At 45.1% G+C, this 136522-nt stretch overlaps 1 protein-coding gene across 4 annotated transcripts; it reads left to right on the forward strand.

The window, feature by feature from the left end:
• Nucleotides 1–32683: 32683 nt before the first annotated feature.
• cab39 (calcium binding protein 39) lies at nt 32684–120100 on the forward strand. 4 transcript variants are annotated; one of them, XM_072474583.1, is made up of 10 exons: nt 32684–32837; nt 44401–44518; nt 58476–58616; nt 88025–88189; nt 95577–95695; nt 96480–96648; nt 97225–97284; nt 113964–114029; nt 116363–116506; nt 117062–120100. In XM_072474583.1, exons 3-10 carry the CDS (start codon nt 58503–58505, stop codon nt 117248–117250), a joined length of 1026 nt encoding a protein of 341 aa, XP_072330684.1. In that variant the 5' UTR covers nt 32684–32837; nt 44401–44518; nt 58476–58502; the 3' UTR covers nt 117251–120100. The 4 variants fall into 4 exon arrangements, with proteins under 4 accessions (XP_072330684.1, XP_072330686.1, XP_072330687.1 ...); XM_072474584.1 differs by having other exon boundaries at nt 32792–32948; XM_072474585.1 differs by lacking the exon at nt 44401–44518.
• The last annotated feature ends 16422 nt before the right edge of the window (nt 120101–136522 follow it).

The following is a 136522-nucleotide window of genomic DNA, read 5'->3' on the forward strand; positions in this document are numbered from 1 at the left end:
CTTATATTGATAGATTTCTCTATTCGCAATATAAAACCCTTCCATAATGATTAAGACTTCATTCAGGCCAACCTCCATTAGGTCACCCCCCTCCCGCCACCCACTCCTCCTTGTTCTTAGAGAAAAGCGTCCCATTCAGTCGTTACTGACAGGGTGACATGGTGGCACAGTGGTTAGCACTGCTTATCACAGCGCCAGGGACCAGGGTTCAATTCCAGCCTTGGGTGACTGCCTGTGTGGAGTTTCTATATTCTCCCCATGCCTCTGTGGGTTTCCTCTCACAGTATAAAGATGTGCAGATTAGGTGAATTGGCCATGCTAAATTGCCCCTAAGTGTCCAAAGGTGTGCAGGTTAGGTGGGGTTACAGGGATAGGGTGGGGAATTGGGCCTAGGTAAGGTGCTCTTTCAGAGGGTCGGGGCAGACTCAATGGGCTGAATGGCCTCCTTCTGCATTGTACAGATTCCATGGATATTTACCTTCAGTTCTGATATCATCTTTGTAGATCTTTCTTTCACTTCCTCCTCCTGTAACTTAGTGTATTTTGATAATATGGAGAATGTTGCAAACTATATTATGTATAACTTAACCAAGGTTCTATATGAGTTTAACATAATTTCTCTGTTTTTCAGATCTATCCCAACAAGGAATGAATCTCAGTACAGTTTTATATGGTCTTAATTGCTCATTGAGCTAATATGCTGCCAGGAAGCTCGCCATACAAACCATGAATAACACATGGAATGCACACTCAGGTTCAGGGATCATTTAAGAAAACATTTGCTGTGATTTGGCTCTTGTAGATTCCTTCTGGATTGAAAATTGAAACAGGCTAAACACTTCATATCCATAGAATTATTAGATGAAATGGGAAAGGGAGAAGTGTTTCAGCCCATTGTGGCTGCTCTGGCTCTTTAAGAGCACTATCCAATCAATCTCATCCCCTTGCTCTTTCGCCATAACCCCAGAGAGATTGTTAAAAGGTTTTTGTTGCTGATTCAAGGCATTTTGCTGAAAGTATAAATCTTTATTTGTTAATTTTCCCTTTTTTACTTAACATTAACCGCAGCTGAGAGTGAATGAGCAGATAACCTGTCCTACATTAGGCTCCTGTGAACTCAGACTGGGTGAGTGATTGGGGTGGTGATGGGTAGCTGTGGTATGCTATTTTGTTAATGAGTGGAGGCTGTACCAGTGATCATTTTTTCTTTCACTGTGGGAAGAGTCTGACCTCCCAATTGATGCAATACTTTCCAGCAGTGGTGTGCTAAAGCCGTGTAGCTCTCTGCATCTTTTTTCTCCTCTTCGGCCAAGTGTTTTGTCTTCAGACCTAATGGCTCAGCATCAACGTTTGTTTGACAACGCTCCTGTGAAATGCCTTGGGGAGTTTACTATGTTAAAGGCACTATAAAAATGCATGTTTGTTGTTTTTGTTGCTTGAGATCTATGATTCAATATTGTGGCTGATTGCAAATTAATTCTGTTGTGTTATGCTGCTTCGGATAACACAGGCTGCTACTTGATGCAGTATTAACTAAAGGATGCTCCAGACTCTGAAATGAGTTCAACGTGTTTATTGAACTATTAACACAGTTCTCAAATGAGTTTGACTCTCTGCTAATCTAACTATGGTAACTCAGTCTAACTGTACCAGCTTGCTCTAAGCCACGTGCTGGGGTGTGATGCTGCTGATCAACCCTGTCTAACTCTCTAGATGTCTGTCTGTGGAAAGAGGCAGGGTGTGAGTGCCTCATCCCTTTTATAGTGTTTAAGTCATGCCCCCTTGTGGTGATGCCACCTCTGAGTGTCCTGACTGCCCATTGGTTGTGTCCTATTCTGAGTGTTCATTGGTTGCATGTTTGCATATCATGGCAAATTCCACCACTAAGTGGCAGTACACATCAAAGCCTATATCTCCCCTGTTACTAAATGTATGAATGCAACAAGTACTGACATTTTAATGAACTAAACTTTACACCATTCTCACATTCAGTAAGGAATATCATTTGATATTTCACCAGACACCTCCATTTATTGCCAAATCCCTGAAAAGAAAAAGGTGGATTAGTTGAGGGAGTACATTGGGAGCAAGGCATTTGCAGGTTAAGACATTTTTGACAGGTTTAGTTTATGTTGGAATTCTGATGAAAATGGGCCCCAGCATAAATTATTTTCCGTTCTAGGCATTGAGGAAGTGCTGTGATAGCATGCACATGCATATTTTGGAATTAGGATGGGATGATGTCACCCAGCCTAAATTCCAGGACTCCTGCCTATTCAACCTTGCTAATTTATGCCGCAGTTTAAAGAGGGCATTTTCTAGAAGCATTTCATCAATGCAGAGGTTTATATTTAAAGGGACACTTTCTCATCGGAAAGTTCTTTGTAAACCTTTGGTCACATCTTCGGATTCACTGCAGATGTCATAAAGATTTATTTTATTCCTGTAGTCACCGAGCTTTAGAAAGTATTTGATTTCCACAATCTGAATCCCAAGAAGAGCAACAGGAGGCGGTATGGGAAGGCAGAGTAACGACTCAGAGATTGCACGTCGGTCATCAAAGTTTTACAGATCTGCTGCAGCCAGATCTGCAACCTGGATCCACAGTGCATATGGCTCATTCTGGCCACAAGGCTCTCAACCTTTACTCTGCAGCACTGCTTCCAAACTATTTTCCAGCATGTCCCCATTTTAACGCTTGAAAATTAATGTAACTCTAGGTACCAACAAAAACTAAGCAACAATAAAGCAGTATAGTAACATTAATTCAAATTTGTGAATTATAGAACAACTTTAAAATAAATAGAAAAACAAGTGTGTGGTAGTCACCACTGTTGTATTATATTGTATATACTGCACTGCATATGAGGATATTACGGTAAGGCCCCTGTACTACAGGTACAGTAGGCGGAGTATAAATATGTGTGCTCTCCGAACGGCAGCCATTTCGGCAGCAGCTGTAGGAGACCAAACATCTCTGTGTAATAAAGCCTTGGTTACTCTCTACACTCGTCTCGCCATAATTGATAGTGCATCAATTTATTAGAGAGATTTTACAAAGGTGGATCTCCGCATCAAGCCTGAGCGCCTGCAGCTGCATCCTCGAGCAGACAAAGGCAAAAAGGACTTCGCACATTGGCTAGCTTGCTTTGAAGCATGCATTGGATCTGCGACAGACCCAATCCCAGAATCACAGAAGCTCCAGATTCTGTACACGCGGCTGAGCTCCAATGTCTTTCCCCTCATCCAGGACGCGCCTACCTACGCAGAGGCCATGGTGCTACTGAAGGAGAACTATGCTCAGCAGACCAACAAGATCGAAGCCAGGCACCTCCTGTCCACGCGACACCAACTTCTCGGTGAGTCTGTGGAAGATTTCTGGCATGCCCTGCTCGCCCTGGTGAGAGACTGTGATTGCCAGACCGTTTCTGCTGCTGAACATTCTAACCTGCGAATGAGAGACGCGTTCATTACGGGCATAGAGTCGGCCTACATCCGTCAGCGCCTCTTAGAAGGGGCTCGCTTGACCTCGCGGCGACCAAGGAATTGCGCTCTCGCTCACAGTCACCTCACGTAACGTACAGGTATGCCCCCGACCGCACGGCCCACCCCTCTTGAGCATCGTGGACCCCATCAGCGACTGCCCCCAGCCAACCCCACGCCTGCGCCACGCGGCAGCCAACCATCCCCGGGGGACCCAAATGCTACTTCTGCGGACAGACAAAACACCCCCGGCAGCGCTGCCCGGCACGGAGCACGCTCTGCAAGGCCTGTGGCAAGAACGGACATTTTGCTGTAGTGTGCCAGGCCCGCTCAATCGCTGCTTTTGTCCCTGCACCCCTCGCATGCGGCCAGTGGGCGCCGCCATCTTCCTCGCCTCACAACCAATGGGCGGAGCCATCTTGCCTGCCCAGGACACGTGCGGCCCGAGGGCACCGCCATCTTGCCTGCCTCAGGACATGTGCGGCCCATGGGCGCCGCCATCTACCCCGCCTCAGGACCCCTGCCCATCAGGCACCTCATCGGGCCGCTCATCGCCTGCAACCGCCGACGACCAGCCGCATCTCGCCTCCGTCACAATTGACCAGTCCCGTCCGCACGACCTCGTGACGGCGTCGACAAAGGTGAAGGTCGACGGGCATGAGATATCCTGCCTTCTGGACTCCTTGAGCACTGAGAGCTTCATCCACCCCGATACGGTAAGACGCTGCTCCCTCGCGGTGCACCCCATTAACCAAAGAATCTCCCTGGCCTCCGAATCTCACTCCGGGGCGATCCGGGGGTATTGCATCACCACCCTCACCATCCAGGGCATAGAGTTCAGCGGCTTCCAGCTCTACGTCCTCCCCAACCTCTGCGCTGCCTTGCTTCTCGGCTTGGACTTCCAGTGCAACCTCCAGAGCCTAACCCTGAAATTTGACGGGCCCCTACCACCCCTTACTTTATGCGGCCGCACGACCCTTAAGGTCTACCTGCCTTCTTTGTTTGCAAACCTCACCCCGGATTGCAAACCCGTCGCCACCAGGAGCAGACGGTACAACGCCCAGGACAGGACCTTCATCAGGTCTGAGGTCCAGCGGCTGCTGCGGGAAGGTATCATCGAGGCCAGTGTTGTGTTGGGTGCTCTGGATCCATGGAACACATACAGGCCACCAACACTGAAAATAGTACAACACTATTTTATTAAATTAGAAACTGTTGGACATACTTTCACTGTGGGTTAACACGATGTTAGATTAAACTAAAGACCTATGCCTGTCCTAACTAGTCTATGCACTCAGCTCATGGTGAAGATCGGTGCTGTAAGCTGTAAGCTCTGTCCTTTTAAGAGGCTGCATCCCGAATGAGCGGGAACTCTGATGCCCCCTGTCTTTATAGTGAGTGTGCTCTAACTGGTGGTTGGCTGCGGTGTTGTGTGTGTTGATTGGTCCCACTGCGTGTCCGTCAGTGTGTGTGTCTGCACCATGATATACTGGTGTATATTATGACATCCCCTCTTTTATTAAAAAATGCATGTGTGTGGCAATAAATAATGTATGGTGAGAATGTTCCTAACTACATGTGGGGGGCGAAGACATATTTACAGGACTACGTACATGAGAACTAAGCTATTTACATGGGAAGGTGCCTGGTGCAGAGAAGCAGTATGCAACAAGAGTAACGAGATCAACACTATATACAAACCAGGGAAACGATCAAACAAAGTAACAAAACAATTCAGAGGGTCCATAAGTTCGCAAAGTTCATAAATTTAGTCTCTGAGATGGGTGACGAATTCTGGTTGACCGCCTCAAGGGTGGGTCGCGAGCCGCCGGTTCAGGAGCGGTCTGCACTGCGTCAAAGTCAGGGGGATGCAGAGTGACAGGGAGCTCTGCATAGTCCGTGGCAGGGTCAGCAGGAGGGCGAGGCAACAGTGGAGGATCACGTGGCGAGCGTTGAACGAGACGAAGGGCGCATTGATTGCGGCGCAGAATAGAGCCATCCGGTAGACGAACCAGGAACGAGCGGGGGGCCACCTGCCGAAGGACAACAGCGGTTGCAGACCAGCCACCATCCGGAAGATGGACGTAGATGTTGTCATCTGGAGCCAGAGCAGGGAGATCATTGCATGAGCCGCCTTGTGCTGTGCTCAAGCAGCTGCATCCGGCGAAGGACCGGAACGTGGTCGAGGTCTGGGACATGGATGGACGGCACCGTCATCCTCAGGGTGTGACCCATGAGTAACTGGGCTGCGACAGGCCAGTGGACAGTGGGGCGGAGCGATAGGCCAGCAGGGCTATGTAGAAATCGGACTCAGCATCGGCAGCCTTGCATAGGAGCCGTTTGACGATATGTACTCCCTTCTCTGCTTTGCCGTTGGATTGGGGGTACAGGGGACTGGACGTCACATGGGCAAAATTGTACCGCCTGGCAAAGTTGGACCATTCTTGGCTCGTGAAGCAGGGACCATTGTCCGACATAACCGTGAGCGGGATGCCGTGTCAAGCAAAGGTTTCTTTACATGCACGAATGACAGCAGACGAGGTGAGGTTGTGCAACCGTATCACCTCCGGGTAATTTGAAAAGTAGTCCACGATCAGGACATAGTCTCTACCCAGCGCGTGGAACAGGTCGATACCCACCTTGATCCATGGTGACGTGACCAACTCATGGGGCTGCAGGGTCTCACGTGGTTGGGCAGTTGAGCACTGTGTTGGCTATGTCGTCATTAATGCCGGGCCAGTACACTGCCTCTCGGGCCCATCGGCGGCAATTTTCCACGCCAAGGTGGCCCTCGTGTAGTTGTTCCAGGACAAGCTGGCGCATGCTATGCGGGATGACAATGCGGTCCAGTTTTAGAAGAACCCCGTCTACTACCGCCAGATCATCTCTGACATTATAAAATTGAGGGCATTGGCCCTTGAGCCACCCGTCCGTTAGGTGGCGCATGACACGCTATAGCAAGGGGTCAGCCGCAGTTTTGCGGCGAATTTGGACGAGGCGTTCATCCGAGGCAGATAGATTGGAGGCCGCGAATGCCACATGGGCGTCAACCTGGCAGACAAACCCCACTGGGTCACATGGAGTGTTGACTTCCTGGAGAGAGCATCAGCAATGATGCGGTCTTTGCCTGGGGTGTATACCAGCTGGAAGTCGTATCGCCAGAGCTTGAGAAGAATACGCTGGAGGCGAGGCGTCATGTCGTTCAGTCTTTCTGTATTACATTGACCAGTGGGCGATGGTCGGTCTCGACGGTGAATAGAGGAAGTCCATAGACATAATCGTGAAACTTAACCACACCGGTCAAAAGGCCCAGGCACTCCTTTTCTATCTGCGCCTAGCGCTGCTCCGTGGGGGTCATCGCATGTGACGCATATGCAACGGGGGCCCATGATGAGGCCTCATCGCGTTGAAGGAGCAGTGCCCCAATGCCGGATTGTCTGGCATCTGTCAAGATTTTGGTCTCCTTTGTTGGATCAAAGAAAGCTAAGACCGGGGCCGTGGTGAGTTTGGTTTTGAGTTCTCGCCATTCGCGCTCGTGGGCAGGGAGCCATTGGAAGTCTGTCGTCTTCCTGACCAGGTTCCTGAGAGCCGTGGTATGAGAGGCGAGTTGAGGGATGAATTTCCCTAAAACATTGACCATGCCCAGAAATCGGAGGACCGCCTTCTTGTCCTCTGGTGTTTTCATCACTGTGATGGCAGCTACCTTGTCCGCATCCGGCTGCACACCCAATTGGGAGATGTGGTCCCCGAGGAACTTGTGTTCCGTCTGACCAAAAGAGCATTTGGCCCTGTTGAGGCGGAGGCCATGCTCATGTATACGTCTGAATACGCGCTGGAGGCGACTAACATGCTCCTGCGGGGTGGTGGACCAAATTATTATGTCGTCGACATAGACGCGAACACCTTCAATGCCTTCCATCATTTGTTCCATGATCCTATGGAACACCTCTGATGCAGATATGATCCCAAACGGCATCCTGTTGTAACAATATCTGCCAAAGGGAGTGTTAAATGTGCAAAGTTTACTGCTGGATTTATCGAGCTGGATTTGCCAGAATCCTTTTGAGGCGTCGAGTTTGGTGAAGAGCTTGGCGCGAGCCATCTCACCTGTGAGCTCTACGCGCTTGGGAATCGGATAGTGCTCTCTCTTAATATTGCGATTTAGATCCTTGGGATCAATGCAAATTCTCAATTCGCCGGAAGGCTTTTTTACACATACCATGGAACTGACCCAGTCGGTCGGTTCCGTGACATTGGAAAATACTCCTTGGTTCTGGGGGTCCTGCAGCTGCTGCTTGAGGCGGTCCTTAAGGGGTGCTGGGACCCTGCGAGGTGCGTGCACGACAGGCGTGGCATTCGGTTTTAACAAAATCCTGTAGGTGTACGGGAGTGTGCCCATGCCCTCGAAGACGTCGTGCTACTGGTTGATAATGGCGTCGAACTGCGCCCTGAAGTCGGTGTCCTGAAAGGCAGACGCGTCAGCAGGAGAGAGAGAGTGAACTCTCTGAACTAGGTTCAACAGCTTGCATGCCTGCGCGCCAAGCAGGGAGGCTTTCGAGGAGCCCACGATTTCAAAGGGAAGGATGGCTTTGCGTGTCCTGTGCGTCACTTCAATGGCATTGCCATTATAATCTAATAGCTGGCAAACTGATGGGAGGATGGTGGTTTGACACGAAGGCTTGGAGGTCAGACCGCAATGAGATTGGCGGAGGCACCAGTGTCCAGGCGGAATCGTATTTGGGACTGGTTGACCGTAAGGGTGGCACACCACTCATCGTCTGGATCGATGCGGTATACCGATAGAGGCTGGATTCTTTGCTTCAGGGACACCCTGTTTTTTGTGATGATACCGATTCGAAAAGGGGCCTTCGGGTGCTCGGTGTCAATATCGGGTAGCAGGTCCGAATCGGACTCAGTGACCGTGGGTTGAATGGCCCAGACATTCCTGCGAGGCTGGCTGGAGCGAGAAGAGTTGGCAGGCTGAGCTGTTCTGCATAAAGCAGCATAGTGGCCAAGTTTGCCACATCTCAGGCATCTTCGGGATTTGGCAGGGCATTGCCGCTTTAAGTGGGCGGAGCCACAGTTGCCGCACGTTGTAGCGTCAGTACGTTCACTGCGCCACAGCGCATGCGCGGTGCGGTCGTACGTGGTGCGCGCCTGCGCAGTACGTTTGTCGACATCGCCGTCCCCTTGTTCGGTGCGCACAAGCGCGGGAGTCCGCGAAAAGCGCGCAAAATGGCCGCCCTCATCCAGGTTGAGGCCCTGGAGTTGCTCGATTGCTTGGACCCGTTCTGCCTCGTAGGGACCTTGCCACGCTGTTTCAGCCGCTTCGATGTAGGAATACCGACTAGTGGCGTGTTCGTGCAGCACGCAGGTCTCGATGGCAATCGCTAGGGTGAGCTGCTTTACCTTGAGGAGCTGCTGGCGTAGGGGGTCCAACTGAACACCAAAAACGATCTGGTCGCGTATCATGGAGTCGGAGGTGGGCCCGTAATTACAGGACTGCGCAAGGATGCGGAGGTGGGTGAGAAAGGACTGGAAAGGTTCATCCTTACCCTGCAGACGCTGTTGGAAAACATAGCGCTCAAAACTTTCATTCACCTCGATGTCGCAGTGATGTCAAACTTGAGGAGGACCGTCTTGAATTTTGATTTATCTTCACCATCAGCAAAGGTGAGAGAATTGAAAATGTGGATGGCATGTTCCCCGGCTGTGGATAGGAAGAGAGCGATCTTCCTGGTGTCTGAGGCAGCTTCCCGGTCTGTGGCTTCAAGGTAGAGCTGGAAGCGTTGTTTGAATATCTTCCAATTGGCCCCTAGGTTACCGGTGATGCGGAGCGGCGGCGGCGGGCGGTCGCTGTCCATTTTGCAGGATGGCTGTATGCTGGTGGAAGGCAGATCACTTGCAGGTAGATCTAAGAAGTTCTAACATCCCTCAACTCCTTGTATCATGTTGTGTTGGGTGCTCTGGATCCGTGGAACACATACAGGCCACCAACACTTAAAATAGTGCAACACTATTTTATTAAGCTGGAAACTGTTGAACGTACATTCACTATGGGTTAACACGATGTTAGATTAAACTAAAGACCTATGCCTGTCCTAACCAGTCTATGCACTCAGCACCTGGTGAAGATCTGTGCTGTAAGCTGTAAGCTGTGTCCTTCTAAGAGGCTGCATCCCGAATGAACGGGAACTCTGATGCCCCGTCTTTATAGTGAGTGTGCTGTAACTGGTGATTGGCTGCGGTATTGCGTGTGTTGATTGGTCTAGCTGTGTGTCCATCAGTGTGTGTGTGTGTCTGCACCATGATATACTGGTGTATATTATGACAGCCAGCAACAGCCCCTGGAGAGCCCAAGTGGTAGTGTTGAAAACGGGGGAGAAAAACAGGATGGTCGTTGACTACAGTCAGACCATCAATCGGTACACGCAGCTCGACGCGTACCCCCTTCCATGCATATCTGATATGGTCAATCAGATTGCACAGTACCGGGTCTTCTCCACAGTGGACCGAAAATCTGCCTACCATCAGCTCCTCATTCGCAAGGCGGACCGCCCGTATACCGCGTTTGAAGCGGACAGCCACCGTTACCATTTCCTTAGGGTTCCCTTCGGCGTCACTAACGGGGTCTCGGTCTTCCAACGGGGGATGGACTGAATGGTTGCCTGGTTCGGACCACGGGCCACTTTCCCGTACCTGGACAACGTCACCATATGCGGCCATGAGCAGCAGGACCACAACGCTAACCTTTCCAAATTTCTCCACACCGCCAAACTCCTCAACCTAACCTATAACAAGGAGAAGTGTGTTTTCAGCATGAACCGATTAGCCATCCTTGGCTATGTGGTTCAGAACAGAGTCCCAGGGCCCGACCCCGATCGCATGCGCCCCCTCATGCATCTCCCCCTTCCCCACTGCACCAAGGCCCTCAAACGATGTCTGGGGTTCTTTTCGTACTATGCCCAGTGGGTCCCTAACTATGCGGCCAAGGCCCGCCCACACATCCACTCCACCGGTTTCCCACTGACGGCCGAGTTTCACCAGGCCTTCAACCGTATCAAGGCCGACGTCGCCAAGGCCGCGATGCACGCGGTCGATGAGACGCTCCCCTTCCAAGTCGAGAGCGATGCATCATACGTCGCTCTGGTCGCCACCCTCAACCAGGCAGGCAGGCCTGTGGCATTCTTTTCCCGCACCATACATGCCTCTGAAATTCGGCACTCCCACGTCGAAAAGGAGGCCCAAGCTATCGTTGAAGCTGTGCGGCACTGGAGGCATGACCTGGCCGGCAGAAGATTCAATCTCCTCACAGACCAACGGTCGGTTGCCTTCATGTTTAACAACACACAGCGGGGTAAGATCAAAAATGATAAGATCTTGAGGTGGAGGATCGAGCTCCCCACCTACAATTACGAGATTTTGTATCGCCCCGGTATGCTCAACGAGCCCCCCGATGCCCTGTCCCGAGGTACATGTGCCAGCGCACAAGTGGACAGACTCCGGACCCTGCACGACAATCTCTGTCACCCAGGGGTCACCCACTTTTATCACTTCATTAAGGCCCGCAATCTGCCCTACTCCATTGAGGAAGTCAGGACTATCACCAGAGACTGCCAGGTCTGCGCGGAGTGTAAACCGCACTTGTCCCGGCCAGATCGTGCGCGCCTGGTGAAAGCCTCCCGCCCCTTTGAACGCCTCAGCGTGGACTTCAAAGGGCCCCTCCCCTCCACCGACCGCAACACGTATTTTCTCAATGTGGTTGACGAATATTCCAGATTCCCCTTCGCCATCCCATGCCCCGATATGACGTTTGCCACCATCAACAAAGCCCTCAACACCATCTTCGCTCTGTTCGGCTTCCCCGCCTACGTCCACAGCGACCGGGGATCCTCATTTATGAGCGATGAGCTGCGCCAATTCCTGCTCAACAGGGGCATTGCATCGAGCAGGACGACCAGCTACAACCCCCGGGGAAATAGGCAGGTGGAGCGGGAGAATGGGACCATCTGGAATGCCGTCCAGCTGACCCTGTGGTCCAGAAATCCCCGGCCTCCCGCTGGCAGGAGGTCCTCCGCGACGCACTTCACTCCATTCGGTCCCTCCTGTGCACGGCGACTAACGAAACCCCCCATGAATGTCCCTTTGCCTTCCCCAGGAAGTCCACCTCCGGGGTTTCGCTCCCAACGTGGCTGGCAGCTCCAGGACCCGTTCTCCTCTGCAAGCACGTCCAGCTCCACAAGGTGGACCCATTGGTTGAGAGGGTACAGCTACTCCACGCAAACCCGCAGTACGCCTACATAGCGTACCCCGGCGGCCGCCAAGACACAGTCTCCCTCAGGGACCTGGCACCAGCTGGGTCGCCACACACCCCCCCCCCCCTCCCTCTGCCTCGGCGCCACCCTCCCTTTCCCCAGTGCACCCCACCACAGCCCCCGCTCCAGGACAATCCATTCTCCCCTTGGTCCCACCCGGGCATGAAGAGGATGTCGACACGCTCCCGGAGTCACCGACGACCGAGCCATCGCCTGACTCGCCACCAGCACTGCGGCGCTCTCAACGACGGATCAAGGCGCCCGACCGTCTAAATTTGTAACCTTCTCTGAAATTTTAATGACAACCTGTATGTAAATAGTTTTCCACACCCCCCGCTGGACTCATTTTTAACAGGGGGCGAATGTGGTAGTCACCACTGTTGTATTATGTTGTATATACTGCACTGCATATGAGGGTATTACGGTAAGGCCCCTGTACTACAGGTACGGGGGTAGATCCCTGCCTGCTGGCTCCGCCCAGTAGGCCGAGTATAAATGTGTGTGCTCTCCGAACGGCAGCAGCTGTAGGAGGCCACACATCTCTGCGTAATAAAGCCTTGATTACTCTCTACTCTCGTCTCGTCGTAATTGATAGTGCATCAAAGTGTTTTTAAAATACTTAATAAAAATATATTATGTACCCCTGTAGGTTTTTCCTTGGTGACAGAGGACCCAGTAAAGCCCCTGGTCGGGATTCTCCGCCGGGGTAATTCTCCTTTCCCGATGGCGTGGGGCTGCCCCACAATGGGAAACCCCATTGACCGGCTGGCTTAACGGAGAATCCCGCCGGTGGGTCGGGGCAGAAATGTGGCGGTGGCGGGGCGGAGAATCCAACCCCCTATTCTTTTTTAAAATAAATTTAGAGTGCCCAATTCATTTTTTTCAATTAAGGGGCAATTTAGCGCGGCCAGTCCACCTACCCTGCACATCTTTGGGTTGTGGGGGCGAAACCCACGCAAACACGGGGAGAATGTGCAAACTCCACACGGACAGTGACCCAGAGCCGGGATCGAACCTGGGACCTCGGCTCTGAGAAGCAGCAGTGCTAACCACTGCATCACCGTGCTGCCCTGGTAAAGCCCCTATTCTAACAACCCCCCAACCCCACCGCATACACACAAACTGGAATCTGCTGCTCACCCTGTGTCACTCAAGACGCAGGTCATGCCGGTTAGTGGCAGCCAGTGGGACGGCAAGGCAGCTCTGACAGCTCAAGGCCGAGCCAGTGTGCACTTGATTCACCTATCCAATCCTCCTGTCGTGCCATGTAAGAATTCCATATTTCACTGACATATTTTTATTTAAATGTATCTTTTCAGGAAAAGTTCACTCCTCCACACTCTACTGGAGTAAGCTGATATTAGGAGGAGATTGTAATTGGTACGGTCTGGATTATATAATAATTAGGAAGGTTTGTCATCGACTGTCCCTCAGTTTGAGGATAACGTCTCCTCAGTGTGGCGTATTTTCTGCCGTGAGTTTTCATATGGCTGAACAGGCTGATCGCGACCTGCACACCTTTGGGCAGATGGAGCAATGTGTCTCATGAGCAAGTGAGATCCAGAATTCAGGATTTTCTTCTTTTTCTGCTGCCACTTTGTCTCATCGTTAAGACGCGGAGGTCAAAGCACAGAACAACTTGATGGACAGGTTGTTGCCATTTTGAATGATTGGTAGCAAGCTCCTCCCAGCCATTCATGTCAATGCTGCCGTATCGCGGAGAGCTTCAGAGTATCTTTGAAATATTCTCTTTGTCCTCGCCTGAATTGTTAGCCATTTGCGTTGATAAAACAAGGTTTGGCAGGGGAGTTGCTTTTCAGCCACCTGGACACGTCTAGTCTATTGAAGTTGGTTTTGCAAAGTTTTGCCTGAATGGTTGTGGAGTGAGCTTCAAGAAGCATTTGTTTGCCGATCCTCCCATTGAATTCAGAGGATGCGGCAGAAGCATTACTTTTTAAAAATAAATTTAAAGTACTTAATTTTTTTTTTCCAATTAAGGGGCAATTTAGCGTGGCCAATCCACCTACCCTGCACATCTTTGGGTTGTGGGGGTGAGACCCATGCAGACACAGGGAGAATGTGCAAACTCCACACAGACAGTGACCCAGGGCCGGGATTCGAACCCGGGTCCTCAGCACCATAGGCAGCAGAGCTAACACTACGCCACCATGCAGGAGCATTACTGCTGGAATATTCTAGCAGCCTTATATAACTGATACATAATCCGGGTCTCACCGAAATACAGGAGTGAGTTGATGACAACTGCTCTGTACAGTAGGACTGTTTGTGACATGGGTAGGTCTTCATTGTCACACTCGGTGTAATAGTTTGCACCGTCAGAATGGTTGGTCCCAATTTAAATGATGAAAAGGGACCCCAGCATAACAGTTCTAGGCATTGAAGAAGTGCTGCAATGATATGCACACGCATATTTTGGAATTAGGATGACATATGGACGATAAGGGAATAGTGTAGATGGGCTTTATAGTGCTTTCACAGGTCGGCGCAACATTGAGGGCCAAAGGGCCTGTACTGCGCTAATGTTCTATTTTCTATGATGTCCCAATTTTAAAAATTTACAGCAGCAAGCATGTCTGAATATAGAAATAAAGGTGATCTATTAACACACACTTGCTCTGGAGATTTAAATGTGATAACGCACACACTACCATGTGCACAAATACTAGATATAGGTAGAGAAAAAGAGGAATACGATTACAAGTCATAATTATTTTTGTCTATTTTGAAGCAGGCCTGTAGTTTCTTAGATGAATAAATCCTTTGGCTGGAATGGAGGTTTTGTAAAACAGAGGATCTCACAAGCAGCTGTGAGACTCCTTTACTCAGGCCATTATTTATTCTGGTATTGCCCACAGACTCTATTGTCTAAAATTTCAAATACCAACGAAGTTAGATGCTATGCTATAGCCAACTGAAAACAGTTTTTGGTGTTCATTCTTGAAACAAAATAGAACAACAAAGAACAAAGAAATGTACAGCACAGGAACAGGCCCTTCGGCCCTCCAAGCCCGTGCCGACCATACTGCCCGACTAAACTACAATCTTCTACACTTCCTGGGTCCGTATCCTTCTATTCCCATCCTATTCATATATTTGTCAAGATGCCCCTTAAATGTCCCTATCGTCCCTGCCTCCACTACCTCCTCCGGTAGTGAGTTCCAGGCACCCACTACCCTCTGCGTAAAAAACTTGCCTCGTACATCTACTCTAAACTTTGCCCCTCTCACCTTAAACCTATGCCCCCTAGTAATTGACCCCTCTACCCTGGGGAAAAGCCTCTGACTATCCACTCTGTCTATGCCCCTCATAATTTTGTATACCTCTATCAGGTCGCCCCTCAACCTCCTTCGTTCCAGTGAGAACAAACCGAGTTTATTCAATCGCTCCTCATAGCTTATGCCCTCCATACCAGGCAACATTCTGGTAAATCTCTTCTGCACCCTCTCTAAAGCCTCCACATCCTTCTGGTAGTGTGGCGACCAGAATTGAACACTATACTCCAAGTGTGGCCTAACTAAGGTTCTATACAGCTGCAACATGACTTGCCAATTCTTATACTCAATGCCCCGGCCAATGAAGGCAAGCATGCCGTATGCCTTCTTGACTACCTTCTCCACCTGTGTAGCCCCTTTCAGTGATCTGTGGACCTGTACTCCTAGATCTCTTTGACTTTCAATACTCTTGAGGGTTCTACCATTCACTGTATATTCCCTACCTGCATTAGCCCTTCCAAAATGCATTACCTCACATTTGTCCAGGTTAAACTCCATCTGCCATCTCTCCGCCCAAGTCTCCAGACAATCTAAATCCTGCTGTATCCTCAGACAGTCCTCATCGCTATCCGCAATTCCACCAACCTTTGTGTCGTCTGCAAACTTACTAATCAGACCAGTTACATTTTCCTCCAAATCATTTATATATACTACAAAGAGCAAAGGTCCCAGCACTGATCCCTGTGGAACATAGTATATGGTGCTGCTAGCTTTAGACAGCAAGACCCAGGCTTCTCGGCACTCGAGAGATTGAGTAGGGCTTGGTTCAATTGATTGGCTGGTGGCCAAGGAATTGGCCAAAAGGCAGTATTCTGCATGGTAACAGATGATGGTTGGGTCCTACCTGAGTAGAATGATTTTCAGAGACTCAAGGAGCTCAGTTAAAATCATGTACACAGTGGAAGGACCTGTTCTTCTTCTTCTTCTCTCTCTTTCTCTCTCTCTCCAGAAAGACTGTGAATTGCTGTATTTCTGAAACTGAAGAGACCTGAATGAGTCTACAGTTAAAACCATTACAGGCTACAAACAGAGACCTGGGGATTAGGAATTAGACACTAGTTAACCAGTTGTATTTGCTGCATATTTGATTATAGTTCTTGTTATTAATAAAAAGTAATTGTGTTTAAAGTTACAAACCTGGTGACTGTAATTATTGGGCAGCCATGGTTTTTTTCTAAGAATTAGCATTTTAGCATGACCAATCCACCTAATCTGCACATTTTTGGACTGTGAGAGGAAACTGGAGCACCCGGAGGAAACCCACGCAGACACGAGAAGAAAGCGCAAACTCCACACAGACAGTCATCCAAGGCCGGAATTGAACCTTGGTCCCTGGAACTGTGAGGCAGCAGTGCTTATTACTGTGCCACCGTGCCGCCCTGGAGATGTTGGGGCAACCAGAAAGGCTGCAGATCTCAGCAATTTAACACTTTCACTCTTGTGGATCTGTCGTTTGTTCATCCCAATGATGCAAAGTGCAGCAGTAAACTAAGTAACAGAGATGGTAGTGGAAGTGATTGCTCAGAATTACTGTTGAGATGAGAAGAATGCACAGTCCAGCTCCCAGTGAGTCACACTCTCTCTCACTCAGTCATTGCACACATTCCAAGCACCAGCTCTCTTGCACTCAGTTCCCTCCCACAGCTGTCACTCACACTCTCTCTTAGTGACTCACTCACTGTCTTACTCATACAGCTGTCTCCCTCTCTCTGACACACAGCTGTCTGTCTCACACACACAGTCGCAGCTCTCTCACACAGCTGTCTCCCAGCCTCACAACTCTCTCTCACATACACATACTCACAGCTTTGTCTCTCTTACACACACCCACTCACAGCACTCTCTTTCTCACACAAACTCACTAACAGCTCTCTCTCACACACCCACTCACAGCGCCCTCTCACACACACACACATTCACTCACAGTTCTCATGCACACACACCCACTCATAGCTTCATCTCTCTTACTCACACACACTCACAGCTCCCTCTCTCATGCACTAACACACATTCACTCACAGCTTTATCCTTCACACACATGTATTCACAGCTTTCACACTCAAAGCTCTCTCTCACACACTAACAGCTCTCTCTCTCTCACACATATTCAGTTCTTTCACACACAGCTCTCACACACTCAGCTCTCACACACGCACACTCACAGCTCTCTCACACACACTTATTCACAGTTCTCTTTCACTCACAGCTCTCTCACACACACTCACAGCTCCCTCTCACACAAGCACACTCTCAGCTCTCACACACACTTATTCACAGTTCTCTTTCACTCACAGCTCTCTCTCACACACACTCACCGCTCCCTCTCACACAAGCACACTCACAGCTCTCTCTCTCACACATACACATAGCTCCCTTTCACACACAGCTCTCTCTCACATACACAGTTCTCCCTCACATACACATACAGACAGCTCTTTCACACAGCTCTCTCTCTCATACTCACAGCTCTCTCCCTTTCACATACTGCTCACACAAACTCACAGCTCTCTCTCACACACACAGCTCTCTCTCACACACACAGCTCTCTCTCACACACACAGCTCTCTCCCTCACACATTCAGCTCTCTCCCTCTCTCACATGCTCCGGTGCTTTCCCTCGCACACACATACTCACAGTTCTCTACTTCATACACTAACACTCACTCACAGCTCTCTATCTCTCTCTTTTAAAAAAAAAAATTTTATTAAAGGTTTTCATAAAATATCAATAACAAAATGAGAAAGAAAAAAGAACCCAACAGGGTTAAGTACAAAACACAATCTAAAAATAGCAAACCCCCAAACCCCTCCCCCCTGTACATAAATAATAAATTAACATTAACACCCCAACTTAACACAACAGGTGTATACACCCCCTCAGACCCTCCAGTGTAAATAACATAAACAAAAATAAAGTAAACCCCCCCGAGCTGCTGCTGCCATTGACCAATGTCTATCGTTCTGCCAGAAAGTCTGAGAACGGTTGCCACCGCCTAAAGAACCCTTGTCCCGACCCTCTCAAGGCGAATTTCACCCTCTCCAATTTAATGAACCCTGCCATATCGCTAATCCAGGATTCCATGCTTGGGGGCCTCGCATCCTTCCATTGAAGGACAATCCTTCGCCGGGCTACCAGGGACGCAAAGGCCAGAATTCCGGCCTCTTTCGCCTCCTGCACTCCTGGCTCCTCTGCCACCCCAAATATTGCGAGCCCCCAGCCTGGTCTGACCCTGGATCCTACCACCCTTGACACCGTCCTCGCTACGCCCTTCCAAAATTCCTCCAACGCTGGGCATGCCCAGAACATATGGGTGTGATTTGCTGGGCTCCCTGAGCACCTAACACACCTGTCCTCACTCCCAAAGAACCGGCTCATCCTTGTCCCGGTCATGTGTGCCCTGTGCAGCACCTTAAACTGTATGAGGCTGAGCCTCGCGCACGAAGAGGAAGAATTCACCCTCCCTCGGGCATCTGCCCACGTCCCCTCTTCGATCTCCTCTCCCAACTCCTCATCCCACTTACCTTTCAACGCCACAACCGAGGCCTCCTCCTCCTCCTGCATCACCTGGTAAGTTTCCGAGATCTTCCCCACTCCCACCCACCCCCCCGAGAGCACACTGTCCTGTACTGTGTGTCGCAGTAGCCGCGGGAATTCCACCACCTGCCATCTGGCAAACGCCCTTACCTGTAAGTACCTGAAGGTGTTCCCCAGGGGGAGCCTGTACTTCTCCTCCAGCTCACCCAAGCTCGCGAACTTCCCGTCCGCAAACAGGTCCCCCAACTTTCGTATCCCTGCCCTGTGCCACCCCGAAAACCCCCCACCTGTTCTTCCTGGGGCGAACCGGTGGTTCCCCCATAATGGGGTCCTCGCCGAGGCCCCAACTTCCCCCCTATGCCGCCTCCACTGCCCCCAAATTTTGAGGGCCGCCACCACCACCGGGCTCGTGGTATACCTCCTTGGAGGGAGCGGCAGCGGTGCCGTTGCCAGCGCCCCCAGACTTGTACCCACACAGGACGCTGTCTTCAGCCTCTTCCATGCAGCCTCCTCCCCTCCATCACCCACTTGTGCACCATCGTCGCATTGGCGGCCCAGTAGTACCCACAGAGGTTGGGCAGCGCCAGCCCCCCCTATTTCTACTCCGCTCCAGGAACACCTTTCTCAGCTCGGAGTCCTTCGGCCCACATAAACCCCATTATACTCCTGTTAACCCGCCTGAAAAAAGCCTTCGTGATAAACATGGGGAGTCACTGGAACAGGAACAAAAACCTTTGGAGCACCGTCAATTTGATTGACTGCACCCTACCCGCCAAGGACAGCGGCAACGCGTCCCACCTCTTGAACTCCTCCATCATTTGCTCCACCAGCCTTGTAAAGTTAAGCCTATGCAGGGCCCCCCAGCTCCTGGCCACCTGGACCCCCAAATATCTGAAGCTCCTCTCCGCCCTTTTTAGTGGGAGCTCGCCAATCCCCCTCTTCTGGTCCCCTAGCTGAACTACGAACAGCTTGCTCTTCCCCATATTGAGCTTGTACCCCGAAAAGTCCCCAAATTCCCGAAGGATCCTCATTACCTCTGGCATTCCTCCCACCGGGTCCGCCACATACAGCAGCAGGTCGTCCGCATAAAGCGGCACCCTATGCTCCTCCCCACCCCGCACCAGCCTCCTCCAGTTCCTCGACTCTCTCAGTGCCATAGTCAGGGGTTCAATCGCCAGTGCGAAGAGCAGGGGGGACATGGGACACCCTGTCTCGTTCCTCGGTGCAACCGAAAGTACTCAGAGCTCCTCCTGTTTGTGGCCACACTCGCGATCGGGACCTCGTACAACAGCCTAACCCACCTGACAAACCCCTCCCCAAACCCGAACCTCTTCAGCACCTCCCACAGGTACCCCCACTCTACCCTATCAAAGGCTTTCTCAGCGTCCATCGCCACCACTATCTCCGAATACTCGGTATCCTCTACTCTCACTATCAGCGCCCTACTCAAAATGAAAAAGTCGATTCGAGAATAAGCCTTATGGACATGTGAGAAGAATGAAAATTCCCTAGCCCCCGGCCTTGCAAATCTCCAAGGGTCCACCCCTCCCATTTGGTCCATAAATCCCCTCAACACTCTAGCCGCCGCCGGCTTCCTACCCGTCCTAGACCTGGAGCGATCCAGTGCCGGATCCAACACCGTGTTAAAGTCTCCCCCCATTATCAGGCCCCACACTTACAAGTCTGGGATCCGACCCAACATACGCCGCATAAAACCCGCATCGTCTCAGTTCAGAGGATACACATTGACCAGTACCACCCTCTCTCCCTGCAACTTACCACTTACCATTATGTACCTACCGCCATTATTTGCCACAATGCTCGATGCCTTGAATGCCACCTTCTTTCCCACCAAGATCGCCACCCCTCGATTTTTGGCATCTAGCCCCGAATGAAACACCTGACCTACCCACCCTTTCCTCAGTCGTACCTGGTCTGCCACCTTCAGGTGTGTCTCCTGGAGCATAACCACATCCGCCTTGAGCCCCTTCCGGTGCGCGAACACACGGGCCCGCTTAACCGGTTCATTCAGTCCCATTACATTCCAGGTTATCAGCCGGATCAGGGGGCTACCCGCCCCCCTCCCCCGCCGACTAGCCATGACCCCTCCTCGGCCAGCCATGCGCCCGCACCCCACACCCGGCCCGTTCCCCACAGTGGCATACCCCCGTCTCGACCCCCCCCCCCCCCCGCACCCCGCCTAGGACCCATCCTAGCTGGTTTACTCCCCCCATTGCACTTCCGCAAGTCAGCTGACTCCTGCTGACCCCGGCCACTCCCGCCTCCCCTTCGACTCCTCCCATTGTGTGGCACACCCTCCTCTCCCGCTCCCCGTCCACAGGCTCTCCCCCTCCCCCCTCCGTTCTAAGCGCGGGAAACAATCCTTGCTTCCCCGCCTCGGCACACCCCCCCAGTCTTCGGCACGGGAGAAAAGCCCGCGCTCTCCACCTACCAGGCCCCGCCACCAACCAAAACAGTGCCCAACCCGCCCCATCCACCCTCCCCAACCAGAAAGAGAAAAACACAGAGACAAAGAAACCCAAAACAATGCAAAGGCACCGCCCCCTCCGCCCCCCCCCCCCCCCCCCCACCCCCACCACCGAACCCAAAATAGGCATAACATATCCACCGCAGTCCCCAATCGCCCATCCCGACCCTCAGTCTGTGTCCAGCTTCTCGGCCTGAACAAAGGCCCACGCCTCCTCCAGAGACTCAAAATAATGGTGCCGGTCCTTGTAGGTAACCCACAGTCGCGCCGGCTGCAACATGCCAAACTTCACCCCCTTCCTGTGCAGCACCGCCTTCGCTTGATTGTTCCCGGTCCTCCTCTTCGCCACCTCCGCACTCCAGTCCTGGTATATCCGAACCTCCGCGTTCTCCCACCTGCTGCTCCTCGCCTTCTTGGCCCACCTGATCACACACTCCCGATCGACGAACCGATGGAACCGCACCAGCACCACCCGCGGAGGCTCGTTAGCCTTGGGCCTCCTCGCCAACACTCTATGGGCCCCGTCCAGCTCCAGGGGCCCCTGGAAGGACCCCGCTCCCATCAGCGAGTTCAACATGGTGACCACATAGGCCCGCACGTCAAGCCCCTCCAGCCCCTCCGGGAGGCCCAGAATCCACAGATTCTTCCGCCTTGACCGATTCTCCATCTCCTCGAACCGCTCCTGCCATTTCTTGTGGAGCGCCTTGTGTGCCTCCACCTTTACCGCCAGGACTAAGATCTCGTCCTCATTGTCAGAGATTTTTTGTCGAGCCTCTCGGATCGCCACCCCTGGGCCATCTGTGTCTCCAGCAGCTTATCAATAGAAGCCTTCATCGGCTCTAGCAGGTCCGTTTTAATCTCTCTGAGGCAGCGCTGGATACCCTCCTGTTGCTCCTCCGCCCACTGCCTCCACGCTGCCTGGTCTCCGCCCGCCGCCATTTTGTCCTTCTTCCCTCCCTTCTTCCGGTCCACCACCACCTTTTTTGTCACCCCACTCCTAGTTAAAGCCACATACTGACGGGGAGCTATTATTAACTCCTTCCCACACCGGTAAACGTCGAAAAATTCCCCTTGGGGGTCCTGAAAAGAGCCCAAAAGTCCGTTTTTGCGGAAGCCGCCGAATGTGCGACTTAGCTCCGCATAGCCGCAACCAGAAGTCTCGAGAGGGAATCCTTTTGGCAGTGTTCGCTTTGTTGATTCCCAAATTTCTTTATCCGTCAGTCTGGCCTCAATAAAAGTCGAGATGGATTTGCAAGTATAACAAAAGTTATTTTATTCAGCTTGCAAGCTACCTAGTCCACAGTGATACAGATAACATGTTGCTTTCTGCAGCCCCGGGAACTAAGTGAATGTCCCAGACAAAGAGATCAGTACTGATACATTCAAATGGCATCAAGTTTCACATACTCGACACCCATAGGTCATCCTATGTCCCTCCTGACTTGTTTGATCTATTCTGATTGGCTCACTTCCAATCCCTTTCTCCGGCCCCTATCAATTCAGCATCACTCTCATAGACACACCTCTTCCTGCTTTTTCCCATGCGGTCTAAAATCCTTTGTCTCTACTTGCCAGAATCAAAGTGGCTTATTTCTACATTACATTAACTAATATCTCTAAAGTAACTATTTTATATCATATTCGTCATTCCCTCCTTTTATCATTCCATGATAACCGAACTATCCAATCCATAGCTACGGTTCCTCATCTAAAAAGATCCGTCGCTGCATTTCCAATTCCTGTCTTAGCCCCCCTTCATCTGCCTCACCCTCATGGATTTTAACAGTTAAATTTTTTGGGGGGTTAAATTTACCCATCACACATTTAAGGATGGCCAGGCCCACAAAGATGCAGCCGATAGCTACTACTAGATACATGGCCATATTTATCAACCAGTCCTTCCAACCTCCAAATCCCCAGTTACCCCAAGAGCCAGGATCCTGCATTCTGTCCAGGTGATCCCGTATGTGATCCATAAATTTAGTGATGTTATCCTGAACTCCCATGATACACTTGCCCTGCACTTTGGCGCATACCCCACCCTCACGGGCCAGAAGATAGTCAAGAGCATACCGATTTTGCATTGCAAACAACCGTAGCTGAGACAATTCCTTGGTTATTGCCCCGAGGGCTCCCAAGGTTTACTACCCGGGTTTTCCTCAGTTTGGCCTTTAACTAACTTAAGTGTATCTCCCGGTAACCTACGTTCTAGCTGTACTTCCCTTCTCATATGCCCCATCCTGGGCAGCACGGTAGCATAGTGGTTAGCATAATTGCTTCACAGCTCCAGGGTCACAGGTTCGATCCCCGGCTGGGTCACTGTCTGTGTGGAGTCTGCACGTTCTCCCCGTGTGTGCGTGGGTTTCCTCCGGGTTCCTCCCACAGTCCAAAGATGTGCAGGTTAGATGGATTGGCCATGCTAAATTGCCCTTAGTGTCCAAAATTGCCCTTAGTGTTGGGTGGGGTTACTGGGTTATGGGGATAGGGTGGGAGTGTGGGCTTGGGTAGGGGTGCTCTTTCGAAGAGCCGGTGCAGACTCGATGGGCCGAATGGCCTCCTTCTGCACTGTAAATTCTATGATTCTATGATTCTATGATCCTCTCTCTAGTCCCTTTCACTTCCTCATAGCCTTTTCCTACACTCTTTTGACAGCCTGATATTACCTTTATTGCACCACTCTTAACACATCCAAAATCGAATTTACATGTATTCCAAAAACAAGGCAATGTCCATATAATGTTCCCTTCCCATCGCCGGGACCGGTGCAACTGCTTCATGACTCCTGCATTCTCCTTAACTTTGATGACCTTCCATGAGTCGATACCATGTCCTCGTATATGGGGGCAGCGAAGAACATCACCTTTGCAGAGGTGATGTAACCTTGTAGATTGGTTGGGGCTACACAGATACATAATATTCCCCTTTTCCATGTCCATCGCCAATAACACGCCAAGCGAAGTGAGGCCAAATATCATACAGACGATGCGTAGCCACTCCATCATGCTCCACACCTGTAAAATAGCACTGGAGAAGGGAGGCAGGTTAGTATCCGACCTTTTACAGTAGTGGAGTTGGACTCAATTTACAGTGATGTAGGTGGACCCAAGCACTTCGCCCCTCCACTTTAACTGCTGTGGGGGTGGTAAGGAGAACTTGGAAGAGCCCGTCCCATTGCGGCTCCGACCCCTTCCTAGTCCAAGTTTTGACCATGACATAACTACCGGGCTGGACTGAAAGTGAGCTAGGTACTGGGGGCGATGGCTGGTGAGCCGCGCGGACCTGGCCATGGAGTTCCTTGAGCACTTGCGTGAGGGCTAGAACATAGGTGGTCATCTCTTCAGTCATCTGATGAAACTGAACCAGTCTGGGAACCTGCAGGCTCCAGGGAGTTCTAAGAGGCCTGCCATAAAGAATCACGGCGGGAGAGAGCCGGGCCGGTCCCGCAGGTGTAACCCGCAGCTGGAAGAGGGCAACGGGGAGCAACTTAAGCCATGTCAGTCCCGTGTCTGCTCTTAATTTAGCCAATTTAGTTTTGAGGGTCTGATTGTGTCTCTCAACCAACCCGGCCGCCTGCGGTCTATAAGCACAGTGTAACTGCTGGCGGATGCCCAACTGGGAGCAAAACTCCTTGTTAATTTGTCCAATAAAATGAGGCCCATTATCAGAACTTAACTGAGCTGGTATACCGTACCGGGGAATGATTTCCCTCATCAAGACTTTAACCACAGTAGCAGCTTTATTATCGATAGTCGGATACGCCTCAACCCATCTGCTGAACACATCCACAATGACCAAAACATATTTATAACATTGACACCTTTCCAACTCAATGTAATCCATTTGGAGCGTCTCAAAGGGACCACTGGGCAACGGGGTTTGCCCCATCCCACAAGGGATACCTTTTCCGGTGTTGTATTGCTGACAAATCAAACACCGATTACTGATACTTTGGGCCAACCCCTGCATTTTAGGGTGCCACCAAGTGTCCAGCAACAAATCACTAGTCCCTCGAGCCCCACAATGAGTTGCAAAGTGTACACATTCAATGACCCATAAAGCCAGCACATCAGAATACAAGTCTGATGTGCAGGCGTGGTCCATAAAGAGGAAACAGAATCATATGTACAACCCAACCGTTTCCACATTTGTTTATCACTCTCAGGAGCGTCCTCCTGTAACCTTATGACATCTTGGATGGTTGGCATTGACTTGTCAGAAGCAGACATATTTATAGTAGATCGTTTAGTCTGACTTAACATCTTAGGCACCATCACTTGCTGAATTTGCGCGGCTGTTCGCGCTGCACAATCTGCTCGTTCATTACCAACGTCAACTGGGGTTGTACCATTCGTGTGGGCAGCGCATTTAATAACGGAAATCTGCGCGGGCATAAGGAGGGCCTGCCGTAGGTCATTAACTAAACCCCGGTGGGATATTTGACCACACATAATCATGTCAGGTTGTTCTGACGAAATGTCACTCAAATCGCCCCTTATTGTGGTAGTTTCCTGAATCAAGGCTAAACAGTCGTGGCCAGGTGCGTCTTCATGGACAGGGGGACCACTAAGAAAACAGGCTGGATTGATAGTGGTACAGTATTTAAATGTCAGACGTGGATTGTTCAAAAGGTATATCTCATACCTATTCTGACGAGCTGCGGTATGATGCTGAGTCTGCAGTTGCCTCAGTAGTGCGATGACCGAGTGGGAGCTATACACCGTAATATCCTGTTGGAGGGTGAGAGCATGTAACGGCTATGCGATGGCATTGATTGAATGTAAATCCTGTACTAATCGGTACTGGTCTGGTTTGGCTGGTTTAGGCACAGCAAGTATGGGGGTGTTACATTCTGATTGGCAAGGGACCAAAATACCCTGTTTCAACAGCTCTTGAATTAATTTATCTATTGATGGAGCAGCTTGAGATTTCAGGGGGTATTGTCGAATGGAAGGTAGCTTTACATGATCCTTAATCATCACCTTGATAGGTGTAACATTTGTCTTTCCCACTTGTGATGGGTATTCCGCCCAGACCTGTGGATTGACATATTCCAACACATCATGTCCCCTGTGATGCTGCAGTCGAGTGTTAATCGTTTCCGGGACCTCAAAATATTTTATGGTAGTGCCGTCCGGCATGACTTGAAGTGCGTAGTCTGTTGGATCCGAATGATCCACTGCCCTCCTGACCATTCGCCCCATATCCCTGGCATGGTACTGGTCATGGACCTGACGTGTAATATGAGGGCTTACCGAAGCTGACTGTGGCCATAAATGTGGTGATATTGTAACAAAATCGGCTGTACCTTCTTTTCCCGTGACTGTGGCTGTAACCTTGACTGGCCATTCGGTCTCAAGTAATGGCCGGTATTTGTCCTCCAACTCCCTGTTTCGTCCAGTTCTGTCATAGGCCAGGGTAACGTGATGCAGTGACTGTTCAACGTCTAACGTCCACCACTGGGGGGTGATAGAAATATAGCACTGTTGTCTCATCCTCCATGATGTAACCGTTACCCCCTCATCTCCGCATTCTAGCTGTAGCTGGAAGATACACAGTAAATCTCGGGCCAACAAGTTACAGTCCAATCCAGTAGTCACTACAACCTGATGCTCTGCAGACTTATTCTCGTAAGTGACTGTCACAGGTTCAGAAATAGGATACTCACACACCTGTCCTTGGAACCCTGACAATTGCTGCGTGTGGTCGGATAATGGTAATTTAAGTGCTGATTGCACAGAAGACATGGCTGCCCCGGTGTTGATTACAAATGAGTGATGTTGATCTCCTATCTGCAGAGAGATAATAGGTTCCCTGTCCGATTGGAGAGTCCTTATGGCTAAATTAGCTAGTCAATCCTGTGTTGGGAAAGGGTTTTCCTGGGAGAAGTCAGTGTATCTCGTCTGTCCTCCCCTTGGTGGGTACCCTCTCCTGTGGGTCGGATAATCTCCTTCTACTGCCTGTCTTTTAAAGGGGCATTCCTGTTGCCAGTGATCTACACGGCCGCAATTAAAACATGCATTGCTCCCTCTATTTCTGCCCCGTCCTCTTCTTCCAGTAGACCAATGGCCCCTCAGAGGGGGCTGCGGTTGTAGAGCTATTGATTCGTTCGGTGAGCCATAAAAAGGGGGTGAGGGTCCCTGTGGGTGGGTTTGGTATCCTCCTCTTCGCTGATCCACCCACCCAAAGTCACTATATTGGGGCTCCTGCTGGTAAACTACCATTTCTGCCGCTTGTTGGGGTCGCAGATCATCCTTTTTCATTACATACTCAGTCTTAACCTTTGTAACTGAGCCTCCTTCTTGGCCTACACCCTCCTTCCAATAAAATCTGACTGCCCTTGCCATCTGGGAAGGTCGTTCTCTGTCCAATTCATGTTATTACATTTCACAGCAGTAACCACAGAAGGTGGTAGGCAATGCATTAACATAGCACAATATTGAGGGGAATTCTGACCATTTTGATACAGCAAATCGCCTGACTGCCCCCGGTAGATTTCATTAAAACGCTCCAGAAATTCCTCTGGCTCTTCAGTCTTCTTAGGTTTTAGGTCTAAGATAACAGAAAGATTTATGGGCCTTTGAAATGTGCTATTCAACGCATTCAAGATCTGTGTCCTTCTATCGTCGCCTAATGCATAGGCCTGCTGAAGTGCGGCATGACTAGCATAATTCAGGTGGTTAAGATAATTGCGGTACTCTGCTGGGGTTAAAATCTGCTGGACTAGGGCCCAGAGGTCCCTTAAATCAGCTTGATAAATTGAGATGGTAGTTCTCAAGGAATCCATGAAGGCAGCAGGAGATTTTTTCTATCTGGGATTGTAGACATAATAGCCATCATCTCACTGGGTGTCCATGGGAAGTAAACGTCTATCGTGGGGTTCGCTCCCACAGTCACTGCGTCGGGGTTTCGCATCTTCCTAATCAGTAACTGTCTCCGAATGTCACCAGGGGGCACTCTAGCTATTTCCCCTGGTTGTTCCAGGACTTCAACATCTCTCCCTGTCACTAGGGGGAGTTCTTTCTCTTCAAAAGAATCTGTTTCAGCTTCCTTTGTTCCCGAACCTTGTGGTTTCTGCTTAGTTTGGAGAGACTTAGGTGATATGCTTACTTTTCCAAATTATTGAATTTTTCTTTTTCTGTCAATTCAAGGCCAGCCATTGAACTACGTAGCTCATCTCTTGTTTGACCCGCGTCTTTCCTCTACTTGCGCTTTTTTAAAAAACTTAAAAATGTTTGAAAATTCAAATTGAATTACTGCAACTTGCAAGCTTAGCTCTGATCTCAACTCAGAACTAAATTTACAATTTGCTTAACACAAACTTGTATAACATTTACAACTTAATTATTTCTTTATCTTAACAATTTTTCTTTTAACAAGTTTTTTTTTTCTTTTACATACACATAAGTATTAGCAAAATCAACTATCATCTCCAGATTTACACTTTTTAAAATGGTGTCCATGATCTTCTTTAAGTTTCTATTAATCTCCAGATAAAATGAGATAAACCTTATTTCAAGTAAGTAAAACTTAAGATTCTGGCAATTTCAATCAATTGCTTTCGAAAATAATAACTTTTATCAAAGAGGTGGAGAAACCCACTGGTTTCCTTTAATTAATTCAAAACGTAACTTTGCTGGTGTTCACTGGCTCAAAGGAAAGGTATCCGATTACACTACAGACTGGTGCTGTTATCCCAAGGCCTGAGTGAGAAGCACTGTCTGTCTTTAACTTTGCCTGCTGCTGTTAACCCTTTGAGAGACTTCTGCTTCAACCAATATGCAGCATTCCCCACAATCTCAACTAGTCCTCGGAACTGCGTTTTTCGCCAATACAGTCCAAGGAGACAATTTTAGCTTAATCAACTATATATTTAAAACACTCACACATAGAGTTGAACCATCTTCAGATTTAAAAACAGTTATACTGGACTGAACCTTCAGTACTGAAGTCCCATCAGCCCCTGAACCCATATAATAGACTGAACCTTCATTACTGAAGTCCCATCAGCCTCTGAACCCTTTTACTTGGAATTGAATCATCATTTGAGATGTCACATCAACCCAAAACCCTAACCCAAGCCGAAACAACAATATGAAATCCCATCAATTAAATTGCTAATCCCCAGACTGACCTGTGATTTCGTCGAGGCGGTCTTTCTGTGCCAACCGCGAGTGACCAGACTAATCAGACGATAAGAAGAGGGGAACAATCAATGCGCGGTCATTTTCCAGTTCTACATTGAGGGCCCTCGTTCCCCATCCTCCTGTTCATAATCAGTCTAATTCTGATTTCGCAGTTGGACCAGGATCGCCCTGAGAAATCCCGGTTTTCGGCACCAAATGTTGATTCCCAAATTTCTTTATCCGTCAGTCTGGCCTCAATAAAAGTCGAGATGGATTTGCAAGTATAACAAAAGTTATTTTATTCAGCTTGCAAGCTACCTAGTCCACAGTGATACAGATAACATGTTGCTTTCTGCAGCCCCGGGAACTAAGTGAATGTCCCAGACAAAGAGATCAGTACTGATACATTCAAATGGCATCAAGTTTCACATACTCGACATCCATAGGTCATCCTATGTCCCTCCTGACTTGTTTGATCTATTCTGATTGGCTCACTTCCAATCCCTTTCTCCGGCCCCTATCAATTCAGCATCACTCTCATAGACACACCTCTTCCTGCTTTTTCCCATGCGGTCTAAAATCCTTTGTCTCTACTTGCCAGAATCAAAGTGGCTTATTTCTACATTACATTAACTAATATCTCTAAAGTAACTATTTTATATCACATTCGTCAGCTTCACCAATCTGCCCCAAAAAGTCTGTGGAAACTCCTGAAAAAGGTCTGAGAGTTTGTTCCAGATGGGAGCTGCCGAATGCGCGACCTACTCCTCCATGGCCGCCACCGGAAGCCTCGTCCCCGCTTCTTCAGTGGCCTTGGTAGATCTTTTCACAGTTGTTCCCTCTGCTGCTAGAATTCACCTTTAATAAAGGCCCTCAAGTCAGCTTACAGCTTTAAGCTTGCCCTTCCCCCGCCTGCATGCTGGAAGAGGCTCTGTTTATCCTGCAGTTACAGCCAAATCTTTTACTGTTTCTGCCGGGTCTGGTAACCAAGAGACATACCATTCCTGGGGGACACTGTCGGGGGAATGTTGCAGTCTTCTTCCCACACTGGGAAATGTCAAACAAATGCCGTGGGGGCCCTGTAAAGAGCCCAAAAGTCCATTCCAAGCGGGAGCTACCGAACATGCGACCTAGCTCTGAATAGCCGCACCCAGAAGTCCTCTCTATCTCTCTCAAACACACACTCACTCACAGCTTTCTCGCATTCACCCACTCACACTCTCACACCCACTCACAGCTCTCTCTCACTCATACTCACAGCTCTCTCTCATACACACTCACAGCTCTCTTTCTCTCATAATCACAGCTTTCTCTCACTTTCACTCACAGCTCCCTCGCACACACCCACTCACAGCTCTCTCACATTCACAGCTCTCTCTCTCACTCATACTCACAGCTCTCTCCCTCACACACCCACTCCCAGCTCTCTCATACACAGCACTCTCAGCTCTCTCTCACACACACATACAGTCACAGCTCTCTCTCACACACACACATATACTCACTGCTCTCTCGCTGATACTCACAGCTCTCTCTCTCAGACACGCCTACTCTTAGCACTGTCTCTCTCTCTCGCACACACTCTTAGCTCTCTCTCAGACACGCCCACTCATAGCACTCTCTCACACACACACGTACAGTAACAGCTCTCTCTCACACACACACTCACTGCTCTCTCTCAGACACGCCTACTCTTAGCACTGTCTCTCTCTCTCACACACACACTTAGCTCTCTCTCAGACACGCCCACTCATAGCACTCTCTTTCACACACACACTCACAGTTCTCTATCTCACTCTCTCACACACATCTATCTCGCACACATTCCATTCTCTCACACTCACAACTGTCTCTCATAAACGCACAGTATTCTCACACACTCAGCTCTCTCTCTGAACACAGCTCTCTTTCTGAACACTCACAGCTCTCTCTTGCACACAGAATTGCAGCTCTCACTCTGACATTTATCTGCCTCTATATCACTCACTCTGTTCTGTCACTCAGAGCTCTCTCTCCCAGTCACTCACATCTCTCCATCACTCACACCTCTCTCTGTCACTAACAGCTCGCTCTTTCTCACTCATTCTCTCACTCTCTCACTCACTTTCTTTCTCCCCACTCGCTCGTTCTCTCACTCTCTACCTCTCTCTCTCTATTGCTCACACATTCTTTCACTCAATAATTCTCTCACTCCCTGTACCACTCATTCCCTCTATCGTTCACACATTCTTGCATTGCATATCACTCTCACTCCCTCTATGGTTCACACATTCTCTCACTCCCTATCACTCTCTCACCCCCATCACTCACACATTCTCTCACTCCCAATCTCTTTCTCACTTCCAATCTCTCTCTCACTTCTCTATTCCTTACATTTTCTCCAACTCCCTCTATAGCTCACACATTCCCTCACGCCATATCTCTCTCTCTCATTCTTTGTCTCTCTCACTCCCTATCTCTTTTTCACTCAGTCACACAGATACTCTCATTCTCGCACTCGCTCTCACATTCTCTCGCACTCTCACTCGCTCTCAGATTCTTTTCTCTCTTACTCACTGTCTTTCTCTCTTTCACTCACTTTTTTTCTCTTGCTCACTCTTTTCGCTCTCACATACATTCTCTCTTTCTCTCACTCATTTGCATTCTCTTTCAGTCTTATTTTCTGTCTCTCGCTCATCTCTTTCTCTCACTCTCTTGCTCAGTCACATTCTCACTCTCACAATCTCTCATTCACTCACTCACTTATTATGGGGAGAAAGTGTAAACTTCACACAGTTACCCGAGGCAGGTATTGAACCAGGGTCCCTGGAGCTATGAGGCAGCAGTGCTAACCACTGCGCCACCCTCATTCATTCTCACTCACATTCTCTCTCTCTCACTCACATTCTCTCTCACTTACTCTCACATTCTCTTTCTCTCATATTCCTTCTCACTCTCACATCTGCTCGCTCGCTCTCTCACATTCTCTCTTACTTACTCTCACATTTTCTTTCTCTAATATTCTCTCTCACTCTCACATCTGCTCTTTCACTCACTCACATTCTCTCTCTCTTCTCACTCACATTCTCTTACTCTCACATTCCCTCACTCACTCTCACACTCTCTTACTCTCACATGCCCTCACTCACTCTCACATTCTCTTACTCTCACATTCCCTCACTCACTCTCACACTCTCTTACTCTCACATTCCCTTACTCACTCTCACACTCTCTTACTCTCACATTCCCTCACTCATTCGCACACTCTCTTACTCTCACATTCCCTCACTTACTCTCACATTCCCTCACTCACTCTCACATTCCCTCACTCACTCTCACACTCTCTTACTCTCACATTCCCTCACTCCCTTCCACTCACTGACTCATTCATTCACAAACTCCAGCTGTGGGCGTGGCCGCCACGCGACGTCATGACGCAGCACGTGTTGGCTGACGCACGGGCCCGCCCCGTCCGCCCCGTGTCAGGAGAAGGAAGCGGCGGAAAAGCAGCAACAGCGGGAACCGGACCGGGGGGGGTGGGGGGGACGGTGAGGGAAGCACCGCGCCACCGAGCAGGCCGCACCCGTGAGAGGGGAAACCCAAAGAGCGGAGCCAGAAAGCGTGAGTCACCGGCTGTGAGCGGCGCTGCAGACCGGGAGGAGCCCGAATCCGCACTCACTGGGGCCCCCCAGGCTTAGCTCTGCGGCCTAGTCACCGGCCGCTGAGGGAGAGGTGTGTGTGTGTGAGGGGGACCCCTCTCTCTCTCTCTTTCCCCCCCCCCCCCCCCCCCCCACTGGCGGGGCTAAAGCCGCCGCGCCGTTGGCTTCATTGTTGATGTGCTGCTCGCTCCGGGCTGGAGGGCGGGGATGGGGGTGTCTGACTCGGGCTGGGCCCGGCCGGGCTGGGAGTGGGGCTGTGCTGCTCTCTGGCTGACTTTGCACCTGTCTCATTTGGGCTGCTTCATTGTCGCGCAAACTGCAGCACAATCTGGCATTCCTACACCAACAGTGGGGATGGGCCTTTACAACACAACCAAATAATAAACAGGCAGCAGGAGAGGCTAATGGAAGATTTAATGTCCTCTCAAAATAAATAACAAGAAGATATTCCTCTCCCTTTCAAACAATTCGTTTAAGGTCAGATCGCCTGCACTGTGCAGGTGACTTCCAGGGCAGTCGATGCACTCTTTAGTGTTCAGACAGACTGCAGTACCTCTTCCTCCCCTCGGGTTACCAGTGATGATCTCAAGAGTTGCTCAGTTTATGCTGTTTCGTTTGCAGATGGAAAATTTAATGGTGTCAAATTCAGAAGAGCCTGTTCAAAAAGTTGCAAAGTTTTGGCTAACAGGGACCTAAAATTTGATACTCAAGATTTTCGTGGTTGTCAGTTTTGATTACACTCCAGATGTTTATTTTTGTTGTGCTGTGGTTCATGAGATAATAGATTAACTCTAAAGAATATTTGCAAGCACCCCATGTTTATAATCATCAGAATTATTTTGCTCTTGTACTCTTGCTGCATTTTGCATTCCAAGCCCCTACATCGAATAACTTAATTTTTCATTTCCATGTTTTGCTGTAAATACAGGGTGGATTGATTTTTTTAAATTTAAAATAATTAGTGAAGAAATGGCTTGTAACTGCAAATTACTATTTGCAGAACTAGGATGCATTCCTTCTGATCCTGCTAAATTTATGAGGGTTAATATGCATGTCAGTGTTTTGTAGCTGCAAGTCATCTTTGTAAATTTGATTAAGTAAAAAGGATTCATTCAGAATTTTTCTGAGAAATGTATCCTGTTACTGCACTCTGACTTGCATTTTTTTTGAGTATACAGGTGATTGAGTACTGGCAGAGATTAGAGATTTCCACAATCTGCAAGAAGGTTTTAAAGTTTAGTTTGAGCTTTTAGAACATTGTATTTCCAGCCATTTAAGTATTGTGTCTACTGACTTGGAGATTGTGTAGTTTGAATTGCACAAAGTTTTACTAATCTGCTAATATGTGTCAGTTGATACTGTTTTGCATGTAGTGTGTGGGGGTAAATAGTGTTTTAAATTGTAATGTGTGTATTGTAGATTTGCAAGAAATGTTTGATTAGTGCTATACCCTTGAATTTTAGTGTTGACAAGTGAGTATCACAGTCAAACAATGCTATTGTTTAGTTTTGTAACTCTACTGCATGTGTGCACGTGCAGGCTTTTATTACCCTGTGAATTGTTGCAGGATATGAGGGCTGCTGTTTCCAGCTACTTGTTATCTTCCTCCCCATTCCAGTGGTATGTAACAGGGTGTACACAAAACCTGTTTAAGCCTTGTTCACTTTTGTGATTTGAGAATATTGCATCTCAGTCCTCCATTTTTGGGAAATTTCCAAATGCCATCTAATGGCCCAACCGAGGGAAAATTCTGGTATAGTATGAAAATGTTGTGTAGCTTATCAATGGGCATACACACCTGCTTGATTAGCTTTGGTTAAAGCTATTTGACTTCAGCTTCATTGTAGCAGTAAGAAATGTTGATGGAATTGCTGACAGAATTTAACTCCAAGTACAACCTGAGTGTCAGGGTCGAGATCTATTAATCTGAACTGTTATAGATTGCAAAAGAAGCTTCTGGGACCACTGATGGGTAAATGCTTCTGCTGTTGGGACTGTGAGTACAAAAATGTGCTAGCTTTGATTTCTGATCCCTGCTTGCTGATTCAGGACCATTTTTCTTATCTGTGTTTCTGGAATGTTTAGACATCCGTCTTTGCTTCTTTCCCTGACTCCTGTAAATTCCAAATGAAAATCATAAGAGAGGCAGTGGTGCCCTATGTAGTTGGGTAGTCTGTCGAGTCACTGCAAACACCCCATACACCACCTACAGCCCCAACCTCGCACACAAAATTCAGACATTTGCCCTCTGGAGCACCTCACACCACAACCCCTCCTCCATACACTCTCCCAACTCTTCCTCCCACTTTGCCTTAATCCCCTCCAGCTATGCCTTCTCTTCTCCCAGAATCTCTTCCCTCCCCCTCCCCCCCCCCCACCCAGAATCTCTTTCCCCCCCCAGAATCTCTTTCCCCCCCCAGAATCTCTTTCCCCCCCCAGAATCTCTTTCCCCCCCAGAATCTCTTTCCCCCCCAGAATCTCTTTCCCCCCCCAGAATCTCTTTCCCCCCCAGAATCTCTTTCCCCCCCAGAATCTCTTTCCCCCCCAGAATCTCTTTCCCCCCCCAGAATCTCTTTCCCCCCCCAGAATCTCTTTCCCCCCCCAGAATCTCTTTCCCCCCCCAGAATCTCTTTCCCCCCCCAGAATCTCTTTCCCCCCCCAGAATCTCTTTCCCCCCCCAGAATCTCTTTCCCCCCCCAGAATCTCTTTCCCCCCCCAGAATCTCTTTCCCCCCCCAGAATCTCTTTCCCCCCCCAGAATCTCTTTCCCCCCCCAGAATCTCTTTCCCCCCCCAGAATCTCTTTCCCCCCCCAGAATCTCTTTCCCCCCCCAGAATCTCTTTCCCCCCCCAGAATCTCTTTCCCCCCCCAGAATCTCTTTCCCCCCCCAGAATCTCTTTCCCCCCCCAGAATCTCTTTCCCCCCCCAGAATCTCTTTCCCCCCCCAGAATCTCTTTCCCCCCCCAGAATCTCTTTCCCCCCCCAGAATCTCTTTCCCCCCCCAGAATCTCTTTCCCCCCCCAGAATCTCTTTCCCCCCCCCAGAATCTCTTTCCCCCCCCCAGAATCTCTTTCCCCCCCCCAGAATCTCTTTCCCCCCCCCAGAATCTCTTTCCCCCCCCAGAATCTCTTTCCCCCCCCCAGAATCTCTTTCCCCCCCCCAGAATCTCTTTCCCCCCCCCAGAATCTCTTTCCCCCCCCCAGAATCTCTTTCCCCCCCCCAGAATCTCTTTCCCCCCCCAGAATCTCTTTCCCCCCCCAGAATCTCTTTCCCCCCCCAGAATCTCTTTCCCCCCCCAGAATCTCTTTCCCCCCCCAGAATCTCTTTCCCCCCCCCAGAATCTCTTTCCCCCCCCCAGAATCTCTTTCCCCCCCCAGAATCTCTTTCCCCCCCCAGAATCTCTTTCCCCCCCCAGAATCTCTTTCCCCCCCCCAGAATCTCTTTCCCCCCCCCAGAATCTCTTTCCCCCCCCCAGAATCTCTTTCCCCCCCCCCAGAATCTCTTTCCCCCCCCCAGAATCTCTTTCCCCCCCCCAGAATCTCTTTCCCCCCCCAGAATCTCTTTCCCCCCCCAGAATCTCTTTCCCCCCCCAGAATCTCTTTTCCCCCCCCAGAATCTCTCACTCTTTCCCCCCCCCCACCGGGTCGGAGAATGGCCGTTGGCCGCTGTGACTCCCGCCCCCGCCGAAGTCTCCGGTACCGGAGATTGGTCGGGGTCGGGAATCGGGCCTCGACGGTTGGCGGGACCCCCCGTTCAATTCTCCGGCCCGATGGGCCGAAGTCCCGCCCAGAAATTGCCTGTCCCGCCGGCGTAAATCAAAACTGGTATTTACCGGCGGGACCAGGCGGCGTGGGCGGGTTCCGGGGTCCTGGGGGGGGCGGGGCGACCTGACCCGGGGGGTGCCCCCACGGTGGCCTGGCCCACGATCGGGGCCCACCGATCCGTGGGCGGGCCTGTGCCGTGGGGGCACTCTTTCCCTTCCGCCTCCGCTACGGCCTCCACCATGGCGGAGGCGGAAGAGACTCTCCCCACTGCGCATGCGCGGGAAACTTTCAGCGGCCGCTGACGCTCCCGCGCATGCGCCGCATTTCCGCGCCTGCTGGCGGAGCAACAAACGCCATTTCCGCCAGCTGGCGGGGCGGAAATCCCTCCGGTGTCGGCCTAGCCCCTCAATGTTGGGGCTAGGCCGCCAAAGATGCGGAGCATTCCGCACCTTTGGGCCGGCGCGATGCCCGTCTGATTGGCGCCGTCTTTGGCGCCAGTTGGCGGACATCGCGCCGTTGGGGGAGAATTTCGCCCCTCTTCTTTCTCTCGCCCCCCCCCCCCCCAGGATCTCCGACACCACTCCCTTCTCCAATCCCCCTGTCGTCAGAACCTCCTCCAACAGTGTGGTGGCCGGCGCCACCAAAAAGCTCGGTATCTCCTTCTCAGTGTAATCTCGGACCTGCACATACCTAAGCATTTCCCCCTGCTCCAACCCATATTTCGCCTCAAGCTCCTTCAGTCCTGAAAACTGGCCCCCCATAAATAAATCTTCTAGTGCCCTGACTCCCTTCTCCTTATGGGCAGTACGGTAGCACAAGTGGCTAGCACTGTGGCTTCACAGCACTGTGTCCCAGGTTCGATTCCCCATTGGGTCACTGTCTGCGCAGAGTCTGCACGTTTGCCCCGTGTCTGCGTGGGTTTCTTCCGGGTGCTCCGGTTTCCTCCCACAGTCCAAAGACGTGCAGGTTAGGTGATTTGGCCATGATACATTGCCCTTAGTGACAAAAAGGGTGAGGAGGGGTTATTGGGTTACGGGGATAGGGTGGAAGTGAGGGCTTAAGTGGGTTGATGCAGACTCGATGGGCCAAATGGCCTCCTTCTGCATTGTATGTTCTATGTTTTGCCCATTTCCGAAAACTCCCATCCCACGTCCCTGGCTCAAATCTGTGATTTCCCCCGAATCGGCAATTCCCTAGACCCCGCCCCCAGCCTAAAGTGCTGGCGCAACTGCCTCCAGATTTTCAATGTCGCTACTACTACCGGACCCCCTGAGTATTTCCCTGAGGCCATCGGGAGTGGCGCTGTTGCCAACACCCTCAACCCCCGACCCCTTACACAACTCTCCTCCATTCTAACCCACTGGGAGTCCCCCCCCCTCTAACCCAGCTCCTCCCCTTCTCCACATTCGCCACCCAGTAATAATATAATAAATTCGGAAGACCCAACCTCCCTAATTAGGCAGAGACAAAGTTAAGATTTTTGTACTCATGTTTACGTTTTATTAATATCCAGTATGATACTGGAAGGGATTCTGACCTTTTGCCACCTTGCCAGGAAAAGAGCGTATTGTACTAGCAAAATACGAGTAAATTTGCCCCAACTTTAAAAATTGTTGTCCTTGTGCACTTTTTAAATAAGTTGATGGAAAAGCAAAGCACAGAATTGGCAATGGCTCTAGGCTTAACCATGCAGAATATAGGCACCTTAACAAACTGCTGCATTATTTGGAACCTGGGTTTTCTTTTTGAGCTCATTATCTCATTACTCTGTATTCTTGAGTAGTGATTATTCATTAATTTTTATGCTGCAGAAGCTAAATCATAAATGCAAATCAAAGCTTGGCGATGGAGAGAGATAATTAGTGTTAGTGATAATTTGCAAACTGGCTTGTTCATTTTTCAGTCCATGAAAGCAGTTAAGTAACTCGTGGTCGAGTGGAATTTTCCAACTGTTGATGGTAGGGGAGAAGAACTGCATTCTTCAGTTTCCAGAAGTTATGCAGCTGATAAATGGGAACAAATATCACGTTAAAAATAGTCAAATATGGAATGCGATTTACTCATCTATAGTTACTTTGTAATTGCAGTTTAAATTTTACAAGTGGGATAAATGAGTTGAAAGTTCTGATTTAATGCTCAGAACCTCAGTCTCTCAATAAATTGCAAGCCAGTAAAGATGACTTAGAAACTGAACTTTCTGGTCCATTTAGCAAAGTTCTCGTGGACATTCCCTTTGGCAACTTATTTCCTTGAATGGAAACATGTACAAAATAGCTGTTGCAAATAAGAATTGGGAAAAGCTTGGGAGTAATTAAGTTGCTAACTCTGTCCGAAGAGTATTTTAGCTTTGCTAAACATTTTACCAGCCAAAATCAGAGGAAGCATTATGTGATCAGAATTGTCAAACTAGTAAATATAGAAGTGTTTTAAAAAAATATATATATATTTTCCCCAGCTATTTTTAGATTCTCTTTTTTTCCCTTCACCCTGAGCCCCAGTAATGTTCACCTCCAGCTAAGATACAATTCCAAACATAGGGGTGACCTTCCAGTTCCATATTCACGTGTATGCAGAACTTACATTAGTTTTCTATGATTACTCGGCTGGAATTCACATTTAGGAGAGAGATGATATTCTTTGAAAACTTGCTCTCTCCTCTCCTCACTGAACATCCACACACCTTCACTTTGCACATAAGTGACAGAAGGTTTAACTTGCTCAATGTCAATTGGGAATCAGACCTGACAACTTCAGAGTACAATTCGGTGGGTTTGTCTGCTGCATCATCACAACAGAACACTGTTTGAATTCTAGTGAAGAGAACAATGAAAAGTTCCTTTTGCTGTCTATTTTGAAGGCCACTGAGCCCTTTATATAGGTTATGTCTATCTAGTTCCTTTCCACGTGTACAGCAGCAAAGTGGTTCGATTACTGGACTAATGATCTGGAGGGCTGGGCTAATATTGGAACATATTCAAATCCACCATGGCAACTATAACATGTAAATTCAATTAATAAAATGAAACTTAGAATAGAAAAAAAGCTAGCGCTGTAACAGTAATGGTGATGATGAAACTACCAGATTGTCATAAAACTCAACTGGTTCACTGTTGTTGTTTACTGATTTGGCCTATAGTTGACTCTGGACCCACAGCTGTGTGGCTGATTCCATAACTGCCACTCTGAAATGGGCAAGCAAGCTACTCAGTTGTATTCAAGAAATTGATGGTCAAAGACAAATTAGGGATGGGCATGGCCTTACTGGCAATGGGCAAATATTGTGAGTGAATTTGAATAAAGGTACTTGAAGTTGCTGCAATATTTTTAGATAGACTGAAAATTAATTGTACAGAAGCAGCTGAAAATGGTTGGTTTCTGGCAGTAATGACATGGAGTTATGATTCTGGGCCTGGGTGAGCACAGTTGTCTTCTTGGGCGTCAGAAATGATTCTAATGTCTGGAGGATTTTCCCAGTTTTCCATAATCTCAGTTTTGTTAAGGCTCCTTAATGTTATTTGGATGTTGAATGCAGTTATTCTCCTTCCCTTGCATTCAGCTTTTGTGTTCATGTCTATATCACGACTTTGATAAGGATTGGAGTTTAGTGGCTGTGAAGAATCTAAACTGAGCAGGTTATTGGTGAATTGGCATTGTTTTGCACAGGTAAGAACTTATTTCATTACTTTGATAGGTGTCTGATAAAGTGGCTTAGCTTGATGGTGTTTTGCTTTATTAAATAGGATATTGGCATTAAACTGACAGTTGAATTGATGTAGATAGAGGAGAGAAGCAGCTAATTCTGGTCTTCAGCCTTACAGCTGACATTCTGTCAGGACATGTAACTGTTGCTGTGTTAACAGTACTTAGCCACATTAATATCATGTGAAGTGAACTGAATTGGCTGAGCATTAATAATGGGGTGTGAGAGGAGGCAGAGCAGAATTGCCCACCCATCACTTTTGGTTGAAAATGTTTGCAGAAGTTTCAGTCTTATATCATGGCCTCTGCTTTTGTTGAAGATTGTGATTCTCAAGGGTCCTTTTTGTTAAATGTTTTCCACTATTTTTGACTGGATGTGTACAGCTGGATGTATACAGCATTAGAGTTTAATGCTGATCTATTGGTTACAGGCCTGCTCCTTTGGTATTGCTGTGATAGGTCGATGTGTCATTGTAAAGCATGTCTGGTGCTGCTGCTAGAATGATGTTTACAATTTCCATTGAATAAGGGTTGCTATCACAACTTGAAAGGGAATGGATATTTCACCCACAGAGTGCAGTGGTATACAGTTCTGTTACTTATGGGTTTTGGCATCTTGTGGATGCCTAGTTTTGGATTTCTTGATCTGTATCAGTTAGTGTGGTGGTTGTACCGTATTGCATGATGGGGGAGACCTTCAATATGAAGAATTTAGTTTCATGTGGAGTTTGTGGTGGTCACTTGTACCACTGCTGATGTGAACACGTCTATGGCAGGTTGTTGAAGACTAGATTAAATGGGTAATAGCTTCCTGTTGGTACATGGCAACCTGGCTTTGACTCTGCTTGGCAGCTATGTATTTTAGGACTCCGCTGGCTTGGCTGGTGGTGGTACCAACCATGCTTGAACTTTGATGTTCCAACCCTGAGTATAATTTGGCTTCTTTCTTCCCTAGGTGCTTAATGCAAATAATTAATATTTGGAGAGAGGTATTCTTTGTTCGATCTGAAATACAGAACTCTGAAGCCTTGAGGACTCTGAGCAATGCCCCTTCACGTGGGCCTGTCAGTGGGAGAGACCATACTTTTGAAATTCAGGGTGTTGATTGATATTTATGCCTCTTGAGTACACTGTGTTAACTTGGGGCAGTAGCCCTAAATGCTGATGAAAGCTGCAAGCCGTTTGGGCTGAGATTACCCGAGTTTGTTCTGACATGGTGCTTGGTTATTTGGCAATAAGCCTGTCCCATATTTCTCATTGTGGTTGTTTTGTAACTAAGTGGTTCCGCTACACACGAAGGGAGGGGTGACTAATTCCCTTTCCTGAAGCAAATTAGTGAAGCACTTTTTTTTTTACAACCATCTGAAAGCTTTTCTGATTGTGTTTCCTGGCCCACCAAGTGTTAGCTTTATTGATTTCATCGCTATTTACAATGACAGTCTTGAAACGCACTGACCAGAAAACAATTGTAATTGCTATTTGTCGGGGTACACAACAACTTTTGCTGAATAATTGGCTTGTAAGCACATAACGCAATCTAACTGGTGGGAAAAATACTTTAAGCTAAATGATATGTCTGGGAAATGTGTGATTTCTCATTCCACAATGTTCGCACACAAAATTGATTTGACATTGCCCCAGCATTTCAGATTTAACTCTTAAATTTCCACTATTTCAAATTTGGTTCTATGCCCCCTTCTTGCTGATCCAAAATTGCATTTTCTAGTACAGTAAATGTGAACAAATGTTATAACTTGTATAATTACATGAAAGTTAGTGTAGCACTTCATTAACAGGTTAGTATTGTAGAAAGTAAGACTCAATTAAAAAATAACCAGAACAGGATTGAATTACTCTTGCCTTGCCTCACATCTGGAATTCAGCATTTTTGTCCACGTTTTGACCAAGGCTGTAATAAGGTAGAGTCAAATGCTCCTGGTAGAACCCAAATTGGGCAAGTAAGTGCTGCTTTATGACACTGTCGACAATATCTACCATCACTTTTCTGATTGATAGTATGCCAATGCATTAGTAATTGACTAGAATAGATTTGTTCTTTTATTTTGTGGACAGGGCATACCTAGGCAACTTTCCATGTTGGGTAGATGCCAGTGTTGTCACTGTACTGGAACAGCTTGGCTAGAGGTGTGGCTATTTCTGGAGTGCAGATCTTTAGCTGGGATGTTGTTGAGACCCACAGTGTTTACTGTATCCAGTGCACTCAGCAGTTTGCTATATTATATCGAGTGAATTGAATTGTGCTGAAGGCTGGCTTCCGTGTTGGGGACACCAGGAGACAGCCAAGATGAATCACCCACGCAGCACTTTTGGATGTAAACTCCATAATGGTTGTCATGTGATCTGTGAAGATCATCTTCCTGAGTGAATATTTTTTTGGTGCTCCTCATTGACTGTTAGCTGCATAATCTGAACATTGTTTTCCCCATCAGTTTCTTGTAACAGGCAGAGTGGTACTGCCATGCCACTCTTGAGGTGTTTCAATACAAAGTTGAAGAAAAGTTGTCACACGTTTAAATCTTGTGTAGGTTTTGCCAGCATTTCTTTCCTGTAGAGACATTTGTCACTCAACAGATGATTTATATTTACACAGAGAAAATAAATTAGGGGAAGGAAGTTTTAAGAGGAAGTATTTGTAACCAGTAGTTCCTTTTCTGCTATGTCCTTCACTACCTTGTACTGAAAATATATTGCTAAAATTCAAGAATAATTTTGTATAGAACCCAGTTAGTCAGTTATGAAGATGGAGTTCTATTATGAGTCCATGGTAACACCAAAGCTCTTTCTTTCTGAATGGGTTGGACAGCTTTCTCTTGCTGTCCGAAATCTGTGATGGGATGACAGTTCTGATCCATCTCTTTGATGCGTTACCTTGGTGCTATTTATTTGTGACCCAAGCAATGAGAGTTAACTGCGTGGGCATAGCACTCGGAGGCCATCTTTTATTCATGCACAATATGTACATGCTCGCTTCTCACTACAACGTTGGCTATTTCTGTCCTTTGGTTCAGACGCAAACCAGATAGTCGGTGCATTCTTCTTTTTGATGAATTGACTTTGAGGATGTTCTGAAGGCCTAGAGTATCTTCTGTTTGTTGGTATCTCAGAAGATTTCATTGTGACAGTGGCGATCTAGGACCAGATAACTTGCTCTCTATTACAGAGAGTAAGCATTGCATGGGTCAGTAATGGGCAGAGGTTGGAACAAAGTACCAAGACACAGTGAATGGCATTTAATTTTAAACTGATTTATGAAGGCTGTTATTGAAGTTGTGGATAACTATGTTACCATCAGAGGGTTCAGTTCCAGGTATTTTAGGAAAAATTGTTAGACTGTTTATTGACTCCAAGCTGGAAAGCAGACTTAGCAACATAACTTCAAGAGATTAACATGATAAACAGGAAACTGAGACAAAATTCGGAATGGTTTGGAATACTTTTCTGCTGCTGTTTTGCCACAGATGTAAATGTTTTTCATAAAATTACAAAGTCTGCATTATTTCTACAAGGGCACAGTTTGTGCCCTAATGCTCTCGGCTGACGTCAGAAGTTTATAGAGTTAGCTGTTTTGTACTAAAACTATTTCAGCAGCACCCATGGGTAATGGAACATTCATATTGGAGCCCAAAGATTGATGTCGGTCTCTGGCAACGTCTATTCCAAGCTTTGAGCCTAAGGATATAGTTGTTGTTAATGAATGTAACCTAAATCTGGACTGAGCAAGTATCCAAACTTCTGGTTCTGTTGTTTTGGTTCCTGTCAAATCAAATTTGCTTTGAAGTGAATATACAGCTCCCTAATTGTAACTATGTTGTCAAACTACTGCTGCAGTTTTTGGACCGTGGAACTGATTACATTTAATGTAAAGGTGAATGGGCCATGGTTAGCCTCTATTATTGTTGATGCAAAATCTGGGCATTAACTTTTCCCCAATCATATCTACATCACTGGGAAAATAACATTTGAAGGTGATTTGGTATTTATATATTAATTTTCCCCTCTATTTTTCAAGTTAATTTCTTCCTTGTTTGTTATATACTTAAAGGATAATTTTTCGGGATTCTGCAGAATTCTCACAGAAAGAGTGCGGGAGTGGGACTAATGGATAGCTCTTTCAGACAGCCAGCATGGATACACATGGACGACTGACCTCCTTCTGTGCTGTAAGAATCTATTCTATGTTACTCCTTTCGATGAGTTTTGCTCTTCATAAACCAAAGCTTGGACTATATATATATTTTATATATATATATATATTACACCTTCTCTGGAAATTAGTTGTTGTCCAAGGTTCAGTACACAACTCTCATGACTCTAATTTGCTCATGAGAATGAAATGAATACTTTCATATCCTCCTCGTCTTAAACAAAGAATAATCACTGTCCGATCACGTGGTTTAGAATATAATCTTTATATCAGATTTTGTAAAAGAGAAACAGTAGCAAAAAAACCCTCATCAGTTTCTGCTAGATCATCATTAACTTGAAACTGCCATGTTCACCAAATAATAAAACCAGCTCTCCTAAGACTGATCTCACCCTGCAAGACTTTACTTATTTGCCATGAGCACAAGAACTTTTCAATTATCCGAATGCTGCAGCAGCATGGAACAGTTGATCAACTCATTCTGCTAGAGATACCCGAGAGAATGCTGTCGAGTGAAAACCAGACTCTTAAGTTGAGGTCTTGCAGGTATTCAAGATTGCCACTTCTTAATCAAAAGCTAAAGGGCCAACTGGCTGATTTTCTTGTGCCTGCTGTGCAGCCTTCTGTTGTCTCTGATTTGTCTCACTGCTTACCTGCCGTCCAGTATTGGAGGAGCAGAAATTTCTTTCAACTGGATATTGGAAAGGCCAAAGCCGTTATTTACAGTCCCTGCCACAAACTCCATCTCTCTCTCTCTCTGACAACTGTTTGAGACTGAAACAGACTGTTTGTAAACTTGATGATCCATTTCTAACCAGGCATCCACTCACACCACCACAGCTGCCGTTTGCACCTCTTAATGTCACCTCTCACCACCCCTCCCTCAGTTCATCTGTTACTCAAATCCTTGTCAATTACTCTGTTGCCTTTAAACTGGATTATTCCGATGGTCTCCTGGCTGACTTCCATCCTGCATAAACATGAATTCAACCAAAACTCTGCTGGCCGTATCCTATCTGATGAGCCCTGTTCATTTATCACTGTTATGTTACTGACCTACAATGGCTCCAGGTTCAACAGCAGTTGAATTTTAAAATTATTATGCACTCTTTCAAATCCCTGCATGTCTTTGCCTCTCCCTATCTCAGTAACTTCATCCAACTCTACAAGCATCTGAGAACTTAGCACTCCTCCATTTCTGGTTTTTTGAACATCCTTGATATTAATCATTCCACCACTGATGGTCATATTTTCAGTTACTAAGATTCAAAGCTCTAATTTCCTCCTCAACTCTCTTCACCGCTGTACCTTGCTTTCCTCCACTCTTTAAAATCTACCTATTCGATCAAGCTTTTGATCATGTGCCTAATACCCTTTGTATTTGTCAAAATTTGCTTGATAACACTTCTGTGAAGTATCCTGGGACGTTTTAGCACTTTAAAGTTACAGCTGACAAAGTTGGAGGGCCAGATCTCAGTCTGGTATGCTACCCATAGGGGTACCTGAATTGCACCAGCCACACTTCCACTGTGGGCTTGATGTACAGCTTCCTGGTGGAAGCTGTCAGATCCTACAAGTTTTAGGCTTTTTAATTTGGCATCAAAAGTCTTAAGCAGAGATCAGAGCTCCAACAAAGTGGAATCCCCATTTGTGTTGGAGCAATAATCAACCTTCTCCATTATGAAATGTTACATTTTACAGACGTTATGAAGCTGATAGGGACAAGTGAGTCTTCCATCACTGGAAATTGTATTGTGAATGAACTCTGACTGGTGCAATGGAAATCTCTTCTTACTGTTTGCTGCAAGTGGCCTGTGTGTAATGTGTTAGACTAGTCTCTGCTTGATTCCTGTTGGGCATGTGTTTGCAGTTCACCACTGCTCCTAATTTGTCACTAAATTAGGAATCTGAAAGACCAGAGGATCACCATTTAGGTGACTCCATGTTTATGTAGCTTTGCATGCTCTGTTTGGAATCAAAGACATTGTTGAGCCTCTATACAGGCAACTTTATTTTAAAAAAAATTGAGGTATTAAGATTTTATTGAGGTAGTTTTTGGTATTATAACAACACAATAAACAATGTACATGAAACAATAAACATAGTGCAAAAGCTGTCTCCCTCCCTTACAGGCCCCACCTTTATTAACCCCCTACTCTGAGCTAAACTAACCCCCCCACTTCTGCTGATGATTAATTTTCCGCGAAGAAGTCGACGAACAGTTGCCACCTCCGGGCGAACCCTAACATTGACCCTCTCAAGGCAAACTTGATTTTCTCCAAACAGAGAAAGCTAGCCATGTCCAATAGCCAGGTCTCTGACTTTGGGGGCTTTGAGTCCCTCCAATCTAATAGTATCTGGCTCCGGGCTACCAGGGAAGCAAAGGCCAGAACGTCTGCCTCTTTCTTCTCCCCCGGGTCTTCCGACACCCTGAAAATTACCACCTCTGGACTCAGCGCCTCCATTGTTTTTAACACCATGGACATGACATCTGCAAACCCCTGCCAAAATCCTCTAAGCTTTGGGCATATCCAGAACATGTGAACATGGCTCGCTGGTCCTCCCGCACATTTTGCATACCTGTCTTCCACCCCAAAGAATCTGCTCATCCGGGTCACTGTCATGTGAATCCGGTGAACGACCTTAAATTGTATCAGGCTGAGCCTGGCAAAAATGATCACTGAGCAAAAGTGGAAGGAGGGCAAAAAACCATGGTTTCAAATTGGGGGCTGTAGAAACTATTATGGAGCGAATTAGAGAACCTCGGGTCTAGATAGCTAAAGATATGGCTGTCAGTAGTGGGATATAGGGAAGAGCTCAGTTTTGTAGGATTGAAGATTTTAAAGATGGGGTTGAACCACAAAAAGATCTAAATATGGAATGGGAACTTTATTTTGGTGGCCTTGGGGGATGGAAGCTAATATAGATCAGCAAGGACAGGGTGAAAGATGAGATGCACTTTGCGGGAAGTTTGGACAAACAAGAGTTTACAGAAAATGGAGAATGGGGTAGGAAATCATTGTGTGATTATTCTAAGACATGGATGAAGATCTCAGCATCAGGTGAAGGTGGGTGTTAATATGGATTTCGGCAGTCTTTGTAATGAAAAGGATGTGGAATTGAAAGATCAATGCTAGATCAGTTAGACACCGAAGTTGCAAATAGTCTTGTATAGTTAGAAACAATGGCCAGGGAAGGGGATAGAATCTGTGGAAACAACAAGGCCTCAAAACAGTGCTTGGAGTCTTCATGATGTTTAGCGGGGGGATGGTGTAATGTACACAGAACTGGATGATGTCAGAGGAACAGTCTGAAAGCACAGACAGGGAAGTGGTCAAGAGAATTGGTGTAGCGGTAGAGCTGAATATCAAATGTGCATAATTTGATGTTTTCTTTGGATGGTATCACCAAGGGTCACTACATGAAGCATAGGAAGGGAAATGGGCAGCAGATGTGGTATTGCTCGAGGAGATGTTTGATTTAAAATATCCATTCCAGGTTCATGTTCACACCGTAGGCCAGATATGAGGAAGTCATAACAAAACATGGCAGAGAACTGTATTATGATCTTGTGTTTTTGAGTTCCTGATGGGACGTGTAAGACATAAATTCTATGAACACTTGTCCGATGTTCATGTCAATTGATATTCGCCATCATTTGAAAGGGGACACTATATCAGGATGATTTTCACATCATTGTGATTGAGATTGCAAATGATTTGAGCCAAGAAGAGTGGTTTTGTCTTGGAGATCTGAGACTAAAGGGAAGTGGTTTTGATTACCCAAACTCATTTCCTTGCAAGCTTAGTAGTCTATCTTTTTAAAGGTACATTTTTTGTGCTCTACATTTAATTCCTAATGATCCCCAACAAACTTCAGTTTTCTGATACTTAAATTTTGTTTTGTATGCAGTATTTAAGACCAGAGGATTTTATGGTTTTTGTGGGAAATAAAATTAGTTTGAAAACTGTAATATAATTTGGAGAGGGCAAAAAGAACTAAAGCACAAGGAAAAGGCTCAGATTGGTGTTATAGAAAATATATAAGGAGAAAGGAATCCTATCAAAGAAAGCCCTTGGTGCGCACAACAGGGAAGTATGTGGATAAAGGTGCCTTTTGTTCTGGTTTGATGTATTAAACTGCAGGGTGTATTATAAAACAACCCAGTTCTACCCAAACAAGCTGGTAGATGCCCCTGCGCAGAGGATCTGGGCTACCTTGCGTGATGTACCCATCCCTTGGGCCATCTTGATCATGTAGCACCCGGTATAATTTGCATTCAATGTGTAAACCTGTGTATGATGATCTTAAGTCTTTATTTTTAGGAGTACTGCAGATGTCAATTTATAATCAAATACTAACTTCTTGGTTCTTGCTTTCAAACATTCTAGAAGGTTTGTTAATCTATAGTTTCAGATGAAAATGCATTGAGCTGGGAGATTTTGACAATGTTTCAAAAATGCTGTTGAAAAATAATTTTTATTTTATTGGGATCTTCATTGTTTCTGTCCGGGTTCAGTAATTTTTGATCAGACCAGCCATGGTAACTTGTAGTTTTGTTTAAATATTTTCATCAGAATAACTTGGCACATATACCAGCCAATCCATTGATGTATTCATGCTTGATTCGTTCTGGGGCAAGAAACTCAGAACCCCCCCCCAAAAACGCTGGTTGCTTCCCACAAAGTAGAGTGAACATCGACTAGCATTTAATTCTGGTCACAGTTTTTATATCCTTTGCCAGTTAAAGTGGTCACGATGAAGCTAGGAATGCTGCTAGAGAGGAAGATTTAAGTTTTTTTTTAAAATAAAGGGGTTAATGTCTGAAGTGTTTGGCAACATTTTCTGGTTGTTAGTAGTCCCTTTCCAAACACCTTGTGATACTGAATCATTGACTGACCTTTCTATTTTTATAAGATTGTGAGAAGTTATAGATATTGTCTTAGCACCCTGCTCTTCAAACTAAAAGTTAGAACTACACATGTTGCTGGATGACGACATAAAACTGGTTGGGCATTCAATTTATACGAACATCATGCAGGCTTAATGTCTGCTTAATTTGTACAAAATATAATTGGGTCTTGAAATACGTGAAATAACATCTGCATTCTGAACGACATGGAAGCTGTACAATGGTTAACTGAAGTTCTATAAGTCATTATGCTTATTGATGGGGTTTTATACGTTTGCTTCATATTTGTAATTGCAAGAGATATGATTCTAATTGATATAACTGGGACGAGAATATCCCAGAATGGAACCCTGGCTCAAAAGACCATAATTTTTTAAATATAAAGTGCGGAGGAGCAGGGTCACAGGACTGCTAATTAGTTTTAATAAGAAAAACATTGATTAAACATGAACAAATTGGATTATAATGCAATACGCATGTACCCATCCTTAGCTTAACAAGGAGAGGCAGCATGGTGGCATAGTGGTTAGTACTGCTGCTGCATGATGCCGAGGTCCCAGGTTCGATCCCTACTCTGGGTCACTGTCCGTTGGAGTTTGCACATTCTCCCCGTGTTTGCGTGGGTTTCGCCTCCACAACCCAAAGATGTGCAGGGTAGGTGGATTGGCCACGCTAAATTGCCCCTTAATTGGAAAAAATGAATTGGTACTCTAAATTTATTTGAAAAAACAATTACACACAGGTTTTAGGATAAACACGGATTAAAAAGTACATCTTAATCTACAATGGTTGCATTAACACAGTCCCTTTTATGCACACAGATGACTGTGGGTGAATACACTCTCCACTCTGGTTACTGCAATTGTCTCTTTAACTCAGAACACTTTGTTTACTCTTTCTTGAATTCTACTGAACAGTATCTTAGTCTCTGCTCACTAAACTCCAGTTGCCTTGAACATTATTTCTCTCCCAATGCCCTGGTTCTCTGGACTGTAACTTGTACTTTAGGAAGCCTTCTTCTTTGAAGCTCCCATCCTTTCCAGCCTGTCTTCTGGCAGAGTTGAGAGATGTTTATTACGTGAGGTCCTTTCTCCAACTGCAATCAAATTAGCTAAACTAAAACTGAAAAGCTTCTCCACTGTACAAGGCCCAGTCGCTAAGCAATGCCCACATACCTCTGCAGGCCTATTTATTCCTCACACCGTAATCCTTTCTGAACACAATAGAAACACAGTTGGAAACTAATCAACCTCCACACATACAAACACCGTTGTCCAGCATGAACCTAATGATGGGTTTTACCCTTTCAGGCCACAAACATTAAAACTATATCCTATTTTTGATGTTTACCAATACAAATTGCCTAAATGGGCCGAACCAACACCGAAAAACTACCTTTACTTTCCTAACACAATCTTGAACCCATTCTTTCGCTAAATTGTAATATTGAACCTTACTCACGAAATATAATTAAAGTGATAGGTTGATGCAGAACTAGGAAGCACAACTATTCAAAGGCCAGTGTAGTTTGATATGCATACATAATTATAACTTATTGACAGAGAAAAGCTTTTCATTACGCGTGCTGGATTCAATTAGTTCCTTAACTACAGGTTCCACTGTGGTCAAAGCTATCTTTGTTCACATTTAGTTGGACAATTCTCTTGTGAAAATTTTGCACAGACACGCTTAGATTGTGTGTGCTGTTTAGTGAGAGTAACTATGGAGAACTCTGTATTTAGTCTTGAACGGCTTTGAAATGGTTATTATCTTCTCTTGCCTAATGTCAAAATGAAGGGCCAAACTGAACTGGCAAATATGCTCAAGGGATAGATCAACAGAGATTCAGTGGCAGACATTTATAGGGATATTTCAGAATAGACATTCCAATGTGTAAGAGAAATTTCAAGAGGAGGGCGCATCATCTAGTTAACTAAAAAAAGTTAAAACCGTATTAAACTGGAATAAAAACATATAGTTGCACAATAATCTTTATTATTGTCACAAATAGGCTGACATTAACACTGCAATGAAGTTACTGTGAAAAGCCCCCAGTCGCCACACTCTGGCGCTTGTTCGGGTATACTGAGGGAGAATTCAGGATGTCCAATTCACCTAACAAGCACATCTTTCGGGACTTGTGGGAGGAAACCGGAGCACCCGGAGGAAACCCAAGCAGACACAGGGGGAACGTGCAGACCCTGCACAGACAGTGACCCAAGCAGGAATCAAACCTGGAACCCTGGTGCTGTGACGCAACCGTGCTAACCAATGTGCAACCGTACCGGCCCCCCCCCCCCACACTTTGCTACCGTAAATGGTATCAGAAGATTGGAATGCATATAAAGAAAATTAGAGTATGAGAGAAAGCTAGCTAGTAATATAAGAGTTTCAAAAGATATTTAAGAAAGAGCTAACTCTTGGTAATGGGAAATACGGCTATGGTGGATTAATTAAATGGGTATTTTTTCAGCTGTATTCACTGTAAATCAGGAAATGGCATGGCGAGGAGAACTCAAGAAAATGACAATCACCAGTGAAGTGGTATTGAGCAAGTTAGTGCTGTTGTGCTCCTAATTGTGAGCACAGATACCATAGATTGGAAGATGCTAATGTACCTGCTTTATTCAAAAAGGGAGGAAGACCAAAAACAGGAAACTATAGACCAGTTAGCCAAACATCTGCCATAGTTAATAGTTATTAAAAAATTATAGCAGGGCACTTGGAAACAATCAGGCAAAGTCAACATGGTTTTGTGAAAGGGAAATCATGTTTAACAAATTTATTGGTCTGATCTGCTGAGGATAATGGGGAGCTGCTGAATGTACTGTACTTAGATTTCCAAAAGGCATTTGATAAGGTGCTACTTAAAAGGTTATTGTGTAAAATAAAAGCTCATGATATAGGGAGTAAAATATTGGCATGGATTGAAGATGCAGCAGTGTGCACAATCTATAAGATACACCGAAGGAACGCACCAATGCTCCTTCGGCAACACCTTCCAAAACCCACTGCCATCTAGAAGGAAAAGGTCAGCAAAAACATGGAAACACCACCTGAATGTTCCCCTCCAAGTCGCACGCCATCCTGACTTTGAAATATATTGCCATTGGAGTTTACATTTGTCAGATTTTGTTTGAGAAGGCTCCTGTGAAGGGTCTTTGGGCATTTTGTTTGAGAAGGCTCCTGTGAAGGGTCTTTGGGCATTTGACTATGTTAAGGGTGCTACCTAAATGCAAGGTGTTGTTTCTGAATTTCTGTGCAACTGGGCAACCCACGAGGATAAGCTGAGGAATTGAATCTTATTCTATTTAGTTTTTATTCTGTTAGGTGCTGTTGTGCTCCTAATTGTGAGCACAGGCACCATGCTGTTTAACTTGTGCCCAAGAATGAATCATTGTCTCCAGGTAACAAGTGGGGGAAAACAACAGATGTATAACAAAAATCAGTGGAGCACTTTGCCCTATCTGAGGATGGATGTCACTCCCAAGTCCGAGTTAAACAAACCTCCGAATCTTTCAAGAAGCATGCAGTTTTATTCTCGGGTTTCCAATGCTTGGCAAGATAATAACATGCCCCAGCTTGAAAGTGGTGGTTCTTGTGTTATTCCAAAGAGGAGTGGATTTGTATCCGAGTCTGTAATCTCGGGGGAGTAATCTGTACTCAGAAGCTCTGGGCATCAGTTTCTCAGTCACAATATATTGAAGCTGGTGGAAGTTTTTCTTTTGTTGGTATCCGGTTAAGGAAGCAATGAAGAAATAGGAACATCCAAAACAGTCAAGCTTTTTATAGTCAACTTGAGTGTTGAGGAGAAAAGAAACAGATTTATGATAATTGACTACTTGAGAGCAGATGAGATTTTTAATGCAGCAAGTTGGATGGCACAGTTGTTAGCACTTTGAAGCAGCAGGGACCCAGGCTCGATTCTGACTTTGGATGACTGTGTGGAGTTTGCACTTTCTCCTCGTGTCTGTGTGGGTTTCCTCCGGGTGCTCTGGCTCCCTCCCACAGTCATAAAATGTGCAGGTTAGGTGAATTGGCAAGCCTAAAATTGCTCCTTGGTGTCCAAAGGTTAGGCGGGGTTAAGGGATGGGGTGGGAAGTGGGCCTGGGTAGCGTGCACGTTCAGAGGGTCGGTGCAGACTCGATGGGCCGAATGGTATCCTGCACTGTAGGTATTCTATAATTCTATTCTATGCTATGTTTCTTCACTCGCTGAGTCAAAATCTTGGAACTCTCCAACAACGCTGTAGGTGTACCTACATCATATGGACTGCAGCGATTCAAGAAGGCAGCTCACTGCAATCTGGTCGAGTGCCCACATCTTAAATCTATACATTGATATGACTTATTTTGTTTCATAAAAGAATGATCAATGTGGGCCCAATGGCCTCCTTCATTATAAAAGTTTCTATGATTTATAATCTGTCATTTGAGCTCATAATTTGTTACCAATTCTGCTTGGTTGCATTGCACATTTTTAATTAACCGCAACTTGCATTTATAAATCACTTTTAACATACAACAATGCTCAAGGCACAGAAAAAGCAGATTTGAAGCTTAAGAAATTTGTTTTAAGCTAACTGAAGTTGGCGAAGGAGTAAGAGATGGGATTTGTTCATTAAGTTGTGAAGACTTGAGACTGCACTATTGAAAATGGGAGGAAGTACAAGGGTTCTTTAGGCGGTGGCAACCGTTCTTAGACTTTCTGGCAGAACGATAGACATTGGTCAATGGCAGCAGCGAGTGGGGGGGGGGGTTTACTTTATTTTTGTTTATGTTATTTACACTGGAAGGGTCTGAGGGGGTGTATACACCTGTTGTCTTCAGTCGGGGTGTTAATGTTAATTTATTATTTAGGTACGGGGGGGAGGGGTTTGGGGGGGTTGCTTTTTTAGATTGTGTTTTGTACTTAACCATGTTGGGCTCTTTTTTCTTTCTCATTTTGTTATTGATATTTTATGAAAACCTTTAATAAAAATTATTTAAAAAAAAAAAAGAAAATGGGAGGAAGTAAACACCCATAATAGGAGGTTGCGAGAGGGATGTAAGATGAGTGAGAATTGTAAATTTGATTTGTTCAGAGATAGTCACAAAATAGGTTAGAATCGAGGGTGGTAGATGGATTTACTACCAGACAGGATGTGAATGGTGGCGCTCTGAACGCTTTGTTGGTTTTACTTTTGAAATCTTTTCTTGTGTTGTGAGGCTAACATTCACTTAGACTTTGCTATTGTACCCCTTTTAATCATAGATTTTGTTTGGTTAAATTCCGTAGACTTTAATGCCAATCGACCATGGTGTAACTTCCTTTAACAAAATCATTACTGTGGTACGTTTGTCCCTCTCAGTCCTATATTTGATTTAACCTATTTATCGTCAGTGCTATGAACATGTTAGCCACAATTCAGTCATCAATTGGAATATGAGCTAGAAACTAAGTCATGAGACATTTGTTCCCAAATATCTATCCTCCCTTGAAAGTGATGATAATTAGAGGGATAAGATTCCTGGCAATAATGGGTAACATTCCCAAATTACCCCATTCTTTATATTAGAATATGACCAATGAACCATTCGTCTATTTGGACATCACAGCCAATTGGATCCTGACATCATCTGATGGTAAACGGGAAGGAGACAGGAAAGCAGGAAACTAGAGGCCAGCTTAACATCTGTCATGGGGAAAATGTTATAAGCTATTAAAGATGTTATAACCATGCACATAGATAAATTCAAGTTACTCCGGATTAGTCAGTGTGGTTTTGTGAAAGGAAAATGTGAAACCATTTATTCAAATTCTTTGAAGAAATAGCAGATTCTGTGGACTTAGGGAAATGGGTGGATGTACCAAGACTTTCAGAGGGCATTTGATAAGGTGCCTCATCAAAGGTTATTATGGAAAATAAAAACTCAAGGTGTAGGGGGTAATATTGATGTGGATAGAAGATAACAGGAAACAGGCATAAACTGGTCATTTTCTGGTCAGCAGGATGTGACAAGTAGTGTGCCTCAATTCTTATCATTTATATAAATGGATGAAGAGACCGATGGTATGGTTGCTAATTTCATTGGCAACACAAGGATAGGTAAAGTAAGTTCCGAAGAGGACAACAAGGCTACAAAAGGTTATAGATAAGTTAGGCGAGTAGGCAAAGGTCCAGCAAATGAATTATAATGTGGGAAAATGTAAGGTTGCCCGTTTTGGCAGGACAAAGGGAAATGAAGCATATCATCTAAATGGTGAAAGAGATTACAGAGCTCCCAAGATGCCGCGGGATCTGGATGTCCGACAACATGAATCGTAAAGGTTGCAGGTGCAGCACATAATTAGCAATTGTATAACGGTGCAGACTCGATGGGCTGAATGGCCTCCTTCTGCACTGTATGTTCTATGTTATCTTCTATTGTGAGGGGAATTGAATACAAGAGTATGCTTCAGTTATGCAGGGCATTGGTGAGACCACATCTGAAGTACTTACAAACATATGAATAAGACCAAAAGTAGGTCATTTGGCCCCTCAAGTCTACTCCATCATCAATAAGATCATGGCTGATTTTTTTGTATTTCGAATTCCACATTCCTATCTACCCCCAATAACCATAGGTTCTTCTTAGGCAAGGGAATCTACCGTCCACAGGCATACTTATTTCACAGCGCATGTTAATCCATCAAAGTACCCCAATAATTTGTTTAACATAATTTCCCTTTCATTACACCATGTTGACTCTTCCTGATTCCCATGAGTTTTTCCAAGAGCCCAATTTAGGAATAACAGAGCAGGCTAGAGGTGTCAAGTGGCCTGTTCCTAATTCGTATGTCGGATTAAAACCCAGAAGAGCAAGACCATGCAGGCCCCAATATAAAGAAACTTTCCAAAAGCCTCAATTCTAGCACCTTCCCCATTACAGATGTTGAGTTGACGGGCCTATAATTTCCTGTTTTCTGCCTCCCTATTAAAATAGAGGGGTTACATTTGCTACTTTTCAGTCTGATGGAGTCTTTCCAGAATCTAGTGAATTTACAAAATGAACATCTTCACATTCACATCTATTATATCATTAGTCACGACATGGAGATGCTGGCGTTGGACTGGGGTGGGCACAGTAAGAAGTCTCTCAACACCAGGTTAAAGTCCAACAGGTTTATTTGAAATCACAAGCTCATTAGTCACACCTTTTAAGACCTGAGGATAAAGTCCGTCAAAATCTGGAGACTTGTCCCACAGCTCCATCAGTTTGCTTAATACTGCTTCTGTAGTGTTGTAACTGCTTCCCCAGTGATCGTAATTTCACCGACTTCCTCCCTTCCACCTCCTTATTTACAGCTATCACTGGAATGTTTTTTGTATTTTCTATAGTGAAGACAGCAGCAAAATATTTGTTCATTCCATTTGCCATTATTATCTACTGGCCCCCAGCTTCTGTTTTATATGTTTCTCCTATTAATTCATTATTGTCATTCTCTAGTGGACCAACGCTCACTTTACTTTGTTCCTTTTTAAATATCTTTAGAAACTCTTGCAAAAATGTTTACATTTCTAGCTAGCTTCCCCTTGTACTCTTTCTTTCCTATGATTAGCCTTTTAGCCATTGTTTGCCATTCTTTATATTCTGACCATATTCTGACTAATCATTTGACTTGCCACTCATCTTTGCGCAGTTATATGCTTTTCCCTTGAGTTTAATATTTTCCTTAACTCCTTTCGTTAATCATGGATGGTGGGTCAATCCCTTAGAATTTCCCTTTATAGTAGGAATATACTGATTGGGTATTCAGAAATATCTCCTTAAAATTCTGCCCCCACTGCTTCTCTGTTTATCTATACTTTAACCTCTATCTCCGCTTTCATGCCCACATAGCTGCCCTTATTTAAGTTTAAAATACTAGTATTAGACCCACTCCTCCCTTTTAAACTGGATGTAAAATTCAATCATATTGTAGTTAATGCTACTGAGATGCCTTTACTCAGGATATTAATTAATCCTGACACATTACACCAGTGTTCTTCAAACTTTTTTTCCGGGGACCCTTTTTTGCCAACCTTCGGGACCCAACCCGGCTGACCTTTGCAACCCACGCCGGCCGACCTTCGCGACCCACGCCGAACCAAGAAAGTAGAACACTCGAGACTTGTTTGCGCTGCTTATTACTTAACCATTTACCAAGAAATGCATAAACGTGGTTATACGTGTGAATGTGAGCATTGAGGTCATATATCCATGACTGTCTTATTTTTTTATTCACTCATCAAAACTGCAATTAGCCACATCTTTGTTCCCAATTAACCACATGGGGCGAACAATACTAGCATAATTCTATTTGTTACCATTGTGTCAGTAAGACATTTGAACACTTCCATTCTACATTCATTTGGATGTTACAAATAGTGCAACTAACTCGAGTGCTTTTTGAGACTTAAAGTATATCTATGTAAAAGTTTTGATCCTCTCCACACTTCAAAAGTCAGAATTTGTGTGAAATACGAACCAATTACAACCAAACAACCTGAAAAAGCTTGGGAAAGAAATGGTTATTTATTTATTTTCCTGGTTAAGTCAGATTGTTACGGTGAGGAGCAAGACCATAAGAGTCCCCAGTATAAAGAAACTTTCAAAGCCGCAATGCTTACTTTAGACTCCATCTCTCAAAGAATATCTGAGTTTTGTTCTTAAACAGACAGGGCAGATTACAGCTGAACATTTGATGGTGTATACTAATTAAGGGCCATGGCTCTGGAACTCTGCAAAGTGATTGAAGACTATTAAATGTTTGTGGCTGAGCTGCTAAGGAATGCTTTAGTGATCATTGCAACAAATTGGTCCAAATCAGTTGCTGATCTGGAACCAGTGGGTATTCAAAATTTGCTTGTAATGTACATTTCCACTCTGCCTTTCAAATAATTGCCTCTGCATGAATTGAATTAAATTAAATGGTTGAATAATTTGTCCTTTAAAAGTAAAGGCCGTTGTTAAAATTTTTGAAAAATCTTAATGTGTAGTGCTTATATGGTATAAAACTGTATTCATAACATTTTCTAAAATGAATTTTGTTTTGACAGGTAAAATAGTCCTGTCACTTGGCAACAATGCCATTTCCATTTGGCAAGTCCCATAAGTCTCCAGCAGACATTGTGAAAAATCTGAAGGAGAGCATGGCAGTATTAGAAAAACAAGATATCTCTGACAAAAAGGCAGAAAAGGTACAGTGTGGTTGCATGTGACATCACTTAATTTCTCTTTCCCTTCTTGCTCAAAGTGCAGAATGAGAATTTCAATAACTTTTGCCTGCTTATTTCAATCATCACATTTTCTCCACCTGCAAATGTAAATAACTTGCCGTTGAACTTCTGAGATAGAAACTTCTTAAATTTGTGAAGGCTATTTCACATTACAAGGACCGAATCGGCTGCACAATTTAATGTTTTATTACCTGTACTGTTTATTAGTTATTTGTACTTGTTGCTCTTTCTCATAAAATGAGAATTGAAATGAGAAGTGGTATTTGGAGTCCTGGAATGTTGAGCTGGAGCAAAATATATAAGTTATCTGAACAATTGCATTACATGTTATAGAGTTAAAGAATTTACAATTTTGTAATTTCTACTGTGGTTATACATGGGATTACAGGGCCGTGCAATGAACAAGCTAGTGACCAAGATTGGACAAAGAAAAGGCAATGGGCTCTGACAACAACCACTAAAAACTAATGCTCTAGAGCTAACCGCGCCCCTAGCCAAGCTATTCTAGTGCAGCGCAGACCTCTACTTGACACTGGCAAGTTGCCCAGCTGTATCCTTTCCAAAAAGGCAAGTCAGATCCAGCCAGTTAGTTACCAGTGTTGTGCCAATACTACCGAGTGGCTCTTATTCACTAATAACATATCTACCGATGCTTAGTTTGGATTATGACAGAACCATAATAGGAGTAAGAGTTGGCTACATGACCCATTGAGCCTGCCCCATCCACTGAATAAGATCATGAATGAGCTTCAAACACAACTTCTGCACCCATCCCGAGCTTCTGATTTCCTCAAGAATCTTGTCAGTCTCTGTCTTGAATACACTGAATGAGCATCCACAAGCTTGGAGATTTTTAAAGATTTGCAAGTCTCCGAGTAAAGACATTTTTCCACATAGAATATAGAACATAGAAAATACAGCACAGAACAGGCCCTTCGGCCTACGATGTTGTGCCGAACCTTTGTCCTAGATTAAGAACAAATTAATCTACACCCCATCATTCTACCGTAATCCATGTACCTATCCAACATCTTGGTCATAAATGGGCAAATCCTTAACTTGAGATTCTACCCTCTATTTCAAAGCTCTCCAGCCAGGGCAAAAATCCTCTCATGCTATCAGTTGTGGCTCAGTTGGCAGCATTCCTGTCTCTGGGTCTAAAGGTGGTGGATTCAAGACCCACCCCTAGACTTACAAAAATCTCAACTGATTGTCTAGCACTCAGTAAGTGCTGCAGTTGTTGGAGGTGCTATCTTTTGAATGAGACGTTAAACTGATGCATCTCTCAGGTGGATGTAAAACATCCGGTCGTACTTTTTCAAAGAAGAGCAGGTGAGTTTTTTTTTTTAAAACTCATTTTACGGGATGTGGGCTTCGGTGGTTAGGTCAGCGTTTGTTGCTCATCCCTAATTGCCCTGGATAAGGTGGTTAGCTGCCTTCTTGAACCGCTGCAGTCCACGTGGTTTAGGTACATCCACTGTGCTATTAGGGATTGGGTTCCAGGATTTTGATTTTTTTAAAAACTGCATTATAAAGGGGGAAAATTACTGCTTGATGCCATCAATGGAGGCCAATAATCAAAACCATTCTATTTCCTAGCACTAAAATCCTTCACTTTGAATACAAGTTAAAGCAAAAAAAATGCTCTATCTGAATCAACATGCTTAAAATCAGCTTAAAGTAATGTAGTTAGAGGTGATGCAAATAGGAAGAGGTGGCATGATTTTGTGAATACCCCTCTTACAACAACCGGTAGCGGGAGATTCCACAAGGTTGATGGAAAAGGAAAATGGACGAATGAAAGAAATGCTCCCTGCTGAATTCAGTATTATTGTAGTGAAATTAAGTTTGCGGCAGATTGCAGTTAGACCGTTCTGGTATCTGATGTGTGACTCCTAATTAAACCAGTTCCTCTTCTAGAGTCTAAATCCCTCATTGCCAGTGATATGGGAGTACAAATAGACAGGCAAAAATGAAGCTGGTTAAATGCCAGCTTTCACACCACTCCTCGGTAAATTCAATTTCACTGAAGGAGTTTTCTTTTTCAAGTTGTGCCTTTGCAGTGTTTCTAATATGGTCTGTGATCTGTGATGTGTAACGGGAAGTGGGATATTTCTGTCTCAGTAGTGGCATGAGTATGTGGAAAATGAAGGATAGTCAAGAGTTCTCATTAGGCAGTCATATTGGTTTCGCTCCCACCGCACCCCCCCCCCCCCCCCCCCATCCTCACCCCCAATTGCCTATTGCCTGTGTATTTTGTATGCACCATGATGTCCTTGCGAAAGGATTAATTATTTTGCCACTAATCTTAACTGAGCACAAAGGAACTTATATTTTATGTAATGCTTTATGCAGTCTTTTGTACATCCCAAAGCACATGACATTAAATGAATTATTATTCAAGTGTACACACTTTTGAAAGCAAGACAGTCTGAGGTTGATTATTAGAGCAGTTCTGATGCATGTATATTTTAGAGGATTGCATGTATTTATATATAGCGCTTGGGTGGTCCATAACATTTTAATGAAGCACTTGTGTATGCTAGATCAACATGTGAACAGTTACTTGTTGGTCTTAGAAATGTCAATTCCTTCGCTGCTGTCATATCCATAAAATATATCCCTGACTCCCTTAGTTTCAAGTTTTCAACTTTCTTATCAGGATAGGCAAAACACTAGAATTGTGATTTTGCGGCTTTGAGGAAAACTTGCATTTTTAATACAGCCTGAGTACATCTCCAAGCATTTTGCATTCAATTAATCATTTGTCAGCTGTGGTTCAGTTGACAGCTCTATTGCGTCTGAATCAGAAGCTCCTCTGATGCTTGGTGATCCCAAGATTTCTAATATGACTTGTCTCTTGAGAACTACATAATTTTCTTCAAAAGATATTGATGCTCAATCTGCTGTTTTCCAGAACTTGTGCACTTGTTTTCTCACGTGAGAAAGATTGCCGGGTGTAACAGGTCCATCAATTCGTTCTATGTTTTTGATCTTTCATGATTTTTAAAGTTTAATCGTTGGCTTTGATGATAGGCTTTCATGTAAGTAAAGTCCAGGGCATTTGCCTGGTTCAGTCCCTAGTTCACGATTCTCGAGTTTCCTTGCCCAGCTGAACTGCAGCTTCACGTAGAAGCATATAAATTATCTGAGCAAAGTGGAAAGATGACGCCAATGTGCAGAGAAACCAGTAAGGCAATTTATTCCCTCTCTTTATCCTTTGCCCACCTCCCCCATGAAATACTATTTAAAATATGCATAAGATCTGTCATCTTTGTGGACTACTTTCTTATGAGTACCAACTCTGAAATTAGACTTTGACTTTAGTTTAGCGTGTTCTTCTTTCAGAGACTTTATTTTTGGTCCGAAGTGGAGGTTGCTTCAGAAATGCTACGAATGGAGATGAGCAATGTAGAATTACCAATGAACAGCCCCACTCTTGATCTTTTGAGGGGGTGATGATCATGAAACAGTTATGGATGGTTGTGCCAAGCATGCTTCTCTCAGAGACTCTAACACTTATGTCCTATGAATGCAACTTTTGGCCTCCACCAACCATAGCCATCTTCATTTATGTCAACAATGGCTTCAGCCAGTGGAATTGGTGGTAAAGATGTTCCCTTTGACCACTTTTAACTTCACCTTTGCTGGGGCTCCTTTGTGCTTTTGTTAGTTGAGGACAGTCTGTTATCTGAATCGTTTACTCAGTAAAATTTGTTTTCATATTTGCGCTTTGTCATGCTTTGCAACATAAAATTCTCTCCTGCCCAAGTATGAAATGCCATAAATCATGCATTCTGGATTGGGCTATTCTGGAAAAAGGACTTATTTTTAAAAATGAAATGCAGAAGTCTGGAACTTCAACTTTAGCCTGTCAGGGAACAGTTATTCAATTTGAGATTTATAGTGGCACAGTGGTTAGCACTGCTGCATCACAGCGGCAGGAACCTTGGTTTGATTCGGGCCTTGGGTGACTGTGTGGAGTTTGCACGTTCTCCCGTGCTTGCGTGGGTTTCCTCTGGGCTCCGGTTTCCTCCCACAGTCCAATGTTGTGCAGGTTAGGTGGATGAACCATGATAATTGTGCGGGATTGGGTAGGGGAGTAGATAATGCTTTTTCGGAGGGTCGGTGCAGACTTGGTGGGCTTAACTGCCTCCTGCAATGTAGGTTCTATGGAATATGTATTGAAGAATCCAGTTGAGCGTTCTCAAGTTCTGCAAAGTACTTTGAAAAATGTTGCGATGCTGTTCTAAGATGTATGATAAGTAGAATTTGTTTGCAAATGGTTCACTTTTTAATCTACAGTATCTTGATTTCTGAGATGTTTCCTGTCTTAATGCACGAGAAGCTTATTGCATTCCGCAGCATGTTTTCATTTAGTATGTTGAATCGATCAGAGTTCACGTTTAGTGAGTTATCATTGAAAAAGGCAACAGCTGAAATTGTGAATTCACAGAAAATTGGTAAACTAGGCACCAAAGGTTCATAGACTAATTTTCTACTTAATAGCTTTCTATCTGAAGCAGCAGGTGTTTGTGGTTGGTAGTCATCTCTGAACGGAAAGATACATTAAGTAATTGGCACTTAAGAGGCTTCCTCTGCGTTGACCTGCTTTCTTGACAATGCAACATGAAGTTTAGCAATTGTATTTTTAGTGACAATGTTGTTTAATGCTACATAAAATATTAACTATCTTTTCAACAGTATTACTGTCTTGTTATGGAAAATAATTATGTTTATGTTAAAACAGTGTTTCCATAAATGTGTTATGTCAAGGGAATATCAAGGAGAGAGGATCAATTTCAACCAGAAAATTTTAGATCGGAAGTAAGATGAATTAGTTTAGGCGCAGCTAAGAAATAGCAACGGCAGCAAACATTGGTAGGGGATTTTTGGTGGGGCATCAAACACTGGTGTTAATGTAGGGCATGGTATATATCATGAAGTTAAAGCGGCATGTAACACAATAATTGTGGGCGTCTTCAATTTACACACAGACTGGGTAAACCTAATTAACACTGAGGATGTGGAGGAAAGATTCCTGGCATGTATGCAAGATGGATTTTTAGAACAGTATGTTCAGGAGCCAATTAGAGTTCAGAAGCCATTAGAGGCTATTTTAGATTTGGTATTGTACAATGAGAGAGGACGATTAATAATGTCGTTATTATATTAAGCAAGCCTATAGGGAAGAGTGACCATAATATGTCAGAATTTTACATCAAGTTTGAAAGTAATGCAGTTCATTCCGGAACTACGGCCTTAAATCTAAACAGGAAACTACAATGATACGAGGGCCAAATTGGCTCCGGTAGCTTGGGAAACTACATTAACAGGTATGACAGACCGGTAACGACTAGCACTTAAAGAATTAATGTATAGTTTACAACAACGTCCTTTTGAGACACTAAAATCCACATGGGAAGGTGATCCAACCATGGCTAATGAGAGAAGTTCAAGGCTCTGTTGGATCAAAGGAAGAAGCTTATAAAGTTGCCCAAAAAAGTAAGCCTGAGGATTGTGGACATGTTAGAATTCAGCCAAGGAGGCTGAAAGAACGAGAAAATAGAGTATGGAAGTACACTAGCGAGAAGAATGAATACAGGCTAAAACAGCTTCCATTGATATGTAAAAAGGAAAAGAATAGCAAAAACAAATATGGGCCCACTGCAGACAGAGACAGGAGAATTTATAATGGGGCAGAAAAAGAGGTGGAGAAACTAAACAAATACTTGACTGTCTTCACAGAGGAAGATACAAAAAAAAACCCAGGAATACTGGAGAACCATGGGACTAGTGAGAATGATGAGCTGAATGAAATTAGAAATGGTAAAAAAGTTGTACTGGAGAAATTAATGGGACTGAGAGCTGAAAAATCACCTAGACCTGATGATCTGCATGCGAGTTTTGAATGAGCTGGCTATAGATTCTCCAATAGTACCTGCTGATTGGAAGGTAGATATGTAACTCCATTATTTAAGAAAGAAGGGAGAGAGGAAACAGGGAACCTACATACTTGTAACCTGAATCTTATTATCAAGGATGTGATAAATGGACTCATAGAAAATAATGATAGGATTGGCCAGAGTCTTCATGGATTTATGAAACGAAAATCATGTTCGGCAAGCCTGTTGCAAATGTTTTGAGGATATAAGCAGCAGAATTAATGAGGGCAAACTGGTGGTAAGTGCTGTATTTGGATTTTCAGAAGGTTTGCAATGGAGTGCTGACTTTGGGCTGCATTAGAGTGCTAAAGTGGGAGTTTTGTGACTGAAGGAATTCGGTGAGGAGGGAGCGACGTGCTCCTCAGAGTGTATGGGGAGCTGGGAGTTTACTAAAGTGCAGTTGAATGGTGAGTTGAATGGTGAGTAAGCCCTGGTGGGTATTTTTGAAATTAGATTGAATTCTAAGTCATTGTTTTAGCAAGTGTAGGGACTTAGTTGACTTTTGTTACTTATAATGTTTTAAATTTAAAGGATTTAGTCGTGGCAGGAGAGCTCAAAGCCATGCGTTGGTCCTCTTGCTCCATGTGGGCATCTGGGAACATTTCCTGCGGGACCAGCATGTGTGCAGAAAGTGTGTCCAGCTGCAGCTCCTGGAACCTTGTGTTTCAGAGCTGGAACGGTGGCTGGAGACACTGGAGCATCCGCGAGTCTGAGAGCATTGTGGATAGCACATTTAGAGAGGTGGTCACACGGCAGCTGAAGGGACTTGAGGAAGGGAATAATTGACCACCAGTCCAAGAGAAATAGGCAGCAAGTTCAGGAGTCCACTGGTGTCCTGTCCCGCAAACCAGTATTTCATTTTAGAGGCCGATGAGGCTGGTTCCTCCAAGGTGTGCGGACAGAGCCAAGCTTCTGGCACTACATGTAGCCTCTCTACAGAGGAGGGGGGAAAGAGAGGAAGAGCAATAGTAATGGGGGATCCTATAGTCGGGAACAGATGGGCACTACTGTGGCCATCAACATGACTCCAGGATGGTGTGTTGGCTCCAGGGTCCAGGATGTCACTGAACGGCTGCAGGGCATCCTGAAGGGGGAGGGTGTTGAGGCAGAGGTCATGGTACCTGTTGGTACCAATGATACAAGTATAATTCAGGGAGTTAGGCAGTAGTCTAAAAAGCAAGACCTCACTGGTTATAATCTCTGGATTCTCCCAGTGCCACGTGCTAGCGAGAACAGAAATAGGAAAATAGCGCAGATGAATGCGTGGCCGAAGAGTTGGTGCAGGAGGGAGGGTTTTAGATTCCTGGACCACTGGGAACGTTTCTGGGGACGGTGGGACCTGTACAAGTGGGCTGGTCTACATCTGAACCAGAGCGGGACTAACATCCTTGTTGGTGGGTTTGCTCGTGGTATTGGGAGGAGTTGAAACTAATTTGGCAGGGGGAGGGGACACAGACTTAGCAGAATAGGAGCACAGCATAACACAGAAAAGCAATCAAGTAGGAGGGAATACAACGGCAGTAAGTTTCCAAGGAGTAAGACGAGGCTGGATGGCCTCTACTTTAATGCAAGGGGTATTATAGGTAAAACAGATGAGATGAGGGAGACGATTGATACATGGAATTGTGATATAGTAGCCATTACAGAGTCGTGGTTGAGGGAGGGGCAGGATTGGCAGCTCAACATCCTGTGATGTAGAATCTTCAGTTGAGACAGAGGAGGAAGTGACATTGCATTATTAGGTAAGGAGTCAGTTATTGCAGTAAGGAGAGATGAAATCTTGGAGGGGGCATCAAATGAAGCTTTGTGGGTAGAGCTTAGTAATAAAAAAAAAGGGACAGCCACATTGCTAGGTATTTATCATAGATCCCCAGATAGTCAGTGGGAAATTGATGAGCAGATGTGTACACAATTCACAGAGGTGTGTAAAAATAATAATCGGCTAACTATTTTAGATGATTTCAACTTTTCCTACATTAATTGGGATAGTCATAGTGTGAAGGACTTGGATGGAGTGAGTTCTTAAAATGTAGGAGGTTCAACAAGGGACGGTGCAGTGCTGGACCTAATTCTGGGGAATGAAGCCGAATGTGTTGGTGGGGGAGCATTTTGGTGACCACAACATGGTACAATTTAAGTTTTTTATGGACAAAGAAATAGACAAGTTGCAAAAAAGAAGGTTTTGGATTGGGGGTTAGGGTAAGGAGGTAGATATAGAACTTGGGGAGAGACTGAGGTTCTTGAGCAAATTGTCATAGGGAGTGTTGGCAGGCTTAAAAGTGGACAAATCTCCAGGTCCGGAAGAATTATGCCCCAGGATGTTGTGGGAGACGAGGGAGGAGATTGCAAGGGCTCTGAGCCAAATGTTTAATTCCTCTCTGGCCACTGGAAAAGTACTGGAGGACTGTCGTACAGCTAATTTGGTCCCACTATTTAAGAAAGGTTGTTGAGATAAGCCAGGGAACTACAGATCAGTGAGTCTCACGTCAGTGTCAAGGAAACTATTGGAGAAAATTCTGAAGGAGAGAATCTATCTCCACTTGGAGAGGCAAGGTATGATCAGGAATAATCAGTATGTTTTGTAGAGGGTGGTCCTGCCTACCAAATTTGATTGCATTTTTTGCGCATGTGACTATGTAGATGACAGTAGTACAGTCGATGTAGTTTACATGGATATCAGCAAAGCCTTTGACAAGATCCACACAGGAGTCTTGTAAATAAAGCAAATGCACATGGGATACAGGGTAACTTAATTAAGTGGATTCAAAATTGGCTTAGCTGTAGGAGACAGAGGATGATGATAGGCGACTGCTTTAGTGACTGGAAGCCAGTGTCCAGGGGCGTACCACAGGGTACCCTATTGTTTGTCATTTATATAGACAACATAGATGACTATGTGGGGGTAGGATCAATAAGTTTGCGGGTGGTTAATAGTGAGGTTGACGACTTATGGTGACGGCTATGGAGGAGTAAGTCGCACATTTGGTGGCTCCTGCTCTGGTTGGAGTTTTGGACTTTTCCCCCGGAGTTTTTTCCGGTTTTAATCGGAAGATTTGTGGGTTGAGGCAGCTGGGCACTATTTCCTCGCATTGGTTTATGGAAAAATGGATCAGAAGTGTGCGAAAGGGCAGAAACAAGAAGCCAGTAGCGAGTGGTGTTGGAGCTGTAACGGGAGACAGTATGGCCGGGGGACGGACCCCTGGGGTGGCAGCGCAGCGTGCAACGGACCCAGTGATGCAGGCCATTCAGGATGGCTTCGCCAGACAGAAACGGGAATGCCTGGACCCGATCAAGGAGTCAATTGATTGCCTGGAGAGCAGACTGGATGTCCAGGACCGGGCGATTCAGAAGGTGAAGAAGGTGCTGCTGGAACAAGAGGAGCACCAAACAGCTGTGGAGCTGGAGGTGGGGATGCTTCGACAACAGCAGAAAAGGCTCTTGGAGAAGGTGGAAGACCTTGAGAACCGGTCCCACCGACAGAACCTACGAATTGTCGGGCTTCCTGAGGGAGCAGATGCTGGAGCATATGTGGCGGGTATGTTCGAAAAGCTGCTGGGGGAGGAGGCATTCCCCCGACCGCTGGAGGTGGACATGGCGTACCGGGTGCTTGCTAGGAAGCTGCGGGCCCCCCCCCGCCCCCCCCCCCCCCCCCCCCCCGAGGGCGATGGTGGTGAGATTCCTGAACAAGGAATGTATTCTACGATGGGCCAAGCGCACGTGGAGTTGCAAGTGGGAGAATAGCATCCTGCGGGTATACCAGGACCAGAGCGTGGAGGTGGCGAGGAAGAGGGCAGGCTTCAATCAAGTTGAGGCAATTTTTTTTTAAGAAGCAGGTGAAGTTTGGTCTGCTGTATCCGGCGCGCCTGTGGGTTACGCATGAAGACCAACATCATTATTTTGAGTCGCTCGATGAGGTGTTGGACTATGCAAAAAAGAAAAGGACTGTGTGGGAGCTTGAGAACTTTTGGACTCCGTGACAATATGTTGGCCTATATTGTGCCCTTTTTCTTCGTCTGTTTTTCTCTGGGGTTTTTTTGTTTATTTGTTTTTCTTCTCTTCCCCCTTGGAATGTTGGTGGGGCTTCGGTGGTTTTTTTTTTTTTTTCTTTCTGTTGTTATGGCTATGTTTTCTCGTTTTGCTTTGTATCAGTCTTTTTGGAGGTCTGTTTAGGGGAGAGGGAAGAGGGGAGGGGGGGAAAGAGTCGATTTTCCGTTTTGTTTTTGATTATTTTTTGGAGTAGATGTTGGTAACGTTCCTTTTGTGTTTTCTCTTGGGTGTTTATACTGTTGTGCACTTTGGTGGGATGGAGATCTGCCTGTCTGGGTTTCAGTGGGTGGTGCTTTTGTTCTTTGTGTTTTCTTGCTGTGGGCTGTTTGTTTGGGGATTGTTGGATGAGGGAATTTGTTTACAGGTGTGGGGGAGGGGAGCAAGGGAACAATGGGTGGGAGACTTCTTGGCGCCAGAGGCGGGGGTCACCAAGCTAGCTGGGTGAGCTAGCTCACAGAAGCACAGTGGGGGTGTGTATATGCTTAGTTTATTAGCTGGGTTGGGATTTAGAGTAGTGTTGCGGGGGGGTGTTCTGCTGACGTGGGAGCGACTTCGATGGAAGATCACTGAGGGGGTCGTGGGTGTGGGGCGGACCGGAGGAGGTGCGGCGCATGGGCTAGAAGCGTGCCCAAGAAAGGTGATGGCTAACCGGCGGGGGTGGGGCACTTTGCCCCCCAACTAGGCTGGTCACCTGGAATGTCCGGGGGCTAAATGGGCCAATGAAGAGGGCTCATGTGTTTGCACATCTGAGGAGACTGAAGGCGGACGTGGTGATGCTGCAGGAGAACATCTTAAAGTAGTGGATCAGGTCAGGTTGAGGAAAGATTGGGTTAAGTCAGGTTTTCCACTCGGGGCTGGACTCAAAGTCAAGGGGGGTTGCGATTTTGATCAATAAAGCGGGTGGTGTTTGAGGCAGGGAGGATAGTCTCGGATGTGGGAGGTAGATTTATCATGGTTAGCGGCAGGCTGCAGGGGATGAAGGTAGTGCTGGTCAACGTATATGCGCCAAATTGGGACGATGGGGATTTTATAAAGAGGGTACCGGGGAAGATTCCGGACCTGGATTCGCACAGGCTGATTATGGGTGGGGATTTCAACACGGTTATTGATCCAGACCTGGACCAGTCATGTTCGAGAACGGGCAAGGTGCTAGCAATGGACCCTGTTGGCGGGGTGGTGGACACTGGTTATTCAGCGATTACGATCTCGGACCATGCTCCGCACTTGGTGGAACTGCAGGTCAGTATGGATAGTAGCAGCGCCCGCAATGGAGATTGGATGTGGGGCTGTTGGCGGACGAAGCGGTCTGCCAGAGGTTGAGGAAGTGCATGCTGAACTACCTGCAGGTAAACGACATGGGGGAGGTCTCAGCAGCGGTGGTCTGGGAAGCGCTGAAGGCAGTGGTGAGAGGAGAGCTGATCTCGATCCAGGCTCACAGGGACAGGATGGAAAGGGCAGAAATGGACCGACTGGTAAGCGAGATCCTACGAGTGGATAGGAGGTATGCGGAGGCTCCAGAGGCAGGGCTATTGAAGGAACGCCGGAGGCTGCATGCGGAGTTTGGTTTGTTAACAACAGGAAGGGCAGTGGAGAAGCTCAGGAAGGTGAAGCGAGCGATCTACGAGCACGGAGAAAAGGCCAGTACGATGCTTGAACAGCAGTTCAGAAAGAGGGAGGCAGCTAGGGAAATAGGGAAAGTGGTTGATGGAGATGGGAACTTAGTTGGGGACTCTGAGGGGGTGAGCAAGTCTTTTCGGGACTTTTATAGTAGGTTGGATAGATCGGAACTCCCTGGGGGGCCGGAGGGGATGAGGCAGTTCTTGGATGGGCTGACTTTCCCGCAGGTGGATGGGTAGCTGGTAGAAGGGCTGGGGGCCCCGGTCGGGCTGGAGGAGATGGTGGAGGGCATGAAGGCCATGCAGTCGGGGAGGGCCCCGGGGCCGGATGGGTACCCAGTCGAGTTCTATAAAAGGTTCTCCGGAATATTGGGGCTGGTACTGCTGAAAGTCTTTAACGAGGCCAAGGAAAGAGGGTTTTACCCCAGACGATGTCACAGGCCATGATCTCGCCATGAAAAGAGACAAGGACCCGGAGCTGTGCAGTTCTTATAGGTCGATATCCTTGTTAAACGTGGATGCCAAACTCATGGCCAAAATTCTGGCCTCTAGGATTCAGGACTGTGTACCGGACGTTATAGGGGAGGACCAGACATGGTTTGTTGAGGGTAGGCAGCTGGGGTCCAATGTAAGAAGGTTGCTCAATGTGATTATGATGCCCCCGGAAGGCAGGGAAGCTGAAGTGGTGGTTGCAATGGACGCGGAAAAAGCGTTCCATCGGGTCGAGTGGGATTACTTATGGGAGGTGCTGGAGCGCTTCGGGTTTGAGAGGGGCTTTGTTGACTGGGTTAGGTTGCTGTTACCGGGCTCCGGTAGCTAGTGTACGGACAAATAGGACGACTTCAGAACATTTCAGACTACACCCGGGGACAAGACAGGGGTGTCCCCTCTCCCGACTGCTGTTTGCGCTGGCGATAGAGCCACTGGCAATTGCTCTGAGGGCCTCAAGGGACTGGAAGGGATTGGTTTGGTGGGGGAGATTCGGCCGGTTTTCGGGGTACAAACTTAATATGGGGAAGAGCGAGTTGTTTGTGGTTCAGGTGAGAGGTCAGGAGAGGCGACTGGGGGAACTGCCATTCAGAGTGGTAGGGGACAGTTTTAGGTACTTGGGTATTCAGGTGGCGAGGGATTGGGACAGGCTACACAAATTGAACGTGGCCCGGTTGGTGGACCGGATAAAGGAGGATTTCCGGAGATGGGACACGCTCCAGTCGTCTCTGGCGGTTACGGTGCAGTTGGTAAAAATGACGGTCCTCCTGAGATTTCTTTACGTTTTCCAGTGCCTCCCCATCTTCATCCCGCGGTCCTTTTTTAAGTGGATTGATAAGATTATTGTGGACTTTGTGTGTGGCGGGGGGGGGCGGGCTAAGCTACTGCGGGTGAAGAGGGCAATGCTCGAGCGGAATCGTGGAGATGGTGGACTGGCGCTGCCGAGTTTCAATAATTACTGTTGGGCGGCTAACATAGCCATGGTGAGGAGGTGGCTGGTGGGGGTGGAGCCAGTGTGGGTGCGCATGGAGGCGGCTTTGTGTAAGGGCGCAAGTTTAGGGGCACTGGTGACGGCGCCCCTGCCATTTCCGCCGGCACGGTACTCCACCAGTCCGGTGGTGGTGGCGGCCCTGAGAGTCTGGGGGCAGTGGAGGAGGCATGTGGGAGCAGAGGGGGCATCAGTGTCTCCCCAATCTGCGACAATCATAGGTTTGCCCCGGGGAGGATGGATAGAGGGTTCCGTATCTGGCGGAGAGCGGGGATTGAGTGGATGGGGAACTTGTTCTTGGAAGGTAGCTTCCCAAATATGAGGGCGCTGGAGGAGAAGTTTGCACTGGCTGGAGGGAATGAACTCCGATATTTACAGGTACGGGACTTTTTGCGGAGGCAGGTACCAACCTTCCCACTCCTGCTGTTAAGGGGGATTGAGGATAGGGTGGTCTCTAGAGGATGGATAAGAGAGGGGAGCATCTCGGACATATATAGAGAGCTTATGGGTTCAGAGGAGATGAAGCGAAAGTGGGAGGAGGAGCTTGGGGGAGAGATGGAGGAGGGCCTTTGGGCGGATGCGTTAGGACGGGTCAATGCTACCGCAACATGTGCCAGGCTCAGCCTTATCCAATTTAAGGCTTTGGCTCACATGACAGTGGCCCGGATGAGTTGATTCTTTGGGGTGGAGGACAGATGTGCGAAGTGTGCGGAGGGGGAGGGGGGGCAGCGAACCATGTCCACATGGTTCTGGGCATGTCCAAAACTGAGGAGATTCTGGCAGGGGTTTGCCGACACCATGTCCACGGTATTGAATATAAGGGTGGTAATGAGTCCGGTGACAATTTTTGGGTTATCACAGGACCCGGGAATCCAGGTGACGAAAGAGGCAGATGTTCTGGCCTTTGCTTTTCTGGTAGCCCGGAGGCGTATGTTGCTGGCGTGGAGGGACTCGAAGCCCCTGAAATCGGAGACCTGGCTTTCAGACATGGCAGGCTTCCTCTGCCTGGAGAAAATTAAGAGGGTCTCAGCTGGGGTTTGCCATTCGTCGACTTCCTTGCAGAACTAATCGTCAGCAGAAATGGGGGGGGGGGGGGGGGGGGGGGGGGCTAGCGTAGGTTAGGGGGGTAAGTAATGGCAAGACCTGTGGGAGAGGGTGGTGGAATTTGCACATATATATATATATATATATATATATATATATATATACTTCTCTGGTATTTATATAGTTGATTCTGTTGCTGTTAAAATGCCAAAGAAAATACCTCAATAAAATGTTTATTTTTTAAAAAAAAACTGAGGTTGAGTGTCTTGGGTTGCAGGAAGACATAGACAGGCTGGTCAAATGGACAGAAAAGTGACAGATGGAATTTAACCCTGAAAGGTGTGAGGTGATACACTTTGAACATAGAACATACAGTGCAGAAGGAGGCCATTCTGCCCATCGAGTCTGCACCGAACCACTTAAGTTCCACCCTATCCCCGTAACCCAATAACCCCTCCCAACTTTTTTGGTCACTAAGGCCAATTAAACATGGCCAATCCACCTAACCTGCACGTCTTTGGACTGGGGGAGGAAACTGCAGCACCCGGTGGAAACTCACGCAAATATGGGGAGAATGTGCAGATTCCATACAGACAGTGAACCAGCGGGGAATCGAACCTGGGACCCTGGTGCTGTGAAGCCACAGTGCTATCCACTTGTGCTACCGTACTGCCCTTTGAAAGGGGTAATTTGATAAGGAAGTATTCAATGAATGGCCTGACACTTGGCAGTTCCGAGGAACAAAGGGACCTTGGCGTGTTTGTCCATAGATCTCTGGAGTCAGAAGGGCAGGTTAATAGACTGGTGAAAAGGGCATATAGGACACTTGCCTTTATCAATCGAGGCATAGATTACAAAAGCAGGGAGGTCATGCTGGAGTTGTATAAAATTTTGGTGAGGCCGCAGCTGGAGTACGGTGTGCAATTCTGCTCGCCACATTATGAGAAGGATGTGATTGCACTGGAGGGGTTGCAGAGGCGATTCATCAGGATGTTGCCTGGGATCGAACATTTAAGTCCTGAAGAGAGGTTGGATAGGCTTGGGCTATGGAGCAGAGAAGACTGAGGGGCGATCTGATCAAGGTGTACAAGATCTTGCGGACATGGATAGGGAGCACCCTGTCCCCCTTAGTTGAAGGTTCAGTTATGAGGGGACACAAGTTCAAGGTGAGGGGCAGTAGATTTAGGGGGGATTTGAGGAAAATCTTTTTTACCCAGCAGGTGGTGACGGTCTGGAATGCACTGCCCGATAGGGTGGTAGAGGTGGGTTGCCTCACATCTTTTAAAAAGTACCCGGATGAGCACTTGGCATGTCATAACATTCAAGATTATGGGCTGAATGTTGGCAAATGGGATGAGGTAGGCAGGTCAGGTGTTTTTCGTGCATCGGTACCAACTCAATGGGCCAAAGGGCCTCTTCACTGTGTTATTCTGTGATTCACGATGAGGTCCACATACTGGAGGTTAGTAGGCAAAGTGAAAACATCTGGGATTGAGGGTACTGCAAGGATCAGTGCTTGGACCCCAGCTAGTCACAATCTATATCAATGTAAAAGATGCGATGCAATGAAACCAAGGGGTTTCAAACAGGCAAAATGAGAGGGCAAGAACATGGTAGATGGAATATAATGTGGAAAACTGAAGTTTTCCACTTTGATAGGATGAACAAATGCAGAGTATTTATCAAATTGTGAAAGATTGGGAAGAGTTCATGACCAAATGGGCCAGGATGTCCTTATTTATGGGTCACATAGCTAACACATGCAGCAAGTCATTAGGAGGGCAAATGATATGTCAACCTTTATTGCAAGAGGATTTGAATGCGGGAGGATAGAAATCTTGCTGTAATTGTTTGGAGCACTGCACCTGAAGTATTGTATACAGTTTTGATCTCCTTACCTAAGAAAATATATACGTTCCATGAGGGAGTGCAACAAAGGTTTACCAGACTGATGCCTGGGATGATGGGGCTGTCTTGTCTGGAGAGATTGAAGAGACTGGGCCTGTGTCCTGTAACGTTTATAAGAATGCGAGGTGATCGCATTGAAGCGTACATAATTCTTGCAGGATTCGGCAGAGTAGATGCAGGACAGATGTTTCCCCTGGCTGGGTTGGGTGGAGGTGGTTCTAGAACCAGGGAACACAGTCTTAGAATAAAAAGTTATGACAGATATGAGGAGGAAATTCTTCAGGGGTGGCGAATTTTTGGGATTCTCCAACTCTAGAGCAGTGGAGGGAGGCCCAGTCACTGAGTTTTTCAAGACGTCAGTACAATATATTTCAAATGTTAAAGATATTAAGATAAATGGGGATAGTGTGAGAAAATGGTGCTGAGGTGTTAGTTGAAAGGTGGAGCAGGCTCAAGCGGCTGAATGGCCTACTCCTACTATTTCTTATGTTTCTAATTTAAATATATGCGCAGAGTTTGACAGGCTAGAAGAATCCAACTCTCTAAGATTCTAATGTCATTTGGGTTATACCTAATGAGCCAGAAGAAAAATCACATTTCGGCTAATATATTCATCCCAGTCAATTTTTTGATTTCTGTGATCTTGATCATCATTTTTTAATTGCTCCTTCTACTGGCTTCATTGTTGCATAGCTCAAAACTCTTTATTGAAGCCAAGTTTGAAAGGAAAAGACAGACTATATAACTGTACTATTGGCTGTTTTCACAGTTCAAATATGTAAATAACAAGAACATTTTGCATGGCCAATCATTGCTCTTTACTAAATTCCTTGGTACATCATCAAAAGTGACTCTGAAGTTAATTAATTATTCTTTGACATTGGAAATTTTCTTCACAATATAATGCAGGAATAGTGTTATGCTCCTAGTTGGTGTTACGACTGGACAAGCCAGATCCTTGGGTGGAACCAGGCTTTAATTTTTTTGTTTAGAAACATGGAGAGGGGCTCCTGAACAAAATCTGAGACGATTGATTAACTTCTAACAAAAGAATAAAACATTAAACAAGAAAAAATTAACTATATTACTGGATTGACTATATTACTCCTTCACCTACAACTATACCTTTACAGATTTGTAAAGATAACAGTTACAAAATCTATCTTCTACTCAAATATTCAGTCTAGTAAATCAGTAGCTGACCTGTTGTCAAGCCAACTGACAGATGGCACCCTGAGCATGCCACCCTAAACTGATGCCATGGATCTCTCATCAACTCTCCTCGGACGCTTTTCACATTTTAAGCCAGCTCGTTCACTGAAACTCTGTCTTTCACTCAAGGGTTTCCAACCTCAATGCTCAAAATACTTGCTTTAGACTCTTCTCTCAACCAGCACAATCTCTCAGACGTCTTCTACAAGGGTCCACCTCCAGTGATTCGATCTAGCTTTCCGACGTTTCTCTCCTCTGAATTGCCATGTGCATTCAAGCTTCATCTTCCGTGCAATCTCTCAGATACTTGGCTATGCCAACAGGGTACCATTGCTTCACAGGCTGTTGGTAGAGTTTCAGAGCTTTGTTTCAGAGAAAGTGCAAGCTCCACACAGTCATCTGAGGCCGGACTGGACCTGGGTCCCTGGAGATGTGAAGCACTGTGCCACCATGCTGCTCATAAAATACATTGACTGTTACTTTAACTTTATAGTTCATCGAAGATTCCGAGAGTTATTTTCCTCAGCAATCTGCTCCCTTCAACTTAGAGCATAATCACCAACTGAACTAAACACTGCTGTTCTGTCTCTGTGGTTGTCTCTCGCTAGACCCCTGTTGCTAGGCAATTACCATTTCTTTCTCTACTTTGTTTTTTAACTTCCTTAAACTACTACAAAAAACCGCATTAAAAATGCAGGTAATGCAAATAGCTTTAGACCTGCTGGCTCCACTTTAAAATGAAATAGATCCAGGTTTCATTTTTTTAACCCAAATAAAAAAAATATAAATCAAACTTAAAGTTATACCTTATTCCTAACACCCATAAATGCAAATACAACTTATTTAAAACTATCTCTATTTATACAACTTACTAAAAACTATTTCTATTTCCTAACAATAATACCTGAAAAGAATATCATGAACTGTTCAGTAAATGAAGTGCAGTCGGAAGAAGCATGTTATGGTTTATTTTATTTGACACGAGGCAAACTCAATTATTCATGAACAAGCAGGCACCCTTTTGAAGCTTAAGAATAAAACAGTTACTCTCGGCATTTTACTTTCTTCAAACCTGCTGAAAAGTACTCTGGAGTTTAGCTGCTGAAATTTTCAAACCTGGCTAAATATATTACCGATTTTCCTTTACACAAGTCCAAACTGATTTTTATGTCCAAATATTTGAACTCTATTTTTCCCTTGTGTGGTAGTTGCTGAAGAACTAGTTTCACATTGCTCTGAGAGATGTATTGCTCATCTCGCCCTCTGCACATGGAACTTGTTACCAGATGTTGGTGTAGGCAGACAGGCAGGTGCCGTCGATGTTGAGTAGCTGTTTGTTTCTTGAGCAGGTGCGTTGCGTTCAGAATGGAGTAATCTGTGCAAACATTGTTTGATGGGTGGAACAACAACAGATGCGGTATTCATGCCTCTTACAATAAATATATGTATGAGAAAAGTAAACCGCAGAACCTTGTGACCTTGTAAGAACTAATTTAAATCCTGTGCAGTATACCTTTTATTTTTTTTCAAATAAATTTGTACAAACTGTGAGCTTGGTAAGGACACTGGGAGAGGAAAAGCAACCTCTGAACATTTTCAGGGCGTAGCTCTCACCAGTAGATTGGAGAGTGCTGTTGTGTCTGATAACTAATTTTTAATTTTAAGTAAAGTCAGTTACAGACAAGAATGTGCATGATGCATTTAATAGTATAGTGCTTTTATTTGTTTAGACAAGGATAGAAATGAGGGGTTGAATTGATTAGCCATCAACCTAAAGAGAACCAGTCTGTATGATTCCCAAATGTTGGGTATTATTGATGGAGTTTGGTGAAAAACATCTGCCTGAATTGGGCAGATGTTGAACAGCAAATTGAATAAAATTGCTTCTCATAAGTGGCCTAAAATGAATGTAGTACCCAGATTATCTCACCTCCATAAGTAATCTCACTAATCTTTGCTATTGTTTGCTTAAATTGAGCTTGTGTGCTTGCATTGCTGTTTTATAATATTGGACTAGAAGGCCATTCACCATCACCTAAATGGCAATTAGGGATGGGCAATAACTAATGAACCAAAGACCCCCATATCCCATGAATGAATAAATACTCCTGGAGGGCAAGCACGGTGCTAATTTGCAGAATTTGTACGCAGCTCAAAACTGAAGATTTTAAAATGGCATTTAGTCCAGCTATACATCCAATTCATCCCCCATTTTATAAGTCTATATTTAAAAGTTAGACTTGAATTATTCATTTGGTTGTCGAGATATTTTCAACCCGACTGAAGAAAACAAAATGAAAATGTTTAACTAAAATGGATATGTGTTTCAATTTATAACAATCAACAATTATTGCTGGATCTTCCCTCTTTATAGAGGGACGAGGCAGGGGTGTCCCCTGTCTCCGTTACTGTTTGCATTGGCAATTGAGCCCTTGGCCATAGCACTGAGGGGCTCCAGGAAGTGGAGAGGAGTACTCGGGAGGAGAAGAACACCGGGTATCATTGTATGCAGATGACTTATTGCTGTATGTTGCGGACCCGGTGGAGGGGATGCCAGAGATAATGCGGACACTCTGAGTTTGGGGAATTCTCAGGGTATAAATTGAATATGGGGAAGAGTGAGTTGTTTGTGGTGCATTCGGGGGAGCAGAGCAGGGGAATAGATGATCTACCGCTGAGGAAGGTAGCAAGAGATTTCCGGTACTTAGGGATTCAGATAGCCAGGAGTTGGGGAACCTTACATAGGCTTAATCTAACACGATTGGTGGAACAGATGGAGGAGGATTTTAAGAGATGGGACATGGTGCCCCTGTCACTGGTGGGTAGGGTGCAGGCGGTCAAAATGGTAGTCCTCCCGAGATTCCTTTTCGTGTTTCAGTGCCTCCCAGTGATGGTCACAAAGGCTTTTTTTCAAGAAAATCGAGAAAAGTGTTATGAGTTGTGTGTGGGCTGGGAAGACCCCGAGAGTGAGGAGGGGGTTTTTGCAGCGTAGCAAGGATAGGGGGGGACTGGCACTACTGAGCTTAAGTGAGTACTATTGGGCCGCCAATATCTCAATGGTGTGTAAGTGGATGGGAGAAGGGGAGGGAGCGGCGTGGAAGAGATTGGAGATGGCGTCTGCAAAGGAACCAGCCTACAAGCACTGGCGACGGCGCCGTTGCCGTTCTCCCCGAAGAAATACACCACAAGTCCAGTGGTGGAGGCAACACTGAAAATTTGGGGGCAGTGGAGACGGCATAGGGGAATGACGGGAGCCTCGGTGCGGTCCCCGATAAGAAATAATCATAGGTTTGTCCCGGGGAGAATAGATGGGGGAATTTAGAGCTTGGCAGAGAGCTGGGATTGTGCAACTGAGGGATCTGTTCTTAGACGGGACGTTTGCGAGTCCGGGAGCGCTGACGGAAAAATATGGGTTGCCCCAAGGGAATGCATTTCGGTACATGCAACTGAGGGCTTTTGCGAGGCAACAGGTGAGGGAATTCCTGCAGCTCCTGACGCAGGAGATTCAGGATAGAGTGATCTCAGGGACATGGGTGGGGGATGGTAGGGTGTCGGATATATACAGGGAAATGAGAGACGAGGGGGAGATCATGGTGGATGAGCTGAAGGGAAAATGGGAAGAAGAGCTGGGGGAAGAGATTGAAGAGGGGCTGTGGGCAGATGCCCTACGTAGGGTAAACTCTTCGTCCTCGTGCGCCAGGCTTAGCCTGATACAATTCAAGGTTTTGCACAGGGCGCATATGACCGGAGCAAGGCTCAGTAAATTTTTCGGGGTAGAGGATAGATGTGGGAGATGCTCGAGGAGCCCAGCAAACCACACCCACATATTTTGGTCATGCCCGGCACTGCAGGGGTTCTGGGTGGGGGTGGCGAATGTGCTTTCGAAGGTGGTGGGGGTCCGGGTCGAGCCAAGCTGGGGGTTGGCTATGTTTGGGGTTGCAGAAGAGCCGGGAGTGCAGAAGGCGAGAGAGGCTGATGTTTTGGCCTTTGCGTCCCTGGTAGCCCGGCGAAGGATATTGCTTATGTGGAAGGAAGCCAAACATGGAGACCTGGATAAATGATGGCAAGGTTTATAAAACTAGAACGGATAAAGTTTGTACTAAGGGGTTCGGCTCGGGTTCACCAGGCGGTGGCAACCGTTCATTAACTACCTCGCAGAACGATAAAGGAAATGGGAAGGCAGCAGCAGCAACCCGGGAGGGGGGGGGGGGGTGGTCCTCAGGGGTGTTTTTGTATAGATATTTGTACTTGGTTATGTATACTGGATTGTTTGATTTTATTATTTGGGAGAGTTATTATTTTTGCTATGGCAGTTGCCATTTAGTTTATATATTATTTATCTATTTGTTAAAAAACGGTCACTGTTATTTATATTGTTTTATTGTTGTAAAAAGGAAAAACCTTTATGGTTTTATTTGGCCGAAAAATTTGAATAAAATATATTTTTAAAAAACAACAAAACAATTATTGCTGGATATGTCAGCACATAGAACAAACAATTGATTGCAGTTACTGGAGTGATGATGCCTCTGGCATTGACCAAGCCACCACATATTGGACTTGCAATCTAGAGTTGTTTCAGTGCACCGACCTGCTGTTGCTTTAGGGAAAGTCTTGACAAGTCAAGACATCCAATTAAAACTTGCCCACTCTACTCCACCCCTAGGAATCATATTGCATATGGGATTAAGTGACTCTTTAAGAATGTTTTGTGGCCTCAGAGGTACATAGTGCTATGAACTGTTTTCGAAACACATGAAATCAGTTTGCAAGTACTGAAGAGAAGGACTTATTAGCTTCATAAATGGTACCAAACAAGCTTCTCTAAACAGTTTTATTTTTTTAAATACTTGTGTAATCAAATAATTTCCCAAGATAGCTCTAGGTTGTGGTGGATTTGACCTTTTCTAAATCTAACCCATTGGTTTGGGTGTTTCTTAAATGTTCTCATGCGCTTAGCTTCTTGACCAGCGGAGCTTCTCACAGCCTTTATCGATACAGTAATTTTGATGTTGCTACTGTCTTGCAACTGGCAGCCTGTAACACTGGCATGTTTATTTTGTGCCTTTCTGTTTAATGGTCTTGCACTTCCTGGATTACCCGCAATTGCTAACACTGCTGGTTGATGATCACAGTTGATATTTGATCAGGTCTGAAAGAGAGTCGACATGAGTCCTTAATGAATGACTCCAGCACACCTTCATTTGCAGCTAAACTGCTGCTGACCAAACATAAAACAAAGGCAATTTGAATAGCTCAGTTTATAATGGTGAACAGGGAATTATATTTTTTGCACACGAGATCTTTGTTAAGATGACTGTACATCTTTTGAATTTTACATTCTAGGCTTGATGTAGTTTACAACTCCCATGTATTCAGTTGTGGGTATCCATTATTAGTTTTGAATCATCTATTTAAAATTTTGTTTTTACCTTTGTGCACTAAAATTCTGTTTATTTCTATGTCAGACTAAATAAAATGCTTGTTTTCACTTTAACTCCCTGAAGCACTTAAAATCTGGAACTGGTGCCCAGAATTGGGCATAATACCATTGTTGAGGCTGAAGGGCATTTTATAAAGATTTGAAGCCATTTCCTTGATTTTTGTACTTTGTGCCTATATATCTAAAACCCCATGATCTTGTATGATTTATTAACTGCTTTCTCAATCTGCCCTGCACCTTCAATGATTTGTTCACAGATACCCCAGATCCCTCTTGCCCTCCAATCCCACTTTAGGATTGTATCCTTTATTTTATATTGCCTCTCTGCATTCCTCTTACCAAAATACATCACTTCAAGCCTCTCTGCAGTAAAGGTTATCTGCCGCATGTCTTCCCATCTGACCAGCTTGTCTATGCCCTCTTGAAGTCTATTTTACTATCGTCGTCATAGTTCACAATGCTTCCATGTTTTGTGTTGTCCATATTGGTTAATTTTGAAATTGTGCAGTGCACATCAAAGCCAAGGCCACCAATGTAGATCTAAAATAAAAAGTGGTCATAATACTGACCCTTGTGGAACCCCACTCTGTACTTCCTCTGATGAAACATTCACCACTATTATTCTCTGTCACTCAGTCAACATGTTTCCACTGTCCCTTTTATTCCATGAGCTTTAACTTTGCTGACGAGCCTGTTTTGTGGTACTTTACGAAATGTCTTGGGTAGTCCAAATTCTGGATCTTGAGCAGCTCCAGCTGATGACACTTTCTACACAGAAATGTTCTGGGGCCTGAGGTGTCCTGCAATGGCCCTATTTATCAGACTATTGACTGACTTGAAATAAACTTCAGACTTAAATAAATATTAAGACTCAACTGCTACTCATCAATCTGCTGCATCTCGTTTGTTACTTTTTTATAGGGAGTTAACTTAAATGTTTTACTTAATTCTTATTATCTGTATACCACATAATAATTTACTGAAGAATGCAAAGCCCTTTAATGTTGCTATCCCTTATTTAATTTCAGCTTTGTACCCCAAGATCTGATTGAGTTATTGTAATTGTATGATAAATGATCAAATTGGCTTTTTTATACTAATTAATTGATCATGTCCTCCTTTATAGTTGATGTGTCTCCTCCTGCCGAGTGACATCTCCTGCTGAGTGACATCAATTTGTGATTTTCCTTTACTCCCATTCAGTGCAGACTCACAGACAGTGCTGCCCAACTTAGCTATTGGTCCCTCCTTTTATGCTACTCTGAGCTTGGCCTTGCCTTTTGTGTTGCTTAGCTCTGTCGCAGCCTCTCCTTTTTATGCTGCTTCAAATACTATTTAACATTTACTTGCCGATCTTCTGTGACATTCAAGACCAAATATGGGGTTTAATAAGTAGAGTTTGAAGGCACCGGTTAATTGGACCAAGACACAGAAGGAAGCAAGAGGAAAGAGGCAGTTGGGGTTCCTGTGGGGAGGGGAGGGAGAGAGAGAAAATGAGGAGAGAGAAAGGGAATGGGAGAGGGAGAACAGCAAAAAAATCGATGGAGAGAGGAAATGGCTCTGACAAAAGGATAGCAGGACACCAGGAGTTTTTTATTGCAATTTTTTTTTAAGAAAGTAGTTTGGGCAAGATGTATTAGTTGCCCTGTTCATCTCTTTCACCGTTAAATTGAGAACCAATCACTCTACATACACTTTGACCGCCAGCATAAGGGTGATTTCTTTTCCATTACTCTAATGAACATTTTGCTACAACTGAAGTATGTGGCTGGAATAGGTGGCAGTATTTGGACTTCAATGCTAATAGCGCCACAGTAGCACAGTGGTTAGCTGTGCTGCTTCACAGCGCCAGGGACCTGGGTTCGATTCCTGGCTTGGGTCACCATCTGTTCTCCCCGTGTCTGTGTGGGTTTCCTCCGGGTGCTCGGGTTTCCTCCCTCAAGTCCCGAAAGACGTGCTTGTTAGGTGAATTACACATTCTGAATTCTCCCTCAGTGTGCCCGAATAGGCGCCAAGAGTGTGGCGACTAGGGGATTTTCACAGTAACTTCATTGCAGGGTTAATGTCAGCCTACTTGTGACAATAATAAAGATTATTATTATAATGATATGAGCTTTGAAATCTTAAAAGTACAGCTCGGTCAAATTGACTGTCCGTGGTTGATTTTTTTCTGCGTTTATTGATGGTTGATTTTCTTTCTGATGAGCTGTTTTATAAATATGTGCTCCCACAGCAGCAGCGTTACATCGTATTCCATGTGCTCCAGTTTAATAGGTGCCTTGAGTCAGCAACCTGAAAAACACAATTTATTATCCAGCTATTTTCCAAATGAATTTCAGCTTGATGACACATCCAAGGATGCCAAGAAAGTTCCCTGGCCAAAGTGACACACTTTTGCACTGGGGCAAGAGAATCCAGACAAGATTGGTGTTTGATCAGTTAATAGTTTTTGTTTTCCCCAGTTCAAATTTTCACTGGTGGTTGAGTGATTTACAGTTATTAAAATAATCTCTTGGTGACTAACATTAAAAACTTTACTTTTTTTTTCCAGAGCATTATCTTTCAATGAGACAAATAACTGGCAGTAATTTGTGATTATTGTGAATTTACACGTGTGTTTAATTGAATGTTTGTTAAAGAGCTGTTGACTTCTGCAATGAGGGTGGGCAACACGGTAGCACAGTTGCTACACAGTTCCAGGTTCAATTCCCACTTGGGCCACTGACTGTGCGGAGGTCTGCACATTTCTCCCCGTGTCTGTGTGGGTTTCTTCCGGGTGATCCGGTTTCCTTCCAAAGATGTGCAGGTTAGGTTGATTGGCTATTGCCCATGGTGTCCAAAAAAGGTTACGGGGTTGGGTGGAGATGTGGGCTTAGGTAGGTCCTCTTTCCAAGGGCCACTGCAGACTCGATGGGCTGAATGGCCTCCTTCTGCACTGTAAATTCTATGATAAATGAATATCGAAAAATTGAAAATTCCCTGGCTGTCCTTGTACAGCTTATTAAATAACTTGAGTTTGCTACAAATCCCAATCATTGCTTTGCTTACGAGCTACAAAACAATCTTTGCAGATCATCAGTTGACATAATGACCAGTAGAACTGCTTTCTCCCTGCAATGGCTTCTCCTCCTGTTCTTCCATTGGTACCTCCAGGTACGCCCAAGGTTCTAACCTTGGCTCCTTTCCGTTTCACATTTACATACTGCTCCTGTGACGAATGGAGGATTTTGGGAATATTGGCTTCTAAATATTGTGGCAATTTAAGGGTTAAAGCCTGGGTTTATACTGTTTGACTGCAGTGATGATTTTGTTTTGTAAAGGCCTGGGAGATTCTGGGAGGCAGAAGGTGAAATTGACCAAATTCATCTGGTTTTTAGTCTGGGCTAATGCACTGTGCTTTGACTGCAGAAAGTCCCTGGGAAGTTAATGTACTGTAAGTCTGTAGAATTAATTTGCATGGGGGATAATGTCATTGCTGGGTGGAGCCAAGAAATGCAGAAAGTCAGTTTTGGAGAAGGCTTTGAAGGGAGAAGAGGTAAAGTCTGATATGTCTGACACAGTCCACAATTTTCTCATAATTATAAAAGACTGATGATGCATAAAGCAGAACAGTCTAGTCTGGGGACAAGGAAGAAGCTGAAACACGTTTTATAAAGATATTCAGCCAGAGTTGAAGGGGTTCTAACAGGAGCCTAATTTGTTTTATAAAGCAAGTATTACTTTATGCCATACTTGGGTGGCATAGCGGTTAGTACGGCGCTGAGGACCAGGGTTCGAATCCTGGCCCCGGGTCACTGTCTGTGGAATTTGCGCATTCGCCCCGTGTCTGCATGGGTCTCACCCCCACAACTCAAAGATGTTCAGGTTAGGTGGATTGGCCGCACTAAATTGCTCCTTAATTGGAAAAAAAATTATTGGGTACTATAAGTTTATTTTTTTAAAACTTTATGCCATAATGATTTTCAAATAGATTGAGAGCTCTATGTTTCTTGTTGTTTAATGGGCAATTGAATAGTGGTGTTTAAAGAGTAAGCTTTCTTTTCGGGTGTGAAATTAAAGAGGTTAAGATTGTATTCATTTTCTTTTAAAATGTATTTTATTACAAACATGTATCAAACCAGGTTACAGCAAATAAACACCCCGGGGAACATACTTCCCAACAATCAACTATATAGTCTGTACAGATTTCCCCCCCCCCCCCCCCCCCCCCCCCCCGACCCCTCCTGTGACAAACGACTCCTCAAACACGGTCACAAACATCCCTCACCTTTTCTCAATACCCTTGCTGAGCTTCTTGACTCATACTTTATCTTTAACTGCAGCTGCAGGAAGTCGTACAGGTCACCCAACCATGCCGCTACCCCGATGGCGATGCCGACCGCCACTCCAGCATAATTTGCTGCCGTGCAATCAGAGAGGCGAAGGCCACGACATTGGCCTTCCTCCTCTCTATGAGCTTGGGCTTCTCGGAAACCCCAAATATCGCCACGATTAAGATGGTATTCATAATAAAGTTTTATTTAAACAAAAATACCAAATCCCTATTGTTTCATGCAGTCACAGCTAGAGTGAAATATTCCTTCCGCACAGTCTTTCCAATAAATTAAAATATTGGGGTTTTGGTTCAGTAGCTTAGCCACTGTTGGGATCAACACTGGGGCAGCACGGTAGCCTTGTGGATAGCACAATTGCTTCACAGCTCCAGGGTCCCAGGTTCGATTCCGGCTCGGGTCACTATCTGTGCGGAGTCTGCACATCCTCCTCGTGTGTGCGTAGGTTTCCTCGGGGTGCTCCGGTTTCCTCCCACAGTCCAAAGATGTGCAGGTTAGGTGGATTGGCCATGATAAATTGCCCTTAGTGTCCAAAATTGCCCTTAGTGTTGGGTGGGGTTACTGGGTATGGGGATAGGGTGGCGGTGTTGACCTTGGGTAGGGTGCTCTTTCCAAGAGCCGGTGCAGACTCGATGGGCCGAATGGCCTCCTTCTGCACTGTAAATTCTATGATAATCAAGTCTGGGATCGTAATCCTCCTCAGTGACACCATCAAAAAAACTCAGTTTTTCATGTGTGCAGTGACCAACACCCAGCTTTAACTCACTAACACCTCCACTGTATTATTGTCAAACTGCTTCCTGTACCACATGGGCAAAAAACTTACTCCAAAATATTGCAAAGACTGAAGCCAGTGTTTTGGTCGCCGCCACGAATTCCACTACCTAATTATCTACCTCCATCCCTCTTCCTGACCGCTCTGAGACTGAAACAGACCGTTCGTAAACTTGGGATCGTACCTAACTTGGAGATGCCGCTTCTGACCACATTTTGCACCATTACTAATACTGTCTATTCCCACCTCTGTAACATTGCCTGATTCTGACCCTGCTTCAGCCCATCTGCTGAAATATTCAACTTATTTTGTCATTGAAGTCTTCACAATTGCAACGCAGTTATAATTGGCCTCTCACCTATCTTCCGTAAACTTGAGGTTATCTGAAACTCTCCAGTCTTTGTCTTAATTCAGCCCAAGTCCATCATCCATCATTTCTGTGCTTAATGACTTCATTGGTTCCTGGTTAGGCAACACGCCATTTTTAAAATTTGCATCCTTTTTTTTCAATTCCCTCCATTGCCACTCCCTTCCCTATCTTTATAACCTCAGATATCTGCACCTCTCTGATTTTGGCTCTTAAATATCCCCGATTTAACTTGCTGTACCATTGCTGGTCATGTCTTCAGCTGCCATGGCTTTCGCCCTGGAATTCCCTTCCTAAACTTTTCTCCTTCATCCTTTACAAATTCCTTAAAAACTACTACTTTGATCAAGCTTTTGGACACTTGCTGAAATCTCATTTGAGTTAGTATCATATTTTGTTTAATAATGGTCTTGTGAAATGCCTTTGAACTTGTTAGAGGTGCTATATAATTCAAGCTGTTAAAGGACAACTTTATTTCTTTTTTAAATGTGACCATATCGCAACAATCACAGTAGATATAACCAAGTGTGTTTCCTAATTGGCTAATGGAAATAGCTAATTCTACTGAAACCCATCCTGATTGGTCAATCTTTCTCGCTGTTTAGCAGGATAATGGAATTATTCCCCTAAAGACATCTGTGCAAAAGTAAATTATCATTTTGGTACTTTGAAATGTAATTGTATGCTGAGATTTTTGTAATCATTTCTTTATTATTTGTTAAATTGAAACATAGCAATGAAATGAACAAGTCAATTAGACATTTTAGTAAAATTGCTGTACCTTTTAAAATTATTTGTGAGAGGCATTCAAAAAAAACAACTTGACGCTCTAATGCATTGTCATTCTTCGACTTAAGATCATGTGTCAGTGGTCTGCTCTTAGTTTTGCTGGGAATCAATCCAAAATAACTTGTCTTCCCTTCCTATTTTTGTTCTATGAGAAGCTCCTTGTTTTGTTCAACCTTTTGTTGGCCTGTCAGATAAAGGATTCACCCTTTAATACATTGAATAGCAATGCAAGGGTGTAGGTCAGCAAAGTAGTAGAGCAGAGCACCAATTAATTTATTACTGATTGCTAAAAATAGTTAATGGCACTTCAGTGTGTGTGTGTTGTTTTGAACGCAAGTGGTTTCACACAGTGAACATATTAAATTTGTTGTTTGTAAGGAAGCATCTATCTACTAAATCTTTCTCTTCTGTCTAGGCCACAGAAGAGGTATCAAAGAATCTGGTAGCTATGAAGGAAATATTATATGGTACAAATGAGAAAGAACCACAGACTGAAGCAGTGGCACAGCTGGCTCAGGAGTTGTACAATAGTGGTCTTCTTGGCACTTTGATAGCAGACTTACAGCTCATTGACTTTGAGGTGAGAAGAAAAGTGGTCTATAAATTCAAAGTAATTTTATTTTTGAAACATGTATATTTGAGTTTATTTGTGTGAATGTTGATAATACCATGATATATTAAATGTTCATTTGAGTTTGAGAGGATGTTTCCAAGTGCTAAAATTAAATGTCGCTTCCATGAGCAATTAATTCGACAAGGAGCAGAATTATATAACCTCTGACATCACTACTAATGGTCAGTAGCCCTTATAGATGCTCCAGAAGGCAAATTCAAAATTGCTGACATCGGCCTTAGTCATCATCTGAACAGAGTGCCTAGGTCCGGTGACTAAATTAATAGAATCTGCTCATGGTCTTCACTCTCTTCTCTATGACTTGAGTTGTTTTTCTATTAACCTGCCTTACAGGGAAAGTAAGAAAAAAGAAGCCCTTTTAGGGTGAAATATTCTGTCTCTTGGGAGTATTTAATGTAAACCCATTTTTTCCAGACTTTTCATGAGCAGTGAGCTATTCTGGTCATTGAAAACTGACTCATCAGGTTAAATATTTCAATAAGTCACAATGATATTGAACATCAATTTATGTGTTTTTCTTGGAGCAACAGTGGGTACTTCACTAATTTAAACTTGGTGGGTGATGCCAAAATAAGTTGATACCATAATGGGATTAATTCCCAATTAGACTCTTCGCTGTGTAGCCTGTTCCTACTCTAATTTCCTGGGTGCTTGCCTTTGCTCTCTGCCTTTACGGTTGTTGCCATGAATCAACTCTAATTCTGTAGAACCTGATGGAAAGAGGCAAAAACGGGAAAACCACAGACAAAAGCCTAAAAGATATGTCTCAAAAGCACATTTAAGAGCTTTGCCCTTTTATATTTGATCTTTTGCTTCAAGGTAGGATGTTTGAAGGGTGGAGCAAAGAATCCACTTTGACGGAATCCTGTTGACTTTGGTATTATGCAACTAAAGCAGGTATTTGCCTGTAGCAAATTGTGGTTGGCATTTTAATGTGTTTGTAGTTAATTTTTACTTGAACCACTTGTGCATTTAATCATTTGAATAATTAATAGATCAGTGGGAGCATGTTGAAAATAACTTGATACTGATATTGATTTACTACAATATTTTAATTGTGGATGATTCCAACCAATTAGATTGAATAACAATAGTTCTTATTGACCTACGTAAGCATGTTAAAGCCATATCTTTTTATTAAAACAGTAAAAAATATATACAAGGCCAAACGGTACAAACAGTAATTTTGTGTTCGAGAAACAGGGTACCCTTCCCTCAGTACCAGCGTACGGGGAGGGGGAGTAGGATACTCTGATTATTAAAACAGTTCACAACACAGTTGTACTAAAAAACAAAAGGTACACACACTAAACTTTGCGCTGTAGCGACCAGATACCCTTGCCTCTGTACAACAGAAGGGAAAGGAAGGGGTGATGGTGGGAAGAGAGAGGAAAGGAGGATGGTGGGGCGGGAGGGAGTCGGGGTGTTGGTGGAAGTGGGGGGAGGGCCCAATAGGACACTGCCTGAAACATATATTAAGGCAGAAAAACAAAAGAACTTTCAATTAAGATGTGCCAGACTCTGGGAATCCCCCAGAGCGGGTGAGGGGCGACACAGTGTGAGGCACGAGTGAGCCCTGCACCTCACTGCACAGAGAACCTCATGAGCACCCTCCGCTCCTGATACTGGCCGGCTGACATCCTTCGGACAGTCGCTCTCTGGGCCCGAATCCTCCTCCATACTGACACGGGCCCCACCAACCAACTCCGGGCCCGCCTTGATCCCGCCACCGGGATCATCGACAAGCAGGATCTCCTCGGGCTTCTCGTGGGGTCTTCAGCCAACGGGAGGCAGTGGTGCAGATGCCTGCTCCGCCCCCACCACCTGGTCACCGGAAGGATGTTAAAGCCATTCTAAATCAAATATTCAAACCAATCTTGAGTTATTAGCATTAAATACTTGTGCTTTAAGTAGCTTCAGGTTGTTCTCGATCAATTCCATCTTTTAAATACTTGGAATAGTGCTAGAAAGTTTATCGTCAGTAGACGATTGAAGGATCAACTTACATAGACATCCAGACTTACTTTGAATTCCTAAAAGTCTTCACAAAATATGTGCCTTCATCTTCCTTTCAACTTCCTTTGTTCTAATATATAGGGTATATCCCTGTTCTGTTTGATCAGGAAGAGATCAACATGCACATTAATTATGTAACAAGTGGAGGAAGAAATAAGTAAAGAGATATGTGAAACTAATAAAGAATAGAATAATAATTGGGTGACCTTAATCGTCAAATTGTCAAAAAGAGGTGCGCAGGGAATTGAGTTTCACTGTGTGTACATGACTCCTTTCTTTAATATGTTACTAGCCCAACAAAATTGGAGCACTGATGGATCTATTAATAGGAAAGGAACCAAAACAGATGAGAATAGGGGAAGATTTGAACAAAGTAATCGCAACGCACTGAGGTTTAAGATGAAGAGTGACATGGACATAAGGCAAAGTCCAAAGTAATACATTGGGAAAATGCTCATTTTAAAAGAATGAGAATGGAACTATGAAGAATTAACAGGGAAAATCTGCTGACAAACACAAAAATAGAACAGTGATGTGAAATATTTAAAATTGTGATCACCAGAGCTGTGGAGAAATGTACCCTACTAAAAATGCAAAAAGCGATTAGCCGATAATGAGATGCCCTGGCTAAATAAAGAAATAAGGGGGGGAACAGAAACCGGAAAAAAAAGCAGCGCACACTATGTAGGCAAGAAAAGCGCTTTATGAAAATATTGGAAAGAAGTCTAGAATCAATTAGGAAGGTAACTAGAAACTACATAACTGAATTATCTATGAATATAAGAAGAAATAAGGCTGGTATTCTACCAGGACATCACCACAATAGTGCATGGATGGGAACCACGTGAAAGACAATAACACATAATGTTGATGAAATGGCAGAAATGTTAATTAGTTCACCTTTGACACTATCTTAATCTCTGGTAAATACAATTTCATTAAAAGGAAAGGAAAAATATATAAAGACATTTAAAATGGGAAAGGGGTATCTAATTGGTAAACTTAATAGAATTTGGAAAGGATAAAACTCCTTGTTTGGATGGATTTAATCTGTGCATATTTTAGTTAAAGAAGTGATATTGGCACTATGATTAAAAATTTGTTGAAAGAGGGAATAATGCCGGAAGACTGGCAGACAGCTAATATGATTTGTTTTTTTTTTAAAAATGGAGCAAGTTCAAGAAATGATGGGTCTATGGATAGTTTACTATCAGTGGTAGGATAGATAATAGAATGCTGACTCGGGGGTGTAACACAAAAGCATTTAGAAACTGTTGCTAGAATTGTAACATAGATTTCAAAAGGGAAGGTCACGCTCGATGAACCTTGTTAAATTCATTGAGGAGTAACAGGGTAACAGCAGTAATGAAGTAGAAGTAATAGATTGGATTTCCAAAAGCCTTCGATAAGGATAGTAATTTTTTAAAAAACCTTTATGGTACCATGAAGCAAACAAGGCACTGGGGTTCATTTCTGGAAGGGTGAAATTGAAAAGCAGAGATGTCTTATGATTTGAGTCCCTTTGAGTACTATGAACAGTTCTGAGTTCCATTTTATAAAGGCACTGGAGAAAATACAAAAACAATTCACTGGAATGATGCCAGAGCTGCGAAGTTATAGTTATTGGGAATGATTGCACAGACTTGAGGTCCTTTTCTCTGAAAAGGAGAAGATTGAGGGATGACCTGACAGGTCTTTATCTATCAAGTCTTCTTGGATAGATGTAGCCAAGAGCTGAATGTGGAACCATAAGTATAGGTTACTAATAAATAAGGAATTTGAGAGAAACGTCTTTGCCCAAAGTGTGGTTTCAAGGTGGATCTTGCTACCACAAGTAGTCACTGAGGCAAATAGCATAGGTGCAATTTTTTTATTTCATTTGCGAGATATGTTGCTGGTTTTTATTGCCCATCCCCAATTACGCCTGAGAAGGTGGTGGTGAGTTGCTGCCTTGAACTGCTGCAGTTTGTGTGATGTAGGTGCACCCACAGTGCTGTTAGGAAGAAAGTTCCTGGACTTTGACCCAGTGACATGTCAGAATGGTGTGTGGCTTGGAGGGGAATTTGCAGGTGGTGTTCCCATGCATCTGCTGCTGCCCTTGGTCTTCTAGGTGGTAGAGGTTGCAGGTTCAAAAGGTGCTGTTGGGGGGGCCTTGGTGAGTTGCTGGAGTGCGTCTTGTTGATGGTGTTGCCACGGAGAGTCAATGGTGGATGGGGTGCCAATCAAGTGAGTTCCTTTGTCCTGAATGGTACCAAGCGTCTTGTGTTGTTGGAGCCAGGCAAGTGGAGCACATTCCATCACACTTCACACTTGTTCATTGTAGATGGTGATGATGTGGAGATGCCAGCGTTGGACTAGGATGGGCACAGTAAGAAGTTTTACAACACCAGGTTAAACTCCCAACAGGTTTGTTTCGAATCACTATTTCGGAGCGCAGCTCCTTCCTCGGGTGAATCATTCACCTGAGGAAGGAGCTGTGCTCCGAAACAAACCTGTTGGACTTTAACCTGGTGTTGTAAAACTTCTTATTGTAGATGGTGGGTAGGCTTTGCGGAGCCATGAGGTGAGTTACTTGCCATAAAATTCCAGCCACTGACCTGCACTTGTAGCCACAATGTTATAAGGCTGGTCTTCCTTCTCTGGTCAGTGGTAACCCCAAGGATGTTAGTGAGTGATTCAGCAATGTTAATGCTACTGCAAGAATGTTGCCTGGTATGGAGGGAAGATCTTATGAGGAAAGGCTGAGGGACTTGAGGCTGTTTTCGTTAGAGAGAAGAAGGTTAAGAGGTGACTTAACTGAGGCATAAAAGATGATCAGATGATTGGATAGGGTGGATAATGAGAGCCTTTTTCCTCAGATGGTGATGTCTAGCACGAGGGGACATAGCTTTAAATTGAGGGGAGATAGATAGAAGACAGATGTCAGAGGTAGGTTCTTTACTCAAAGAGTAGTAAGCGTGTGGAATGCCCTGCCTGCAGCAGTAGTGGACTCGCCAACACTAAGTGTGTTCAAATGGTCATTGGATAGGCATATGGACGATAAGGGAATAGTGTAGATGGGCTTTAGAGTGGTTTCACAGGTCGGCGCAACATCGAGTGCCGAAGGGCCTGTACTGCGCTGTAATGTTCTATGTTCTATGAATGTCAAGGGGAGGTGATTAGATTCTCTTGTTGGAGATGGTCATTTCCTGGCATATATGTGGCATGAACATTATTTGCCCCTTATCAGCCCAAGTCGGAATGTTGTATAGGTCTTGCTGCATGTAGACACGGACTGCTTCAGTATCGGAGGTGTTGTGAATGGTGCTGAACATCAACTTCTTTATGATGGAGCGGAGATCATTGATGAAGCAGCTGCAGATGGTTGGATTAAAGACACTACCCTGAAGAACTTGTGCAGTAATTTCCAGAGACTGAGATAATTGACTCTCAACTACCACAACAATCTTTCTTTGTGCTTAGTGTATCTCCATCCAGTAGAGTTTCCCCCCTCACTCACGTTGAGTCCCATTTTTCTAGGGCACCTTGATGCTGCACTCCGTCAAATGATGTCAAGGGCAGTCACACTCCCCTTGGGTTCAACTCATTTATCCATAATAATTATTAGTTTTTATTATTTTGTCCAAATTTGAACCAAGACTATAATGAGGTCAGGATTTGAGTGGCACAGGTGGAACCCAAACTGAGCATTTCTGATCAGGCCTTTGTTGAATAAGTGCCGCTTGATAGCACTGTCAATGACTCCTTCCATCACTTTGATCAAAAGTAGACTGATGGGATGGAAATTGACTGGGTTGAATTTGTCCTGCTATTCGCAGCCGTACAACAGCGTGGCTAGGGGCACAAATGGTTCTGGAACACAAGTGCTACTGATGGAATGTTGCCGGGGCCTAGAACCTTTGCTGTATCTGATTCCTTTCAACCATTTCTTTATATCACATGGAGTTAAATAAATTGGCTGAAGATTAGCATCTGTGATCATGGGGCCCTCCGGGTGGCCGAGATGGATTATCCATTCAATATTTCTGGCCGAAGGTGGTTGCAACGTTTCCAGTTTTTCTGCTGATGTGCTGGGATCCCCATCATTGAGGTTGGGGATATTTGTGGAGCTGCCCCCTCCTATTAGTTGTTTAATTATCCAGCACCACTCATGATTTGTATAAATGTGGGATGCCCCCTGTGAGGCCCTGGCCTGGGTGCCCCAGTAGTTGCTCTGGAGTTAGAAGTGATTTTTCTTTTCCTTCTAACCCTTTCAGAGTAACTGCCAGGGTAAAACTGGTAGAACCATCTGAAGTTAGCGATTTAAATTGCTTCTGTCAGATGGTTCCCAGCCCAGTACAATTGTCCAGAGGATGGTAACATTCTGGGCAATTGTCAAATAAACCTTTACATGGGAACCTGCTCAAGGAATTCCCCAGCGCATCATTGGAGTACCCACTGAATGCGACGGTGGAGAACCAGGAAGTTATGGACCTTTGTAACTTTGTAATTGTAGGATTGCTGATGCTTTAATGCAAGCTTAGTTTTAGACTTCAGCCTTTGATATTGCATCAGATTTTCACCCCTTTCCCCCACAACCTCCCAAGAATTCATGACCGGCATGATGGGTTCTGTACAGATTCCTTTTATTTGATGCCTTAATTGATTAGTGTGGGCAATTGTGTTTGAGTACCTTTATGCTGGAATCGTGATTTACATAGAAGATAGGAGCAGGAGGAGACCTTTTGGCATTTTGAGCCTGCTCCAGCATTCATCACGATTTAAGAATATGATTCTATTTTGAAGATGATTTAAATACTAAATTATATGGAGGTCTGAGCATTTAATATTTATCTGGTTATATAGATGAAGAAGCACCTCTTAATACTGAAGGCGCTTTTTCTTTACTTCCCTTCAAAGCAGTTTTTGTGGGTAAACAACTCTGCTGCACGTCAAGTTGATCAAGTCTGCTATTCCAGGTTATTTTGTCCTTCTCGATGTTGAGAAACCCAGGGTTGATGAATATTGATGTAAATGAGTGAATAAAGATTGGACCTTGTAATCTAATCATGGAGTTTTTGCCTTTGCATGCCGTTTCATGACTTCTCAATAAATCTATGATGGGGGACAGTGGGAAGAAGGTGAAAAAGTGGAACTTCTTAATTAGCACAATTAATCAAAGCAAATTAGTTGAACTTACAGCCTTTGCTTATTTGCCAGGAGATAAAACTGTTAGTGGGAACAAATTATGTATATCATGTCAAGCTATGGCATGCCTGCAGTCTTGATTCCTCCATCAGCTATATTTCAGGACTCACTTTCGTTTTGCTGTTCACAGGGCAAGAAAGATGTGGCTCAGATTTTCAACAATATTCTGAGAAGGCAGATTGGCACACGGACCCCAACAGTGGAATACATCTGTACTCAGCAAAATATATTGTTCATGTTATTGAAAGGGTGTGTAAAATAGCCTTTTTGCACATGTATATCTCTTATTTGTTGCAGATACTTCTGAATAATTTTCTTGCTATATATGCCCTTTTATTTCAGTTAGGAGAGTTGGTGAGCTTTAATTTGGAAACATTTTTCAAAAAATAGATTAAAATTAATTAGGCTTTTGTCTCTGGCTTTCCAGTTTAAAACAGTTACTTTGACAATGGTGAATCATTGCAAAAGCTATCATTCTTTCTACATTTGTTTCGTTATTGTGGTGGTGGAGGTGAAGGGCGATTTTTTTTGTCTGCACTGACTCTCCTAATGAGCATCTCTGACTGGGTAACAATCCCCAGCATTTACCCCATGCGTTTGCACATTGTTTCTATTCAAATAATCACCTCATATCCTCTTGAATACTGTAAAGGGATTTTTTGTTGCAATTTTAAGTCCTATTTTGTAATGTGCACGAATGAAATGGTATCTTATATTTCAAGTTGTTTCTTTAATATTGTCAAATGATACTGTAGACTCCTGAAAGTTGAAAGAAAATTTGATGCTCTACTCATTTGCTTTGTAGCCCTGGGATTAGTTGTAAAATACAGTTACACAAGTTAATCAGTAATCAAATGAACATTGCTAGAAGCATTATTTCCAAAATACCCAATTGATTAAATTAGAACAAAGCATACCAAGGTAGCACTCGGGGAAATATTTGGACATGTTATAAAATAGTATCTAATGAAGTATTGTATGTTACAGATAAAGTTGATCTTTTTGTGTATTGTAAAGTATCTCTCTTTTTTAGGTACGAATCACCAGAAATTGCTCTTAATTGCGGTATTATGCTGCGTGAATGTATCCGGCATGAACCATTGGCAAAAGTTATTCTGTGGGCTGAGCAATTTTATGATTTCTTCAGATATGTGGAAATGTCAACTTTTGACATTGCTTCAGATGCATTTGCAACATTCAAGGTAATTCACTCATATTTTGAAGTTTTGTTTCTCATTATATCACCTTGCGGTGTAATTATCTTTTGTTCTGGAGAAGGCACATATGTTATGCATCAGATGTAGATCTTCAAACATTTTGGATAACCAATTGAAAAATAGCTACATATTTCACAGAAGTTTGTTGTTCCCTGAATATGCTAAGGTAGCCCAGCTTTTGCCTAACTGGTCCTTTATTTATAATGTGATTCATAGAATCCCTACAGTGCAGCAGGAGGCTATTCGGTCCATTGAGTCTGCACCAACCCTCTAAAAGAGCACCCCACCGAGACTCACTTCCCCCACCCTATCCCCGCAACCCCAGCTAATCTGCAAATCTTATCATGGCCAATCCACCTAACCTGCACATCTTTGGACTGTGGGAGGAAACCTACGTAGACACTGGGAGTTTGTGCAAACTCCCACAGTCATCCAAGGCCGGAATTGAACCCGGGTCCCTGGCACTGTGAGGCGGCAGTGCTAATCACTGTGCTACCTTTTTGTACTATTTTACTTGCTCTTGCTCGGCTATTGACTTACTTGTATGTGGTTTATTTCCAGGATTTACTTACACGACACAAACTACTGAGTGCAGAATTTTTGGAACAGTATTATGATCGAGTAAGTAAAAGTATGTTGCTTCAGGATTGGGAGGGGACAAATTTGAATGACGTTGATCATTTCTGTCTTTTTAACATGGCATTTAGAAGGCATAGTACTGTTTTGCAGAAAAATGGTAACTCACCTAGTACTTAGAATCCCTACAGTGCAGGAGGAGGCCATTCAGCCCATCAAGTCTGCACCGACCCTAATTTTGAAGGAGTGGGGAACGGAGAAGAGAAAAGGCATATTGTATCTTCCACTATTCAGCACAGGATTCGCATGGAGGATGAGCAGTCTGAAATATGTTAATTTTAATTGAAAAAGTAATATGAAATGACTGCAGGTTATGATATCATGTTTCATTTTTGTAAAGACCCACTGAATTGCAATCTCAATAGAACTATCCTTAGATGCTTTAGCCGTAATCTGAACTCCAGATGAGACACTTGGACATATTTTGCGTCTGTAACACATGTTTCTGTAACATGCACCTAACCTCTCTGCAGTCAAGTTAATATAGTCTGTCCGTCAGGGGTAGAGTTTCAAATCTAGATTTGAATGCTGTATTTGATCCCTGATTCTAATTTACTAAGTACCATTGCTCTGTGAGTTGCCAGTCCTGCATTCTGCCTGCCACTGAAGATCCAGTTCTACATAAGATCTCTAATTGTCAGAGTTCTTTCTTTTTGGAAGACCCCTTGAAACCTTCTCTCAGACCTCTGGTTGGCAACTCCTGATCAGCAACATTATTCTTGGATTCTTGCAGTTTTCATTTGTCTTGCGGTTTGTGTTCTTGAATCATGATATATACCAGATCAGTTTCAATTAGGTTGCCATGCCCTGAATACATTATTGTTTAGATTTTACGCTGATGGACCTCCGGTGGCGGCCATGGATGAGTAGGTCGCACATTTGATAGCTCCCGCCTGTGATGGGCTTTTGGACCTTTTCCCCCTGTTTTTTTCTGGATTTTGTGATAAATCGGTGAAGAATTAGACAGTAAGGAGAAATCCCCCTCCGGTGTATGGGGAATTGGACCAGAAGTGGCCGTGTGAGAAGACAAAGTCCTATAAGGAAGACGCAAGCAGAACTGGTAACGCGGGAAAGCATGGCGGCGAAGCAGTGCCACGGAGTGATGGCACAGTGGTCGACGGAGCAGCTGGTAAAGTTTTTCGAAGATTGCTTCACCAAGCTGAAGAAGGGCATGCTGAACCCAATTAAGGCTTCGATTAATCAAGTTGTGCAGAATCAAGAGACCCAAGGGAGAGCGATCCAGGAGGTGGAGAAAAAGGTGTCTGAGCACGAGGAATACATAACCGTGCTGGAGACCAAGGTGGAGATGGTGAACGACCGCCAGAAAAGAATGCAGGAGAATCTGGAGAACCGGTCCAGGAGGCAGAATCTTAGAATTGTCGGCCTCCCTGAAGGCCATGAGGGATCGGTTGCGAGGACTTCTGTGACGGACATGCTGGAGAAGTTGATGGGGCCTGAGACGTTCCCTCGGCCCCTGGAAGTGGATAGAGCGCACAGCCCTCGCGAAGAAGCCCCGAGCGAATGAGCAGCCGAGGGCCATGGTGGTACGCTTTCACCGTTTCTTGGACAAGGAACACGTTCTGCGGTGGGCCAAGAAGGAATGGAGCAGCAAATGGGAGAACTGTGAGCTGCACATTTATCAGGACCTGGGCGCAGATCTGGCCAAGAGGCGAGATGGGTTTAATTGGGCATAAACGGCCCTCTTTAAGAAGGGGGTGAAGTTTGGGATGCTGTACCCAGGCCGTCTGTGGGTCTCACATGAGGAACGGGACTTCTACTTTGAAACACCAGACGAAGTATGGACTTTTGTTAAAGGAAAGAGGCTGGAGGTGAATTAAAAGACACTGAAGCCTTGGAGAAGTACTGTGGCAGCGATTTGTTGTGCTGGGTTGTATAAATATGAGTAGTGCTATGTGTAATAAGGGGCTGTTTGGATGGCTAAAGGTAACTTTGTCTTGCAGGGAGCTGGTTAGAGGGGGGATGGGCTTTGGGGTTGGTTCTGCGTTTTGGGTGATTATTTTTCTAAAGTGGTTGTTTCTTCACTGTTTTTTCTGATGTTTGTTGACAGGGGAATGTGATGCTTTTAAAATGTTTGTCCATGTGAGGGGAGAGAACAATGGGGAGACCGACTGTTTGGTGCCAGGGGCGGGAGCTATCAAGTCAGCATGTGTCAGCTGACTCTGGGAAGCGCAGTGGGGGGTGAGCAAGTGTTAAGCTGGAGCTTGACTTGGGGAGTTGGGTTTCTAGTGTTGTTGCTGGGAGGGAGAGAGAGGGGGGGGGGAGGAGCTGCTTTGCTGACAGGGGAGGAACTGTTACTAGGGGACAAATTGGAGGTTGGGAATGACGGCTGCCCGAGGGGGGCTCAAGGAGGCGGAGGGCGTGAGCTAGAGGTGGGCCTAAAAAGGGTGATGGCTAGTCGGCAGGGGGGGCTGATTACATGGAACCAGGCTGATTACATGGAATGTCAGAGGGCTGAATGGGCCGGTCAAGAGTGCTCACGTGTTTGTTCATTTGAGAAGGCTGAAGGCGGACGTGGCAATGCTACAAGAGACATACCTAAAGGTTACAGACAAGATTGAGAAAGGGGTGGGTCAGCCAGGTATTCCACTCGGGGCTGGACTCAAAGACCAGGGGGGTAGCAATCTTGATCAGCAAAGGAGTGCATTTGAGGCAGGGAGAATCGTGTCAGACAAGGGGGGTAGGTACATAATGGTGAGTGGGAAGCTGGAGGGGGTACGGGTGTACTCGTGAACATATATGCTCCGAGTTTGGACGATGTGGAATTTATGAGGTGGGTTTTAGGTAAGATCCCAGACTTAGAGTCACATAACCTGATCATGGGAGGAGACTTTAATACAGTCATTGATCCTGAATTGGACAGGTCAAAATCCAGGACAGGGAGGAGGCTGGCTGCGACAAAGGAATTGAAGGGGTTTATGGAACAGATGGGGGGAGTAAACCCATGGAGGTTTGCACGGCCAAGGGCGAAGGAGTTTTCCTTTTTTTCACATGTCCACAAGGTATACTCTCACATCGACTTTTTTGTTCTGAGCAGGGCGTTAACACCGGAGGTGGTGGATACTGAGTACTCGGCAATCACAGTGTCGGATCATGCCCCGCATTGGGTGGATCTAAGGGTTAGTGTGGAGAGAGGGCAACGCCCGCTGTGGAGACTGGATGTGGGGTTGCTAGCGGACAAAGTGATCTGTGGGCAGGTTAATAAGTCCATCCAGAACTGCCTGGAGACAAATGATACGGGGGAGGCCTCCGCAGCGACGGTTTGGGAAGCTCTGAAGGCAGTGGTCAGAAGGGAATTAATCTCGTTATGGGCCCCACCGAGAAAAGGCGGAACGGGCTGAGAGGGATACATTAGTGGAGGAGATACTCCAGGTGGATAGGAGATACTCGGAGGCCCCGGATGCGGGGCTACTGAGAGAGCGGCAGAGGTTACAGGTAGAGTTTGAGCTGTTGACCACAGGGAAAGTGGTGGAACAGTTGAGGAAGGCAAGGGGGGCGATTTATGAGCACGGGGTAAAGGCAAGCAGAATGTTGTCTCACCACCTCAGGAAAAGGGAAGCGGCCAGGGAGATAGGTAAAGTAAAGAGTAAAGGCGGGAATACTATCCTGGACCCAGCGGGGGTGAACAAGGTGTTTAAGGACTTCTACAGTAAATTGTATGAGTCGGAGCCCCCGGCTGGGGTGGAGGAGTTGAGGCAGTTTTTGGATCAGTTGAGATTCCCGAGGGTAGATGAGGATCTGGTGGAAGGGCTGGGAGCCCCAATTGAGATTGAGGAAATAATCAAGGGGCTAGAGGGGTCTGACGGCTACCCCCTGGTCTTTGAGCCCAGCCCCAAGCGGAATTCTATAAGAAGTTTTCAGAGATATTGAGCCCACTGCTGGTGAGGGCATTTAATGAAGCAAGAGGGAAGGGAGTCCTTCCCCCCCCCCCCCCCCCCCCCCCCCCAACGATGTTGCAGGCCTCGATTTGATTGATCCTGAAACGGGAGAAGGAGCCGGAGCAATGTGGGTCATACAGGCTGATTTCTCTACTAAATGTGGACGCCAAACTGCTGGCTAAGCTACTGGCCACAGGATAAATGACTGTGTCCCGGGGGTAATAGGGGAAGACCAGACGGGATTTGTAAAGTGCAGGCAACTCAAGGCCAATGTTCGAAGGCTTTTAAATATTATGATGCCCTCAGAAGGAGAGGAGGTGGAGCTGATGGTAGCGATGGATGCGGAGAAGGCTTTTGATTGGGTGGAGTGGAATTACCTGTGGGAGGCGCTGGGTACGTTTGGGTTTGGTGAGAGCTTTATTGACTGGGTGCGGTTGCTCTGTCAGGCACCAGTAGCGAGTGTGTGTACAAACCGGCTGAGGCCGGGGTACTTTAAACTACACCGAGGGACGAGGCCAGGGATAACCCCCTCCCCGTTACTGTTTGCCCTGGCCATAGAGCCATTGGCCCTGGCGTTTAGAGCCTCTAGGAACTGGAAAGGGCTGGTTTGCGGTTTTGGGTGGGGGGGGGGGGGTGGTGGAGCACCGGTCTCGCTTTACGCAGATGACCTGCTCTTGTACATTTCGGACCCGTTGGAGGGGATGGGGGAAGTAATGCAAATCTTGGGGTAATTTGGCCATTTTTCAGGGTATAAATTGAACATGGGAGGGAAAAGCAAGATGTTCGCGATCCAGGCAAGAGGACAGGAGAAGAGACTGGGAGAGCTGCCGCTTAGAATGGTAGGGAAGAGCTTTCGATATCTGGGAATCCAGCTGGCCCGGGAATGGGAGGCACTGCACAAGTTAAACCTATCCCGGTTGGTAGAGCAAATGGAAGGGGACTTTAAGAGATGGGACATGCTCCCGCTATCACTGGCAGGAAGGGTACAGACCGTGAAAATGGCGGTCCTCCCCAGATTTCTGTTTGTCTTTCAGTGCCTCCCCATCTTCATCACAACGGCCTTTTTCAAACGGGCGAATAAGGTTATTTTGGGCTTTGTGTGGGCGGGTAAAACCCCGCGAGTGAAGAAAGTGTTGCTGGAGCGCAGTCGGGGGAGGGTGGGTTGGCGCTGTCGAACTTCTGCAATTACCACTGGGTGGCTAATGTGATTAGGAAGTGGGTAGTGGGGGAGGGGTTGGCATGGGAGCGGATGGAGATGGCGTCATGCAAAGACACCAGTTTGGGAGCACTGATAACGGCACCTCTTCCATTCGCGCCAGCCCAATACTCCACAAGTCCAGTGGTGGTGGCGGCTCTGAGAATCTGGGGGCAATGGAGGAGATATAAGAGAGTGGAGGGAGCATCGATTTGAACCGCGATTTACAATAATCATCGGTTTGTACCGGGTAGGCTAGATGATGGGTTCCGGAGATGGCGAAGGGCAGGAATTAGAAGGATGGGGGATCTATTTATAGACGGGAGCTTTCCCAGCTTGAAAGCCTTGGAGGATAAATTTGAATTGCCAGCAGGGAACGGGTTTAGGTATTTACAGGTGCGAAACTTCCTGAGAAAACAGGTGCCGGCCTTACCACTGCTGCCGCCACGGGGGATACAGGATAGAGTAGTCTCCAGTACCTGGGTGAGAGAGGGGAAGGTTTCAGATGTTTACCAGGAGCTTTCGGAAGCGGAGGAAACTCCGGTGGGGAGCTTAAGGGCAAGTGGGAGGACGAGCTAGGAGGAGAGATAGAGGCGGGTCTGTGGGCAGATGCCCTAAGTAGGGTTAATACCTCCTCATCCTGTGCCAGGCTTAGCCTGATACAATTTAAGGTAGTCCACCGGGCACACATGACAGCGGCGAGGATGAGCGGGGTCGAAGATAGGTGTGCGAGGTGCGCGGGAAGCCCAGCAAATCATGTCCACATGTTTTGGGCATGCCCAAAGCTTGCAGGGTTTTGCTAACGCAATATCCATGGTGCTAAAAACACTAGTGGTGCCGAGTCCGGAGGTAGTGATCTTTGGAGTGTCGGAAGAGCCGGGAGTTCAGGGAGCGAAAGAGGATGACGTCTTGGCCTTTGCCTCCCTGGTAGCCCAGAGATGGATCTTGTTAATGTGGAGGGACTCAAAGCCCCCGAGTGTAGAGACCTGGGTTAGTGACATGGCTGGGTTTCTCAGTCTCGATAAAATAAAGTTCGTCTTAAGAGGGTCAATGGTCGGGTTCACCCAGCGGTTGCAGACGTTCGTCGACTTACTCGGGGAAAATTAAAATGTCAGCAGATGCAGTATTCCAAGGTGGGGGTGGGGGGGGGGGGGCGGATTGTTGTTATATGGTTGGGATGTGTGAAGATTGAGATGGAGGAGGGGGGGTGGGAATGTTTATTATACCATGTTGATGTCATTGTCTATGTTTTTATTAAAATTTTCAAATACCTTAATAAAAATATTTAAACAAAAATAAATACATTTTACGCTGATGTCATTTATGAATGTGGCACAAAGTCAAGGGGTGAGGATGGCTGATGGTGGTTGAGATAGGCCTGCAAGTGAGGGGGCGGACCCACGACCGCTATCATCTAGAAGGACGAGGACAGCAGATACTTGCGAACACCATCACCTGTGGGTTCCCTTCCAAGTCATTCACCACCTTGAGTTGGCAATATTGCCGTTCCTTTACTGTTGCTCAGTCAAAATCCTGGTGCACCCTCTCTACAGCACTGTGGATGTACCTACACCTCTGACCGCAGCAGTTCAAGAAGGCACCTCACCACCACCTTCTCGAGGGCAACTAGGGATGGGCAATAAATGTTGGCCTAGCCAGCGATGCCCACATCCCATAAATGAATAAAAGAAAAGAGCCAGTGATTGGGGGCTGTGGTGGGAGGAGTTGCTGGAACATATTGTTGCTCGGTTATATACAAGGTTTTAAGTTGGATTTTTAAGGCTGAATTTGTTTATTCCCCATGTAAATTAACCCATGTAAAAGAATATTATTGTTATTGGAGCCATAGTGTCTATAGGCTATCTGAGCTGTCTCTACATCTATATTTTTTTCTGAATAGTACCTGTACACTGGAATAAATATCAATATACTGGAGGCATGTTATCCCTTGATTTCAATTATTTCAGTATTAGTTTTGTGAAGGATAACATCCTAAATAACATAATATAGCAAAATTGAGGATACTGCACAATTTATATTCCAAGACGAGATGATCTTAATTTATTTATTTTTAAATTGTTACATTTTCTGGAGAAGGAGATGTAATAATATTTTCTGATTTTGTATGTGCGCTCTGCATAATTGCATGTTGCTGCAGTTTTAAAATTAGAAGCAAGGAAAACTGATCAGGTGAAAGCATTTTCGATCAAAATAATCTGCAAAACTAATGAAATGAAAATCACTTATTGTCACGAGTAGGCTTCAATGAAGTTACTGTGAAAAGCCCCTAGTCGCCACATTCCGGCGCCTGTTCGGGGAGGCTGGTACGGGAATTGAACCGTGCTGCTGGCCTGCTTGGTCTGCTTTAAAAGCCAGCGATTTAGCCCAGTGTGCTAAACCAGCCGATGTCATGAAATATGTAAAGGATCAGAATAATGTGGAATGGATCTCTGCTTTTTGAGGAGGAAATTCTGTTATAGTTTATCTTAAACATTTATTGATTTGTTGATCCTCAATTACTCGCATTAATTTATATCGAAGCTAACAACATAATTGGCAATGCTAAAGTGGTCCTCGGGTGAATGTGCTAAATTGGGGGAAGGCTAATTATAACAATATTAGGAGGGAACTGAAGAACCTAGATTGGGGGCGGATGTTTGAGGATAAATCAACATCTGACATGTGGGAGGCTTTCAAATGTCAGTTGAAAGGAATTCAGGACCGGCATGTTTCTGTGAGGAAGAAGGATAAATACGTCAAATTTCGGGAGCCTTGAATAACGAGAGATATTGGAGGCCTCGTCAAAAAGAAAAAGGAGGCATTTGTCAGGGCTAGAAGGCTGGGAACAGACGACGCCTGTGTGGAATGTAAGGAAAGTATGAAGGAACTTAAGCAAAGAGTCAGGAGGGCTCAAAGGGATCACGAAAAGTCATTGGCAAATAGGGTTAAGGAAAATCCCAAGGCTTTTTACACGTACATAAAAAGCAAGAGGGTAGCCAGGGAAAGGGTTGGCCCATTGAAGAACAGGGGAGGGAATCTGTGTGTGGAGTCAGAGGAAATGGGCGAGGTACTAAATGAATATTTTGCATCAGTATTCACCAAAGAGAAGGAATTGGTGGATGTTGAGTCTGGAGAAGGATGTGTAGATAGCCTGGGTCACATTGAGATCCAAAAAGACGAGGTGTTGGGCGACTTGAAAAATATTAAGGTAGATAAGTCCCCAAGGCCTGATGGATCTACCCCAGAATACTGAAGGAGGCGAGAAGGGAAATTGCTGAGGCCTTGTCAGAAATCTTTGGATCCTCACTGTCTTCAGGTGATGACCCGGAGGACTGGAGAATAGCCAATGTTGTTCCTTTGTTTAAGAAGGGTAGCAAGAATAATCCAGGGAACTACAGGCTGGTGAGCTTTACGTCAATGGTAGGGAAATTACTGGAGAGAATTCTTCGAGACAGGATCTGCTCCCATTGGGAAGCAAATGGACTTAGCGAGAGGCAGCACGGTTTTGTGAAGGGGAGGTCGTGTCTCACTAACTTGATAGAGTTTTTCTAGGAGGTCACAAAGATGATTGAAGCAGGTAGAGCAGTGGATGTTGTCTATATGGACTTCAGTAAGGCCTTTGACAAGGTCCCTCATGGCAGACTGGGACAAAAGGTGAAGTCACACAGGATCAAAGGTGAGCTGGCAAGATGGATACAGAATTGGCTAGGTCATAGAAGGCAGAGAGTAGCAATGGAAGGATGCTTTTCTCATTGGAGTGCTGTGACTAGTGGTATTCCGCAGGGATCAGTGCTGGGACCTTTGCTGTTCGTAGTATATATAAATGATTTGGAGGAAAATGTAACTGGTCTGATTAGTAAGTTTGCAGACGACACAAAAGTTAGTGGAATTGCGGATAGTGATGAGGATTGTCGGAGGATACAGCAGGATTTAGATCGTTTGCAGACTTGGGCGGTGAGATGGCAGAAGGAGTTTAATCTGGACAAATGTGAGGTAATGCATTTTGGAAGGTCTAATGCGGATTGGGAATATGCAGTGAATGGTAGAACCCTCAAGAGTATTGAAAGTCAAAGAGATCTAGGAGTACAGGTCCACAGGTCACTGAAAGGGGCAACACGGGTGGAGAAGGTAGTCAAGAAGGCATACGGCATGCTTGCCTTCGTTGGCCGGGGCATCGAGTATAAAAATTGGCAAGTCATGTCGCAGCTGTATTGAACCTTAGTTAGGCCACACTTGGAGTATAGTGTTCAATTCTGGCCGCCACACTACCAGAAGGATGTGGAGGCTTTCGAGAGGGTGCAGAAGAGATTTACCAGGATGTTGCCTGGTATGGACGGTATTTGCTATGATATATCGGTTTATTCTCACTGGAACGACGGAGGTTGAGGGGCAACCTGATAGAGGTCTGTAAAATAATGAGGGGCATAGACAGGGTGGATAGTCGGAGACATTTTCCCAGGATAGTGGGGTCAATTACTAGGAGGCATAGCTTTAAGGTGCGAGGGGCAAGGTTTGGAGGAGATGTACGAGGCACGTTTTTTACACCGAGGGTAATGGGTGCCTGGAACTCGCTGCCGGAGGAGGTGGTGGAAGCAGGGACGATAGTGAATTTTAAGGAGTATCTTGACAAATACATGAATAGGATGGGAATAGAGGGATACGGACCCCGGAAGTGTAGAAGGTTTTAGTTTAGACGGGCAGCATGGTCGGCACAGGCCTGGAGGGCTGAAGGGCCTGTTCCTGTGCTGTACTTTTCTTTGTTCTAAAGAACGTTGAAACCTCAACCTGGAAGGCAGGGTAATTGTTGGGTCAATGTATCCATCCATCTGAAGGCCAACTATTCCAATAGAAAACCATCTTGGATTTGAAGGGAAAGTTACTTCAAACAGTTCTCGGAAAACTTGAATTATTATATGGGAGTGCCCTCTAGTGACATTTCTTTGTATCTGCTCTTCTACTTTGTGGAGGAGCTTGTCGAAAAAGTATGTTCCATAATAGTATTCCGTGATCATAATATTGAGGAATTTGAAAATGTTGAAATTCACTGATGCGGTTTTAAAAAATAAATTTGAGTACCTAATTTTTTTTTTCCAATTAAGGGGCAATTTAGTGTGGCCAATCCGCCTAACCTGCACGTCTTTGGGTTGTGGGGGTGAAACCTGGAGACACATGGAGAATGTGCAAACTGACAGTCAGTGACCTGGGGCCAGGATCAGACTGGGGTCCTCAGCGCCGTAGGCTGCAGTGTAACAACTGCACCACCGTGCCGCACGAACTGATGCACTTTTATATTTCTTATTTCTATTTTTATGAGTTTATTGCTGATTCACATCGTGTACACCTTTTTGACTTGCATTTCTATCATTGATTCAAATTTGATCTTTGTAAGCAAAAAGAAAACTTAATTGTCGTTCCAAACATTAAATGCAATGGTTATATTTGACTCCCTAATGTATACTTAATTAAATTTGGCGTTCAGTTTGGTGATGAGAAGTAAGTATTAGGGTAAGAATATATATACAGCTATTATAGAATATCATTCAATTATTTTAACATTTGTTAATAAGAAGTTGATCCAAAGTATGAAAGACAATTCTGTTCACATAAGCTGCACATTAAAAAAAAGCTAATTATCGGGGGCACAACATCTGAGCAGTAATGTTCATTAAAACTGTATGAAGAATATGTAACTTAAAAAAAATTACACTTGGGACTTCCGGGTGCGGCGATGACCAGCTGAGTCGCACGTTTCGGCAGCTCCCTGTGAAACGGACTTTTGGGCTCTTGATAGGAGCCCCAACGGCAATTTTGACGGCTAAAAACACTGTGCGGTAAACCAGAAGGGAATCCCCCCTGGATACGGATGGAAAAAGGAGGAGAGAGTGGCCAGATTGCAGTGGATCCTTTAGAACAGCGGCAAGGAAGGCAAGCAAAAACCAAGATGGCGTCGGAAGGTGGCAGTTTAACATGGGGCCCTGAACAACAAGAGTTCTTGAAATGCTGTGTGGAAGAGATCAAAAAGGAAATGAAGAAAGAGCTGTTGGCCCCGATACTACAGGCGATCGAAGGGCTAAAGGAGGAACAAAAGACCCAGGAGCGGGAGCTTCGGGTCGTGAAGGCAAAGGCAGCCGAGAATGAGGACGATATACAGGGCCTGGTGGTGAAGACTGAGATGCAGGAGGCACATCAGAAACGATGTGTGGAAAGGTTGGAGGCACTGGAAAACAACGCAAGGAGGAACAACCTGAGGATTCTTGGTCTTCCTGAAGGTGTGGAGGGAGCCGACGTCGGGGCATATGTGAGCACGATGCTGCACTCGTTAATGGGAGCGGAGGCCCCGGCGGGTCCGTTGGAGGTGGAGGGAGCATACCGAGTGATGGCGCGAGGACCGAGAGCAGGAGAAATTCCCAGAGCCATAGTGGTGAGATTCCTCCGTTTTAAGGATAGAGAAATGGTCCTTAGATGGGCGAAGAAAACTCGGAGCAGTAGGTGGGAGAACGCGGTGATCCGCGTATATCAATACTGGAGTGCGGAGGTGGCGAGAAGGAGGGCGAGCTTTAATCGGGCCAAGGCGGTGCTTCATAAAAAGAAGATAAAATTTGGAATGCTGCAACCGGCAAGACTGTGGGTCACATATCGAGGGAGGCACCACTACTTTGAGACGGTGGATGAAGCGTGGACTTTTATTGTGGAAGAAAACCTGGAATGAGCGGGTTATTAAAAAGAACGTTCGAACAAAGTGGTGGGGCGAATGTGGGGGGCAAAGAGGGGTTTTATGTACTAATCCTGCGATGTGGTAACTTTTCTCTCTCCCACAGGTGGTGATGGGGGGAGATGGGGAGGTGGAGGAGATGGGGCGTTGGCCATTGGGGGCGGGGCCAAGGGAGAAGCGCGGGCTTGGTTCCCGCGCTATGATAATCATGGCGGGAATAGAGAAGCAGGAAGGAGGGGGCGTCGCACGGTGCGAGCCGAGGTCACGGGGGGAAGCCGAGGTCAGCCAGAGTTTGCTGACTTCTGGGAGCAACATGGGTGGAGTAATTACGCTAGCGGGGGATCTAGCGGGGGGGGGTGGGAGGGGGGAATTACTGGGTTGCTGCTGCTGGGGAGAGGGGGGAGCTGGTATGGGAGAGGATGGGTGGGGGGGCACCGCCTGGGGGAGATACAGCTGCGTGGGAACTGGGTGAGGAGCTGGAAAAAGGTGATGGCTAATCGGCAAGGGGGGGGGGGGGGTAGGAAGCCCCCCAACTCGGCTGATCACGTGGAACGTGAGAGGGCTGAACGGGCCGATAAAGAGGGCACGGGTACTCGCACACCTTAAGAAACTTAAGGCAGATGTGGTTATGTTACAGGAAACGCACCTGAAACTGATAGACCAGGTTAGGCTACGCAAAGGATGGGTGGGGCAGGTGTTCCATTCGGGGCTAGATGCGAAAAACAGGGGGGTGGCTATATTAGTGGGGAAGCGGGTAATGTTCGAGGCAAAGAATATAGTGGCGGATAACGGGGGCAGGTACGTGATGGTGAGTGGCAAACTACAGGGGGAGACGGTGGTTTTGGTAAACGTATATGCCCCGAACTGGGATGATGCCAATTTTATGAGGCGGATGCTAGGACGCATTCCGGACCTAGAGATGGGAAAGCTGATAATGGGGGGAGATTTTAATACGGTGTTGGAACCAGGGCTGGATAGGTCGAAGTCCAGGACTGGAAGGAGGCCGGCAGCAGCCAAGGTGCTTAAAGATTTTATGGAGCAGATGGGAGGTGTAGACCCGTGGAGATTTAGCAGACCTGGGAGTAAGGAGTTCTCGTTTTTCTCCTATGTCCATAACGTCTACTCGCGAATAGACTTTTTTGTGCTGGGTAGGGCATTGATCCCGAAGGTGAGGGGAACGGAGTATACGGCTATAGCCATTTCGGATCACGCTCCACACTGGGTGGACTTGGAGATAGGGGAGGAAACAGGAGGGCGCCCACCCTGGAGAATGGACATGGGACTAATGGCAGATGAGGGGGTGTGTCTAAGGGTGAGGGGGTGCGTTGAAAAGTACTTGGAACTCAATGATAATGGGGAGGTCCAGGTGGGAGTGGTCTGGGAGGCGTTGAAGGCGGTGGTTAGAGGGGAGCTGATATCAATAAGGGCACATAAAGGGAAGCAGGAGAGTAAGGAACGGGAGCGGTTGCTGCAAGAACTTTTGAGGGTGGACAGACAATATGCGGAAGCACCGGAGGAGGGACTGTATAGGGAAAGGCAAAGGCTACATGTAGAATTTGACTTGCTGACTACAGGTACTGCAGAGGCACAATGGAGGAAGGCACAGGGTGTACAGTACGAATATGGGGAGAAGGCGAGCAGGTTGCTGGCACACCAATTGAGGAAAAGGGGAGCAGCGAGGGAAATAGGGGGAGTGAGGGATGAGGAAGGAGAGATGGAGCGGGGAGCGGAGAGAGTGAATGGAGTGTTCAAGACATTTTATAAAAAATTATATGAAGCTCAACCCCCGGATGGGAGGGAGAGAATGATGGGCTTCTTGGATCGGCTGGAATTTCCCAAGGTGGAAGAGCAGGAAAGGGTGGGACTGGGAGCACAGATCGAGGTAGAAGAAGTGGTGAAAGGAATTAGGAGCATGCAGGCGGGAAAGGCCCCGGTACCGGATGGATTCCCAGTCGAATTCTATAGAAAATATGTGGACTTGCTCGCCCCGGTACTGACGAGGACCTTTAATGAGGCAAAGGAAAGGGGACAACTGCCCCCGACTATGTCTGAAGCAACGATATCGCTTCTCTTAAAGAAGGAAAAGGACCCGCTACAATGCGGGTCCTATAGACCTATTTCCCTCCTAAATGTAGATGCCAAGGTCCTGGCCAAGGTAATGGCAATGAGAATAGAGGAATGTGTCCCGGGGGTGGTCCACGAGGACCAAACTGGGTTTGTGAAGGGGAGACAGCTGAACACGAATATACGGAGGTTGTTAGGGGTAATGATGATGGCCCCACCAGAGGGAGAAACGGAGATAGTAGTGGCGATGGATGCCGAGAAAGCATTTGATAGAGTGGAGTGGGATTATTTGTGGGAGGTGTTGAGGAGATTTGGTTTTGGAGAGGGGTATGTTAGATGGGTGCAGCTGTTGTATAGGGCCCCAGTGGCGAGCGTGGTCACGAATGGACGGGGATCTGCATATTTTCGGCTCCATAGAGGGACAAGGCAGGGATGCCCTCTGTCCCCATTATTGTTTGCACTGGCGATTGAGCCCCTGGCGATAGCGTTGAGGGGTTCCAAGAAGTGGAGGGGAGTACTTAGGGGAGGAGAAGAGCACCGGGTATCTTTGTATGCGGACGATTTGCTACTATACGTGGCGGACCCGGCGGAGGGGATGCCAGAAATAATGCGGATACTTGGGGAGTTTGGGGATTTTTCAGGGTATAAATTGAACATGGGGAAAAGTGAGTTGTTTGTGGTGCATCCAGGGGAGCAGAGTAGAGAAATAGAGGACCTACCGCTGAGGAAGGTAACAAGGGACTTTCGTTACCTGGGGATCCAGATAGCGAAGAATTGGGGCACATTGCATAGGTTAAATTTAACGCGGTTGGTGGAACAGATGGAGGAGGATTTCAAGAGATGGGATATGGTATCCCTGTCAATGGCAGGGAGGGTGCAGGCGGTTAAGATGGTGGTCCTCCCGAGATTCCTCTTTGTGTTTCAGTGCCTCCCGGTGGTGATCACGAAGGCTTTTTTAAAAAGGATTGAAAAGAGCATCATGGGTTTTGTGTGGGCCGGGAAGACCCCGAGAGTGAGGAAGGGATTCTTACAGCGTAGCAGGGATAGGGGGGGGCTGGCACTACCGAGCCTAAGTGAGTATTATTGGGCCGCTAATATTTCAATGGTGAGTAAGTGGATGGGAGAGGAGGAGGGAGCGGCGTGGAAGAGATTAGAGAGGGCGTCCTGTAGGGAGACTAGCCTACAGGCTATGGTGACAGCCCCATTGCCGTTCTCACCGAGGAACTACACCACAAGCCCGGTGGTGGTGGCTACACTGAAGATTTGGGGACAGTGGAGACGGCATAGGGGAAAGACTGGAGCCTTGGGGGGGGTCCCCGATAAGAAACAACCATAGGTTTGCCCCGGGGGGAATGGATGGGGGATATGGAATGTGGCAAAGAGCAGGAATAACGCAACTGAAAGATCTGTTTGTGGATGGGAAGTTCGCGAGTCTGGGAGCGCTGACCGAGAAATATGGGTTGCCCCAAGGGAATGCATTCAGGTATATGCAACTGAGGGCTTTTGCGAGGCAACAGGTGAGGGAATTCCCGCAGCTCCCGACACAAGAGGTGCAGGACAGAGTGATCTCAAAGACATGGGTGGGGGATGGTAAGGTGTCAGATATATATAGGGAAATGAGGGACGAAGGGGAGACTATGGTAGATGAACTAAAAGGGAAATGGGAAGAAGAGCTGGGGGAGGAGATCGAGGAGGGGCTGTGGGCAGATGCCCTAAGCAGGGTAAACTCGTCGTCCACGTGTGCCAGGCTAAGCCTGATTCAGTTTAAGGTATTACACAGGGCACATATGACTGGAACACGGCTCAGTAAATTTCTTGGGGTGGAGGATAGGTGTGCGAGGTGCTCGAGAAGCCCAGCGAATCATACCCATATGTTTTGGTCATGCCCGGCACTACAGGGGTTTTGGATGGGGGTGACAAAGGTGCTTTCAAAAGTAGTGGGGTCCGGGTCGAACCAAGCTGGGGGTTGGCTATATTTGGGGTTGCACAAGAGCCGGGAGTGCAGGAGGCGAGAGAGGCCGATGTTTTGGCCTTTGCGTCCCTAGTAGCCCGGCGCAGGATATTGCTAATGTGGAAAGAAGCCAAGCCCCCGGGGGTGGAGACCTGGATAAATGACATGGCGGGGTTTATAAAGCTAGAGCGGATTAAGTTCGTCCTAAGGGGGTCGGCTCAAGGGTTCACCAGGCGGTGGCAACCGTTCGTCGAATACCTCGCAGAAAGATAGACGGAATGGGAAAAAGAAGGCAGCAGCAGCAGCCCAGGATCGGGGGGGGGGGGGGGGGGGGGGGGAGAGGAGGAACCAGAAGGACTCTCAGGGTTGTTAATATATACTGTATAGTATGTATAGGTCGTTGCTCCAGATAATTATATATTGGACTGTTAAATTATATTTTTGGAGAGTGTTACTTGTGACAAGGCAGTTGCCAATTAGGGCTAGTTTTCATTTTTGTTTTTTATTATTTATTCATTTTTTGTTTATAAAATAGGTCATTGTTATTTGTGTTGTTATAATATTGTGTAAAGAATGCACAATGTACTGTGTTGGTTGACCAAAAATTTTCAATAAAATATTTAATAAAAAAAAAAATTAAAAAAAATTACACTTGAGTTCTGCATAATTTGCAATTTTAAGGAAATCTGGAGGAACGAGTGTATGCAAATCTCCAAGTCGTGTGCTTCATAAAATGGAATTTTATAAACTTATGCTACTTCGATAAATGTTGTATAGCTTATTTGCTTTACTTATTTGCATTCTGGTTTTAATTTCAAAAGTTTGCCTATCACTTTCTTCTTGTAGTTCTTCAGCGAATATGAAAAGTTACTCCATTCGGAAAACTATGTCACAAAAAGACAGTCGCTGAAGGTAATTCAAATATGTAGTCTTAAATGGAGCATACTTTTTGATCTCAAATTAAATTTAAGATGTACAATATGAAAATGTCAAATTTCATCATCTTGCGCTTTACACTGTTATGCCGCAAGCATAAGAGTTCAGATATTGAAAATATTTGTTAAATGCATTGTTTGCAGATTTGGATAAGCTATTGCATATTCCATTCAGGCTCTGAAACGACCACAGCCAGATTCCCAAACCAACATTTTGACACTCTTTCAGGGTTGGATTGCATTCCTTGTCCCAAGACGCCTATACTTACATTTCTCAAAATTGGCAGGTGATGCAAGGGGGGGGGGGGCTTCTGTCCAAGTTCTCATCAGGAAGGCCATTTCATGGCACTTATGTGATGTTTTTAATACCATTTTACTCTAACAGACATAAAGTGCCTAACGTAATTAAACTACATGGTATTTGTTTGTGCACCTGCAGACGTTTCTGATTTTAATCCGTAATTCTGAGAATGGTAAAGTGGCCTTGGAGAAAAGTTAAAAGCTGCGTGTTTGTGATGTTGAATTATCTCGTTAGCTGATCTTTCCAGTTGTGTATGATTGTCAAAGTCAATACCCTGACCATAACCTCAACACATCAAGCTAGTACAGAAACCAAGACCAGTAACAAACTAATAATTACCAATACTCTGTTCAAATGTTCTTATATTTTCTTTAGACAGCAATTCCTACTTGTAAGGACAGAAATTATATATGATAGTGTTAGCTGCTTTTTTCCAGTATATAAAGGTTTCACTCAGTCACCGTAACGGTTTACATCAATCCGAGTGACTGAATTGACCATCAAACGTGCCTGATCTTTTTTTTTAACGCAATTTATTCAAACTTGTATCAAAGTAGGTTACAGCAAATAAACACCCCGGGAAACATTCTTCCCAACAATCAACTATACAGTTTGTACAGATTTTTCTCCTTTTTCACCCCCCCCCCCTCCCCATCATCCACCCCCCCCCCCCCCCCCCCCTGCGATGAACAACTCTTCAAACATGGTCACAAACATCCCCCACCTTTTCTCAAACTCCCCTGCTGAGCCCCTGAACTCATACTTTATCTTCTCCAACCGCAGGAAGTCATACAGGTCACCCAACCATGCTGCTAACCCCGGTGGCGATGCAATCAGAGAGGCGAAGGGCAAGACATCGGCCTTCCTCCTCTCTATGAGCTCTGGCTTCTCTGAAACCCCAAATATTGCCACCAAAGGGTCCGGGTCCATTCCCTCCTCCACTATCATGTCTAATACCACGAACACTCCCGCCCAGAATCTTCTCAATTTTTCACAACCCCAAAACATGTGTGCATGATTCGCTGGCCCCCGCCCACACCTCTCACACTCACCTGCTACCCCCTGAAAGAACCCACTCATTCTTGCCCGAGTCATATGCACCCTGTGCACCACCTTAAACTGTATCAGGCTCATCCTTGCACAAGAGGAGGTCCCGTATACCCTTCGCAGTGCCTCACTCCATACTCTCCAATTGATCTCCATTCCCAACTCCGCTTCCCATTTCTCCTTGATCTTCACAACCTGCTTGCCTCCCTGTTCCCCCAGCAAACATGCCTGATCTAATAAGTAAGACTTTTCTTTCCAAGGTATTCCTGACAGTTGCTGATTGAGTAGCACTGAGCGCTGTTCTTCTTGTCGCTAGGGAATAGAGAACAAACTGAGGATGAAATTGATTTGAATCTGGAAAATGCAAGGGAACTGCTGAAAGATCTCATTCCACAATTGGAAGTGGGTCTACGAGATGCACTGGCGGTCCCCTGGGGATGGTGGGTGGAAGTATTTAAAAAAAAAAAGAAAAAATTTAGAGTATCCAATTCTTTTTTTTCCAATTAAGGGGCAACTTATTGTGGCCAATCCACCTACCCTGCACATCTTTGGGTTGTGGGGGCGAGACCCATGGAAACGGAGGGGAGAATGTGCAAACTCCACACAGACTGACCCGAGACTGGGATCAAACCCGAGTCCTCGGTGCCTTGAGGCAGCAGTGCTAACCACTGCGCCACCATGCCGCCAGTTTAAATGCATTTTTTACATGTGCAATTGGATGAGGTTAAGCTCAGCAGAACGTTGTTGCTTTGCTGACTTACAGTAAAAGATACATTTATTTCTTTGGGATAATGCAGCCTTTTTGATGCACACCAGCTTTAAAAGTTAAGATTTCAGAAATCATTTTGTAATGAGAGAGTCTTAACTGTTATAAACATTGAAGCCTTTATAACACTTTTCTGTATTTACAATGCAATTTGTTCTATTAAAATGACTGACCGTAAATATTTACTGTTATTCAGTTACTTGGGGAGCTTCTACTCGATAGACATAATTTCACCATAATGACGAAGTATATCAGCAAACCAGAGAACTTGAAGTTGATGATGAATCTGCTGCGAGACAAAAGCCGCAACATTCAGTTTGAGGCCTTCCATGTATTTAAGGTATTGGAACATTTAACTTGTCTGCAGAGACTTGGAAGTACAGTCAAGACCTTTTATATTTTGCTTCTTAGCTATATACATTAAACTAGCCCCATATGAATACCACTAAATAAAACTAGACTCTATCAAAACTCCATGAGATGGGGTGGAATACCCAGTTCAGTGCCTCACTCCGCTGAGTTGAACGGGAAGTGAAATTATTTGGGGTATAACACAGATGAGCTAGGTTAAAATTGCTCCATGCCATTGTAATATCCATTTCTTAAGAAAATATTTCCTTATTGGCTGGATGTTGCAGGTCAGTTAGTTTTTGCAACAGCACTTAACTATTATAGTTTTTTAAACTATGTTTACAAGCATGCCTAATATTATTAGATGATTTTTGTACTTTGAGACAGGTCTACCTAATTCAACAGTGCCCTTTGGTTACCACCTAAAAATAGTCAGTGATTGCACTGATGTTGTGTTATGATTCAAGCTTTTTTTTTTAAAGTCAGCATCTACATATTGAAGAGCTGGTCCTACAAAAATGTAATGTCTGTATCCTCTCTCTAGGTGTTTGTGGCCAATCCCAACAAGACTCAGCCAATTCTGGATATCTTGCTGAAAAACCAGACCAAACTAATAGAGTTTCTCAGCAAGTTCCAGAATGACAGGACCGAAGATGAACAATTCAATGATGAGAAGACTTACTTGGTCAAACAAATCAGAGATCTAAAGAGACCGGCACCCCAGGAATCCTAAAGCTGTTATAAAACAGAACAGAATTTAAGCGACTGTCGTCTATTTTTGAACATCAAGCACCCTTATTTGATTCTTATGGATTACTGCTGATCTGCTGTCCAGTGAACGGTTTTTGTTTTTTTGTTTTGAAGTCAAAGATGAAATTTAGCTGCTGCTTTCCTGCGTATTAGAGCACAACATGGACTTTGTCTGTTTCAATAACAAAAAAGTCACTGAAATGTAAACTCACCGTCTTATGGTGAAGAGGGTACTTGGTTTATGTAAGCAGGTTTTTAGAAATTAGAGTGGGTTGATAAGAAAGGATAACAACAGTAAAACTGAGGCTGCACATCTGGTTTTTAATCCACTTGTAAACTGTTGTGAGTTTGTTATGGATTTGATCTGTGATAACATTTAAAAACATACACCATAGTCATGAGGATTAAATTGCTGGATCTCCATGTCATTTTTTTCTTTATGAATGTAATGCATCACTTGTTATTTAATTTAGTTGGGAACATTTTTCTATGGTGTATGTTTTCAGAAATAATTTAATATCATTTGCTCATAAAATGGTTTAAAGCAAACTCGATCGTTATGTGGGTTGGGGAGAGAAATCAATTACTGGATAGAATTCTCTTTCCGAGATGCAAAGCTATGCACGACTGCCTTTGAGAAATACTGGCAGCAGCATTGTGACAGAGATTTGTTTCCTTTGTGCTTTACAGGCAGATTTCCCAGTGGATCGTGTGTTCCACCTGTGTCACCTTTTAAAAAAAACAATCCTGGAAACTTATCAGTGATAAAATCGAAAGATGAAATGCTGCATCTCCTCTCCCACAATTGCAGAATGTAGTGTTACATGCTAGATTTCTTTGCATAGTTGTACACAATTCCGAATGCTGGCAAAGAATTGTAGATGAGGCTTTTTTTTTTAAGGGATGTGATTGTTTCCCTTAATGTATTAAGTAACTTTCAGGAGAATTAATCTGTTGGGAAGGGGTTGTTCTTATTGGTGAAAAAGAATGTATATAGGCCTTTAATTGATTTATAGATTTTGCAAGCAGTTTGATTTACAAGAATTGAAAGTATATACACATTCAAACATGTTTTAGTTACGTTAATTTTAATTCTGATTTTCTGTTTAGGAATTAGGAAACTCTGCACTTCATTAGAAGGATTTGCTGGTTCCTTGTACATAACTTTTAGGCCGCTCAGTTCTAAAAATAATTCATTTGTACAGCGGAAGAATGTTATTGTATTAGTCTAACTATTTACTTAATATTGAGTTTTGCATATGAATGCTGATGTTATTTGAATACTTCTGCTGATCACATGAAATTGCTAATGAATATTTGCAGTAGAAAGCATTCTGAAGCCAATTCTGTATTTATGCTATTTGCTAATGGGCTGCTGTGATCAGGATAGGCTAATGTATAAACTGGAACTCTACAAGATACTGGATTTATGTTCACTAATAGTAAGCGCTACACATTCAGTTACCAGAGTTGGGACTTTTAAAATTGGCTTAAATAAGCCTGCAGAAAGGTTCTTTGCTTATGTGTCCTTAATATAAACTTACCAAAAAAATGGTAGTATCTAATAAATCTATTGCTGTTTCTTTTCAATCCAGTTGATAATTTTCAGATCTTGCCTTGAAATGTACTTTTAGATTCCAGTGCAGTAGGTTTCTACATTTATGAAACTTAAATCAGATTACATTTAGAGAAAATTGTGTAATTTTCAAGAACATCTTTGCTTGTAGTGTTTTCTGATAGGTGATACTTTCAATATATTGTAAATGCTGCAGACGTAATCCAAATGTCAATATAAAACTACCCCACATGCTTTTTTAAACCTAGTTTTAAAAATAATCATAAAATCACATGGACTCTGTTTGCTTTTTCCTGATGACAATTGCATGTTAAGTGGTGAAGTGACCTTTTTTATACTAATTGTAGAAATATTGAATTGAGATTCACGAATGTGAACTTAGCCATACCAAACAAATGAGTCAATATTTTAAATTCCTGTGGAGTGACTGTCAGAATTGGATTTGTTGAATATCCATTAAACCATATCAAAAAATATTTCAACAACTTGACCACTGCAACTTCAGGAAAGTATTGTCGTGGTTTTCAATGCCCGAGAGGAGTTGACAAAATCCAGCCTTTGGCTGAAACTTGTCTCATCCATACTCCTTCCATTTTACACCTGGTTACTTAGGTTTGCATTCAATAATATATATACAGTTTTAGCCACCTCCGTTCATGCAAGTACAAACTTGTTCAGGATACGTGTGCAATCCTCACTGTATCTGAGAACGGTTGTTTTGTTTCATTGAAAATGCCCTGTGGGATTATTTTCCTGTAACTAATGCATCACTTGATAGCTATGTAACTCAGCAAAAAGATTTTAGGTTTTGCACTGGCTGTTTTGCAAGTATGTCATCGTATTGAGAATTGGAATCTATGCATTGCTGAGTAATAATATATTGTGCAATCCTTACTATAATTGGGTTGAAAATTAAAGCATGAGGTCACTTTAGGAAGATGCCAAATATATGAACATTTCAGATAGCATGCGTATGGTTAGAACATTTGTAAGCTGTGTTAGAAAGCAATATATATTCAAATGATGCTGCAATCTTGGGTTGTATGGAGCTGTTGCACTGGAATCTTCAAGTACGATGAAACATTGCCCTCCAAAGAAATTTCTGCAAGGTGTGAACACAGTTTTTGAATAATTAGGACTGCTTTTAAGATAGCAGATCTTGCTAAACATGTCCTGTTTCCCTAAAAAAACATAATTTAATGTCAGAAGATCTGACTGGTCCCAAGGATGCAAATAAATTTTGATTAAACGTACAAATGTTTGTGTGTTTATTTCTGAGCTTTAATGATGTGATTATGCTTGAAGAAGAGTGCAGTTTAGTCATCGCTAAACTGCAAGTTTGAATGCTGAAGGTGAGCTGTCTGCAACCTTGAATGTCTAATGTGTATATTTTCAGCCTTTTGAGCGGTTTCCTCAAGTTGAAGAAAGGATTGCCTCCAATCTAAGGTATATGATGCGAAAAAAGAATCTGATTGCTTCAACATCATGCAGTGACAGATAGCTGATTTGGACACCAGAGACGGATTCAACTGCAGTCACTCTACCTTTGAGTCCATTTTTGGTACTGGCTATCAGGCTGCACCAAAATAGCATTCTATATTCCTCCATTAACAACCAGGGTTGTTACAACACTGAATTTTCATCATAATGACAGCGGAACTGTCAACCTTCACCATCATTACTGTGTGAAATTAGCTCCACAAGTGCAGTTAAGCAGAGGAATCTGGAAGGTCCTGTCCATGATGTCATGCCTCTACAGGGTGTACTGTTGCAGTTTTTGCTGGTGTACAACATGTTACAGACTATTTGTGCTTATAAAACACTTATTTTTTAAATTAAGCCTTGTTGGATGAGGGGATTTTTTTTCCAATTAAGGTGCAATTTAGCGTGGCCAATCCACCTAACCTACACACTTTGGTTGTGGGGGTGAAACCCACTCAGACACTGGGAGAATGTTCAAACTCCACACAGACAGTGACCGGGGGCTGGGATCGAACCCGGGTCCTCAGTGCCATGATGCAGCAGTGCTAACCATTGCGTCACCATGCCGCTGTAGCTCAGTTGATGTCAACAGTGCCTGAAACTGACCCCAAGCTAGTATTGAATAAGAACACTGACAGGAAAAAACTTCTAAGGACATTTAGCATCACTCAACTCATTTTGTAGCATGGTATCAAGAAAATATATTTTGTGTCTTACAAGTATTTTCTTTTCAATGTCAGAACCACAAAGCCTCCCCGAATTTTTAAAAGTTAACTGCACCCTGACCTCAAATTGGCTGAATCGAGTTCCAAGGAACATTAATGGTTGAGGAAGTGACTACTTGTGTGGACTGCAATAAATACCATTAACTTTCTGTGGCAGTAAAATGTTTCAGAAAAGTCACTATAATCAAACCAGTATAGGCCAATGTAACCATTCCTGTGGAGAACGATAAAAATAAATAAATTAACGGAAAGAAAACCGATGGACAAGGTTTCACTTTCGCAAATGTTTCCTGTAAAAAAAAACAAAGTTAACATACTTAAGTCATTAACTATTTCAGATAAAAAGGTAAATTTTACTTTAAGTAGTCATTGCATTATGTCCTCGCTTATAGTGATTACATTCCTGAAAATCAAGACTTTTAAATAAAACAACTTTGTGAAACATTGAATCAATATTAAAAGTAGTTTGGTTCTCCTGGACCTGAATCAGATAAAAGAATTTATACCCTCTACGTTTAAATGTTTTACATTGCTAAATTTCTACGTTGGTAAATGAGATGACGTTTATTTTTTAAAGTAACTCTGTCATGGTTCTGGCTTCCTGAACCCTTCCCCCTTCATTCCCCCACCTCAGACTTCTCTCTCACCCTGACCCCTATCGTTGATTCCCTCTCCAGACCTGGGTTCCCATTTAAAGTTCCAAATCCGATTCCAAGCCGGAGCTCCAATGTTGTGCAAGTGCGAAGCTGAAGCTGCTACAATCCACTGTTGTGTATATTTTAAATGTTCCTAACTGCAAGGAGAAGAGCAGAAAGGCCAGAGCATTTGAAATAAATATGGATTGTAGCAAACCCAACTCAACAGGCACTTCTACACCACTGAGACCTGCACTTCACACGAACTCCAGTTTCAAATTGGATTTGGATCTTGAAATGGGAACCCAGGTCCAGGACAGGGAAGCAATGAGAAGGTGGGCTAGAAAGTGGGAGGTTTCTTTGGTCAGATGGTGCGCCAGGGTGGGGCAACTCAAGAGTCCAGCTGGAGTGGGAAGGAGAGGCTGCAACTAGGAGGTGAGGTGAGGGGCGGGCACTTCGAAATGGTCCCAATCAGGTCTTACTGGAAACAATGTTAAAACAAATCTTGCTACACTCATTCCAGGCTCCCATTAACGATGCTAAAACGCCGAGCATCGGGGTTGACGAGGGTGACATTAAACAAGGACTTACTCTACAACGAATATATGTGTCATGTCATTACAAATGCATTCATCACTTCCCATACAAATATGCACCATGTGCAATCTCACATCTTTCCAACTCTGCCTCGGTCAAGTAGGAAGTCTCTTTTACCGCTGGATGGATGTGGCTCTCGAGTCACTTCTGTTGGCAGGCATCTTCTATCAGGTTCCCGATTATAGTTAATGTTGACCAGGCTCATGTCGATGAACTCCTTCCCACTGTGCTGAGAGTGCAGCTTCCCAAAGTTCCTTTTCAACTGACCAACCTGCACACACGTTGTTCATGGTCTGGTTCTCTGATACAAACACTCAGCTCTTTGTCATGCCTGAGTAAGTCACATTGCTTTTAGACATCAGTCCCTTTCAGCTCACTTGCACATAATTTTACCAAGTGTGGCAGGATTTGTAATTTCTTCTTCCTGCCAAACAGAAAATTGATCTATTCATAGAGAGTTTTTGCTGATTTGCTTCACACAAATTCTGCATTCTGAATTGTCTGCTCAGACGAGATGACACCAGTCAGTTTTCTTTGGTATGGCAACCACAGCCGAGTTTAACTTCTCTGAAATGATGTAATATCCAAGAAGATCAATTAACACTTCCCCACCCCTTTCCAGAATTGTCTTAGTTTCATTTTTAGGTTTAAAGGGGCATTTTTCAAAATATAAAATATGGGTTTTCACAAAAGCAGTGAGACAAAAGAGCTTTAATACAAAGTATAATGGCGAGTAGAATGATTGGTTGTACTTGAGATCTAAGGAACATCTCTTTTTACTGTCATGCTTATACAATTTCCATTTTGTCCTATTGAATTTGGGAATTGTTTTAATACTGTTCTAGTATATTAAATATCAAAATAATTGCATCTGTACTAAAAGTTGACTTTTAAAGTGTTTAAAATCACAAGGGGTTTTCTCTCATATTTCCTATAAAACCTTTCAAATTTAAGGACACCAATTATTAGAGTTCCACTAAGATGATAAAAGGAAAATGTTGATTCATTTTTGCCTATTGTTAATTGTTTTTCTCTCGCCTCTAAATGACCTTGAGACATTTTTAATGTTAAAAATTTTTTTTAGAGTACCCAATTAATTTTTTCCAATTAAGGGGCAATTTAGCGTGGCCAATCCACCTACTCTGCACATCTTTGGGTTGTGGGGGCGAAACCCACGCAAACACGGGGAGAATGTGCAAACTCCACATGGACAGTGACCCAGGGCTGGGATCAAACCTGGGACCTCGGCGTCGTGAGGCAGCAGTGCTAACCACTGCACCACCTTGCTGCCCTGACATTTTTAATGTTAAAAGGTGCTATATAAATGCAAGTTATTTTTAAAAACTCAAACCAATTCTCTTATGAAGCTTGATTATTAGCTGAAGCCCACTGTTTCCACTGGAGGGAGTCCTTGTGTTACTTACAAGTTCTGGTATTCTGTTTCTGCTTATTATCTTCAGAACTTCCAGCAACACAACAATTAAACAAAGGAATAATCAAAGTAAAGGCGGCACAGTGGTTGGCACTGCTGCTCACAGCATCAGGGACTGGGATCCATTCCAGCTGTGGAGTTTGCACATCCTCCCCCTTGTCTCCAGGTGCTCCTACTTCTTCCCACAGTCCAAAGATGTACAGATTTGGTGGATTGGCCATGCAAATTGCCCCTTAGTGTCCAAAGATGTGCAGGTTAGATGGGGTTACCAGGATAAGGCGGGGTAATGGGCCTAGATAGGGTGCTCTTTCGGAGGGTAGCGGCAGCCTGGATGGGCTGAATGTCCTGCACTGTAGGGATTTGATGGAAATGTGCTAACTTGCCCTGATTCGTGTTTGTGACTCCAATTGCTTGGTAATTTCATCCTGTTTTTATAGATTTTGCTCATTTATCAATAACTGAATTGAGACTAACTGCCTCCTTTTTTAAAAGAAAGGGAAGTTCCATTTTCCTACTGACAGAATTTTGGGAAAATAAGGCTGGAGCTGTCGCCTCTTCTCAGGATAACTGGTTACAAACCACCAGGCTGCAGCAATTTATTGAATTTTTTTTTTGTCTTTAAGGGGACTGTATTCTTAACTAGTTGTTCTTAACACCCACTTTTAATTATTTTACTATTTCAATATCTACCTTATCTGTGAAGTCTGAGGCAAAGTATTATAACCTTAATCTCTTAGCAATGGCAAGAGTGGAGATATTATCTCAGTACTAAATTGCCCATAGGAAGCTTCCTTTATTTGATGGATTTTGCTGATTTTCTCTCGTACTTGCTCTTCGCCTTTCTAACCTTTTTTGACGCTTATCTGTATTTTTACTGCCTTCATTATCTGCCACCTATTGATCCATGGAATCCTGGCTTTCAATATGTTTTGTTATTGGAACATATGTGATTTATAGCCTTTAATTCTTCTGTTCAATTACTTCATATTGCTTATCTATATAGTTCTATTGCCCCAATTAAGTGGGGGAAAAACTGGGAAAACTTGCATTATGCAGTAGTCGCTGCGTCTTCCTGCTCCCTCACAATTGCTGCGTCATTACCCAGAACTTGATCAATTTGTGCTTTCTTCCTTTTGAAGTAACAAAATTGTACCTAAGAAAATAAGTTTCAAAAATATCCCCATTCTCAACATATTTTCTACTCTTGATTTATTTTTGGATTGTTAAAATGTCCTACTTTTCTAACTCTATTGAATCATGCCTCTCATTTGTCTATGAATGTCGTCTTTGTATATACTGTCCAAACACAACTACTCGCATCATGTTTAGTTCATGGCAATGGAGAGCTAGGCCAGCAAAATGCCGTTTTTACCAAGCTAATGGGTGGAGAGGTGCAATGCAAGAATTGAAGAAATTGACATTTAACTGTGCATCTGCCCTTTGCTTGAAGTTGTATCGTTAATATATAAATAATGACGAGCATCATTAGACCACTGATATTTTGACAACAAATTCTTTTTGAGGGAAAAGAAGACAAAAGGTAAATAATTAACGTTTTTTTTTAGATCTCTGAGAAGAATTAACCAAGATTAAGAATGAAAGGGAATAGTTTAAATTGCTCCAAAGGCAAAATACTGCGAATGTTGAAAATCTGCCTTGCTTTTCTCCTTTAAGTAACTCTTTAAACCTACATCTTTGACTAAGCTTTTCATCATCTGACCTAATATCTCCTATATGGCTCAGTGACAAATTATGTTTTATAATGCAAAATACCTTGGGAAAGTTTGATACATAAAGTATTAAATAAATGGAAGTTGTTGGCATTATTTCTCCCTCCACAGATGTGTGTGACCTGCTGAGTATTTGTGGTGCATTCTGGGTAAGAGATTTAATGGCATGGCTGCGTTTCCTGACAATGCAAGGTGGCCACTGATACTTGTCTGTGCCTGAAGATGCAGACTTTGGCTTTAGAGTGCCAGTTAGGGCCAGCAGTTGGGGTGCTGAAATATACACAGCCACTCACAGCCTTACAAGTGAGCTTGAATTGTGCAAAGAGCTCAATTACAAATTTGCAATTAACAAATGGATGCCAGTTCAAAGTAACCTGCTATATCCCATTTTCTAAACAAATGACAGAGGGGAAGTGGGTGGCGGGGTTAACCTCATGCATCCCAACAGCACAAGCAATGACACAGGATAACCTAAAGAAAAGGAGGGGACCACTGTCACACTGCCTGATGGCCCCACACAGCATCCCTAAACCTCAGGAAAAACAATACCAAGTTTCTGTAATACAATTACCAGAATATGATTGTGCAGTAACACAATTATCAGCCCACTGGAAGTCATTGTTCATTGACATTTGTCTATCTAATGCTGTTACTTGTCACTGATAAAACATATATGAAATACTTGTTTCGAACCTCGGTAGAGAAGCACCTGGATTGTTCAGCCTTGCCATTCCTCCCTGCCGCAGGTGTAATAAAACCACTTGAATGTTGTATCTGGACTCCGAGTGTCGAAATTCACTGTACCTTTTCATCTCTGAATTTGCTCATTGCTTTATATATTAGCATCCATGTGTTGTTAACAAGAATATTTTTCCAGTACAATTTGACCCCATTTCTTGTAGCTTGTAGCCTTCTGGTTTGAAATCCTGGTTAATCTTTGAACTACAGTTAACAAATGAACATAGAACATACAGTGTAGAAGGAGGCCATTCGGCCCATCGAGTCTGCACCGACCCACTTAAGCCCTCACTTCCATCCTATCCCCGTAACCCAATAACCTCGCCTAACCTTTTTGGACACTATGGGCAATTTAGCATGGCCAATCCACCTAACCTGCATGTCTTTGGACTGTGGGAGGAAACCGGAGCATCTGGAGGAAACCCACGCAAACATGGAGAGAACGTGCAGACTCCTCACCGACAGTGACCCTAGCCGGGAATCGAACCTGGGACCCTGGCGCTGTGAAGCCACAGTTCTAGCCACTTGTGCCGCCGTGCTGCTCTTTTGGAAAAATTGATGCTTTTACCTCTGAATCATTCAATTATATTTGAGTACATAAAATGACTTAATTAGATGTTGGTTTTCTGACATTTGTTCACAACATTGGAGATAATTGGAGCTCAGCACAGCTTTGCTCTGTAAGGCAGTTATCTCCAGCTCCAATCTGGATTATTGGTCACCAAAGCATTCAAAGATGCCTCCTGAGGAAAAATATTGGCTAGTCTAACCAGTTCATGTGACCACACCACAGAAACTCTGTCCTGACTTGTTAGAAATGTCTAACTACTCTAGATTAATCTGCATCACTAATATCTCTCAAGCGAATGATATTTGTGTGATGGTCAGTCTACCATTGGTACTCAATGTTCAGGCATACAGTAGTGTGATTGGGTCTTGTAATAAAATCATTTGGTATGTGAACTAGATGCCCTAATCTTGCACATGCAGCTACTACAACCTTCTTCACTCGCTTCAGAGAGACTAGGCCCAAAACAAGTCAACAAAACAATTTTTTCGATTATGATGTGAACAAATAGAGTTAACATTTATGGTAAATATTAGCTCAATTCGCTTCACTTAGCAACCCTGCAAAATTAACCTAACAGCAGGTCAAATTATTTCTGGGGTCAGTATTTTTCTGGAACGGTTGACTCCATCTTTCTGTGCCTGCTCTGTTCATATACTTAGCAATTAAAACAGAAAGTACTGGACAAGCTCAGCAGGGCCGGCAGCCTCTGTGGAGAGAGACTGGATGACTCTTTGACGGAGAGTCCAGTATTTTCTGTTTTTGTTTCTGATTCCAGCATCCACAGTAATTTGCTTTTATCTTCATACACTGTTGCAGGTGTCAAGAATTATGCAGTTCAGACTGGACTATGCCCAGGATAGTGCGGGAGCTCCTGGGAGGTGGGTCACTCTGAACAAGGGCAGGATCCCCTCGGTGCTGGTCGTATCGGGTGTGTGTGTGCTTGTGGGGTGGGGGGGAGGAGACGGCGAAGCCCTCCATCCTGCACATTCGGCGACAGGACTGGTGGGAGAATCCAATGTCATAATGTGCAAGGAAGTCTTTTTAAAAAAGCATCACAGTGGAAAATGCATCACAAGAATGGATGCAGCTTACAGGTGTGAATATAAGAAGAATTTTGAATTAAAAGCAAAAGGCTATCATTAAAATTAAACACTTATGAAGCCTCCCCCGGCTCTCTGTAGCCGGGTCTAAACTGTGCACCACTCAACATGAGTCCCTCTGACTTTAATCCTTCAGACACTCACATGGGTTAAACACTGTAGCGTTTCCCATGCCAACAAATTGCTTTGATATTTTGTTTATCCACTATTGCATCCAAACAGGACGTTAGCCCATTGAAACAACACTGTAGGTACAGTGTACCAATGCTGCAAACTGCAATAGGTATTTGTCATGAGAATGTCGCTTGAAGAAATGTTTGGCTGCTCATATTACTGCAGTGATGTCAGAGTGTGGGTGGAGCTGGGCTGTCTGTCCGCTTTTTACTTTTGTTTTAGGCTGTTTGCTGCAGGGTGTATTTTAGTTTTGATTTCAGTGTTGGAGCTGAAGCCGGACAGAGCAAGTGTACTGTTGATCTCTCTGCCATGTAAAGACTATCTCTTGATCATTTGGTGAATTCCGAATTAGAAATGCTCTCAGTAGTGAATGTATACCTAATGTGCTTCTGTTAAAAGGTGTTTCTTCTGTCTTCTGGATGTTGTTTAGAACATAGAACATAGAACATTACAGCGCAGTACAGGCCCTTCAGCCCTCGATGTTGCGCCGACCTGTGAAACCACTCTAAAGCCCATTTACACTATTCCCTTATCGTCCATATGTCGATACAATGACCATTCGAATACCCTTAGTGTTGGTGAGTCCACTACTGTTGCAGGCATGGCATTCCACACCCTTACTACTCTCTGAGTAAAAAACCTACCTTTGACGTCTGTCTTATATCTATCTCCCCTCAATTTAAAGCTATGTCCCCTCATGCTAGACATCACCATCCGAGGAAAAAAGCTCTCACTGTCCACCCTATCCAATCCTCTGATCATCTTGTATGCCTCAATTAAGTCACCTCTTAACCTTCTTCTCTCTAACAAAAACAGCCTCAAGTCCCTCAGCCTTTCCTCATAAGATCTTCCCTCCATACCAGGCAACATTCTGGTAAATCTCCTCTGCACCCTTTCCAATGCTTCCACATCCTTCCTATAATGCGATGACCAGAATTGCACGCAATACTTTAAATGCGGCCGCACCAGAGTTTTGTACAGCTGCAACATGACCTCATGGCTCCGAAACTCAATCCCTCTACCAATAAAAGGTAACACACCATACACCTTCTTAACAACCCTCTCAACCTGAGTGGCAACTTTCAGGGATCTATGTACATGGACACCGAGATCTCTCTGCTCATCCACACTGCCAAGAATCTTACCATTAGCCCAGTACTCTGTCTTCCTGTTATTCCTTCCAAAATGAATCACCTCACACTTTTCTGCATTAAACTCCATTTGCCACCTCTCAGCCCAGCGTTGCAGCTTATCTATGTCCCTCTGTAACTTGTAACATCCTTCCGCACTGTCCACAACTCCACCGACTTTAGTGTCATCCGCAAATTTACTCACCCATCCTTCTACGCCCTCCTCCAGGTCGTTTATAAAAATGACAAACAGCAGTGGCCCCAAAACAGATCCTTGTGGTACACCACTAGTAACTGGACTCCAGTCTGAACACTTCCCATCAACCACCACCCTTTGTCTTCTTCCAGCTAGCCAATTTCTGATCCAAACTGCTAAATCTCCCTGAATCCCATGCTTCCGTATTTCCTGCAGTAGCCTACCGTGGGGAACCTTATCAAACGCTTTACTGAAATCCATATACAATACATCAACTGCTTTACCCTCATCCACCTGTTTGGTCACCTTCTCAAAGAACTCAATAAGGTTTGTGAGGCACGACCTACCCTTCACAAAACCGTGTTGACTATGTCTAATCAAATTATTCCTTTCCAGATGATTATACACCCTATCTCTTATAAACCTTTCCAAGATTTTGCCCACAACAGAAGTAAGGCTCACTGGTCTATAGTTACCGGGGTTGTCTCTACTCCCCTTCTTGAACAAGGGGACAACATTTGCTAACCTCCAGTCTTCTGGCACTATTCCTGTTGACAAAGATGACTTAAAGATCAAAGCCAAAGGCTCAGCAATCTCCTCCCTAGCTTCCCAAAGAATCCTAGGATAAATCCCATCTGGCCCAGGGGACTTATCTATTTTCACCCTTTCCAGAATTGTTAACACCTCCTCCTTATGAACCTCAAGCCCTTCTAGTCTAGTAGCCTGAATCTCAGTATTCTCCTCGACAACGTTGTCTTTTTCCTGTGTGAATACTGACAAAAAATATTCATTTAGCACATCTCCTATCTCCTCGGACTCCAAGCACAACTTCCCACTACTGTCCTTGACTGGCCCTACTCTTACCCTAGTCATTCTTGTATTCCTGGCATATCTATAGAAAGCTTTAGGGTTATCCTTGATCCTACCTGCCAAAGACTTCTCATGTCCCCTCCTGGCTCTTCTTAGCTCTCTCTTTAGGTCTTTCCTAGCTAACTTGTAACTCGCGAGCGCCCTTACTGAATCTTCATGTCTCATCTTTACATAAGCCTCCTTCTTCCTCTTGACAAGTGTTTTGACTGCCTTAGTAAACCACGGTTCCCTTGCTCGACCACTTCCTCCCTGCCTGACAGGCAAATACTTATCAAGGACACGCAGTAGCTGTTCCTTGAACAAGCTCCACATTTCCATTGTGCCCATCCCCTGCAGTTTTCCTCTCCATCCGATGCATCCTAAGTCTTGCCTTATCGCATCATAATTGCCTTTCCCCCAGATATAACTCTTGCCCTGCGGTATATACCTATCCCTTTCCATCACTAAAGTAAACGTAACCGAATTGTGGTCACTATCACCAAAGCGCCCACCTACCTCCAAATCTAACACCTGTCCTGGTTCATTACCCAGTACCAAATCCAATAGGGCCTCGCCTCTCGTTGGCCTATCGACATACTGTGTCAGGAAACCCTCCTGCACACATTGGACAAAAACGGACCCATCTAAAGTACTCAAACTATAGCGTTTCCAGTCAATATTTGGAAAGTTAAAGTCCCCCATAACAACAACCTACCTTCGGAGGAGGAGGAGCAGTCTCTGTCAGGGAGAGAACCTGAGAACATCTAAGACACTCCGAAGGTAAGAAGGTAAGTAAGTGATTTTTACTCATTTTTACTTTTATACCTTTTTCAAATTGTGTGTGTCGGGGGGAAACTGAAGTGACATCACAGAAAAGCTGTGGCCTGAGTGGCTGGTTGGGAATCTACACTAAATTAAAAAAATTAAGCATTTGTAACTAATTAAACATAATTACTTAATTATAATTTATAGGGGTATCTAAGCCAGAGATCGGAGAGTACTATATTTAGCTTTCGCATTTCTATTAGAAATCTAGTGCTAGGAAACAGATAGTTAACAGTAACTTTGAAAATTTTTAAAAAAAATGTTTAAAAATTAATTTTAGTTAATTGACGCAATGTCAGTTAGAGGGGTGCAGTGCTCTGACTGTGAGATGTGGCAGGTCCGGGAGGCTTCCAGCATCCCGGATGGCTTCATCTGCAGAAAGTGCACCCAACTGGAGCTCCTCACAGACCGCATGGTTCGGTTGGAGCAGCAATTGGATGCACTTAGGAGCATACAGGTGGCGGAAAGCGTCATAGATCGCAGTTATGTAAATGTGGTCACACCCAAGGTGCAGGCAGAGAAATGGGTGACCACCAGAAAGGGCAGGCAGTCAGTGCAGGAATCCCCTGTGGTTGTCCCCCTCTCGAACAGGTATACCCCTTTGGATACTGTCGGGGGGGATAGCCTATCAGGGGAAAACAGCAGCAGCCAGAGCAGTGGCACCACGGCTGGCTCTGAGGTTCAGAAGGGAGCGTCAAAGCGCAGAAGAGTAATAGTAATAGGGGACTCTATAGTCAGGGGCACAGATAGGCGCTTCTGTGGACGTGAAAGAGACCCCAGGATGGTATGTTGCCTCCCTGGTGCCAGGGTCCAGGATGTCTCCGAACGGGTAGAGGGCATCCTGAAGGGGGAGGGCAAACAGGCAGAGGTCGTTGTACATATTGGTACTAACGACATAGGCAGGAAGGGGCATGAGGTCCTGCAGCAGGAGTTCAGGGAGCTAGGCAGAAAGTTAAAAGACAGGACCTCGAGGGTTGTAATCTCGGGATTACTCCCTGTGCCACGTGCCAGTGAGGCTAGAAATAGGAAGATAGAGCAGCTAAACACGTGGCTAAACAGCTGGTGTAGGAGGGAGGGTTTCCATTATCTGCACCACTGGGAGCTCTTCCGGGGCAGGTGTGACCTGTATAAGAAGGACGGGTTGCATCTAAACCGGAGAGGCATAAATATCCTGGCCGCGAGGTTTGCTAGTGTCACACGGGAGGGTTTAAACTAGTATGGCAGGGGGGTGGGCACGGGAGCAATAGGTCAGAAGGTGAGAGCATTGAGGGAGAACTAGGGAATAGGGACAGTGTGGGTCTGAGGCAGAGCAGACAGGGAGAAGTTGCTGAACACAGCGGGTCTGGTGGCCTGAAGTGCATATGTTTTAATGCAAGAAGTATTACGGGTAAGGCAGATGAACTTAGAGCTTGGATTAGTACTTGGAACTATGATGTTATTGCCATTACAGAGACCTGGTTGAGGGAAGGGCAGGATTGGCAGCTAAATGTTCCAGGATTTAGATGTTTCAGGCGGGATAGAGGGGGATGTAAAAGGGGAGGCGGAGTTGCGCTACTGGTTCGGGAGAATATCACAGCTGTACTGCGGGAGGACACCTCAGAGGGCAGTGAGGCTATATGGGTAGAGATCAGGAATAAGAAGGGTGCAGTCACAATGTTGGGGGTTTACTACAGGCCTCCCAACAGCCAGCGGGAGATAGAGGAGCAGATAGGTAGACAGATTTTGGAAAAGAGTAAAAACAACAGGGTTGTGGTGATGGGAGACTTCAACTTCCCCAATATTGACTGGGACTCACTTAGTGCCAGGGGCTTAGACGGGGCGGAGTTTGTAAGGAGCATCCAGGAGGGCTTCTTAAAACAATATGTATACAGTCCAACTAGGGAAGGGGCGGTATTGGACCTGGTATTGGGGAATGAGCCCTGCCAGGTGGTAGATGTTTCAGTAGGGGAGCATTTCGGTAACAGTGACCACAATTCAGTAAGTTTTAAAGTACTGGTGGACAAGGATAAGAGCGGTCCTAGGATGAATGTGCTAACTTGGGGGAAGGCTAATTATAACAATATTAGGCGGGAACTGAAGAACATAGATTGGGGGCGGATGTTTGAGGGCAAATCAACATCTGACATGTGGGAGGCTTTCAAGTGGCAGTTGAAAGGAATTCAGGACCGGCATGTTCCTGTGAGGAAGAAGGATAAATACGGCAATTTTCGGGAACCTTGGATGACGAGAGATATTGTAGGCCTCGTCAAAAAGAAAAAGGAGGCATTTGTCAGGGCTAAAAGGCTGGGAACAGACGAAGCCTGCATGGAATATAAGGAAAGTAGGAAGGAACTTAAGCAAGGAGTCAGGAGGGCTAGAAGAGGTCATGAAAAGTCATTGGCAAATAGGGTTAAGGAAAATCCCAAGGCTTTTTACACGTACATAAAAAGCAAGAGAGTAGCCAGGGAAAGGGTTGGCCCACTGAAGGATAGGCAAGGGAATCTATGTGTGGAGCCAGAGGAAATGGGCGAGGTACTAAATGAATACTTTGCATCAGTATTCACCAAAGAGAAGAAATTGGTAGATGTTGAGTCTGGAGAAGGGTGTGTAGATAGCCTGGGTCACATTGCGATCCAAAAAGACGAGGTGTTGGGTGTCTTAAAAAATATTAAGGTAGACAAGTCCCCAGGGCCTGATGGGATCTACCCCAGAATACTGAAGGAGGCTGGAGAGGAAATTGCTGAGGCCTTGACAGAAATCTTTGGATCCTCGCTGTCTTCAGGGGATGTCCCGGAGGACTGGAGAATAGCCAATGTTGTTCCTCTGTTTAAGAAGGGTAGCAAGGATAATCCCGGGAACTACAGGCCGGTGAGCCTTACTTCAGTGGTAGGGAAATTTCTGGAGAGAATTCTTCGAGACAGGATCTACTCCCATTTGGAAGCAAATGGACGTATTAGTGAGAGGCAGCACGGTTTTGTGAAGGGAAGGTCGTGTCTCACTAACTTGATAGAGTTTTTCGAGGAGGTCACTAAGATGATTGATGCAGGTAGGGCAGTGGATGTTGTCTATATGGACTTCAGTAAGGCCTTTGACAAGGTCCCTCATGGTAGACTAGTACAAAAGGTGAAGTCACACTGGATCAGGGGTGAGCTGGCAAGGTGGATACAGAACTGGCTAGGCCATAGAAGGCAGAGAGTAGCAATGGAAGGATGCTTTTCTAATTGGAGGGCTGTGACCAGTGGTGTTCCATAGGGATCAGTGCTGGGACCTTTGCTCTTTGTAGTATATATAAATGATTTGGAGGAAAATGTAACTGGTCTGATTAGTAAGTTTGCAGACGACACAAGGGTTGGTGGAATTGCGGATAGCGATGAGGACTGTCGGAGGATACAGCAGGATTTAGATTGTTTGGAGACTTGGGCGGAGAGATGGCAGATGGAGTTTAATCCGGACAAATGTGAGGTAATGCATTTTGGAAGGTCTAATGCAGGTAGGGAATATACAGTGAATGGTAGAACCCTCAAGAGTATTGAAAGTCAAAGAGATCTAGGAGTACAGGTCCACAGGTCATTGAAAGGGGCAACACAGGTGGAGAAGGTAGTCAAGAAGGCATACGGCATGCTTGCCTTCATTGGCCGGGGCATTGAGTATAAGAATTGGCAAGTCATGTTGCAGCTGTATAGAACCTTAGTTAGGCCACACTTGGAGTATAGTGTTCAATTCTGGTCGCCACACTACCAGAAGGATGTGGAGGCTTTAGAGAGGGTGCAGAAGAGATTTACCAGAATGTTGCCTGGTATGGAGGGCATTAGCTATGAGGAGCGGTTGAATAAACTCGGTTTGTTCTCACTGGAATGAAGGAGGTTGAGGGGAGACCTGATAGAGGTATACAAAATTATGAGGGGCATAGACAGAGTGGATAGTCAGAGGCTTTCCCCCAGGGTAGAGGGGTCAATTACTAGGGGGCATAGGTTTAAGGTGAGAGGGGCAAGGTTTAGAGTAGATGTACGAGGCAAGTTTTTTACACAGAGGGTAGTGGGTGCCTGGAACTCGCTACCGGAGGAGGTGGTGGAAGCAGGAACGATAGTGACATTTAAAGGGCATCTTGACAAATACATGAATAGGATGGGAATAGAGGGATACGGACCCAGGAAGTGTAGAAGATTGTAGTTTAGTTGGGCAGCATGGTCGGCACGGGCTTGGAGGGCCGAAGGGCCTGTTCCTGTGCTGTACATTTCTTTGTTCTTTGTTCTTTGTACCCTGTTGCTTTTGCTCCTATCCAGAATCATCTTTGCAATCCTTTCCTCTACATCTCTGGAACTTTTCGGAGGCCTATAGAAAACCCCTAACAGGGTGACCTCTCCTTTCCTGTTTCTAATCTCAGCCCATACTACCTCAGTAGACAAGTCCTCATCAAACGTCCTTTCTGCCACCGTAATACTGTCCTTGACTAACAATGTCACGCCTCCCCCTCTTTTACCACTTTCCCTGAGCTTACTGAAATATCTAAACCCCGGCACCTGCAACAACCATTCCTGTCCCTGCTCTATCCATGTCTCCGAAATGGCTACAACATCGAAGTCCCAGGTACCAACCCATGCCGCAAGTTCACCCATCTTATTCCGGATGCTCCTGGCATTGAAGAAGACACACTTTAAACCACCTTCCTGCCTGCCGGTACTCTCCTGCAACTTTAAAACCTTACTCATGACCTCACTACTCTCAACCTCCTGTATACTGGAGCTACAATTCAGGTTCCCAAGCCCCTGCTGAACTAGTTTAAACCCTCCCGAAGAGCATTAGCAAATTTCCCCCCCAGGATATTGGTACCCCTCTGGTCCAGGTGTAGACCATCCCATTTGTAGAGGTCCCACCGACCCCAGAATGAGCCCCAGTTATCCAGAAATCTGAAACCCTCCCTCCTGCACCATCCCTGTAGCCACGCGTTCAACTCCTCTCTTTCCCTATTCCTCGTCTTGCTATCACGTGGCACGGGTAACAACCCAGAGATAATAACTCTGTTTGTCCTAGATCTAAGTTTCCACCCTAGCTCCCTGAATTCCTGCCTTACATCCCTATCCATTTTCCTACCTATGTCGTTGGTACCTATGTGGACCACGACTTGGGGCTTCTCCCCCTCCCCCTTAAGGATCCCAAAAACACGATCCGAGACATCACGCACCCTGGCACCTGGGAGGCAACACACCAACCGCGAGTCTCTCTCGTTCCCACAGAATCTCCTATCTATCCCCCTAACTATGGAGTCTCCAATCACTAATGCTCTACTCCTCTCCCCCCTTCCCTTCTTTTTTTTTTTTAAATAATATTTTATTGAAAATTTTTGGTCAACCAACACAGTACATTGTGCATCCTTTACACAACATTATAACAATACAGATAATAATGACCTTTTTTATTTAAACAAGAACAAAAGAAAACAACAACAAATAAATAAATATTAAATAACAAAAAATAAAAACTAGCCCTAATTGGCAACTGCCTTGTCTCAGGCCACG

The sequence above is a fragment of the Scyliorhinus torazame genome, chromosome 14 (genome assembly GCF_047496885.1).
Source record: "Scyliorhinus torazame isolate Kashiwa2021f chromosome 14, sScyTor2.1, whole genome shotgun sequence".
Classification (NCBI taxonomy): domain Eukaryota; kingdom Metazoa; phylum Chordata; class Chondrichthyes; order Carcharhiniformes; family Scyliorhinidae; genus Scyliorhinus; species Scyliorhinus torazame.

Bases quoted from the DNA above. Each gene is read 5' to 3' on its own strand.
- cab39 (XM_072474583.1), top strand. From the start codon at position 58,503: ATGCCATTTCCATTTGGCAAGTCCCATAAGTCTCCAGCAGACATTGTG. The intron at 58,617-88,024 runs GTACAGTGTGGT...TCTTCTGTCTAG, and splicing joins CTGACAAAAAGGCAGAAAAG to GCCACAGAAGAGGTATCAAA. The intron at 88,190-95,576 runs GTGAGAAGAAAA...TGCTGTTCACAG, and splicing joins TACAGCTCATTGACTTTGAG to GGCAAGAAAGATGTGGCTCA.